The 127,478-nt window shown below is 45.9% G+C and overlaps 2 protein-coding genes across 9 annotated transcripts; one reads left to right on the forward strand and one right to left on the reverse strand.

The window, feature by feature from the left end:
- Positions 1 to 247: 247 nt before the first annotated feature.
- Positions 248 to 58,309, forward strand: B3GALNT2 (beta-1,3-N-acetylgalactosaminyltransferase 2). Of its 6 annotated transcripts, none has more exons than XM_074990135.1 (12): positions 248 to 471; positions 18,745 to 18,892; positions 19,724 to 19,824; positions 20,993 to 21,186; positions 26,506 to 26,601; positions 37,546 to 37,656; positions 38,448 to 38,526; positions 39,913 to 40,096; positions 47,950 to 48,075; positions 53,412 to 53,571; positions 54,325 to 54,381; positions 58,057 to 58,309. In XM_074990135.1, exons 1-12 carry the CDS (start codon positions 378 to 380, stop codon positions 58,294 to 58,296), a joined length of 1,590 nt encoding a protein of 529 aa, XP_074846236.1. In that variant the 5' UTR covers positions 248 to 377; the 3' UTR covers positions 58,297 to 58,309. The 6 variants fall into 6 exon arrangements, 5 of the variants coding, with proteins under 5 accessions (XP_074846236.1, XP_074846238.1, XP_074846237.1 ...); XM_074990137.1 differs by having other exon boundaries at positions 53,418 to 53,571; XM_074990136.1 differs by having other exon boundaries at positions 39,916 to 40,096.
- Positions 58,310 to 58,639: 330 nt separating this feature from the next.
- Positions 58,640 to 112,822, reverse strand: TBCE (tubulin folding cofactor E). 3 transcript variants are annotated; one of them, XM_074990142.1, is made up of 17 exons: positions 112,731 to 112,822; positions 111,252 to 111,389; positions 109,046 to 109,130; positions 89,866 to 90,054; positions 86,975 to 87,063; positions 84,101 to 84,200; positions 80,753 to 80,855; positions 79,153 to 79,229; positions 78,805 to 78,900; positions 72,839 to 72,903; positions 72,693 to 72,757; positions 65,823 to 65,975; positions 64,145 to 64,298; positions 62,513 to 62,581; positions 61,013 to 61,072; positions 58,983 to 59,074; positions 58,640 to 58,778 (listed from the first exon to the last, which is right to left on the reverse strand). In XM_074990142.1, the coding sequence occupies exons 2-17, from the start codon at positions 111,349 to 111,351 to the stop codon at positions 58,686 to 58,688; spliced, it is 1,590 nt and encodes a 529-aa protein (XP_074846243.1). In that variant the 5' UTR covers positions 111,352 to 111,389; positions 112,731 to 112,822; the 3' UTR covers positions 58,640 to 58,685. The 3 variants fall into 3 exon arrangements, with proteins under 3 accessions (XP_074846243.1, XP_074846242.1, XP_074846244.1); XM_074990141.1 differs by lacking the exon at positions 112,731 to 112,822 and adding an exon at positions 112,241 to 112,704; XM_074990143.1 differs by lacking the exons at positions 78,805 to 78,900; positions 112,731 to 112,822 and adding an exon at positions 112,241 to 112,705.
- Positions 112,823 to 127,478: the final 14,656 nt, after the last annotated feature.

Raw genomic sequence — 127,478 nt, forward strand, 5'->3', positions numbered from 1 at the left:
GCCCCCGCCGCCGGAAAGAGTCCCAGCCCCGTTGATGGTGCGGCGCTGCGCGCCGGGCGCCCCCGGAGGAAGACAAGGAGGAGCAGCCTCGCGGTGCTCCACAGCCAGCGCGCCGCGAGAGGGCAGCGGGGCCCGGCGGCAGAGCAGGGCGCGGCGCGGCGCTGGGGATTGTGGGGATTGTAGTAGGGGAAGCGCTGCTTCCCGCGCCTGACTCCACTTCCCGGCGGCCGCGAGCGGGTGGGGCGAGCCGGGCATAGCGGCCGGCCGCAGCCAGGAGCACCCGCCTGCTCGGGACTCCCCCCGGCCCGGCCTGGCCCGGCCCGGCCCGGCCCGGCCCGGGGCGAGGAGGGGAAGGGGCGGGAAGGGGCCGGCGGCCAATGCGAAATTGGCTTGTGCTGCTGTGCCCGTGCGTGGTCGGGGTCGCGCTGCACTTCTGGCTGCTGCTCAGCGGCCCCGGGAGGCACCCGGCAGGTAGGCAGCGCGCGGCGGGGCACACGTCCCCGGGGGCCGGGCGGGGAGCGCCGCGGGGTGCTGCGCGCACCTCCCCTTGGGCGGGGGAGACGATAGGGTGCTGCCGCTCCCCACCCAGCGCGGGAGGGTGCTGGTGGAGGTGGAGCAGGGGCGGGCAGCCACCCGCACTGAAGGGAGTGGTGGGCAGCAGGGACAGAGGTGCATGCGTACTTCACTTCGGGGAAGGAGGGCGTCCGCCCTGCCCGCCCGCTAAGCCTTTCCCCTTCTCCCCGCGGGAGTTGTCAGGCACTCAAAGCACAGAGGTGACTGCTATCAGCATACCCACTCGAGTGACCAGGGAGAACTTGCAAATAATTCATTGGATGACTGATAGGGGGAATTTTGAACCATAAACTTACTGCATAGTATTTGGTCATCTGTGGAGATAATTCTAAACAATTACTTTAATTAAAATGCTGAAATCCATTAGCTAGATTCAATGCAAGAAACAGTGACTAGCTTGTCTTATTACCATGAGTTTAGAGAGTTTAGCAGTGAGACCCCATCCTGTAAGTACTTCAGCATGTGTGTAACTTGACTTTGGTGAGTTTCTCTATTAGCGCAAACACATTGTATTAAAAATCACCATTGTTTCCCCTTTTGTGGCAGGGTTGGTTATTGTATAACTCTTTAAGTGACTGAGGGAAGAAGCACCTGCCGGGCATGCACTTGTTCAAGCATTTATGTGATTGAGAAATTCTAAGCAGCCTTCATGAAAATGTTTGAGGTAGAGATTTAGTGTGGAGTCAGTAAAAAGCTGCTTTTTTTGATAATCTAGTTTGGAAAAGTACATGAAACGCTAATATGGATTTATAGGAAAACAATGGAGAACTATGTAGGATAGACGAACAGTTTTGTGCCTGCATTTTTAAGCTAGAGGTAATTCATTATAATTCAGGAAAGTGACTACTAGTGGTACAAAGGAACTTTCTTCATGGAGAGTAATCTGTGTTTTTCACTGGCATTGGGCATGTCTACACTGTCAAGTTACTTCTGTAACTTTCTTGCTCCCAAATGTGAAAACTGTCTTCCCTCTCTCCTCCAAGCTACTGCTCTGTAAAGCGTCAATGTAAGAACCTCATTCCTAGAACTGTTAGCTACTCCATTCCTGGGGGTGATTTACCTGATCACTAGAAGAGATTTGCTGGTGCCATGAACACATTGCCACATTAATGCACTGCTGCAGGAGTACGTTAACCTGAACATGTAGACAAAGCCTACAAGCCCAATCTTGCTGCTATTCAAGTGTCTCACAAAATTGCTTTTGTCTTCAGTTGTGTTTGCTGTTTGGGCTTAATTGTGTAATTAGAACCTCGAAGGATTTGTTATTGCCTTTACCATAAAATGGGTTCCATTACTAAATCAAGGTGAGTATAAGTGGATTCCACTTCATGTTGATACTCCTTGTTCAGAATAGGCACTGAGGTTACTCTGGTGGTGGTAATTGTTAGAGGTTGATCACCATAAATCACTTTGCTGCAGTTTTTTAATTAGCTGGAAATGTTCTGTTTTGCAACTTTATTAAATAAAAGTAATGATTTATTACTCAGCTGATGATTACTCAGTCATGATAGCTAATTTTATTAATAAAAATACGTTCATACTATTGCTAGCTCCTGTCCAGCGAAGAAGGATTGGGCTGGAGTCTGTCCTTTCTTGGGCATTTATCTGTAGAATTCTTTACCAAATTCAACAGCCAGTTAATAAAACCTGCCGAACAGATGCAGTGCCACTAGAGTTGTATAGCTGTCAAGAAGGGCTTATTTTGATACATAGAACCTGAATGGTGGTGATGCATGAGCAGAAAAAAAGTAGCTTGATTTTCCAGATCTAAGATGGAACCTGCAGGACTGCGTAAGAAAAAAAATCTTTTTATTTAATCTTGAGTTGTGGAGAGGCAGGAAACTTGAAAACCCTATGACGGCTTTTTTATAATCGCTTTTCTCATCTGGTAACATTGGTAATCTGGCATGATTTTAATTAGCTGGGCAACCACCTGTATTGGTTTGGCCAAGTTTCCCGGGGTCCCATAAAGTTTACTTAATGTCCCCACTTCTGGGTCTCAGTGTTCTGTGCTGTTATTTAGCTGTAATTTACTCCTAAATGTATTGGAAGAGCCCAGTAAGCAGTGGAAGTGTTGGTAATGCTGCTAGAGCGGGGTCAGCAACCCCTGGCACGGGTGCCAAGAGTAGCATGCAATCTGATTTTCATTAGCATGTGATGTGGGTGCTCTGCCCTGCCCCTCCTCCCCCATGCAGCTGGGAGCTTGCTCAAAGCCATGTTGTCTGTGGGTTAACAAAATACTAGCTAATGCTACCAACTAGCACCAAAATAGTAAAGCTCCATATCTTCATTTATTTATTAATGAAGCTGTTGTAAGTAGGACCAGTATTGACTTTAAGAAGTATCACTGGCTCTTGGACCCTACGTAGAGGTCAAAAGGTCAAATTTTGGCACTCCATCATGGAAGGGTTGATGACCCCTGTGCTGGACAATATTGAGTTCCTATGGTCTGGCAAATTCTTTTATTCAGCACCAGTCAGGTCTCAAGGAAGACCAGCTGGAGAGGTTAAATCGGTATTTGTATGTGACTGTTTTTTTTTCTATGCTGTCAATGATCCATTTCAAGGTATCAGTATTGCTGTTTTGGGGGTCTCAATCGTTCAAATGCTTTTATTACTATCCTTTATGCTCACAATAGCAAATACTCTCGATGACTGAGTACTCGCACTGTGTTATGTAGTAAGTGCTAGCAGAGTCAGTCCTTTAAGAGTCAAGTGAATTCACAATATTCTTTCTTTCCAGATTTCTTCTGAACTATGCAGGGCTTTTTTAACAGTAACATATAGAATAAAGTAGTGAACCCAAGCAAAGAGAAAGATAGGAAATTTTCCCTCATTTTAAATGTGAAAATGACAGCTTTTAAGGTACGGAATAGGTTCCTGTGGAAAGTGGAAACTCCAGCAGCTTGGAGCACTCTTATGCAATAAGTGAAAGGATTATGCATTTAGTAACCCTCAAAAGCTTCTAGAAATGTGCAGTGTAGGAAACATTTCTGCATTGGCAGAGGGAGGGAAAATGAGCAAAGGAGACCTCTTTCATCTGACTTATGTATTATTCTGTGATTTTCTTTTTTGGTTCTTCAAAGTGCTTTGTGAACATTAGTAAAGTGGGGAAGAGTTCATACCGCAGGGTAGAACATAGTCTTATTTTTTACAACAGTTTTTGAAACTCGAATTATTAAGATGTTATGGCATTGTGATAAAACCAGCCTTGTTGCATTTTATAGTCGAGTAATTTTTTTTTGTTTTGTTTATTTCCTGTGCCTGCTGCTACTTATGACTTACCTCCTGGATTCCTTAGCAAGAACAAAAATTGAATTGATTTCAAAAGTGCTTTAGAGTTGCTGGGGCATAAAAATACATTAATGTTTGTTGGCGTCTAAGTGACTTTTGGCATCACAGCAGTCACATAATTAGCAGAGCATGGGTCAAAGTTGGTAAGAACAATGATGGGTCACAACATACTGAGCCCATTTCTCCCTAATGTTACTTCATTGTTTTAAGTAGATTTACACTGGGGATTATTTTGCTCTTCGAAGGGCAGGTTTCCTCTGGCAGTTGAGCTGTATATTGTAAAAACAACGGGGCTGCCCATAGCACCTTTAAAGGTTAACAGATTTATTTAGGCATAGGCTTCTGTGGTTTAAAAACCAGGTCTCTAATGCATCTGACACAATCCTTAACCACAAAAGATTATACCCAAATAAATCTGTTAGTCCTTAGGGTGTCATAGGACTCCTCAGTGTTTTTGCAGCTACAGAATAACATGACTTTCCCTCTGAAGCTGTATATTTTGTTGATGGTTGTTCACATTATTTTTGGGCTGGATAGACCACGTGTTTTGAGAGAGAGAAGAAATAGGTCTGGAAATGTAGTTACAAATTGAGGTTTTGGCAGATGTGATGAATCTGTACTTTACTACTAGATTATATTAATCTGTGTATCTTTAGTGTGCCTTAATTTATACTGGTAAGATACCAAATAGTTATAAACTCTTCAACAAATACTGTAGTTCTCTTTGTGGTATGCATATTGAAGAGGAAACTAAAAAGTTGAGAGAAACGTAAAATAGCCTCAATTCAGTGTTTACTGGACAGTGCCCAAATCAACTTGAGAAGAATGTGACTGTGAAGACGTTGCAGCAAATGTGATTTTTTTTTTCCTCCTGGAATCCTGAATTTAATGACTTCTCTCTCTGCAGAGGCGTTACCAGCCTGCAGGTAATGTCACTTACACAGGTTTGGGGCAGGACTAGAGCAAGGAGGTGTCTTCAAGTAGAGATAAAAACCCATTTTTAATTATTCACAAGAAATTATCTAAGATTTACTGTGTATTCCTTTTTAAGCTTCATAATCTTTTATACAATAATAAAATTATAAAAATGCTAAAAATAAAATAACTTCTGAAAAGTTGATTACAGCCTGCCCCCCAACTTGATTTAATCCATACAGATGGACTCCTCCGTGCTAAGCATGTGTTCAGTTGATCGCACCAAAGCAGAGGCTATGTCTAACAGAGTGAGAAGCTGCGCATTGTGAGGCTTGAGTATCTAACTTTAGGCATTGACTTGAATGGAATTATGTACTTGCTTAGTTGGGCTCATGCATCATGCTGAATTAGTACCACTGTGAGCATAGACTACTCTGTGTGACATATCAGAAGGAATGAGGGGAGAGAGAGAGTTAAGTGGAGAAAGCATTCACTTAAAAACAAGATACACAAATAACTTCTGAAGTTGAAAGCAAGACCATGTTCTAAAGGAGGAATTTCATTTCATAAAAGCGTGTTCCATTGTGGGTCTAAAGTAGTTGTTTGACAGTCATTTTTAAGTGTTTCAAGCGTCCTTTCCAGAAAAGCATTACACCGCTCACTCCAACACTTGATAATTTTTAAAATCATTTTCTTTTTTTCCCCCATATGCTTGTGAAAGGCACTTGGCTGACAGATGTAGAATCTGAAATTGTTTATCTATAGAACAAATGCAGCACAGGCAGCAGCCACACAAGCATCCTTAAAATGGCTTGTAGGTCCTTCACTTACAAGGAATGTTTAGTGGGCAGGGGTGTCAGCTCATTCTGCCTGACCCTTTGGTCCTTTACTTCTTCACCAAATGCCAAAAACGTGCTGCTGTAGAGAAGCTGGTTTGTGAGAGAGACCTGTTCACTGGGAATTGCACCAGTGGCACCTGCTCTTTTCTAAATAGGCCACTGAATAGTCTTGAGATGATAGCAAGTTGGAGTTTAGGCGGAGTTTAGGCAAAAGGTAGAGTTTAGGCACTCTAGCCAAGATAACCCATCATTACTAGTTGAGGCTAAAGTGCCAAGAGATTCCACAAACAGGGCTTGCTTTTAAAAAAACAAAAAGCCCTTCATTCCCTGCTCTATGGCCATCGCTGACAGTAGCAGTCAGAGTATCTCACATCTGTAGGCCAGGGCAAAGAGGTCTCTCTAGAAATTTGAGTGCAGTACCATCACTGATACACTACCAGCTGCTATAGCACAATACACTAAACCCTTGATAAAACAGACTAATGAGGAAGGTTGTCTGCTATTACCGAAAGTCCATTATATGTGAAGGTTTACTGCCTGCCCACCCACCCGCCCTGCCAGGCTCCCCCAGCCGCAGTCTTCCCCCCATCCCCCAAAAAATCCCTGCCACTCGCTGGAGGAGCTGCTGGACCCCGCCACACGTGACGGGCAGCGTTCTGCTTCCCTGCACGCAGCTGGAGGCACCTGGCCGCATGGCTGCAGCTGCCTCGCTGCATGTGGCTGGAGGCACCCCACCATGCAGCTGGAACCGTTTTGCTGCATGCAGCTGGAGTGGCCACCACACAGCCTGGAGGAGCCGCTGCTGGAGCCCCCACATAAGCATGGTGGCTCCGCCGGAGGAGGTGGCGGCTCTTCCAGGCTGCACCAGTCCTTTAACCTTTTTTGGTGTGTGTGTGTTGGGGGGGGGGGGGGGTGATTTTACAGACCCAGGTGGACTTCAGGAACAACAGGTGTTGGAGTAGGTCCATTGTTCCCAAAATCCCCTAAATTGGGTTCTGTAAAATTGAGGGTTGACTGTAGCTTCTCCAGTGTTTTTGTGTCAGCTCTGAATGTTCTGTTAAAGGGCTATGGTCCAGATAAAAATCTCCCTGCTCTCAGAAAAGTTTTGTTTACTGAAGCTACACATAATGCCTAAGGGCTTCTTTCCATCAGGGCTTTTTGCACTGGTACAGCTATTTAAATGTAAACTCCAGTATGTGTATGCTGCAGCAACATAAAGTGGAGCTTGCGCTGGTGTAACATAGCCCTGTTTCTGTGGTAAGTTGCACCGGAGCTTGGCGATTAAAAGAGGGTTTTCATGGCATTGCCTGTCTCACTGCAGAAATCCCTAAAGCAGATAAACTCTAGGATTACTATCAACAAAAAAAGATTTAGAGAGAGCGCAAGAGAGCATGTTTTTCTCTGCTTTTTCCAGTTTGTTCCTGTTGTGCTTTTGTCAGCACTTTATGGAAGAGTTTCTCTACATACTCAGTTTGATTCTTGGACACAGCAAAATGAGAGAGTAAATCATGTAAAAATAATTAAAATGTGGTTGCATTGCAGTAGTGCCTGAAACTACTTTTGGTGTTGAAGCTGATGGTGTCCATGGAACTTTTTGTCTTGGAGGCATACTTCTGAGAATCTGAGTGCGTCCCTGTGTTTGAAAATCTTTAATGGCCAGACAGTTATCGCTGGAATCTCTTGTCCTTTCCCCTGGTGATAATGTCAGTAAATCTGTATTTGGCTGCTGAGTTTGACCCTGTTAATAGGAGGTTTATAGTCCCCTGAATAAAGTAATGGTAAAATTAGTCTGCTTAGGTGGCTGTTGTTGAAATCTGGTTGGAGCCACTGTATACCGCCTTTCAGTATGGAACCTCTGCTGTCTGACTCAGGTTCAACAGCACAAATTTTTACAAGGGGTTCTTTGGGTGGCAGCTATGAAACAGAGTCACAGCTGTGAGTGCAACTGTCTGTTTTGTTTTACTACAGTTATTGCCGTGAGCAGGACTGGCCCAACCAGATAGGCAAACTAAGCAGATGCCTGGGGTGCCATGTCAGAATTTGTTTATTATTTATTTCATGTTGTGGAGCAGAGCTGTGTAGCTAAATACAATTGAAATGTGCCATGACATAGCTTCTAAAGAGAGGCACCTAGGTTTGCTGCTGGGGGCAAGGTTTGGCAGTTCAGTCATTCTCAGTAGCTCAGTGTTAGCTAATCAAAGTTGAATCAGGCTGTGTCTATACTAGGCAAAGTGAATTTACTACATATACGCAACTCTAGCTATGGCAATTGCATAGCTACAATCGAAGTATTGGCGCTCAGCTTTCTCTTGTTGACCTCCCTCACTCCTTGCATCTTGTGAGGAGTACTGGGGTCAACTGTGACCCCAGAGAGGTCAGTTTTGCACATCCCTACCAGAGAGACAGTAAATCAATAACACTGCCAAGAATAGAACTCCAGAGGCCTGGCTTTCAGCCCTGCACTCAAACTTGTAACCTCAAATTGTAAACAGATAATAACATAATCAATATAAGGTAAGAATAGTGTATTATGAGTCCTAATGGATAACAGAATAAGCAATAATAGAGACTACATCAGAGGCTGCTGTTACATGTATAAAGAAAACTCTAGTTTGTAAATTCATGACAACAGTCATATGTTAATGCAGTAGCTGTGTTCGCTTCTGAGCTATAAAATAAAATGATTGTGTCAGGGTGAATAAAAATCACCCATTTAAAAACATTATGAAAAATAATAGATTTAATTGAGTTTCCCTTTGCTGCTGCTTCCCATATTTCTTAAAAAATGTTGCAAAACTCCTCACTAAACATGTTACTTTACAACTCAGTATAGCATTTTGTGACATCTAGGAGGATATACTTTGCGTAATATTTTAGGTTACTTGATTTTATTAATAGTTTAGGACATACACTCATCCCTCACTCTATGAGCACAATTGGTTCCCAACTTTCTGCTCATAGGTGAAAACTAATAAGAGGGACACTAAATTCCTATTAAAATACATGTAAAAGTCTTTGGCTCCTAAGGGCTCCTAACTCGGGGAAGGAGTGGCAGCAGGTAGCACAGCTTTTGAAAGGTAAGCGAACCTGGGTTTGGGGAGGGTTAAAGGCTGGGGGTAGTTTGAGGCCATGAGTTGGAGGGAGGGTTAAAATCTGGTGGCGGATTGGGTCCGTGGGGGGGATTCAGGCTGCCATGGTTTGGGGCCTCGGGGGGTACAGGCGGCAGGGGCGTGGTGTTGGGCTGTGGGGGATACAGGGGGTGGGGTCAGGCTGCAGGGCTGGCAGGGGGTCTGGCTGCAGCAGGATGGGGCTGCAGGGCTGGCAGGCGGGGAGGTCAGACTAGCGGCTGGGAGCCATGGGGAGGGGGTTATGCTTGTATCAGTAGGGTGAGTTCACTTGTTGAGTGAACTAAGAGAGGTATCCATGTTCCTCGTTTTAACCAGTGCTTGTAATTAAAGTACTTGTTTAACGAGGGATGCGTGTAGTACATATTAGTCATGGGGCAGCACAGCATTAGAAATGGTAAGAACCAAATCAAACTCACAACCCCTTATATTTTATTAAATTAAATCTTAAATGTTATTTTTCATGTTTAATTGAAGCAGTTTCCTGAATTGCCAGTGAAGGCTGTCCTTAAACACTTTTTCTTTTTTAATTTTCAGATTTTATTAACAGACAAGTTGTCATAATACTAGGTGTGCAGTGTCCTTAAAATTTCTACCACTCACTCTTCTTCCCTACACCCACTGTCATTGTGATTCATAGACTGAGACAGAAAACACAAGTTTTCCTGCTTTTTTTTCAGTTCCCAGTCAGTTTCTTAGATTTGAGTGACTAATACCAAATGACGAAAACATTCTCTCTCTACCTGCATAGGAAGCTACTGCTGCAAAAAAATTTGCCTTAGAAACTAAGGAACTCTTTTGAAAGAAGCTTAGTTAATGATTTCCACCAATTCAGAAGAGGAATGTTGTTCAAAACATCATTCGCAAATATGTGTTGATTAAATGGCTTTGCTCCAGCCTTGAAATTTATGACTGTCATACCTGAGGAGTGACTTTGAGATGCCCATGTCATGGCAGCAACAGACTGGGACTTCTCAACTTAGAAGAAAGGAGACTGGGAGTGGGGGTGGTATGATAGATATCTATAAAATCATGACTGGTGTGGAAAAAGTGAATAAGGAAAAGTTATTTACTTGTTCCCGTAATAAAATAACTAGGGGGCACCAAATGAAATTAATGGGTAGCAGGTTTAAAACTAACAAAAAATTTTTTCTTCCTACAGTGTATAGTAGGCCTGTGGAATTCCTTGCCAGAGGAGGTTGTGAAGACCAAGACTTTAACAGGGCTCAAGAAAGAACTACATAAATTCATGGAGGTTAGGTCCATGAATGGCTATTAGCCGGGATAGGTAGGAATGGAATCCCTAAGCTCAGTTTGCCAGAGGTTGGAAATGGATGTCGGGAAAGGGTTTGCTTTTGCGATTACCTGTTCTGTTCACTCCCTCTGGCGCATCTTTAATTGATTATGTTTAGAAGATAGGATAGTGGACTAGATGGATCTTTGATCTGACCCAGTGTGGCCGTTCTTATGGTTAGAAGTTAGGTATCTACCTTTTTATATCTGGAGTTGAAAACACAAATGCAGTCCATTAGCACTTAAAAGACTAACCAAATAATTTCTTAGGTGATGAGCTGTCGTGGGACAGACCCACTTCTTCGGATCACAGCCATATCAGAACAGACTCAATATTTAAGGCACAGAGAACCAAAACTAGAATAAAAATGTTGGTTCTCTGTGCCTTAAATATTGAGTCTGCTCTGGTGTGGCTGTGATCTGAAGAAGTGGGTCTGTCCCACGAAAGCTCATCACCTAAGAAATTATTTGGTTAGTCTTTAAAGTGCTATTCGACTGCATTTTTGTTTTCATAGTATATGGACTAGCATGGCTATCTCTCTGGTACCATATCTGGGGGTTGAGAATGTTCGCAAGAAAGTGAGGTGGAGTTAATGCACAGTGGCACCCCTAAGGATGAGTGAGGGTCCCCCCCCCACCATGTCCCCCCCCGTACATAAGTGCATTGAGGTTACTCAGTCTGGTTGACCAACAAACAATTAACTTTATTTGAACAATAACTCATTGTGTCATGTTTCGGGTGGGGATGGTGAGGGATGTGCACATGGGGAGGTGTGCTAGTGGGATGTTGGTGAGGGGTGGGTGAAAAGGGGGTTGTGTGGCTCAGGCCAGGGGCAGGTCGTGGGGAGGGGGGGCCCTGGGCGAAGGCCTCCCACATGCGCACCCTGTCCCAGTGCCCCTGCTGGCACAGAACTGCACCCAGCTGGTCACAGTGCAGCACAGCGTCGGCCACCCAGTGCTCCACAAAGAGCTCATGCTTGCTATCCACGAGATTGTGGAGAGCATAGTACGTGCCCACGACTGTGGGTACACTGGGGAGGCCCACCTCCAGGCATGTGAGCAAGCACTGGAAGCGCATCTTCAGGCGCCTAAATGCCCACTCCACCGTGTTCCAGGCCTGGTTGAGCTAGGCGTTGTATCTGTGCTGGCTGTCATTGGTATGGCCTATATAGGTGTGTGTTAGCGAGGCCTGGAGTGGGTAGGCTGCATCGGCGACTATGTATGTGGGCATAGTCATGTCTCCCACCAGGAGCTCCCATGGGGGGATGTAGGTCTTGTTGGCCGGTCTGCGCCCGAGCCAGGAGTTGTGCAGGATGCAGACATCATGGACCCTGCCTGACCACCCCACACAAATGTCCATGAATCGTCCACTGGTGTCCCCAAGAGCCTGGAGGACGATTGAATGGTAGCCCTTACAGTTGATGTATTGTCCACGGCTGTGTGGTGGAGTCTGGATGGCAATATGGGTGCTGTCCAAGATGCCAAAACAGTTGGGGAACCCCAGCTGCTAGAACCCGGCCATGGTGTGTCCACACCACCCATGCAGATGAGCCAGCACAGGAGGGTGCAGTTGATGGCTTTGATGACCTTCCAGGAGCGGTGGGCATGACAGTGAGCATGTGGCAGGATGCATGGGTGCTCCCCTCCCACTCCCCAGGCTACCATCTTGGGTGCATGACCCCTGCTGACTGACTTCGGGAAGGATGACCCCAATGGTGGCCTTCCCCGCCCCGAGATGGTGGCCAACTAAGCGGTTGCTGTCTGAGGTGACCAGCTTCCACACGGCAATGGCCACCCTTTTCTCCAGGGGGAGTGCAGGCTGCATATGTGTATCCTGGTGGTGTAGTGCCAGTGTCAGCCAATGGAACAGCTCCATAAAGGTGGCCTGGGTCATCGAAAAGTTTTGGAGCCACAGCTCATCATCCCACTCCTTCATCACAAGATGGTCCCACCATTGCCCGCTGGTGGGGTACTGCCAGAGGCGATGGTGGGTGGAAAGTGCGTGGTCTGGTTGCACCATGGGGGTGAGGATTGGAGAGAGAAGTTGCAGGAAGCCAGCCACATGGCAGGCCGTCCGGTGCCTGAGTTGGATTGTTGTGAGGACGGCCGTCAGGCTGGCCACGATGTACACAGGGTCCTCATCCTGGAGGTGCTGCAGGTCCATGCTGTGCTGTGGTGTTGGGGCTGAGCAAGGGTTTGACGGTGCTGTGCTGGAGGATGCATGCTGCACCCAGCCTGAGCCCTCAGCATGTATGTGGGGTGTGTGCTTGGGAGGGGCCCCTTAAGAGGGCGGTTGGCCCATGATCCAGGAAGGCCTTGTTGGCCATTCGACCCTTCCCACACCATTTCCTGCCCCGTCCTTTCAAAAGGAGGCTCTGTGCTATGTAGCTGCTTCCTTTTGAAAGGCCGGGGGGTGTCCTTTCAACATTGCAGATTGCAATGTCGATCCGCACTTTGTGTGTAGTCAGTCACTCCATATCGAAATGACTCTCTTCGAAATTTCTTATTGGGGTTTCCCCTTCGGAAGTTCCTCGCTAGTGTGACCACAGCCGTACTGTTTACGCACATGTGCATGTAATGTACCTATAACCCACAAAAAATAGACTAGAAATAAATAAATAAATAAATAAATAATAAGATAAGCTGGCTCCCTGACGGCCCCCCACCTGTCCCCTCCAGCTTCCGCACAGTTTGACGGCTCTTTGTGAGGTCCCCACCAGCTCCCCACAGCTTGCTAGCTCTCTGCAGCTCCCTGCCTGTCCTCTTTGTTCTCCGCCACTCTCCCGGCTCCCCACAGCTTGTCACTGGTCCCCCACTACTTCAAGGCTCACTTCCAGGGCCCCTGCGCTACAGTGCCTGCCGCCCGGCCACCACAAAGCTCCACTATGCTCCTGGCTCTTGGTCCCTTGGCCCCTAAAGGACATGAGTGCGGAGGAGTGCAACTTATAATGAATCTGCTTTCCTGAATTTCTTAACGACGTATATGGGGAAACAACTTTTAGCGAAGTGACATAATGAGGACCCCCGGTAAGCCTCATTAAACTCACTGGCATGTCTGTGTTTGGGGGAAGTATAGGATGGGGTTCCCCTGGGAAAGCTAAATTAAGCTGAAGTAAAATAGGGAATAGACTTAACGGTATCACCATTATGGTCTGTGGCTGTAGTGTTCCAAAATAAGGGGTGTGTATTATAAAACAAGAAAATGGCGGTGGTAACTGGCAGCTCTAGATTTCTTTTGCTGTAGCTATCTATACTGTATAGTTGGTGGTAGATTCTGAACCAAGTTAATTAAATAAATAAGCCATAAGGATTATCTAAAATAAACTTCGTATTGCTAACATTTAAGATAGCAAACAGGTTGGGAATTTACTCTTGAATGATGCATTCCAAAGTGAATTATTTAAATTACTAACTAGTTGATCCATGTTTATTCTTCAGTTCCAACTTCATCCACATTGTTTTCTTTCAATAAGCAGTTCTCCTTATGATGTTTTACTCCTGCAAGGAGGCCCTTCATCTACTTCTTGCATTGCTTACACTCGTCCATTTTCCTTTTTCACCCAGGAATTGAATTTCTTCAAAATGTTCCCAGTTAAGGTCTCTTTTACCCCCAGAAGCCATGACAGTTTTTCTGTGGCAGAAGTGTGGGGGAATATAGGCGGCTGTGTGCACTGAATGTCTTCCCCATTTCTTCTGAGTCCATTCCACTGTTCCTTTCTGTGCTGCCTTCATCTTTTCCTTTATATTGTCTTAAGGCAATATCTGAACTAACTTTCCTGTCGTTGGCCCAGGTCTATCACAACATAAGCACAGAACAAAAACAGTCTCGTCCACCAGTAACAGAGAGGGAGCCGTGCTAGTCTATATACTATCAAAACAAAAAAGCAGTCAAGTAGCACTTTAAAGACTAACAAAATTTATTAGGTGATGAGCTTTCGTGGGACACACCCACTTCTTCAGACCATAGCCAGACCAGAACAGACTCAATATTAAGGCACAGAGAACAAAAAACAGTAATCAAGGAGGACAAATTGGAAAAAAAACGATCAAGGTGAGCAAATCAGAGTCTGTTCTGGTCTGGCTATGATCTGAAGTGGGTCTGTCCCACAAAAGCTCACCTAATTATTTTGTTAGTCTTTAAAGTGCTACTTGACTGCTTTTTGGTTTTCATAGTCTCATTCAGTTTGTGTCTGTCTTTGCACACACTACTTTAGTCTTCTAAGAAACAGAAATTGAAAGCTATGAACGTTCGAGAAGCGAGAGCTAGTAGATAGACTGGACAAACTGGAGCCATTAATTCATTCTTATGATACTGGAAGTGTATGTATAGCATGTTTGTGACGAGATTTAATTGTAATTGTTTTTAAACAAGAAATTTATTATAGGTTTAAAAAAATAAAATTACAATTTAAATTAAATCTGATTTTTAATTTTTTTAATAATTGATTTTTATGCACCCTGGATTGCATTTATAAGTACTGCACCAAGATTGACTCAGAGGTCACCGACAGCTTTCTCTGAACCTTGGGTGAAGATCGCAAGTATGCAGTGCTCTTGCTTCCTGGCGGTTCATCATAGGTTACTATCTTTTTTTCCTGTAGCTTTATCTCTTATTAGTTTAAAAACAAATGTAACTTCTCAATTAAAACTTAATAAATGCTCTTTCCCACTTACCATAGGAAATAAGAAACTTTGCCTATCAAACAGGAGAATTATTCGTGAATTTCTGCAAAATATTTTCACTTTTAAAAAAAAGTTGACTACTCCTTGGCTGCGTCTACACTACAAAAATAACTTTGAAGTTGCTTTCTTCCAAGTACAACTTCTAAGCAAGCAGCTTCAAAGTAGAGCGTCGGTACACACCCTACTTCAAAGTTAAACTTCAACGTAGGGCACTACTCCGTTCCTGGGAATGGAGTAAGGACTTTGAAGTTGGGCTCCCTACTTTGAAGTTAACTTCCAAATAAGGGAAAATGTGTGTAGAGTCTCTGCTGGCTACTCCGATGTAGTGCGTAACTTCGAAGTTAACTTCAGACTTAGTTCCTAATGTAGATGCACCCCTTCTGACTCGGATGGCAGCTTCATGCAAATTAACTGATGCAGTGCTGTTTTATTAAATCAATAAACAGCATGAAACAAAACTGAAAAGGCCTGCTACCTCTGCTGTCAAAGGGGTTAACTCTGAGGGCTTTCTTACTGCCTCTATGAAGTGCTTTCTAAGCCACTGAAAGAGTTGCAGCAGTTTTAAAACTAATTTAATCAATTCAAAATCCAGTGTAGAAACTATTATTTTGGTTTCAGTGGCCAGTTTTGGTGTATGTTATATTGGAAACTGATTTAAGGTAGATTAACATTTTCCTCTCTCTACCCAAAAGAGAGACAGTCTACACATTGTTTTACAGTGATTTAATTAAACTGGTTCTAGAATGCATCGTTAGCTAAAATATTGCAAGTAAATGAGGCCACAGCTCTGATGTGTACAGTATCAGGTGTTCAATGAGATATGAAGTACTGCCCTACACTGGATGGTATGTGTGTAAGACTGCCAAGGACATAAAAACATAATGAAATGGAGCAGAACCAGGTAAGAGAAGGTATATAAGGACAAGGGGAAGAGGAGGCATTACAAGAGGAAGTGGGAGCTCTTGGGTTAGTGCAGTCCCACTGCACATGTGATTGTTTCAGATTCCAGCCAATACAGAATTCAGGCAAATTCTAATTAAATATATGTCTCTGGGGACATTCAAAACCTCCAGATGATCAGCATTTATCTATACAAGGGAAAACCAACTCATATTCTCATAAAAGATTGTTTGACTTGAGCTGTGAATTCTCTCCTTTAACACACTACAGGCATCACTTAGGGCAGAGCATTTGTGAATACTTATGTACAACAAACAAATCCCATTCCTGAAACCTGCCAAAACTGCAGTGCATGCAGTAGATACGCTAGAGGGTAGGGATAGGGTCCAGAGTGACTTAGACAAATTGGAAGACTGGGCTGCAAGAAATCTGATGAGGTTCAAGTGCAGAGTCCTGCACTTGGGCCGGAAGAATCCCAAGCATTGTTACAGGCTGGGATCCGACTGGCTCAGTAGTAGTTTTGCAGAAAAGGACCTGGGAGTTGTAGTGGATGAGAAGCTGGACATAAGTCAACAGTGTGCCATTGTAGCCAAGAAGGCTAATGGCATATTAGGTTTCATCAAGAGGAGCGTTGCCAGTAGATCCAGAGAAGTGATTGTTCCTCTTTATTCGACTTTAATGAAGCCGCATCTGGAGTACTGTGTCCAGTTCTGGGCCCCCACTTATAGGAAGGATGTGGATACACTGGAGAGGGTCCAGCAGATGGCAACCAAAATAATTAGGGGGCTGGAGCATATGACTTATGAAGACAGGTTGAGGGAATTGGGACTGTTTAGTCTGCAGAAGAGAAGACTGAGGGGGGACTTGAGAACAGCCTTCAACTTACTGAAGGGAGGTTGCAAAGAGGCTGGAGAGAGGCTGTTCAGTGGTCATGGATGGCAGAACAATGGTCTCAAGTTGTGGTTGGGAAGGTCCAGCTTGAACATTAGGAGAAACTTTTTCAGTAGGAGGGTGGTGAAGCATTGGAATGGTCTACCCAGGGAAGTAGTGGAGTCTCCATCCCTGGAGGTGTTTAAGTCTCGCCTCGACAAAGCCGTGGCTGGGCTGATCTGATGGGTTTGGTCCTGCCTAGGGCAGGGGGCTGGACTTGATGGCTTTCTTAGGTCTCTTCCAGCTCTATTGTTCTATGATTCTATGCTTATGTGTTGTAAGTGAGAAACATACAGGTTTCTGAGAAAGAAGAGGAATGCTGGTCTGTGTAGAAAGAAAAGTCTCGATCTTATTCGACCCTTCATAGTAAATTGCTAGGTTATGTGAATTATTTTAATTAAACTGACAACCTTTTAACCTTTGGCATGTGAAGATTAGCAGTGTGCTGGAAACACCCAGGTTTAAACAGCTTGCAGAAGTAAATTTAGTTCAAAAACTAACATTGTGTCCCTTATTGCAAAATGTCTGCTACAGAGACACATTGAGCACCATGTAGGATTTTCAGAAATGTTATTTTACTTCTCTTCTGCTTTACTTGAATGTCGTGCATGTCCAGTCATTGAGGCACATTTCGTTCTCATGCTTTAACGAGTGCACTAGTGCAGAATGGACGGAAGCTTGGAATAGAACATTGTGCACTCTGGTTATAGTGGTAACTTCTAGATATTTTTAGGCACCCTAAAATTACATGTGTAACGTGACCTTGCTTTTATTGCTTACAGTAGTTGTTGCAAAACTTGGCAGTCAACAGGTTTGTTACTTTAATTATTTGGTTTAGGTCTCAGACTAAGTAATAGTGAGATGAAAGTGATCCGTCATTCCTGCTAAATATGAACTTCTCATTTTAGCTTTAGAATGACTGATGAACCAAACATGGCAGATCCATGTTAAAAGTTTGGTTGTGGGCTCCTAGCCATATTTCTCACATTTCTCTTTAGTCAAACATCTCTCTGTAAAGAAGTATGACTTTTTGTAATCTCTAGATTTTTAAAAACAAACTTAGCAAGAATTAAATGTTCTTTAGGAAGAAGCCCATGTACCTGGGGAAAATTCATGCCACAGCTGATCAAAGTAAAACATTCCCCCTCTTAGGGAGATGATACCCTCAGCTCTTTTCTCTCTCTCTCAACTTTACAAGGACAGGGACTAGGTAGGCCCTGCCAATAAACTAAATGTCAGTGGAAATGGAGCCAGCATGGACAGAGACATGCCTCTTTGCACTCAGAGGCCATGTCTAGGTGACAGGTGCTATTTTGGGATGCTGTAGTACCCTGCAATAGCTGCCTGCGTCTATGCAACAAGCCTGTTGTCTCAAAAGAGTTTTTGAGATAATGGGTGCTCTCTTCCGGCATCCCTGTAAATCTCATCGCAGCAGGAGTATGGGGTGTTTTGAAATAGCACTTTATTTTGACATGTGACACCATTTAGACAGTGCCACATGTCGAAATGGCTTATTTTGAAATCTACTTGAAATAGGCTATGCAGTTTGTATAGGGCACGTAGTAATTTCAAAGTTAGGGCACCATCTAGATGTAGCCTGAGCAAGTGTGAACACACTTGAGTTAAGTGGGTATATGTTTGGTAGAGTAGTCTAGGAGTGAAAGCCGAATGCTAGGAATGATCAGGCCCCAGGTTTTGTGCCACATCAGAGAAGGAAAAGCTATCCATGAGATTAGCTGAAGCCAGGCTTTATAGAATTTTGCAGATTGTAAGCAGCAGCTTGAATTTCACCCAATAGGTTTCTGGTAGCGAGTGCAAAATATGGAGAACAGCTGTGGTGTGGTTTCATGGAGCAGCTTGCTCAGAAGGCAGCCACACATGCAACTGGCTATCCCCTCACACCAACAAAGAGGTTTTCTTTTGTTTGCTTGGCAGGTGTCATGAACTTTGCTACTTTCATTTACCAGCAATCATTTTTTCCCTTCTCTCTCGTAACAATTTCACAGCTTTGTAAGGGTAATTGTGGCATGTTGAAAGCACCTTCTGGGCTTTTGACAATGTGACATGAGTATTTCCTGTTTTTTCAATGCTCAGGACGCTTAATACACACTCTTTTGGTGTGTGTTTAAATTACTACTTACAGCTCAGGCATGTGGGATTGTGTGTCTATAGTAAATTGTTTTAAACTCGTAGGTCCCCTGGCTTTCTTTCCGCTGTGGGAACTGAAACATTACGATGTTATCGTCGGTGTATTATCAGCTCGACACAATCATGAGCTGCGGACTGTTATAAGGAACACTTGGTTCAAGCACTTGAAACAACATCCAGCACTGAGCCCTCGGTAAACCACCCATATTTTGTGTTACTTGGTCTGTGTGAGAAACTAGGAACCAAAGGAGTAAAATGTTGTTTATTTTTTAACCTTTATTTGGGGGGAAAGTATTGTCTCATTCTGGTAAATGCATTTTATTATGGTTGATGGGCAACTTTTATTCTTAAAATTTTATAAACATAATAGGCATTCTGCGAGGGGAGGTTGACAGAGATGGATTTTTTTTTTATTGTGTTTAAAGTTTTTGTTTTTCGAATGTGAGCAAGTGTTTAAAGCATCTGTTAAATGCTCTAGTGTTCTGTCAGTAGTTGGGATGACACAAGTGGATTTATTTTAAAGTATAGTAATTGACACACATGAAACTATAGTTCTGTTTTTATGTCAGGAGGAATTTGTTAGCAAGATAGAACAACTGTTAGGATGTATTGCTGAGCATGTGCAGAAAGTAGTTCTTGTTGACTGTGTAGAGCTGCACTTAGGTACCACTCTGTTCAGAAAAGTGCTGTTTCTGATGGTGCATTGCACTATTTTTGAAGAGGTATGCAACCAAATAGCCATACTTCCCATGTTTCTTGTAAATATAAATATAAATTTATGTGCGGTTTGAATAGCTTCTTAGTTAACTGTCATGTAAAATGAACTACTAATCCTTTGTAAATAACAGCATTGTTTGCATGTATTGATACAGTATTTCACTGGAGATTGGCACAGCTAACCCACTAACATAAATATCAAGAATAGGATGCAGTTTTATGTCATAGGGGATCAGAAGGTTTGAACTATAGGGGAGGTCTTTGTATTGTGTGAATTACTGCTGTTAATAAAAACAAATTATTTTAGTGTCCTTGTGAAGTTTATAATAGGTGCACATGGCTGTGATGTGCCAGTGGAGGACAGAGAAGATCCTTATTCCTGCAGACTTCTGAACATTACCAACCCAGGTATGAATGATTAATTTTTTGTACTATTATGTCATACTAAACAGAATCCTCTGTTATATGCTGCACTGACGGTTTTGTAACTGTTGCAGTTAATGGCCCTATTCTGCAAATACGACTAGACATAGAGTTTACTGTCTATGTAGGCACTTAAAGAGCCCGCTTATGAGCACCACATGCAGACATTTATGGGGAAATTTTTATGAGGCACAAAGTGCAGATCATTGGCTTTCATTGGTATTGGACACTCTTTGTGTCTCTGAAGATCTCCCCCAAGTAATTTACCATCTCACTATCTCTGTCATGTAGGGATTGTTGTATACAGACAGGGAACTGAACCCGAGGGCCTCACATGACTTGTTTGAGACTGCATGTGTTGTGTTAGAGCTGAAAACTGAACCCAGATCATCCAGGTACAGTGTCTTAGCCACATGACCATGTGAGGCCAATTTTGCTAAAGTGTGTCCTACATCTGATAGTGTTTGGAGAATCTGTCCTTAGCAGAAGAGGCAATAATTTAAAATAGAAGTGTTAAAAATACTTGAAATGAAACACTGTTATGAATAAAATATGTGACAAAAATATTTCTGACCTTTCATTTTCCTTTTTCCTCCTTTGAATATTTACTTTGCAACTATTATATCACTATTCTAATCACTATTATATCTTATAAATATAAATATATTATATTTGCAACTATTATATCACTAATCACTATTATCCAAACTCCTGTTTAAAAAAAAAAAAACAAACAACCTTGAAACTCTTAAAATGAGTCACCTTAAATGCGATTTGTGCTAATAGTTAAGCAGGAGTCATTGCTATAAAGTGTTCCAAAAATACATTGCATTCCTGAAGGAGACTGACTAAAACAGCTGTCCTTATTAAGTAGAGTAAGATGTTATATATAAGTCTGTGTGCTTCCATTGAGCTCTATTTGCATGTTCAAACACTGACTTACCATAACTGGTAACCAGGAGGCTACTGAATAATTCTAAGTTTCTCCTTATAGCAGTTTTCAGTTGGTCATCTTTCCTCTGCAATTTGATTACCTTTGTGATTTTGCCAACTATGCTGCTAATTCATCAGACATTCCCATGTATACATAATTCTAGAATGATAAATTGTTCACATGACAGTATAATCCTTATTCCTTTTTTTTTAAATACAGTTTTGAATCAGGAAATTGAAGCATTCAGTATCCCTGAGAATACACCTTCAGTGCTTTCTGAAGACCGCATTGTCAGTGTGAATTTTCGAGTTCTTTACCCCATCGTCATTACCAGTCTTGGGGTATTCTATGATGCTGATGGTTTGGGGTTCCAGAGGAATATCACTGTAAAACTGTACCAGGCAGAACAGGAGGTACGGTATTTTTGTTATCTTACCCAAGAGGACTGACTAACACATTTTTTTCTTTCTATTATGGATTGAATTCCTGCACAGTGAGATGAATGTTAATGACCTAGCAAATTAGTGATTTACCCTAATGTACGCTAAGAAGAGAGACTCTCAGAGGGCTGTAGCCATTTTAGTCTGTATCTGCAAAGCCAACCAGGAATCTTGTGGCATCTTAAAGATTAACAGATTTATTTTGGGCTTAAGCTTTTGTGGTTAAAAACCTCTTCGTCAAATGCATGGAATGGAAAACAGAGGTTGGGAAATACATATGTAATAGCCTATGAAAAGAAGGGGAGTTGCTTATCAAATGTAGGACCAGTGTTACAAAGACCAGTTCACTGAACTCTTAAGAACTGTCAAAGGAGTATAAATCTTTCACATTTGTTGTCTGGTGAATGTGGAAAACTGATTTACAAACTTTTAATATTAAATATTATTCTGTATAAGTATAGACTACTATTTTAAATTAGTGTGTAGGTTAACACAAATGCTTCTTCATGAAATGTTCTTTGTAATTCCAAGACACAACAGTTTTTAGTTGAAATTAAAACAGAAGTCCCCTTTCAAATGTTTGAAAGTAAGGAAGTGCAGGTAAGATGTTAATTTTTGCCCGTATACTTGTGCACTCTTTAGCTAGATATCTAGAATTTGTTGTGCAGTCTTTTCATTTAACACCTGATCAGTATAATTATGTCCATATACTTTTCCAGTTCTTTTATGGACGCAAAACTTTAGGTCACCTTTAGTCATTGTCATCATCTTTATTTCCAGTTCCATATTCTGGGCTGACAACTTTTGTACCCTTCTTCCAAAACCCATGGTTGTGCCCCCGTTTGTTGCGTAAATTGCTCTGTCTAAGATCCTCTGATATCTAGTCCTTGTACCAGGTCTTTTGCCTCCTCCTTGGTTGTCGTACATCCATGGTCATTTCAAAGGCCATCTTACTGATATAACTGACATAGGAGTAGCCTAGCCTCCCTTACCTTGTCTTCAGATGGGCAACTAACATTAGGCCCTCTCAGCCTCATTTTGTCCCCTAAAATGGAGTCTCCAACCATCCCATTGTCTTCATTTCTTTAGCCTACTGATTTCTTGTGGCTGATCAAGCCTCTGTTTGGTATGTTAGGTTGGGTCAAATTACAGTTTTATACACTTTCTACCTTTTAACTTTATTGGTATCTCTATCACAGAGAACTAGGGTCTGCTCTTGCCCTCTGCGACAAGCAGTTGTAGTATTGAGCATTGCTCAAGAGGGTACTACTGTCAGCAACCATCCATTGATTCTAGGTATTTGCATTCTTTCACTCTTCTAAGATCTGTGCCTGTGATATCCTCTACAGGTTGGTCCTTATGGATTAAAACCTCAGTTCTTACCAGTGTTCTGTGTCGTGCCTGCTTCTGTGTGGCCACCCTTTGTTTGCAGGGTGTCTCAGTCTTCCACACGTATCACTAAGTCTTCTGTGAACAGCATATTCTAAGGCAACTCCCTTTGTATTTTATGGGAGTCACAGACGACAGAAGGGGCTCGGTGCTGATCCCATTTACAGGTCATGTTTACTGAAAATTCTCTGTCTAGCCCTATGTGGCTTTGACTGCAGCAGTCACTCTGTCAAGTGGCATGGAGAAAACGGACACCATGTTTCTGGCACATCTTTCCATCTCGTACTCCACCAGACTAACTGTCTGGGTATGTGAGCAAACTTTCTCCAAGTCCAACAGACTATGCCCAGTAGCTGTCTCTACTTGAACTTCTCCAGGAAGATGTAGAAATATGGCATCAGTGATGCTTCTTCCTGGCGTAAGTCCATACTGGTCCAAATTTCAACTCTTTCTGGCAAGTACTTCTCAGTAATCTTCTCCTCCTGCTCTTTCAGAACAGGTACATTAGTTTAACTGGATGATAATTAGCATACACTGTAACCTCACCTTTCTGCTTAAAAATGAGCACTACACAGCTTTTACGTCGTTCATCAGACATTTTCTTTAGAATACTTCGCACAGACTCGTTAAATATGACGTCTTCCCTTCCCAAAGACTCAGGTGCGTTCCCTGGCACTTTGGTGTCCCAATACTGTTTCTGTTCTAATTTTCCTAATGCGTAACCTCTTCCTCCTGTATGCAGTCTGTCATCCCTTCTTGTGAGTTCCTCTTTTGCATTCTCCTCATTCGTCTTCCACCCCTAACTCCCAAAGTAATCACTCTGGCCTTTGCTGATAGGTTCACCGTTTGTATGCAAAATACTATTTTCATTTCTAATCTAAGTAAACTTGTTCACATCTTCCACCGTTTTCTTCTCTTGCCTTAGCAAGTTTCCAGCTGGTCTTTTCTGCTTCATAGCCTTGTTATACAGCTCATCACAGGCCAGATCTGTAGTTGTGGCAAAGCTTCTTTTAGCCTCTGTTTTTTCCCATCCTTATACGCCATCTTATTACTGCACAGGCCATGAGCCTGCCATCTTTAAAAACAGGTGTGGGAAATATTTTTTGGGTCAGGTGCCATTGATCCATGGAAACATCAGTCAGGGGGCAGGCACACACAAGGGAGGAACCAAATTAAATTAAAAAAAATAAACTCTCAGATGTAGTTCCCCCATTAAGAAGTAGGGGAAATGACCCCCTCCCTGCAAGCTTCAGCTCCCCTGGGTGGGGGAAGGGAGACACCAAGGCTCAGAGCCTGGTTAACTCTTCTGGGCCTGGGGGTAGTAGATTTTTGTGGGGCTCCCCAGGCTCTGGGGTGGGGCCAAAAATGAGGGGGTTGGTGTGTGGGAGGTGGCTGTTAGGGAGCAGTCTGGGGGCTTAGGTGCAAGGGTCTGGGCAGATGGTAGGGGGCAGGAGTAGGCTGGAGATGGGGGTGCGTGGTCTGGGCAGGAGGGAGGGTACAACAGTGAGGTGGGTGTGCGAGATCAGAGAGGGAAGGGGGATGCAGCAGTGGGGGGTGGTGGTGGTGGTGTGGAGTCTGGGCAGGAGGGAGAAAAGGTGCAGCCACAGCATGGGGGTCTTTGGCATGAGGACCAGGGAACTGTGATGACCACCTGTCACGGCTGTTTTGGCATGGCTCTGTACATTGCAGGGAAGGGCTCCCTGCAGGCACCCTGCCCCCCATTGGCCATGATTACAGCCAATGGGAGCGACTGGGGGCAGTGCCTGTAGGGAGCGCTTCCTGGCAGCACACACAACCTCTTTGTCCACCCTGCCAGGCAGAGCCCAGGGGCCAGATGCAGCCCCAAACTTGCCTTGATCAGGCCTTGAGGTTTGGGGCTCCCCACACCCACCTCTCAGCAGGGAGCTGGTGCTAGTGTCTCAGCCATGGTTCCTTCAGTGTAGCTGAACACCAGCACTGGCTGACCCCATTGTGGGGGTGGCATGGTGAGCCTCGCAGGCTAGATGAAGGCAAGCTGTGGACCGGATCCAGCCTGCAGGGTGTAGGTTCTGCATCCCTGTGTTGCGGATTACTTTCTTATCCTTAACGGAGATTAATGCTGCTGGTGTAGTCTGATAATATAAAGACTTCCTAAACTCCATATACACGTAGATTTTGTAAACTGTGGATTTCTTATAGGTTCAGATCAAATGCATCTGGTAAGGCTATGATTTTGTCAAGGAGGTCGGATGAGTCGCAGAATCTGTGACTTCCAAAGACCACCTTGATTTTGGCTTACAGGTGTCTTGTAAGTTGTAGGGCTAGGAGCTGTGAGGGGTGTCCTGCAGCCCCTGACTGACATGAGTGCTCGAGCTCCAAGTCACCACAATGGTGGGTGGGGAGCACAGCTCCAAATTACAAGAGAAGAAAGAGACTGGTGCACCCATCTGATGCCTGAAGTTGCCCATGTTCCCCCCCCCCCTATTTTGTCATGGATAGTTCTAGTAAAAGTGAGGGACAGGTCACAGACTTCAGTGAATTTTTCTTTATAGGTTGTGTCCTGTCTGTGACTTCTACTAAAAATATCCATGACACAAATCTTAGCCTTACGTAAACCTCTCAAAGTTAACTCACCAAATTCTTTGTGGAATCAACGCAGCAAGGAAAATTTCCTGACCATGCTCTGCCCAAATGATATGGGGAAGAAGTTAGAAAACTAAGCCCAAAAGGTGAAAGCCATGGATTTTTCAAATTGTCCTGTCTATCACCAAGTCCAACCTACAGATTTTGTCCCTGAAAATTCTGCTCTAATAAAGGGCATCTGAACTGATGTTTTTTAGCTAAGTGAGAGGTAGATTAACATCAAAATCAGGTTTATAATAGCAGACTAGTCGAATGTTTCTTAAACTTCTTGAGATCACAGGCTACCAATAATATTTTTTATGCGGAACACCTGTGAAAATTTTCTTCAAAAAAAATTGTCAGTCAAAAAAACCAAAACATACAGGGGGAAGAACAAAGTGAAGTAATTCCATCAGGTACCATAGCAATGAGGAAGTAACATTGTATCTGGTTTTAATAACAGAATTTATACCATCAGTGTATTTTGCCAAACGCTCACAACACACCTGCCAGTTGTTCACAGAACACTGGTGTTCTGCAGAGCTCAGTTTAAGAAACACTGCCCTAGTCAACATTAAATAGACTTTCTAGAATGCTGTGTGATACAGCTTTTCTGTGAAAGTGTGAGAAGTGAATTAATTGTCTTACGCTATCAACGTGAATATGCAAAGGTGCTTATAGGAAAGCATCCTCCTGGCAACTCGGTAAATACGATGGTTAGCATTCACCATTCCTAAACCAGTCCAAGTAGTGAGGCTCTGTATTGGTTAGGGATTTAATAGAGTATCCAGTTACAGGACTAACTGATAAGCATCTGCGTGTTGGCTAGTGCTAGGGGTTACTTGCAGCCCCCCCACCCCTGAAGTAATTAGGGAGTGGCTGTCTCAGCCTCTGTTCCTGGTGAAGCTGGGATCAGCCAGTTTCCTCCACTGCCGCTCTATTTAAAAGGCTGAGCCGGCACACAGGCTGGCTCAACTTCTGTCCCTACTGTGGAGATTGGGCTTTTCCCTGTCTGGGAATGGGAGGGGCAGGGAAGAGTTCAGTAAGTCTTATGAGCTCTATATTTGAGGTGGGAGACAGAACTCAAAATAAGTTACTGTTTGGTTTTAAGGGCTATTTCTGCATGAAAAATAGCTAATAACATTGTGTAAAACAAAAGATGCTAGAGTTTGCTGTAAGAGGTTTGTCCATTCTGTTGTTGAAACCAGGTAAGAGAATGTAGGCTAGCATTGTTTGTACAGCCCTTGTGAGTTAGGAAGATAAATTCTTATTTTTGTTTGCCTTTCTGTATTTTGCACACAGGAAGCTCTCTTCAGTGCGCGCTTTAGCCCGCCTAGCTGTGGAGTGCAAGTTAACAGACTGTGGTATAAGCCAGTAGAACAGTTCATTTTGCCAGAGGTATGTGCAGTATTTAATTTCCTATGCTGATTTGATTTGTAGGACGGGCATTTACTTTTTTTCTATTTATATTTTTAAGGCTTTATGTATATCTATTAGTGGCAAGAGATGGTAAGCCCACACTGCACATTCTGGATGCTAGTACACTATAAGCTTTACTATCTGGTGTCCCCAGGAAATAAAAAAAAAAGTTGGTTATTTTGAGCTGGGGCCGGCTTCCAGCCCCAGCTGGGCAAGCTACCTCGTGGCATGCCATTTAACTGAATCGGCCATTTATAACCAAGCTTTTACTGTGTCTCCTTTTAAAGTAAATGCTCTAGAGATTTTCATCTAATGTTCCCTGCCCCAAGCAGACCTCTTAAAAATGATTCAAGGGTGTATAGCTAGTGCTGTATGCTTGAGAGAATAGGTCTCCAAATCCTGGTCTGTAAAGGTAACCTAGTTAGATTCTGTGGGATCGCATTTCCCATGGAGTAGATTATTTTCCCTTCCTGTAGGGGAGAGAGCAAAGGGCCTGTTTAGGGGTTACAGGCAAAACTCTTGGTTGTTCTCTTGAGTCTCTGCTTTCATTTTGAAAAAAGTCTTCAGCAATTATAGATGGGGCGGGGAAACCCACCACCTTGCAAAATATGAGATTGTTGTAAATAATACATAGTCTCTGCCTGAGTTTGCAGAGACCCAGAAACAATAGCTTTGAAGTGTAAACTTACCCATTGAAATGAATGGGGGCTCATATGGATTCCTGTAGTACGTTAGATATGGCCCTTGTTAGCTGCTATTTCACTGCTTATCAAGGTATGTAAGAAATGAGAGGAAGCATCACACAAAGTGGGGGCTCTGCTGTTGCTGCTGTATGGGGTGGATTGCTATTGTTAACACTATTGCTGGTTGTAAAGTGCATTTATTAAGCTCTGAAGGCTGGGTCCAAGGTTTGATGATCTCACGTGGGAATGGTGCCTACCGTTTGTGGTTGGGCTGTACTGAAGGGGATAGGGTGCTTTTCAGGGTTCTGGAATGAAACGTTTAAACATTGTAAAAGAAATGTGGAAAGAAAATAGATTTAATAATGCTACACTGAGGGCTTGATCCTACAGCCTTTACTCAGATCAACCTTGTGGGAATGCTGGCAGAGTGACAGCTGCTGGCTGTGAGGCGCTGCAGTTGCAGCATGAGTTCCCAGTCCCTAAATAGATCAGAGATCATTTTACAAGTTTGCCTCTTTTAATTTAAATTTGTTCTCTTAGATCAACTATGTCTTAAATTGAAATAGATTCGTGTGACTGGGAGAAATACAGTGAAGTGGTTTGTCTGGAAAAGTGAGAGGAAATGAATGACTGACTAAGTTATAGACACTCAGGGTCAATTTAGTCCTTCCATTATTCCTCTGACTTCATCCAAGTTAATAAAAGAGTCACTGTGGTGCTCAGTCCTCTGTAAGAGGAAGTAGTAGTTGACTGGTTAGTTTATTTCAGTGTTTTTCCGACTGAGGGTTCTGACCCAAAAGGGAGTTGCAAGGCCATTACAGGAGGGTCATTAGAGTGGCAGCTGCTGGCTGGGCACCAAGTCCTGAAGATAGTGCTGCCGCCAGCAGCAGTGCAGAAGTGAGTGAGTGATGGGTTTTGGGGAAAATGGGAGGTTATTGCAGCCTGAGATATTTTCTAAGGGGGCCCCAGCAAAAACAAAGGTTGAGAACTCCTGATTTAGCTCTGTAAATGGTTTACTAGAGAGAAATATTTTGGTGGTCTAGCTTGTCAAGTAAGCAAATCCCTTGCAGTATTTTCTGCGTGTAATGTAATGCTGCTTAAATTTCTTGAGGGGTAAGAAATTTAAAGTAATGTGGAGCAGATACTCTGTGTGTGTGGTAGGGGGGGTTTCCCCCAACATATTAAACTCCCAGGCACTTGTAATTTTTTTTTTCTTTTCTAGCTATATATAACTAGCAGATTTACCCAGTATTGCTTGGGTCCTTAACTCATCTACACTACGATAAAAAAACTTATAATAAATTTGATCTTTTTAACTTCATTCTTATGAATTCAAATGTAAGTGGTCTCAAACATTCCAGAAATTCCGCCCACCATTTCTCTGTGTCAAGTCACCACATCTCCATTGCCTTATCAGAGTTCAGCTGCATGAAAAATGCATTGTAGCTACCTGTCCCACGGTGCCTTAGCCTTGTTGCTTTCTGGGGGTTTTGTACAAATGAGTTGGGGTGGGGGGGAATTGCCGCAGTTTTTGTGGGTGTTTGATGTCACTACCCCAGAATGCAAAGCATTGTCCCAGAATTCAGAGCACCAACTAACCAAGCAAAAATGAATAGGAAATGGCTCCATTTTCTCTGGCACAGCACTAGTACAAGCATGGATCCTCGAATGCTTCAAGTCATTGTACAGACCATTATAGCAACTACAAAAGGAGATGATGTTTGAGGATGATGATGAAGATTTTGAAGAGGAAATTGCATAACTGCAGTCCAAGAACTCAGAAATGCTGTCTGCCCTGGAGGCATCGCTGATCATGAAGCAGCAGCTTTGGGCTTGTGAAACCAGCACACACTGCTGAGACCACATTCGTTTGGAGTCCTGGGCTGACCAGCAGTGGGTGTAGAACTTTTGCATGTGCAAATCCACTTTTGTGGAACTTTGAGATTTGCTGGCCCCTGCCCTGAAGCGCCTCAATGCTTATCAATTCAGAAGCGAGTGGCCATTGCTCTATGGAAGTTCACAACGCCCGACAATTACCAGTCAGTGGCAAATCAGTTCAGGGTGAGCAGATCTACAGAGGGAGCTGCAGTGGTGGAGGTGGCCAATGCAATCTTTTGGTGTCTTCTGAGGATGACAGCGGACCCTGGAAGACATACAGGCCATAGGGGATGGCTTTGCTGCCATGGGGTTTCCTAACTGCAGTGGGGATGGTGTACACATCCCCATTATAGCACCAGACCACCTGGCCTCTGAGTATGTAAACAGAAAGGGGTGGTGATGATGATGCAGGTGTTGGCAGATCACAAAGGTCATTTCACCAACATCAACGTGGGATGGTCAGTGAAAGTTCATGATGCACGCATCTTCTGGTCTGTACAGAAAGCTCCTGGATGAGACTATTTTCCCAGACCAGAAAATCAAGATCAGCAATGCCTATAGTATTACTGGGTGACCCTCCTTATCCTCTGTTTCCTTGCCTTATGAAGCCATGCACAGGCGCCCTGTAGTGCAGGAAGGAAAACTTCAATTTAAGACTCAGCAGGTGCAGAATGGTGATGGAATGCACCTGGCTGTTTAAAAGTAAGGTTTGGGTGCCTAGTGACCTTTGTGAAACTAATATCCCCGCTAATGTCCCCACCATGATTTGTAGTAAGCTGTATTTTGTGTAACATTTATGAATCTAGGCAGGATAATTTCATGAGCGCCTGGATCTGCAGAGGCTGATGCCATGAGTAGTGCTTGTTTGCAACTACCCACAAGCCCATTCTCCAATAACCACATGGAGGCAGCAGCAATCAGTGTTGTAATACCACTCCCTGAAATGATTTCTTCCAGAAAACACCCCCACCCCGGGGGCTGCACTTCTATACACTGTTTTGGAGTCCAGAAGATCATCTTCTGGACTCCAAATCATGTGACCCTATGCTAATGAGGTGCCGGGAATTTACATCCATGTCTCATTAGCATATTTCAGGCCGTTTATGTGGCATGTGTAGAAATGGCCATGGATACCAAAAAAATCACACTGTAGCTGTCATCAAAAGAATAAGATTGTTTGTGGGGAGGAGAAGGTAAGCAGGAGGCAAAAGAAGGGATGTCAAGGGTGGTGGAATAGCCTTTTGCAGTTGCTCTTGGGGGTGGAGTGCCAGACTGTCCTTGCTCTCCCTCTCTGCTTTCGGGGACCGCGATGACGGGGGTGGGTGACGTATTCAGGGAATTCCGGGCAGCAGGGATTGGAGCCCACAGTGCTGTGTAGGTAGTCCCTCTGCAGCTCCAGCATGGCGTGCAGGACCTCGTTTTGGTCACTCATTGCTGTTATGAGCTTTGCCACATCCCCCATCAGGTGCGCCATTTGCTCTCTCCTGAACTCAAGCACAGTCTGGTGCTACTGTGTCCTTTTGCTCTCAGTGGTTTCTTCTTGGGCCCACTCAAGGTGCTGCAGGGTAAGGTCCTGCTTGGGCCTTCTGTACTTCCCCACCTTGTCTCCCATGCTGGGGATACCCGCTGGAAAGTGAAGGTCAAAACTGAGGTACAATTCCTACAGAGCGCTTACCCGTTACATGAATGGGTCTCTATTTACAATCAGTGAAGCTTTCTTTTTGCAAGTCCGCTTAATGCTGCTTAGGGATGACAAGGGTTCAAATCATGCATTGCACAAACCATTACTTATCCACACTATTTCACTGTGGATATGTTAAGCTATTGTCTGCTTTGCAAGGGGGTGGTGTGTGCAAAGCAGGGGGAGCAGTCGCATGCTGATGGGGGAGGGTTTGATTCCAGACAGCTGGATGGCTGGGTGGGAAAGAGATCTGCATCAAGTGAAAATAAATGCAAGGAGGAAGTTTTCTAACATTATGTCGGGTGAAAAATGTTTCTTGGCAGTTCCCAGAGCAACCCTCATCATGGAAGAGGCCATGTAAAGCAGGGAATGCCAGTGGTGGACATGCCAGTGTGCAGGACCAAGGTCTGCAGAGCCCAGCAGCTTCATGGTGAGGGAGAAGGGTTTGATTCTAGCTGCATGGATGGCAGGGTGGGGAGGGACTCCTGTAAAGCAAAAAGAAATGCAGGCAGGGGAAAGGGAAATGGGTGGAGAGTCTGGAGAGCCTGCCAGCTGCGTGGAGGGGGAAGATGGAACACCTGCCAGCCACGTGGTGTAGCAGTGCACTCCAGGGAAATGTAAAAGGGCAGGGAGCACTGCAAAGAAAAACTATGGAAATTCCTGTGCTGCTTTAGGTTGCCAAAGACGACATCACCCTCCTAAAACTAGCAGGTAGTGAAAAAGAAGAGATGCTCATCACTGTAGCACATAAGAAACTGCCAGGAAGTGCAGAACCCCTAGGGGAGTGACAAGGAATCTGGCACACTGATGTCAGGAGTGGGATCTTACTGCGCAGCAGCCAAATGCAATTTAAAGGAAGAAAAGTGCATTTGGGTGTGGGCTTGGGGTTTATCCTCCTTTCTTCACCCCTGAGCTCCCTGGGTGTTCTTCCCCCGCAACACACACTTGTGGGGTTGGGAGTTAGGATTAGCCCAGTATGGAATACTTAGTGAAAGCATTGGTGCAAGCTGTGGTGGCCTAGCAAGAGGCCACCCGGGTACAACAAGAAACAAACAAGCTTATAATGGACCAGGCTGGTTCAGATCATGCCCTTCTGGGGGAGATGGTAGACTAGGTGCAGGAGTTAGCATCTTGAGCTCCCAAGGGGTAAGAGTCTTGAGGGCCGTGGTTTGCCTCCCCAAGATGACGCTGAATGAGGATGTAGAGGCCTACCCCCTTGCATTCGAGTGGCTTGCACAGTGAGAAGGCTAGTCAGAGGAACAATGGGTCAACATCCTTGCCCCTTTTCTTTGCAGGCAGGCCCAGAGAGCCTATTACGACTTCCCTGTCAAACATGCAGGTGTATACCACCAGCTTAAGGAAGAGATCCTGGCCCGACTGAGGGTACCCGCAGCAACAAGGGCCCAGAAGTTACATGCCTGAAAGTACCAAGAGTATAAACCCCCAAGAGCTCAGATGTTCGAACTGATCCACCTTGCATGGAAATGTCTGTGCCCCAATGTCCATAACAGAGAGGACATGTTGGAGGTCTTCTTTATAGACTAGTGCATGCTGAAACTGTCACCAGAACTCCCTGCACAACCCCGCCACGTATGACAGGACCCTGAGATTAGGCCCTCCTTATCCTGAGGTGAAATTACTGGTGCTATGGATTTGAGGAGCTGGGCCATATAGCAGCCCCATGTCCCAACTGGGATGAGCCCATGCAGTGTAACCTTGGGGACTGGGGTTACCCATTCATCCTTCTTAGTCTGGTGAGGGTTGTGGTTGCCCTGCACAAATCCACGTGATCAGTGCGAGTTGAAGGGGTAGAGACTTTGGCCTTAGTAGACTTTGAGAGTGTGGTTATCCTAGTCTCAGGGAAGCTAGTAGAGCCCAGCCAGAGGATACCGACCAAACATGTTGGTGTCACCTGCATCTGTGGGACAGTAAACTCTTACCCCAACACAAGTGAGAGGGTGGGAAGCCAGGGGACTAGCATCAGGTGCAAATAAGAGTAGTCCTGTGCCTCCCCTACCTGGTGCTTATTGAAAGGGACTTCCCTGGTTTCAGTAGGCTGCTTCCCCCCCATCCCCACCCCCCAAGCAGCAAGAACAAGGGGAATCTCACCACCAGCAGGAGCAGGCATCAATGGGCGTCCAGCCCTGATTTTTACAGAAATGGCCCAAGATTTGTTCTCTAGCCCTGGGAAGGGTAGGAAGTCAGAGCCAGAGGTAGGCAGCTCCCACCAGAGGCCCTAGGGGCACCCAAGAGGAAGGAGGGGACGTCCAGGGAGAGGAGGACCCCAAACAGTCCAAAGGGGAAGGCCCAGAGCTGCAAGAGAGCAGAGGACAGTGCCAAACCCCAGTCCTGTAGGGTCGACCCAGGAGCCATAGGGATCCCCTTCAGGGTTCAAATGGGCCAGTCAAGGAAGAAAAACCTTTGGACAAGACCCAGTGGAGAACCCCCCGCTATGAAAATACCAGAAAGGAGGTGGCTGCAGTCGATGGGGTACCTGTGGAAGGCAAGGCCCGGGGGCCAAGCCCCTACTCTATACTCAAGGACTTATGCTGCATTGTACACATGCAGGGAGAGGAGGTGCACCCTGACACCACGAAAACACCAATGGGCCATTTTGGACCTGGTGCTTAGCCATCTGTTTGGAGCACACCTGGGGGTGGAAAAGACCCAGGCTCTGATTCTGCTGGCCAGGGGTTCATGAAGATGTCTGCTGGTACTGTGCTTCATGGTCGGAGTGCCAACAACATAGCCTGCGTCCCCATCTGGGGGCTCCCCTAGTGCCGTTACCAATTATTGAAGTTCCATTTGAATGGGTTGCTAAGGACCTGGTGGGTCTGTTGGAAAAGACAACCTGGGGACACCAGTATATACTACAGCACCCGGTACCCCGAAGCAGTCCTGCTTCAAAATACAGCCTCCAGAAGCATAGCCAAGGTGTTGGTGGAATCATTTGCCCGGGTGGGCCTCCCAAAAGAAATCCTGACGGACCAATGCACACCACTTATGTCCTGATTAATGAAAGACCTATGTACCCTGCTCCACATACAGACTCTGCAGACCTTGGTCTGTCTTCCCCAGATGGATGGCCTCATAGGGAGGTTCAGTTGCACCCTTAAATAATGATTAGGAACGTCATGAGCCAGGATGGAAAAGACTGGGACATGTTACTGACCTATCTTATGTTTGCCATCTGGGAGGTTCCCCAGTCATCTACTAGGTTTTCCCCCTGTAAGTTGCTATATGGGCACCACCCTCGAGGCATCTTGGATGTAGCCAAAGAAGGCTGGGAGGAAGAGGAGAATGGGGGAAGTAGTATTGTGGAGTACGTGATGCAGATGAGGGACCAGGTAGCCCAGGTCTCCGCTCTCATGAGGAGGCACCTGGAGGAGGTCCAAGCAGCCCAGAAAATCTGTTATAATCGCCAGGCCAAGATCCAGCAATTCCAGTGCACGGATTGCATTATGGTCCTCATGCCCGCCACTGCTGCTGGCCCATGGGCAGGGCCCCATGAGGTCACTGAGCCTGTTGGAGAAGTAAACCATAAGATCCATCAACCTGGGCGTCAAAAACAAGAACAGATAAACTACATCAATCCCCTGAAGCCCTGGCAGGAGACGCTTGCATAGCTGCCCAGAAAGAGTCCAACCTCCCACCTTTCCCTGGGAGAGCTGCCTGGTTGGGGAAATCGGAGCAGCACAAGACCTTTGGAGGGGACCTGTTCCACCCCCACTTAGGACTGGCCTGGGATGAGAGTGGCTTGGTGAATGGAGACCCTTGCCTCTGGGAAGACCCAAGACAGCAAAGTGGACTCTTGTGAGTCTGAGGCGCATAAGAAACCACCAGGAAGTGCAGAACTTCTAGGGGACTGACAAAGAATCTGTTGCAATATTCGCTCATCCCTCGTTAAACGAGTACTTTATCTACAAGTACTCGCTTAAACGAGGGACACATTTACTGACCTTTTGCTCACTGGATGAGCGAACTCCCCATGCTAAGAGACTTGCCCCCAACCCACGACTCCAATCTGCCACAGCCTGGTCCCCCCGCTGACCTCCGCATGCCCCCGACTGCTGCAACTTAACCCCCACCCTCCCACCAGCCTCCGCACGACCCAACTGCCACAACTTAACCCCCCCGCCGGCCTCCGCACGCCCCCACCGCCACAACTTAAACCCCCCTGCTGGCCTCCGCACGCCCCTATCGCCACAACTTAACCCCCCCGCCGGCCTCCGCACGCCCCCACCGCCACAACTTAAACCCCCCTGCTGGCCTCCGCACGCCCCTATCGCCACAACTTAAACCCCCCTGCCGGCCTCCGCACGCCCCTATCGCCACAACTTAACCCCCCCGCCGGCCTCTGCACACCCCCATCGCCACAACTTAAACCCCCCGCCAGCCTCTGCACGCCCCCATCGCCACAACTTAACCCCCCCGCCAGCCTCCGCACACCCCCACCACCACAACTTAAACCCCCTGCCGGCCTCCACACACCCCCACCGCCACAACTTAACCCCCCCCGCCAGCCTCCGCACGCCCCCACCGCCACAACTTAAACCCCCCTGCCGGCCTCCGCACGCCCCCATCACCACAACTTAACCCCCACCCTCCCTCCAGCCTCCGCACGCCCCCATCGCCACAACTTAAACTCCCCTGCCGGCCTCCGCACGCCCCCATTGCCACAACTTAAACTCCTCTGCCGGCCTCCGCACGCCCCCATCGCCACAACTTAACCCCCCCGCCGGCCTCTGCATGCCCCCATCGCCACAACTTAACCCCGCTGCCGGCCTCTGCACGCCCCCTTCGCCACAACTTAACCACCCTGCCGGCCTCTGCACGCCCCCATCGCCACAACTTAACCCCCCCGCCAGCCTCTGCATGCCCCCCCCGCCAGCCTCTGCACACCCCCACCACCACAACTTAAACCCCCTGCCGGCCTCTGCAGGCCCCCCCCGCCACAACTTAACCCCCCCGCCAGCCTCTGCATGCCCCCACCACCACAACTTAAACCCCCCACCGGCCTCTGCATGTCCTAATTGCCGCAACTTAACCCCCCCGCCGGCCTCCGCACGCCCCCCCGCCACAACTTAACCCCCCCGCCACAACTTAACCCCCCCTGCCAGCCTCTGCATGCCCCCCCCCGCCAGCCTCTGCATGCCCCCACCACCACAACTTAAACCCCCTGCCGGCCTCCGCACGCCCCCACCGCCACAACTTAACCCCCACCCTCCCACCAGCCTCCGCACGCCCCCATCGCCACAACTTAAACTCCCCTGCCGGCCTCCGCACGCCCCCATCGCCACAACTTAACCCCCCCGCCAGCCTCTGCATGCCCCCCCCGCCAGCCTCCGCACATCCCCATCGCCACAACTTAAACCCCCTGCCGGCCTCTGCACGCCCCCACCGCCACAACTTAACCCCCCCGCCAGCCTCTGCATGCCCCCCCCGCCAGCCTCCGCACATCCCCATCGCCACAACTTAAACCCCCTGCCGGCCTCTGCACGCCCCCACCGCCACAACTTAACCCCCCCGCCAGCCTCTGCATGCCCCCACCGCCACAACTTAAACCCCCCACCGGCCTCTGCATGTCCTAATTGCCGCAACTTAACCCCCCCCGCCGGCCTCCGCACGCCCCCACCGCCACAACTTAACCCCCCCGCCACAACTTAACCTCCCCACCAGCCTCTGCATGCCCCCCCCGCCAGCCTCTGCATGCCCCCACCACCACAACTTAAACCCCCCACCGGCCTCTGCGTGTCCTAATTGCCGCAACTTAACCCCCCCGCCGGCCTCCGCACGCCCCCACCGCCACAACTTAACCCCCCCGCCCACCTCCGCACGCCCCCACTGCCACAACTTAAATCCCCCGCACGCCCCCACCACCAGCCTCCTCATGCCCCCCACCGCCACAAGTTAACCACCCCGCCGGCCTCTGCATGTCCTAACTGCCGCAACGTAACCCCCCACCTCCGGCCTCCGCATGCCCCAGCCGCTGCAACTTATTCTCTCCCCACCTCCCCCACCGGCCTCCGCACGCCCTAACTGCTACAAGTTAACTCCCCTGCCCCCGCCGGCCTCCACATGCCAACCACTGCAACTTAAACCCCACCACCACCCCCGTGCACCCAAACTGCTGAAACGTAAATCCCCCGCCTCCCTGCACATCTGAACTGCTGCAGCCTAACCCTGCTCACCCCTCAACCTAAAATGGTCGTATTTAACCCCCCGCCCCACCCAATCCACCACCATCTTTTAACTCTCCCTCCCACTCATGTCCCCAAACTGCCCCAGCCTTTAACCCCCCACAACCCCAGGTTCACTTACCTTTGAAAAGCAGCACCATCTGCTGCCATTCCGAGCACTTGGAACCAATCAGAGACTGTTACACATATCTTAATAGGAAGTTCTGGTCTGGCTATGGTCTGAAGAAGTGAGTCTGTCCCACGAAAGCTCACCTAATAAACCATTTTGCTAGTCTTTAAAGTGCTACTTGACTGCTTTTTGTTTTGATAGTGTATAGACTAGCACGGCTTCCTCTGTATTACCATATCTTAATAGGAATTTAGTGTCCCTCTTACGAGTTTTCACCTACGAGCAAAAAGTTAGGAACCAGTTGTGCTCATATAGCGAGGGATGAGTGTATCTATCCTGTTAACAGCAAATTGTGGTGTGCTTTCTTAACAGAGTTTTGAAGGCATTATTGTGTGGGAAAGTCAGGACCTTCAAGGCCTTGTTTCTAGGAATCTTCACAAGGTGATGGTTAACGATGGAGGAGGAGTTCTCAGAGTGTCCATGGTGTGTCATTTCTTCATACTACTCATGTTCCAATCATAAACAATTTTTTGGTAAATGTTTAAGATCTTTTTCTGTCTGTCCCATTTCTCTGTGGTCCCTAGGTTTCTCTATAAATGTCCAGTCAGATGATTTCAATCTAGTTCCCCCTATTGCTTTGTCAGCTTACTTCCACCTTCGGATACAGCCTTCTGGTGAACCAAGAAAATGTTGCTACTGACTGAATTAGTCCTGTTTTCCATACTGCATGCAGGGAAAAAAGTTTACCCTTCCCCTTTGTGGGCTTCAAAGATAGTGGGTCTCATTCACTGCAGCTGACTCAGACACTGCTCTTGAGCCCGTTTTTTTGCCAGTGGTGAATTCTGCCCAGTGACTGCAACTCTAAGATAATTAATTCTCTTTCCTTGTCACCATATTATGCTGGTTCACAAACCATGCTGAGCCATTCTATTTTAGCCATTTAAAGTTGAAGACTTGCGTCTTAATTTCTGTATTCTGCTCCATCTTCAAATCACACTGGAGAACTACATTTGAAAATAAATGCTACAGTTTCCAAGGCTGTCTCTGTTTTAATGGCAATAGAGCACCTGAATCCCTTTAGCATCTTTGAAAATCTCATCCTAAAATTATAATGAAAGCCTTAGTCTTTTATATGTGCAGATACTCAAAAATGTAGCATGCATTATTTTATTCTTCAGCTGTTGCATCAGAATTTGTGTGGAGGGAGGGAGGGAGCTTCAATTTTGCTGCTGACCCATTTCTCTTTTTGCATGTTCTCAATCAATCTCTAACAGACAGGGGAAGGTTCATGGCCACATGAATTCACAGAAGGTGTGGAAGGAATAGCAGGAGGCTTTATTTACACTATTCAAGGTAAAACTGCAAATCTGTAGTAGAGGACCTTTCCATGCTTAGACAATAGAAGATTTAAATGGCAACAAGGTTATTTTCAGGAGTATTGCAGTATTGCCATCCTTACGTCTGTGCTGCCTTCACAGCTGGGTGGCCGGAGAGCAGTGGCTGTTAGCTAGGTGCCCAGCTCTGAAGGCAGCATCCCAGCAGCTGCAGTGTAGGTGTCCACAATTGTGACAAAACCATATCCATGTCACCATTGTTTCCGTGCTGCTGCCTTCATAACTGTGCAGCTGGAAAGTGACAGCTGCCGTCTCAGGGGCCAGCTCTTCAGGCGACACCACAGAAGTAAGGGCAGCAATACCACATCGTGCCATCCTTCTTTCTGCGCTGTTGCTGGAGATGGGTCTGCCTTAAGAGCTGGGTTCCTGGCCAGCAGCTGCCACTCTCCAGCTGCCTAGCTCCAAAGACAGTGCTCCTGCCAGCAGCTGTGCAAGGGTAGCATTATTGCAACCCCTTTTCCCACTGCTCCCTCCCCCGCCCCCAAACAATAACCTTGCAAATCTCCCTGGATCAATTCTTTTTCTCGTCGGCACCCTTAAAACTGCAAGACCATGGCATTGCAAATTTAAATGGCTGGAATAATGACATGGATTTTAAAATCCTCTGTGAAATTGGCCATAATGGACCATGAAAATATATACACACACACACCACTGTATAGGTATATATATTCATGGTCTATTTATATGTATATGTATGACCTGCCACGCCCCCCCCCGCAACTTATTCTCTGCAATGTTTACATTTTATTATTGTAAAACTAGTGCTGCCTTTTTTTTAATTAATCTCAAAATTTCCAAGTCATAGATTTTGGCTGGACACTTACTGACAAAATAAGTATGTAAATGTGCTGCTTGTTGTGCAAGAGAAACATATACACCTGTATATAATGTACTCATGGGTGGGTGGCAGGTATCTGAGGCAGGGGAAGGAAATGCCTTCCTAAACTGCCTCATCTGGTGCCACCCATGCTCTATCAGAAGTCCCCAGGCTCCTTCCCCCAGCCTACTCTTCTGGAGGCAGACACCAGGGCAGGCAGGCTGGGGGCTGTGCCACACCCTCCTCCCAGCACTAGGGCTGGTGGCTTGGCTGCAGGAGTCTGCTGCCACACTGCTTGCTGGCTCCCTGGAGCTCCAGGGCCACGCTATCCTGGGCTGTGACCAGCAGCCCCCTTGGGGAGGGGGAGGGGGCTGGGCAGAGGCCAGTGCCCACAGCAGGGCCTCGGTGCTGGGGGTGCTTTCCTCCCTAAACCCTGGGGTCACCCATCTCCCATGTATCTACCACCCGGGGGTATTAAAAATATGTAATTCTGGCCATGTGTAATTTCTCCTCCTTCCCCTTCAGAAGGTGATGCTCTTTTACAAAGCCTTCAGACTCGCCCTGAACGCTTTGCAAACCACTTAAAAAGCCTTGAGGAAGAGGATGCATTATTGAAAGAAGAAAGCAGCGCCTATGATGACATCGTTTTTGTAGATGTTGTAGACACCTATAGAAACGTTCCAGCCAAATTGCTGAACTTTTACCGATGGTAAGCTGGAACAAAAGTTTTGTAGTTGGGATTTCCCCGGGGTTTTATTTCTGGCACCAGACAGTCCTGGATGTGCTTTATTCTGAAAACCTACACAATGTAACTGAAAGTATTCACTGCTCATTGGTGTGGTGATGGTGTTTTCATGCTAAAAGGGACAAAACCATCTCCCTCGGGCAATGAAAAGGGAGGGTGTGGGTTTTAGGACTGATCTTCTCTGGCCTGCCCCAATACCTGTAAAACAGGTTCTTCTTCGAGTGTCCCCGTGGGTGCTCCACAATAGGTGTCGGGCTCGCCCGGCGCCACAGATTGGATCTTCCAAGCAGTTTCTGCTGGACTGCGCATGCGCCGGCGTGCACCGCTCCCTTGCGCGCTCCTGGCCACGTGTGCGATCCGGTCCCCGCCAGTTCCTCTTAACCGCCGTCAGCTGCAGATGGAATCCGAACTAGGCTAAGGCCAAGTTAGCGTATTCAATGGTTTTAACTGTTTTTTCTTTAAAGTTTTCAAGTTCTTAGGCTACTGCAAGTTAGCCAGTTGTTATTTTTCAAAAAAAAACAAAAAACAACAAGCGGGACGGCATTCAGTCCAGTCCCAGTAACAAGCGGAACACCGGAGGCCAGGAGCCTAGGGCCATCAGCCCTCCTGCCGTGGCAGGCCATCGAAGAAGGGGAAAAACAGCACAGAGAAGGTGCTAAGTACCCGTTAACAACTGAAAGACTCACCAACAATGTCCTCTTCAGGATTTCAGAAATGTGAGTCCTGCCGAGAGGCAATGCCAGCGTCTGATGGGCACAGTCTATGCATAAGGTGCCTGGGGGAGTCCCATGTCACGCAGAAATGCTCCTTCTGTGCAAAACTAACAGCCAGAGCAAGGAAGGACAGGGAGATGCGGCTTAAAATGCTGCTCTTTGACAAGGCCCTCCAGCCAGATGTGCCGGAGCGGCCGCAGCAGGAGGGACCCTCCGGGGCCCATAAAAGGAAAGCCGCCTCCCTCACCCCATCAGCGCAAAAACGGAGGAAAGCCTCCCCAGCCCGATCCCTGCCGGCAGCAACAGCGAGCGGGACGGGAGGAGCGCGCAGCCCCCAGCCGCAGCAACAGCTGATTGGCGGCAGCACAGAGAGCCACGTGGAAGCGGCTCAGCCTCCGATAATCAAACAGCCGCCCCGCACCGCAGGCAGGGCGGCGGCTAATCAAGCGCCGGTACCGGCGGCACCGCAAGCAGCGGCACCGACCCCTGGGGAACCAGCGGTGCAGAGCACGCAGGCACGCAGCCTGCAGGCACCGGAGGACACCGCCCGTGCGGCACCGCCCATGAGCGTGCTGAGCATGGCGCAGACGGGGCAGAGATCCCCTACACGCCAGGGGGCGGAGTTACCTCCTCAAGGGAGGGGGAAGGCTGCACACAAAACGAGGCACCGCAGCCCCTCTCCAGACAGGGCTGCGGAGTTGCTTTCTTTCAGCCCTCCGCTTATGCTGCAGACTCCAACCAGAAGGCAGGGGTCCCCCCTAGCCTACCCGGAGCCCCCGTCTCCATTTTTACAACCAGCCTCGCCCTGGCTGGGACCACCTTCACCCTTCCTGGGGTTTGAGCTGCTGGAATACTATCCAAAATCGCTCTCTCCAGTGTCCCAGATCTCTCGACAATCTCGCTCCCCCAGACGCAGAGGTTATGCACCAAGGGAGTGTTCTAGGTCACCTTCCCAAGAACAGTGCCTATACTGCCATGGTCGCCCCTATCACACGGGGCATAGACACCACCGGCAATCTACCAGGGAAAGATCCCCACAGACGATCTCGTATCCCCGAGGGCAATTGTGAACGGGGACAGAGACTCAAGTATCTCAGGGGGGACTGGTTATGGAACCCCGAGATTTTCCCTCGCAAGCCTCTAGCGAGAGGGTGTACCATCACCAACAGGAACCGGAAGGGTCCAGAGAGGCGTACCCCAGTGGTTCCTCGCTCTCCTCCCCGGACGAGGCTACGGCCCCGAGGGACGTCCATCCTCCGGACGATCTCAAACAGTTTCAAGAGCTGTTTAAGAGGGTGGCCTTCACGCAAGGCATCCAGACAGCAGAGGTGCAAGAGAAACACCATAAGCTCCTCAAAAATCTGAGACCTCCGGCCTCCTCCAAAATAGCAATACCGCTTGATGAAGCAATCTTGGAGTCCGCCACTACGATATGGCAGACCCCTGCGACTATTCCGCCTGTCCACAAGAGAGCGGATAAGAAATACTTCGTGCCGGCGAAGGGCATGGAGTTCCTTTTCAGCCACCCACAACCAAATTCCTTGGTGGTGGAGTTGTCGCAACAAAGATCAAAGACATCTCAATTCAGGACAGGGGGAACAGACAAAGATGCCAAGAAGCTAGAGCTGTTCGGCAGAAAGGTCTACTCCTCCTCCACTCTACTGTTGCGAATGGCAAATTACGCAGCGCATTTAGTGAACCATAATTTCGACAACTACACTAGGTTAACCTCCCTCATGGACTCGCTTCCAGAGGACAAGAAACCGGTGCTCAAGGCCATCGTGCAAGAAGGCTACGCAGCCTCGAGGACGGGAGTTCAGATCGCCCTGGATGTTGCGGACACAGCAGCACATTCCACAGCTACGGCAGTGGTGATGCGAAGGGAGTCCTGGCTCCAGACTTCGGGTATACCGAGGGATCTGCAGGCAAAGATAGTCGATCTTCCTTTCGACTTGCAGAAGCTGTTTGCTGAATCAACTGACTCGGTCCTTCATTCCAGTAAAGATTCAAGAGCCACACTTAGGACCCTGGGGATTTACACCCCTCCATACAGAAAGAAAAAGTACTACCCTCAACAAAGATGGTACCAGTACCAGCAACAGCGTCCCCAGTTCCACAGGGGTTACGAGCAAGGGCGACATCAATAGCACCAGCAGTACAGAACTCCCAGGCGACGTTCACAACAGAGCCGTGCGTCCTCGGGGCAAGGCCAAAGGCCACAAGTTTGACACACAGATCCAGGGCTGCGCCATCACTACCATCGCACAAGGTCATCTAAAGCGGCTATTCCACCATCGCCTCCGATCATTCTACGACCAGTGGCAAAGGATCACCACAGACAAATGGGTGCTGGAGATCATAGCCACGGGGTACGCCATCCCCTTCCAGTCGCTCCCACCGCCACGACCTCCACGCAGGCCCCACCTCCAGGAGGCCTCCCATGTAGTGAGGCTCAAGCAGGAGGTAGACCATCTCATGCTCATAGGGGCAGTGGAAAGAGTGCCGGAGCAACTGCAAGGAAAAGGGTTCTACTCGAGGTACTTCCTCACGGAGAAAAAGACAGGAGGCTGGAGGCCCATCTTAGATCTTCGAGGCCTCAACCGGTACCTGCGCAAGCAACGCTTTCGGATGATCACAATCGCCTCCATCCTTACGGCACTGGACGATGGAGATTGGTTCGCAGCCCTCGATTTACAAGACGCGTATTTTCACATAACTATCCATCCGGCTCACCGGCGATTCCTCCGGTTCATGGTAGGCAAAGAACATTTTCAATACAAGGTCCTACCGTTTGGCCTCTCCTCGGCCCCCAGAGTCTTCACCAAGACCTTGGCAGTGGTGTCAGCCTACCTGCACAGACAGGGGGTATTTATATTCCCGTATCTGGACGACTGCCTACTCAAAGGGGCCTCGAAGGAGGAGGTACTACGCATGATACGCGTCACAGCAGGCACGTTCTCTTCGCTCGGCCTGGTTATCAATCTGGCAAAATCAAAGATAGACCCCACACAGGACATAGAGTTCATAGGGGCACGCATAAATTCTATTACAGCGAGAGTATATCTACCAGAGACTCGCTTTCGGGCCATCGGCTCCCTCGTGCAGGTCATCACCTTCAGCCCTACGGTGCCGGTCCTGACGTGCTTACAGCTGCTGGGGCACATGGCAGCGGCGATGTTCGTAGTACAGAACGCCAGGTTACACACGCGCAGCATGCAGCACTGGCTGGCGAGCGTATACAAACCGGCAGCACACACCGTTCACAGGGTGGTGTCGCCCACAACAGAGGTGCGCAAATCCCTGCAATGGTGGGTAAACCCCAAGAACTTGCTAACAGGGGTACCCTTCCACCAACCACAACTATCGGTTTTTCTTACTACAGATGCCTCCCTCATAGGGTGGGGAGCACACATGGGCGAAGAGGTGACTCAAGGGCTGTGGTCCTCCACGGAGCAGTCACTGCACATAAATATACTGGAGCTCAGAGCAGTGTTCAACGCCTGCAGACACTTTCGAGACCATATACAAGGCAAAGTCGTCGGGATCAGTACAGACAATACCTCCACCATGTTTTATATAAACCAGCAAGGAGGAGCTCGGTCCCGTGCCTTATGTGCGGAAGCAGTCCGGTTATGGAACTGGTGCATCGCCAGCAATATAATCTTGAAAGCCTCGTACTTACCAGGCGCTCACAATGTGAAGGCAGACCAGCTGAGCAGGCGTTTTGCACTCACGCACGAGTGGCAGATCCGTCCCGATCTGCTACGACCGATTTTCCACGCATGGGGTTTTCCCCAGATAGACCTGTTTGCCACTCAACACAACAAGAAGTGCCCACGATTCTGCTCCAGGGCAGGACTGGGATGGGGGTCCCTGGGGGACGCGTTCGCGATCTCGTGGATGGGCCCCCTGCTTTACGCTTTTCCTCCCACAGTGCTGATCCACAAAGTCTTGCAGAAAGCCAGGAGGGAAGGAGCCCGAATGATCCTGATAGTCCCAACGTGGGATCGACAGCAATGGTTCCCCCTACTCCTGCGCATGTCGGACCGTCCACCGATGCCTCTTTCGGTGGCGCCGGATCTGCTCACGCAAGCCCAGGGGTCCATAGTGCATCCGCACTCCCAAGGCCTGCGACTACAAGCGTGGTTAATCCATGGCTCAGCTCCCTAGAGAGCACATGCACAGAGGAAGTGCAGCAAGTCCTAGAAAGTAGCAGGAGGACTTCCACCAGGAAGACCTACAAGCAGAAATGGACTCGCTTCACGGCTTGGTGTTCTACCAAACAGCTGGCCCCCCTTTCGGTGCCTATACCTGTAATATTAGAGTATTTACTGGACCTCAAGAGAGGAGGACTCTCACTATCCTCGTTAAAGGTCCACCTTGCCGCCATTTCGGCGTTCAGACACGAGGAGGAAGGGCACACGGTGTTCGCCCATCCCATGGTTACCAGGTTCCTCAAAGGGTTGGTAAACCTATACCCTCCTCGGAAACCGCTTCCACCTTCATGGAACTTGGACCTGGTGCTTAATGCGCTAACAGGACCACCGTTCGAGCCCTTGGCCACGGTTTCCCTCCGCCTCCTTACAATAAAGACGACCTTTCTTCTCACAATTACGTCAGCTCGCAGGGTGAGCGAGCTTGCGGCAGTTATGGCAACGCCACCCTGCACTGTTTTTTCCAAGGAGGCGGTAACCATACGGCTGCATCCAGCCTTTGTTCCCAAGGTTTCTTCTGAGTTTCACATTAACGAACCTATTGTTTTACCCTCGTTTTATCCAAAGCCTCATAACTCTAACAAAGAGGCGCGCCTACACCTCCTGGACGTGAGGAGGGTGCTAGCCTTCTATGTAGACAGGACCAAGTCCTTCCGGAAAACGGATAGACTCCTAGTCTCTCTCGCTCCCAAATCGAAAGGAGAAGGTCTCTCTTCGCAGAGAATCTCGAAGCACATCATATCCTGCATAAAAATATGCTACGAACTCAAAAAGACTCCTTTATTGGCCACTCCCAGGGCTCATTCCACTAGGGCGGTGGCAGCATCAACAGCCTTTTTCAAGGGTGTTGCGCTAAAAGACATTTGCAGAGCGGCGACCTGGTCATCCTATGACACCTTTGCCAAACATTACGCCCTTCACAGGGTATTCCAAGAGGATACCCATCTCTCGACAGCGGTCCTCTCGGGGACAAGCTGCACATAATTTGATTACCCACCTCCTATCTTGGGTTACTGCTGGGTAGTCACCTAATGTGGAGCACCCACGGGGACACTCGAAGAAGAAAGAAAGGTTACTTACCGTAGTAACGGTGGTTCTTTGAGATGTGTCCCCGTGGGTGCTCCACTACCCGCCCATCCTCCCCGCTTCGGATCTCTGTTAGTGTTTTGCAGGAGCATCCGAGGCGGTTGGTCAAGGAACTGGCGGGGACCACATCGCGCACGTGGCCAGGAGCGCGCAAGGGAGCGGCGCGCGCCGGCGCATGCACGGTCCGGCAGAAACTGCTTGGAAGATCCGATCTGCGGCGTTGGGCGAGCCCGACACCTATTGTGGAGCACCCATGGGGACACATCTCGAAGAACCACCGTTACTACGGTGAGTAACCTGTCTTTCTTGCTCCACCAGCCCAGCTGTGCAAGAGAGGATTAAATCATGTCCGCAGCCTTGCCTGGGATGTTTGCTAGCAGCATGAAATCACAGACCAGTCTGAAGAGCAGCCGCTTACCAGTTGCTGTCAGCCTGGTCCCAAGTCCCACAGAAGTCAACAAAAAGTCTGGCATTGACCGACCTGGGCTTTAGGTTGGCATCAACGCTGTCAGGCCCTGAGCCCCCTGTTTGCATTGCTGCCAGTTGCTGCTGTTGCCCCAGTCAGGGGAATGGGGGAGAGCAGCAGTGGCCTGACCTCTCCGTTCCAGACCCCCACGCCCTCCTGCACCCACTTCTGCTGACTCCCCACTGCCCCCTCCCTCCCAGATGCCTCACCCCCACCCTGAGCCCTCCCAGACCATGTACCCCAAGCCCTCCACCCCTCCTGCCCAGACCATGCACCCCTCTCCAGCACCTGCTTCTGCCCCCCGACCTCTCATCCTCACTTTGACCCCTCCCTCCAGACCCCACATCCCACCCAGCCTAAATCTACACCCCAGCCTGCTCCTGAACCTCCTCCCTCTCACACCCACAACCCTTTCCTACTCCCCACCCTCAGCCTGCTCCTGCACCCCACTGTGGCCCAGATCACCCAGCCCCAGCCCACTCCTGCACCCTCCCTCCCACTCAGACCCCATAGTGAGGGCCCACTATAGTCGGGGACCACGAGTGAGGTGGTGGTGGGTGTTCTCGGTTGGCTGGTTTTTTGCTTCTCACGTGTGTGGCCACCAACTGATTTGTCTGCAGGTCAGTGGTCCCCACCCCAACTTACAGAAAACAACTCACTCCTTGGGAGAGGCGAGTACACAGAAATGTCCTTCACAATGTAGCCTGTTTTTGGAGAAATCAAGGAATAATCTCCCTCTGCTTCTTTGAGTTTCTCATTATGGTCAGCTTCTCTCTGTATAAAATTAACATATATACCTCACAGCAATGTTGAGGGTTAGCTACTGAATATTTGGGAAGTGCTCCACAGAGGGTAAGCGCCACATTATTCCTACAATTGTTCCTTGTAAACTTTCCCAGCTGCACGGCTTTGGGACCAGCTGTTCTCACACAGAATGCTAGCTGGACTGTTAGCTCTTTATACAGCTCCTGGTATTAACAGCTCTCGTGCAGTCCTCAGCCAGCGTTCATGTCCTTCTGAGGTCAGTACTGTTTCAGACAAATTCATTGTACATTAAACCCATCAGCTGTACTGGATAGCAGAAATCCTACCTCAGGTTCCATTTATACTTTGAACACTCCCATGGCAAAAATACAATAGCTGTGTGCGTTTTCTTTAGAGCTAGTGCTCAGCCCTCACCATTAGTCTGTCGGAAAAACACTTAAATGGAAGAGGGCAAATGTCTTACCTCTCCAATGAGGACTGCCGCTTTTTATGTTGCAGACAGCTTATGTCGCAGAGTTGTAATGCATTTTAAAATTACTTCCTAATAAATCACCATTTTTGTTTTGACAACAGGACAGTGGAATCAGCTAACTTTGATTTGTTGCTGAAGACTGATGATGACTGTTACATAAATTTGGAAGCTGTGTTCAACAAGATAATGCATGAAAAACTGGACAGGCCAAATATCTGGTGGGGCAAGTGAGTCTCAAGCTGATCTCGTTACTGGTGTTTCATGGATCGTTTAATTTGGCTGTTGAATGTTTTACTGCTGTGAGATTGCTGAACTTGAATTTCCTTATGGAGTCCCCTTTGTGCCCAATTCCAGTCACTAGCAAAGCTCCATAACTTTAGTCAGAGGAGTTGGCAGACACCACTGACAACCGTGCTAGAATGTACTCTTATAATAGCTAGACTCTCCCACCCCACCCCCCCAATTACTGGGCTATAACATGCATTGGGTGTCATTTATCTGTTATATATCAGAAGCAGTAGGCAATAAATTTCTGTGCAGAAATAAGGTGAAGTTAAAACTTCAAGCATGTACCAGCATACTTTTTTGAGGCCAGTAAAGCTTTTTTCCAGTAGATTTTTTTTCTGAAGCTGGGCTGTGTACGGGGGGACAAAATTGGCTTTATAGTCTGGTGCCCCGTATATTCTGCAGCTTATAAATGACAAAAGTCACAGTATTTATGGATTTTACTGCTGATCATGTTACCAGAAACATCCAGCTCCCATGCATATCTAGACCACCTACCACATCCTTTTAGTTGCCAAGAAATCCAAATTGTCCCCATCCACAAGCTAAAATGGCAGCTTCCCCACCTCCGCGGACAACTTTACAAGGCAGTTCTGCCTTGTCATCTAAAATAATCTGTGGCACATTGAAAATTGAGTTTAAAACACATACAAATTTTAACAGGGAGTGTAATTAACCCTGGGAGTGGTTTACCAACAGGTAGGGAGAATCCTGCATTACTTGAAACCTTAGACCAGGACTGGATATCTTCCTCAGATGTGTCGTAGCTCAATCAGGAGTTGCAGGTGTGGTACAGGTAGGTAAATTTCTATGGCCCATATTGCACATGAAGTCAGACTTCATGTCAGAAGTCAGCTCATGAATGGGCTCCTCTGGCTTTAATCTATGAAATGTAATATGTGATTGTATCACACGTTTTCTCTTGTTTTAATTTAAATGCTTTAAAAACACAAGTAAAAAAATTCCTAAGCTACTGCAGAATGTCCCGAGCCACAGCGTTAGTGTGCCATGGGAACCAGGGGTCTAGGCTCAGAATTTATATTCATGTTGCAGGGGTTTTGCTTATAATGGAAACTCTGCCAGCCTTTTATGAACTGCAGCCACAAGACCACATTCAGCTGTGGCATGACTTCCTTGGCTTCAGTGGGAGCATCTGGTAAATTTGGTCAAATGAGTTTTAAGGGTGGCTGCCCTGTAAAACCACTTGTGGTGTTCTTTTACAAGTTTAACTCTTTGGAGTCAAGGGTGTACAAAGCGGTGAACGTTCAGAATTTGGCCCTTTGTCATGATTAAGTTTAAAAGAAAAACAGGAGGCTTCAGAGGTATTTGATGATGCTAATTAGCAGGCCTACCTAGGAATGTTTGTCTAACCAACAAATAGAAAGCGTCTGTATCAGCTCCATAGCATAGGTCCTTTCCTTTCCTTCCTGTCCTGCTAACTGACAGGCTGAAAACCTCACACAGACTCTTTGTACAATACCACATTGTATGAACTCATTGAGATTCTCGGGACTGTCTACTCCCAGCTCAGCTTCTCCCAGTTACCCCTGTATTGAGGTCAGGAATTTGTGTATGACCAAAACCTCTTCCAAAAAGCATCCAGTCAGAATCTGAGGATTTCAAGAGATGGAGCCACCACTTCCCCTGAACTCTTGCTTCTTTTAGCCATGCTTTTCCTATGATGGTACCTAAAAACTGCAAAGACCAAAACTGTAGTCAGGCACACTACCTAATAGAATGAAAAATATTAATGAAATTAGTTTAACAGAGCCCTTGGAAAGCGAAGGCGGTGTTTGAGGTCTGGTTACTTACAAGATGCCATTCAGGAAGCAGTCTTGAAACAGGCACAATAATAAACATTAAAACCCACTACTACTCTCTGATTATACAGGTACAGTAAACTCTTTATCCGGCAGCCCAGGACCGGGAGGTTGCCAGATAATCCAATATTCTGGATAATACAGAGGTATACCTAGCAGCGCATAACACTAAAGAAAAAACAAACAAATGTATGCCAAAGTACTTTATTTTAACAGTATTATTGTACACTGTAAACTTATCCTGTATATTTGCATTTACTTTCACTATACTGTACTTATGGAAAATGTAACTAAAATTTTCTTATGGTTAAAATGCTGGTTATTTGAGAGTTCTGGATGACAGAATGCCGGGTATGAAAGAGTTTGCTGTATCTCCTCTCCACAAGTCCACGATCCAAACCATCTGGCGTTTAACAGCACAAGCTGTTAAAGCCTTACGTTACAATAATGTGACTTTGATGGGATGTGGAAATGTTAAACACAATGCAGAGATTTTGTAAACTTTCTCACCAGTGAAGCTGATGTCTTGGGGATGTCATCACATTGCAGAGGCCCCGCTGGACTGGAAGGGTGGGGCTGACTAAAGGTTACTGCCACATTGCAATTGAAAGTATGATTTTAGTATGGGCTGCTATGTCCATTCTAACATTAATAAAAATAGCAGTGAAGATATGGTGGCGTGGGATCAGCAAGCATGCTAGAGTCTTGCTTGTGGTGTTAGCCTGTGCTGCTGTATTTTTAGGGCTATTCTTAGCCACACTAGTTAGGTTAAAGCTCTGTCAGCCTGTGCCACAGTCACCCCTCTGACTGCAGCATAGCCATACCCTTGATATGGCTGGTACTTGATGCTGCTTGACAGAGCCAAAATGTCCTGTGAATTTTGAGTAGCGCAGAGGTTTCATTTCCTTATATAAGATTGTATATAACATTTTATCAATAACTGTAAATACTTGTATTAATCCCTGTAGAGACCAATACCCTGCATTTAGTATGTGGCATTCAGATTTTCTTATGGTAGCATCCATTGTGTCTGATGGATACACAGCAACCAATCATAAACAAACTGCAGTCCTGAATGCGTGATGTTTGCTTTTACCTGTACTTGCCATGGCTTAATGCCATCTAAATACACTTAAGGCTTTTTTTTGTAAAGTGTATGAAGAATCACTGCTTGATGGTAAAGAGGAAAGGTGAGTACTTTGGGGTGAATGTCAGTGCTTGTTAAACAGTGGTTGCTCACAGGGACTGGAGCCAGTGATTGTGTGGGTGATGTTGTGATAGGTTCATGCTCACCTCTGCCAAGCCATGTTAGTCTTCATTTTCTGCTGTACGGTACTGGGCATCTGCCATACTTTGCAGCTGATGTGCCAGTGGGTAATGGCTCTGCAGGCCATAAAAACTCACTTAGCTTTAGGACCCATTTCTAATTAGCAAAAGCATGACCCACTGACACAGTTATGGCAGCCGGCTGTGATTATATCTAGGCCCTGGTCCTAAAAATACTTAGTTCTTAGATAGCACTTTTCTTTAAACATTTGAAGGTGAGTAAATACCATTATTGCAGTGAGTAGGACACTGAGCTATTTTAGGGCTGAGCAGGGAAGAAAAGACCTTGGGGCTATGTTAAGTCCTTCAAGGGGTTGTATTTTGAAGGACAGGCCTGAGAGGAAATGGTGCCAGGGTGCAAGTTTGTAGGCCAAAAAAGATCACAGGTGGCTGAGTCTGTCTAGGGCTTGCTGCCAGAGCCTTAAATTGTGATTCTGTTGAGGTTTGCCTTCCAGTTGGGCCCAAGGGATGATGTAGTTAATAGGCCTCCACTGCAAGGTGGTGAGTTGTATGGGCCCATGGTGCCCAGGTGCTACCAATGTGAGGGCCCTGGAAGCCTGGCTCCACCAATGTCAGGGCTGGGTCACCCCTGCACCTCAACCCTCCCACACCCCAACTCCCTCATCCCCACCATGCAGCCAGAGTCGTCCTGCCCCCTCCCCTGGCACAACCTCACAAGGCAGGTGCAGGTGAGCAGGACTTGGACCTGCTTTGGGCACCACCAGAAAGCATACAAACTTGCTGCTTCTGATGGCAGGGTATGCTGGGAAGGGAGATCAGGAGCCTCACAATCAGAGTATGAAGGGTGGTTGGAGCCTCTTCCAGTATGTCATCATGCAGCATGGAGCAAGCCTCCCAGCCTGGTTAGATGGGCTTGTGCTAGCTGTGCCCAAGCTGGCATACCGAACATAGGTGTGTGAGTGTTGTGGCTCGGATGGTGAGCCTGTGCCACTGGAGTGCACCATCCACACAACAGCCAGACTGCTGTTTAGCTACTAGCTTGAGCTCTGTCTAGGGTATGCCGGCAGCAATTCAATGCCTGCGCTGGCTTGGGGGCTGTAGCACTGCAGTGTAGATCTTTGAGCTTGGGCTTGTGCCTGTGTCCTGGGACCACACAGTGGGAAGAGAGGGGCCTGACTGGGACTGGGAAAAGACCCTGGGGAAGGAGGTTATTTTAGTATTTTTACACTCATGACCACTGTTTGTACAATTTGTTTGGGTTTTACCATCCGTCTCCTGGGGAGAGGGTGGCCTGTCTGGAGAAGGAAACCGTGGTGATTAAAATCTGTCACTTATTTTGCTGAAAGCACTAAATGGGGGTGGCCTGCAGTGGATGCCTGGTAAGCAAGATTTTATGGAAGGGGGAAACTGAGGCACAGAGTGCTTATGTGACTTGTCAAAGGTCAAACAGCAGATTTGGGTTTCTAATCTCAACTGCTCCACTGGTCTGGTGCTCTGACAGTTCGAATTGAACACGGTGGCTCTCAAAAAGAAGGGTGACTTCTGTAATACTCAGATCCCAAATTATTGTTTTGATTTTTGCAAAATTACCTGTGTTTGAAGAATACCAAATATCCCTTTAGCTGCTTGACTCTGTCCCTGTGATTGCTTTTTTTAAGAGGACATTTGTTTGGTGTCAGTGGACCAAGGACCAGTATGTTTAACTGCTGTACTTGCTTGCTTTCTGGAGGTACCAGTTGTATTTGTCATCAGTAAAATAACAAAAAAAACGTATGGGGTAGGGATTCTGACAGAGCACCGTGGTAGTGGTGGTTTTAAACACATCTCTTGTCTGTCAATTTGTGCTTCATTTGCTGCAGTGCAGCTGCATACAAGAACTAAGGGGGGCTAGTTTTGCTTTTAGTGTGTTTACAAATACTGCTAAAGGAAATAAACAGGGCGTAATTGCCTGTTTGACATTTTAAATTAAATATTTAGGTGGTAGGCTTAATATGGTTAAGCTTCATAGTAAAATGGACTGTGAATCATATTTCAGTAAAAAGTTTTTACACTTTTTCTTTCAATTTATGACTTTGTTTGCTTAAGTTTCATTGACTAGATTGCCTGGACTATTGGAACATTTTATAAATATCTTCTTCAAAAGCTGTTTCCGTGATTATTTTGGTCTTAAGTTTCAGACTAAATTGGGCAGTTGATCGGACAGGGAAGTGGCAAGAACTGGAGTATCCCAGCCCAGCATATCCAGCCTTTGCCTGTGGGTCTGGTTATGTTATCTCCAAAGACATTGTTCAGTGGTTGGCAAGCAACTCTGAAAGACTCAAGACATACCAGGTACTTGAGGTTTTGTGTGTTTTTTACTATGCAGGTTAGGGTCTCTCACTCTCCCTACTCTCACGCAACACCCTGGATTCTGGTATTAAGTTTTTAGCTCTGACTAAGATGTAGATTTGAGAGAAATATGGGATTAGGAGTTTGAGTTCTAATCCGTCTTAAACTGGCTCCCTCTGTGGGCTTGGAAGTCACTGCAGCCATATTTGCCTTAAGGCTTGTTTCCACTACAAAATGCTGCAATTATTGGTCCAATGGTTGTTGACTTAGTGAGTCTAGTAAAGACCACCAAGTCAACTACCAATCACTCTTGCTGACTCCAGAACTCCAGCAGAACAGATAAGGAAGGGAAGTCATCATGAGATTGTGGGGTATTTTTTTCCCTGTTCACCCCTTGTGTTGTAGATCCTGCCGTAAGTAGAGCTAACCTATGTCATTTTGAGTTATGCTACTAACATAACTCAAATTATGTAGCTTAGATTGACCTGTCCTTAGTTTACTAACCTATAAAATCCACTATTTTAATACTCAGCTTCCTCAGGGATGTTGGGAGGAGTTGAAAATATTTTTAACAGAAGCTGAGAAGCAGCTACATTTAAGAAATAATGTGAAGGAAGTTAGCGATTTGCTGTTCAGTTAATGGTAACTGCATATATAGGGTGGAGAAGAAACTTTGGTTCAAAATTTCAATTACTTGGTGTATGTCTGTGTAATTATTTCCCGAGTCTTATGTTTGTTTCTAAAATGCATTTACAGGGTGAAGATGTGAGTATGGGCATTTGGATGGCAGCTATAGGGCCTAAGCGATACCAGGTGAGCAAGTCTGCAGAAATTTTGTTTTTCCTGGTAACACACCATGGATCTTAATCCAGTTTTTCTCATCTTGGATAGCATTCCTGCAGTAACCATTTTAACTGACGCATACACAATAGTCTCAAGTGGGGAATTTTTAAATCCATCCATATGAGCAATTCTATATACAAACATTTTGCTCACATCTTTTCCTATCTAATTGAAAAATAATTTCGTTTCTTGGTACACATAGAATATAAAATTTTAAATTCGCAAATTATTACTAGGTAATTTCCTTTTAATTAAATAACAAAGCAGAAATTTGAAAGTTAATTTGCAATGTAGGCTAACCTGCATAACTAACTTCTGGTGAAGAGGTTGTTTGTACTACATAGCTTGAGGCACTTGTCTTTTCCACACATAGCTTGAAGCACTTGTCTTTTCTCCTTCCAGCGGTTCTCTGATTAACATTAGTTTATTGGGCAAGAGTTTCTACTCCGTGTCTGGTTTAAAAAATAATCAGGCCTAGATCAAACTATTTGAATAGACTTCAAAGGAAAATGTAAATCACAGAATCACAGGGCTAGAAGGGACCTCAGGAGGTCATCTAGTCCAGCCCGTTTCAAGCAGGATCAACCCCTGCTAAGTCATCCGAGCCAGGACCTTGTCCAGCCAGGATTTAGAAACCTCAAGGGATGGAGAATCCACCACCTCTCTAGGCAACGCATTCCAATGTTGCACCACCCTCCTGGTGAAGTACTTTTTCCTAATATCTAACCTACACCTTTCCCTCTTCAACTTCAGACCATTACTCCTTGTTCTACCAGCTGACACCACTGAGAACAGTTTCTCACTTTCCTCTTCAGAGCTCCCCTTCAGTAAGTTGAAGGCTGCTGTTAAATCACCCCTCAGTCTTCTCTTCTGTAAACTAAACAAAACCAAATCCCTCAGCCTGTCCTTATAGGTCTTGTGCTCCAGCCCCTTAATCATTTATCATAAATCCCTCTATACATGTTCAGACCATTATGGAGTTACATGATCTGCAGTATTTCGAAGCACATGTCAGTCAGGAGCTAGCTTATGTCCTGATGCACCTGCAAGCTTACATCCTTCATTAAAACAAATTGAGACAATTTGTTGTTCTTGTCCTTATACACTTGTAATCCATTTTGACTCCTGCTAAAGGCATGGGTGGATACTTCTGGCAGCAAGTTCCATAGGTTATAAGTTTTCAGTCAGTTGTCTTTCAGTTTCATTGCATGTCACCTGTTCTTGTACTGAGATGCTAACAAGGAGCATCTATACTACCTTCTCGCTACATCCAGTACATCCTCCCTTTTAAACTTGTTTCCTGCAGTCACTTTATCATCTCATTCTCTGTTGATTTAGTGGATCTTGAATGGCTGGGCCAGACTGTTAATTGATGTGTTGTTTTTTTTTTAAAAGGGCCCAGAGATCAGGGAAGACCTTATCATTCATAAACCTTGCCCCTGCTTCACATTACACCAGAGAGATCACCTTTTCCCTTGAGAATACCAACCAGTGCAGGGATTGGGTTGATAGGAGAATCAAATTTGTGCTTTCTATAGCTATTTTACATACACTGGTTTAATACAGTGTTTTGTACTTTTTAACTAAGTACCCCGAGCTCGCCTGTAGGTTGTTCTTTTTGTTCTCAGTAGTTTTAACTAATTTAGTTGAGAAACCAACCAGCATGTTTTGTTTTAAACAACCCCCCAATTCATCTATAGACACTAGCCCCTTTAACCAATCATGTTTTTCATCTTTAGTTGCCTCTCATGCAATAGTTTGTCTGTAGCAGTGGCCAGGCTTGGAAAGGGGGTGGTTAAGGGTAATTGTTGCACTCTCCAACTAGAAAGACCTAAAATTTTACTCAAACTGTTGAGATCAGAAGCTGTCAGTGGGATTTTGGATTTGTCTGGATAAGGAAACTCATTGACATAACTGCTGCTGTTGATACTAGAAGTTTCTCTGTCTCCAGCAACCTTAGTTCTAAATGATCAAGAACTTTAGTTAGGCACTTAAGTTAAATAGAAGCTGGCTGCCCTGTTAAATAACTGCTTTTGTACCAACTCCAGAGCAACTGCAAATCTGTTTTCCTTCTCCTGAAGAGTGTTTGTTTTAAAATGCCACTTTACACATTATCTAGGCATGTAGGCTGTGAACTGAATGACCATTTGATTAATGCCTAGATCTGTGGTGTTCAATATGCTCACTGTTCACCATATGCAGAGAATACAGGGTGCCCCCTGGCTGCTCCACCACATAGTGGGACAAGTGCCTGGCAGCAGGAGCGGAGGTGACTCCTCTGGCCCTGACACGCTTCAGTCCTGGGGCAGCTCCAGTGAATAACTGGGGGAGGTTGTGGTGATCCATTACATGTGTTTTGGACACCTCTCACCTAGATTAAAACACTGACTATGCCTACAGTAGAAGCATCTGTCAACAGGCAAACCTCAACAGAACCTCTATCAACAGATTGCATCTACACACAACTTGCTCTGTTGACAGAACTGCCAGGCTGCACTGCCGTCTGGTGCCAGAAGTGTCACCGCTTCTGTTGACATTGCTCTGTCAACGCATTGTTATCCCTCAAAAATTTGAGGCTAATACTGTCAAGGCAAAGGCAGAGTTCTGTTGGCAGAATGCCCCTTCTGTTGACAAAATTCTCTAATGTAGACCCAGCCTCAGGCTTGTGACAAGACACAGTAAGACCCTTGCAGAGTTTTATTTAGGTATGCACTGCCTCTGGCATATTGTGTCCCATGCCCCAGAAGTACTGATTTGACAGCAACTGCATTTAGTGAAAAGTGTTCCTTTTCAAAAAAGAAAAAAAATCCAATGAAATCATTGTCTTTAACAGGACAGCCTGTGGTTGTGTGAGAAGACATGTGAAACAGGAATGCTGTCTTCCCCTCAATATTCCCCACAGGAACTAACAGAGCTCTGGAAAGTGAAGGAATGGTGTGGAGATCCTTGTAGATGCGAGGAAAGATGATAAAGCCTTTGAACTACAACAGTCAGGCCTATGGACATGTCATCTGTAATGTAATGTTTGCCTTTTGACAAAAACAGACTGATGCTGTCTAGAGTAGCATTTTCATACAGTAGGTGTTAGACAAAACCAAATGTTTGAGAGTCTGTCATAAAAAAGGAAAGCACTTGTAATTAATGCACATGAATTCCAACTAGCTTGTTTGAAATCGAGCTCTACTTGTGGTGTTTACATTGACTTGACATCTCTTGAGATGGAAGAGGGCCGTAGCACGGAGAATCAGCAGGTGCAAGGTTCCATGCCTGTAATTCATAACCCTAAGCTGCAAACTGTGGGAAGAGTGGGATGTAAATAGGGTACTAGCGCATACAGGGTTAAGAATTTATTTATCTGTTACACTTCTTCAGTGATTTGGATGAGATTATGGTGCAAAAATAAACTTTGCTTATACCAAATCAATCTACAACAAATACTATAATCCAATTCGGAGGGATTTGCATCTTTTAGCTAACTCTGATTATCTAGAAAAAGTTTTAAAAAAAGTAAGACATTTGAGCAACATGACAATTATATGGAATATCTGTTTAAACTGCATAGCTCTACAATATGCTAACACATTATTTTAAATAAATCCTCCAGTTCGGCAGCTTAGTCTTAACTGTGATGTTTTTTTCCTATAGATGTGTATAAATAGGATACAGCGACAAGGAGATCAGAATACAACCCCGTCCTACTTTCTGGAAAAGACACTAAAATTTTCCACACACCATTCTAGGTACCTCTACAGGTACAGATGTGTTGCATTAGTTCTGTTCTTTTTCTCAAAGGAGTCCACAAGTATTCCTCAAGCTTTGCTTTCAGGGACAGAGAAAAATCATTTAAGTGCTGTTGTCCTTAGGGCAGCTATATCTCATAGCTAATACAAATAAATGAATGTCATAGATTACATGGTCTTAGTAAAAGAAGTGTGTATGTAGCGGGGCTGTTTGAGTCTTCTGTAGAAACGCATTCTCACCAAAAAAGTAGCACAAAACATGAAGAAAACCACATGCTATTTCATTTAATCTGGGGATTTAAAAACACGTACCTCTACCAAATGTAACTGAATAGGTACTGTTTATTGAAAATATACATTTGTGAGTTAGAAACATTTCAAGTAGCCGTCTTCTAAGGAAATCCATGTTGTTTCACATTTAAATATAATTTAACAAATGTTGCCATTTGTCCCTGGATATAGATGCTTTCTTAGCATAGCCATGGGCTGAACAGCACCGTGCAACGTCAGAAGAGGAGCCCAATTTTTAAAAAGCTACCATCGTACCAATATAGAATCTCCATTTTCTACAGAGTAAAACTGCAAGGGCTTCAGGTCATTTTCTAATTCAATCTCTTTGCCTTCCATCTAGCCGGGGGGGCGGGGGCAGGAAAAAAAAAAGAGAGTCAGATTCCTTTGAAATATACACATTTTAGGCAAGGCTTTGCTACTAGGCCACTAACCCCCAACACATCTTTTAAATCCAAGGCTCAAAAAATAGCCTTAGAGTGAACTCTATTTCATATAATAATGTGTGTACAGCATAACTAATTACTTTAGTTTTAAACTTACTTTAAAACTTTCGTAAGATAATTTCAGTTCTGAACCAGGGATTTTAAGTAAACGATACAGCAATCCTTTGACCTTCTGAATAGTCATAGAATCTGTCAAGAAAAAAATCACTATGAAAATGGTAGTAGCCCTGTTAAGCTGTAGCTTTACAAATAAAAAGCAGTCCTGTAGCACCTTAGAGAATAACAAATGTGTTAGTTCATAAGCTTGTGTGGGTAAAATCCACTTCATCAGATGGAAAAGGAAAAACCAGAGTTTATAGAGGGTAGGGTTGGGGGAAAATCAACTATTTAATGCAGGAACCTGATTACATAATTGCAGCCTAGCAGCGTTTAAGTTTTACCAGATCAAATATAGTTTTATTTCTGATTAATTCCAACTTCTTCAGAAAACTAGACAAATAACTTGTTAATGTGCTGCTACTTACAAACATTTTTATACAATATACCAAATTAAGAGTTGTATAGCTTTGATTTTTTTTCCCTTCATGTTTAAGTAACCTGAGATACAATCTAGTTTTCACACATGCCACTCATACTTCGGTTTGTGACGTTTCTTTGGCAACTGTTGCTTTCCCAGCACAGAAAAATGAATGTCATTTTGGAACAATTAATGTGTTTTAGGATTTAATCACATTAATTAGTTCCCAACAAACAGCTAGTAGTGTTACAGATTGGTTCATAATGTAAAGTGGCAACAAGGTGTTATTTTTGTAAAGGATTTTCAAGCTTAGTTTGTACGAGAGACCTTATTGTGTGTGTTTGGTACACAGACACTGGATATCTTTTTTAAAAAAATTCTTTGTAGCTTTATCTGAAGGCACAGCAATAGGTCAGTTATTTCTGTAATATTGCACAATGTACTTACTTTTTCTATCAACCATTTTTGTAAATTCTGTATCTGATTTTATGCAACCTGTAATAAATTATTTTTTAATGAAAACTGAATAATTTTCCTTATAGATCAAATTCAGACACGTCTCAGTCAATAGATATTTAGTATGTATGTGTGTAGTTATTAAAGCACTAAGGAATGAACTGTTAGGTCAGTAAAATTGAGAGCCCCGAGTGGATGTGAAGTCATTTAGGCAAGAGAATACTCCAGTCCAGACATAACTAAGTGTTCTGAGAAAAATGTTCATTAATGTCTGGCCTGCTTCTGCAGAATCTCATGTCATTATAACAGGGAAGACAGGAATTTAATCTAAACGGGCAAGGAAAAAAAAGAGCTGATGTCCAAGTCAGACTTAGGGTTTCTTGTTAGCTATGAACTTTCCAAAGGATGCAGCTGAAATCTTGCTGAGGAGTGATTTTTTGGTAAGTATTTAAATGACAGAACACCATCCTCCACTAAAAAGAAACTAATTTGGGCTACAGTGATATCTCAAAGAAAATCTTATGCTATTGTGTAGTAAGGGCATTTATATATCATTTCCTACAACAAAACTCTTCCTTCAACACCTGAGGTTTGACTCTAGTGGTTACAAACAAATCTGAGGACAACCCAGTATTAGTTGTACTTCCATAAGTACTAGTTTTTTCAAAATATACAAGATTTCTCAAATGTAGAGAGGTGGGTTGTCAACGCTTCCGTCAGTTGTTTCAAGCATGATTCAATCAATGTAAATTCATTAAATCTTCTGGTATGCAGCTGTTAACTAGGAATTGGACTCTGAATATAAAACTTAGTTTCCACATTGACTTTGAACCAGTAATGTTGAGGTGAAAAGTTCCATATCAACTCCACCCAAAACTAGCATCAGCTAGCAATTGTAAACCTATAGCCAACACAAGGGCTTGAACAATAAGTATATTTTCCAAACAACATAGCTGGTTCACTACTGCTTCAGAATGGGTGGGGCACCACAGCTGTAAAACAGAACAAACAAGTTGGTTTTTCTGTGGCACGTCATGGGCTGTGCAGGTGCATACTGAAGCTGCTGCCTCTGGATTTCATCAGGAAAGGGAGCATTTAAAAAGACCCTAAAGCAACTGTGATTGCATTGAAACAACTAACATTTCTCTTCTTACCTGGTAATTTCTTCTCAATGGGTTTCTGCTCAGGTTTGTCAGGACATTTAATTGTCAAAGCTTTAAAGGAGAGAGAGAGAGAGAGAGAGAGAGTCACAATGAGCCATGTAACTGAAGTTTGATTGCAAGTCCATTAGAGATTGAACCTCTCTAGTCCAGCACCCTTAGGCCTGCAATAGTGCCAAACCAGAGAATATGCTGAACCAGAAGAAGGCAATGTTTAGTCACATTACCAACACTACCTGCACTTATGGGGCTCTTAGACAGTTAGGAGTAAATTAGAGCTGAACAACAGCACAGAAAGAGCCAGGACTGGTGGTTGACAACAAACTTTATGGGACACCAGGAAACTTGGCCACACACAATATGTAGACTTGAGCTATCATGCTGGACCAGAGTTTCAAGCTGTAGCTGTACTTCAGAGCTACTAGTGCCAGGAGTTAATCTGTTTAAGTGTTCATACAATTTGCATAAATCCTTTGGGCATTTGGCATACAGGAAACAGCAACCAAACAGTAAATGTGCCAACTAGCACATATAAAAAGAAATGTGCTGAAGTCTTCCCCCCCAAGAGAAACATGCTGCTTTACTCATTTGGGAATGCACAGCCCTTAAAGCTCAAACCCAATAAAAAGGATGTTGATTATTAGGCAGCATCTTTAAAAAGTATCTCTCTGAATGCCTTTCTATCAACCACATTTAAGAACCTTTAGTATTTTTACAGGCAGGGATCCACTGCTCTGGACAGAAATCCTGAATCATGTTCTGATCAAGTCAGCAAAATGAAGGCTTTTGTTTCCCATTAGACTGGCTAAATCAATCAAATTGAACTCCTGGCTGCAATCTGAGTCTGCCAGTCCTCCAGGGTTTAAAGGGGGCAGAGGGGCAGGAAAGTCCAAGGATAATTATGCTCATCTGTAAGGTGGGGCTGTTTCTCTGAAGATATCAACTGGATTTTTAACTCACTAGCCAAAGGCAGGCTGTAACTATACTACCTTTCACAGATCTTGGATCATAGTGTTTCTGGCATGCATATAGGGGGCTAAGGGGATATAAAGGCTCAAAGTAGCACAGTCTACCCTACTAACCCTTAAAGCATATCATGGCTATACCACCATAATACTTCCTATCCACCCTTCCTGCTGCATCCTGAAAAAGTGTGCAGGCCTCATACTGTCAAATTCACCAACATCTCAACATCCACGTAAGTCAGAGTTCTACAGTCTGGTATGTGGCTATATGAGACCAGAGTTAAGGCTACCTTGGAACTTCTTGAGGGGAGACTGAGACATACACAGATAGAGCATTAACTTTTTTTCTGGGAAGTGTATTCAATTTCATGATGATGTAGAAGGCAATTTTTGTACCCTTTACTATTCCGTTTTGGTGTATACATGGGCTTCAAAAATGTACAAGTATCTCTTCCTTACTATGCCAGAGCAACTGCTTGTAAGATCTGTATTTTACAAATGCAAAATGTATCCATTTCTGGCTTCTTACTTAGCAGCTGATTTTTTAGAAAGAAAGGCTGTTGTCGTTTCAATTCACCTTCATCTGGAGCACCATATTCTGTACATGAAAAACACAATCAACAAACTAGATTAGTGGTGAAAAAAACCTGTGTAGAGATTTCAGCTAAAATTCTTTTTCCAGGTTGTCATCACATAAGAAAACTTCCCAGTAACAGTCTGTGGAAGAACATCATACCAAGGCTGTGCAATGAACATGAAACTCTGCTTCTCACTGTTAGGCTTCCATAGGAAATAAGCAGGCCTGCTTTCCACATAGGATGCCTGAAGTATTCATGTGTGTGCCAGAACCCACAACTCTTCCAATTCACAGCCATTCCTTAGTTACAGTGAGAGCACCTCAGTCCATGTGCAACTACAGCCAGCATGCTCCCACGCTTTATGTTTATGACAGCATACCACTGAACCGAGTTACGGACTAATTAAAGAAAACCAAACAGGAAGGTAGTTGAGCAGCACAAATGTAAGGGTTACAATTTAGCAGCAACACAGTTCCACCAATAGAGCATTGTAATTCAGGCATCGAAGTTCAGTCTAAAAGGGACTGGACTCCACAAACATTTTTGTGAGCTAAAAAGCTGACAGAGAAGGCAGCCTCTCCTATGTTCATGTACTTGCTGTAGTGGAATACCAGAGATAGTGTAAGACCACTACCACTATACACATTGAAGGGAAATGGAACAAGGAGCTACTTACCTAATGGGAAATGGAGGACTAGAATGTAGTTTGCTATGCAAGAAATCAGAAGACAACATACACAGGGAGCTATTTGATTATATAGAATTTTTTTCTCTTAAAAAAGAAATTGAACTGCACTTACCTACAGATTATTGGAGGGGCTGCTAGGGCACAGATCAAACCTCCAACCTAGTGGAGTGCCCCTTGGATTGAAGTTTCTGAAAACAATTTCTAGCAGTCATTGAGGAGGATGGGGTACAACGCCATGCTCCAAGTGTCCCTAGCCTGTTTGCCAGAAGCTGGAAGCAGGTGACAGAGGACCCCTAACTTGGAAAGTACTAATTCCATTCTCTTCCCCCTGAATCACCTCGTATTAGCCACTCTCAGCAGACTTTGTGCTAGACAGACCTTTGGTCTGATGCACTATGGCCATTCTTGTGGTCCATTTGAAGGGGGTCCTTCAACAAGGATGGACTGTAAATAGCTCCTTAAATTGGACAGGTTGTCTGTCTGCTTAGACAGTAGAGAACTGTTTTATGGTGGAAATCAAGGCCCAGGGCAGGGCCTTGAGTACGACAACTCAAGGGTAATAGGGAAAGGAGCAGAGTACTGGTGTCAGAGGGAAGGCTTGGAATGAATTCAAAGTAGTTAGATTGGATAACAAATACAAAACTGCAGGACAGTAAATGGTTCTGTATGCTGACCTTTTCCAAGCTAGCAAGAGCATGAGGGCAAAAAGGTTCTTATATTGCTTGACTTTTTTTTCCTCCTTTGTCTTTGTACCATAGTAAGTTTAAAAAATAAAGGAGGCCCCCAGAACAGGAGAAACAATTAGAAGATCTCTGCTACTCCTGTACACCAACAACATCAGAACATACATAACACCAAAGCAGAGGAATCTTCATTTCACCTCTGCTATACTTACTAAGGCAGAGTAACTGGTACCTAGGATGAGCAGCAAGAAATTCTTCATTTGGTCTGTTTTTGTCTGGATTTTGATTTCCACCAGCCGCTAGCCATTCATTGCCAAACAGTTTGCGATAGTCAAGTTCTGCTCCCTTTCTTTCATCAGGAAAGATCTATACTGACAAAAACGAAACACTTGCTGTGTAACTAAAATTACACTTCCAAAAGCCCCAAGTTCAGGATCCTCAAGAGTCAAGACTCCTAGATATTAGTTACTTGTGCAGTCAGCACCTTATAAAACTACACAGTCTGGAAAAATCTCAACTCCCACAACTGAGTCAAACTCAGCCAATGACATCCATACTCGTTTCATGTCTGAACACAGTATCACAAGGCATAAAGTCTCAGAGCAGAATGATTTTTAAATTACATGTGGTTTTGAAAGTTCTTTTAATATTTTCAACATCTCCTAGCATCAGTTAATACAATGGTACTGTATTTTTGACTGGGACAACACTGAGGGTGTCACGTATACATACATTATAATTTCTGACCAGAAAAGGGGGAAGCTACTTTAAATGGTTTTGTTAAAACTGTAACTCAAAAGCTCTGTTTGGGGAGAAAACATAGGATTTTTGAAAAAAATTTACCCTAGGTGTCCTGCTCAAGATTAGGATATGTCTACACTAAAACTTAGTTGATTTTAAGGCACTTAGCTTGATTTTACAATGTGACAGTCTTCATTGTAAACATCATTAGGTCAATGTTAAGAAGTGCTAAGGTCAACTTTCTCGTCCTACCCCTCCAATGTGATGTAGCGCCAAGTTCGAATTTCAAAAGTGTGGAAACAGCATTACTTTATATAGATTTTATTGGCCTCCAGAGGTATCCCACAATGTTCCACAGGTGTCCATTCTAGCCACTTTCACCTCTGCTGCTCTCCAGGTATGCAGAAGTAGGTAACAAGAAACCCAGGAATTTGAATTCATTTTCTGACCAGTGTGGATAGCATACCTGAGGAACCATCCATCGCATCTCATCATCTGAATCATCCTCATCTACCTCCTTCGTCTCATCCTGGCTTTGTCTAATTAAATACTGCATGACACTTTGGGAAATGGTCACATATCTAAGCTGTTCAGGATCCATGCTAGTACCATGCAGCAGCATGAGCCAAGGGCAGGCTTTGGGCAAATGGCCTGAAAACTGGTGCAAAATTCTTTGGTCCGTTCATTTTCCAATGGCAGAGATGGTGGAGGCACTGCATACTGGATGATGACATCAAACACTGACAAGCACGTGCAGCGCAACTTTTCCCATAACAGACAGGCACAAACACCCAGAAGGCAATGGGGCTGCAGATACTGTGCAATAGGTACCCACAATGCATTGATAAGTCGAACCTCGCTAAGGCAATGGAGACACACTGTTGATTTTCTGGGCACTTCTATTTGGACTTTATAAAATCTAACAGTAAAAAGTCGACTTCAATAAATTTGACTTTATTTTGTCGTGTAGACATAGCCATACAATAAGTTAATAACACGCCAAGAACAGAATCCAAGGTTTCCTGACTGTCCATTTTCAAAGTGAAGATATACACTTGAATTCATTGAGACAGGGAAGAAACTCCAGGCATCCCACCCTCTTCCCAAATGTTTTTACAGGTGACACTTTCCAGAATCCTTTCCACATACCTCAGATTTGTTCAGAAACTTTAATTGACCTATTTTGGCAATGATAAGCTGCCTCACTGTCTCCAGGTTCTTCTCTGTCCCCATCAAAGGGTTATTCTGACACTGCAGTGACTGCAAACATTGTAGTTTATCAAGCTCATTGATGGATGACCACTGGAATGAAAAGGAGAAAACTGCAAAAGTGGACTTTTTAAGAAAAATGTCTGAACAGAGTAGCACACAATCGTGAACAGCTTCTATCCACGTCATATGACCTTTTCAAACAATGTCCTTTGTGGTCATTTTCATGGTCATAGGATTTTAAAGAGAGTAAATTTCATGATTTCATCTATTTAAATCTGAAATCTGAGTGTTGTAATTGCAGACATCCTGACCCAAAAAGGATTTGTGGGGGAGGGCTGCAGTTGCCACCCTTGTATGCTGCTGGTGGTGACTGCACTACTTTTAGAGCTGGGCAGATGGAATGTGGCAGCTGCTGGCCAGGACCCCAGTTTTGAAGACAGACCCACCCCCACCAGCAGCGTTAAGGGATGGCATGACATGGCCACCCTAGTTCTGCCCTGCTGAGCTGGGCCCTCAGTCAACAGCCACCACTCTCCGGACACCCAGCTCTGAAGGCAGAGCAGATATAAGCATGGCAATATTGCAACTCCTTTTTGGCTTAGGATCCCCAGTTTGAGAAATACTGGTCTTCCCCATGAAATCTTGTAGCATTAGAAAGGCAATGGAGAAGACAATGAAGAACGGCCACACTGGGTCAGACAGGGGCCATGCCGTATACTTCAGAGAATGAACAGAGCAGATAATCATCACATGATTCATCCCCATCAGGCATTCCCAGCTTCTGGAAAAAGAGCCTGAGGACACTTCAAAGCATGATTCTGCCTCCCTGCCTATCCTGGCTAACAGCCATCGATGGGCCTATGCTCCATGAACTTACCTGTTTTGTTTTTAAACCCTGTTAGAGTCTTGCCCTTCACAACTTTCTCTGACAAAGAGTTCGATACATTGTGTGTTGTGTGAAGAAATACTTTTTGTTTTAAACCTGCTGCCTCTTAATTTCACTTGGTGACTACGTGTGTGTGTTATAAGCATAAACATTGTTGTATTCACTTTCTTCTCACCAGTCATGACTTTATAGCTATCATAACTCTTTTCCAAACTCAAAAGTCCCAGTCTTATTAATCTCTCCTCATAGGGAATTGGTTCCATACCCCTAATAACTTTTGCTGTCCTTTTCTGTACTTTTTTTTCAGTTTCAATAAATCCTTTTTGAGATGGGACAATCAGATTGGTATGGAGTATTTAAGACGTGAATGTACCACGGATTTATACAGAAGTGTTATATTGTCTGTCTCATCTGCCCCTTTCCTAATGAGTCACAACATTCTGTTTAAAAAAAAAAAATGAAGCAGCAGTCCTGTAGCACTTTGAAGACTAACAAAACAATTTATCAGGTGATGAGCTTTTGTGAGACACACCCTCTTCTTCAGATCTGGAAAAATCTGAAGTGGGTCTGTCCCACAAAAGCTCTTTGTTTTGTGAAGATACAGACTAACATGGCTACCTCTGTGTGTACATTCTGTTTGCTCTTCTGACTGCCACTGCACACTGAGTGGACGTTTTCAGAAAACTACAATGACTCCAAGATCTTTGAATGGTAACAGCTAATTTAGGCCCCATCATTTTATACGTATAGTTGGGATTAATATTGTCCAATGTGCATTGCTTTGCATTTATCTATATTGAATTTAATCCGCCATTTTGTTGCTCAGTCATGGCAACCCATGAGGCTTCTGCTCTCTGAGTACAAGTTTCTTAACAGCAGAAATGTATCACTTTAATGACTAACAAAATGATCTATCTTCATCAGATCAATCTCATTTCCAATACAGACTGACATTTATAAGTACAGAGGACAAAAAAAAAATTGCACTAAAAACTGACAAATCAAGTATATAGGTCTGCAGGAGGGGGAGTAGGGGAGGCAGGATGTTAAGTGTCCTGCCTGAGATAATTACAAGCATTAAAGGAAGGGAAGCAGTCCTTATAATGTGTGAGGTAATTGGTGTGTCTGTTCATACCACGTGTTAATGTGCGGAATTTGAATATGAATTCCAATTCACAAATTCCTCCCTGTAATCTGTTTTCAAATTCTCTCTGTTCTAGGACACAAATTCTCAGGTCTTTAACAGAATGGCCCACTCCACTGAAGTGTTCACTGACTGGCATATGTGTATTGAGATTCCTGACATCTGCTCTGTCCCCATTTATTCTGTGGCAAAGGTTTTGTGCAGTCTGTCCAATGTACATAGCGCCAAGGCATTGTTGGAGCACAAGGGCATATGTAATGTTGCTCAAAGTGCACGAGAATGTGTCTCTGATCTTGTAACCAACATGGTTTGGTCCAGTGAGGGTATCCCCAGGATAAATATGTAGACAAATTTGGCTGCAGGGTTTTTTGCAAGGAAAAGTTTCAGGATTATTATTACTGTGGTGTAGCCTGTGATTGCTGGTGAGAATCTTTTTAGGTAAGATTCCTGTCCTACAGGAAAGGACAGGCCTGTCACCAGGAGCCTTCTGGAGTGTAGCATCATGATCTAGAATACGTTGCAGGTTTTTAATGATGCAGTGCAGGGGTTTGAGTTGGGGGGCTATAAGTGATGACAACTGGTGTTCTGCTATTGATCTTCTAGGGCCTATGTTGAAGTAGCTGGTTTCTCGGTATTCATCTGGCCCTGTCAATCTGTTTTTTTACTTCTCCCAGTGGGTAATTCAGTTTTATACGTGCTAGATATAGGTCCTGAAGTTTTCGGTCTCTGTCAGTACAATCAGAGCAGATGCAATTGTATCTAAGGGCTTGACTATAAATGATGGATCATGTGGCGTGTGCTGGATGGAAGCTGGAGGCATGTAGGCAAGTGTAGCAGTCAGTGGGTTTCTGGTAAAGAGTGGTGTCGATGTGGCTATCAATAATTTATACTGTGGTACCCAGGAAATGTATTTCTGGTGTGGAATAGTCAAGGCTAAGATTGATGGTAGGGTGCAGGTTGTTAAAATCTCTGTGGAATTCTTCCAGAGTCTCTTTATCATGGGTCCAAATGATAAAGATGTCATCGATATAATGTAAGTAAAGGAGGGGTAGCAGGGGACAAAAGCTAAGGAATCATCGTTCTAAGTCGGACATAAAAATGTTAGCATACTGTGGGGCCATGCGAGTGCCCATAACAGTGCCACTAATCTGGAGGTATAAATTGTCCCCAGATTGGAAATATTTGTGGGTGAGAACAAAAAGTTACATAGGTCAGCCACCAGATTTGCTGTGGTAACATCAGGGATGGTATTCCTGATAGCATGTAGTCCATCTTCATGTGGAATATTGATGTAGAGAGCCTCTACATCCACGGTGGCAAGGATGGAATTGTCAGGAAAGTTTCCAATGTTTTCTAATTTCCTCAGAAGTCACTGGTATCTCAGAGACAGCTAGGAGAGCTGGTGGCGTAGGGTTTGAGGAAGGAGTCTACATAGCTGGACAGTCTGGTAGTAAGGGTGCCAATACGTGAAATGATAGGGTGTCCTGGGTTTCCAGCTTTGTGGATTTTAGGCAGTAAAAAAAATAATCCAGGTCGGGGCTCAGATGGTGTGTTAAGAGTGAATTTGGTCTCAAGTAAAGGCAGGGAGTTCTTTACGTAGATGGTGTAGTTTCTTTTGGAATTCTAAAGGGGGATGCGAGGAAAGAGGTCTGTAAAATGTGGTGTTGGAGAGTTGTCTAGCTGCCACCTGTTCATAGCCTGACTTATTCAGGATGACTATAGCACCCCCTTTGTTAGCCGGCTTGATTATAATGTCCCAATTATTTTGGAGACTCTGTACAACATAGTGTTCAGCACAGTTGAGATTGTATTTAATTTGGTGTTTGCTTGTTTCAGTCTGTGCACGGTTGCAGAAGCATTGCATATAGAAATCTAGACTGTCACTATGACAGTCAGAGGAGCCTCAGTAGAATTCTTCTTCTTTTGGTGTTGGTAGGGGGGAATCTAGCGAGTCAGAATGATGCTCATTGGTGTGTTGGAAGTGTTCTCTTAGAGATGATGGAAGAAGGCATCAAGATCATCACAATTGTATTAGGTTTATGGAAGCAATTTTGTGGTGATCTCAAGTCCTTCTTTTGTCATCTCTGTCTAAAAGAACACACATTACAGCAAGAAATTTGTGAACTGGAATTCATATTCAAATTCAACACATTAACACGTAGTATGAACAGACACACCAATTACCTCATGCATTACAAGGACTTCTTCCCTTTCTTTGATGCTCGTAATGATCTCCGGCAAGACACTTAACATCCCTGCTCCCCTACCCCACTTCTTCAGACTTATGTACTTGATTTGTCAGTTTTTACTGCATTTTTTTTATCCTCTGTACTTGTGTCAGTATACACTGGAAATTAGATTGATCTAAGTGGGTATGTCCCACAAAAGCTGGGCAGGGAATAAATCATTTTGTTAGTCTTTAAAGTGCTACATTTCTCCTGCTTTGTTTTGTTGGAGTACAGACTAACAGGCTCTCTCTCTCTGTCACCAAGTTTCTTACTTATCAGCAGTTAGGTAACTTGGGAGGAAAAAAGACTATTGCACAGGACAAGCAACACAGAAACCAAAGAGGGCTAACTTTCTAGTGACCCTCTAACTGCCAGAGCAAGAAAATCGCAGCGTAGATCAAGAGGCTGGAGAACATCTGACTAAGGCCTTTGCTCTTGGCCTGACATATGTCATTACTGGAGGAAGAGTAAAAGAGTACGTATTGGTAGCCACATGACACGAGTGCTTAGGATGGGGAAAAAACAAAACAAAACCATATCACCAAAACAGTACTATTATTAATGCTAAAACTAGAATCCTACCCACACTGAACTGTGCAAGTCCTTGCCTGCTTTAATTTCTTGTTCCAGCTTCAACTTCAAATTGTTCAATGACTGAGCAATAATGTGTGGCACTACTAATGGAGAGAATCATGATTCAGACTCATATTTCAAACAAATGGACAATACCCTGTTCTGCAGAAATGGTAAATTCAATCTCACCCTCCTCCCATCTGACAAGTCAGACTGAAGAAAGACACATACTAGGCTAGATGATTCATAGATTCCAAGGACAAAAGGGACCACTGCAATCTCCTCATCCAACCATCTGTATAACACATAACTTCCTTAAAACAATTTCTACAGCAGATCTTTTAGGGAAAAAAAACGTCATCTTGATTTTAAAACCATCAGTGACTGAGAATCCAACTTAACCCTTGGTAAATTGTGCCAATGGCTAATTACACTCAGAGCTTGTCTACGCTTGCTGCTGCTGGGTTGTCACGCCAGAGGCTGATCCTCTGTGGTTCAATTTCGCGGCTCTACTATGCAGTTTGGGAAGGGTAAGGGAAGTCGATGGGAGAGTTTCTCCCATTGGCCCCCTGATGTGAAGACAACTGAGAAATTTGATGCAAGATACATTGACTCCAACTATGCTATTCTTGTAACTGGAGTTGCATATCTTAGGTCCACTTTCTCCCTTCTCCTAGAGTAGACATGGCCTTAGTAAAAAAAACACACTTATTCCCAGTCCAAATTTAGCTAGCTTCAACTTCTGTCCATTGGATCATATTATACATTTCTTTGAGAGTCCATTACACCAACTATTTGTTTCCTGTATCAATTCTTATAGACAAATACCATCCCTGAATCATCCCTTTTTAAACTAATTAAGATGAACTCTGAGTCTATTATAGGCATAGTTTCATATTTTAAATCACTCACAACCGTTCTCTGAGCCCTCTCCAACTGGTCAATATCCTTCTTGAATTGTGGGCACCAGAAATGTACACAGTATAGCAGCAGTAGTTGCATCATTGCCAAATACAGGTAAAACAACCCCTCTGCTCATACTCAAGAGTCCTCTGTGCATCCAAGTATTGCATTAGCTCTTTTGTCAGCAGTCCCATATTTGGAACTCATATTCAACAACATATCTACCATGACCCCTAATCTTTTTCCAAGTCACTATTTCCCAGGACAGAGTCCCCCAGCTTGTAAGCATAGCCTACATCCTTTGTTCCTAGATAACTACGCTTACAATTAACTGTATGAAAATGAATTTTGTTTGCTTGTACCTAGTTAACCAAACAAGCCAGACCGCTCTGTATCAGTGACCTGTACTCTTAGTAATTTATCATTTCACCAATTTTGGGTCATCTGCTAATATCAGGGATGACACTTCTATTTTTTTTTCCAGACCACAGAAAGGACATTGTCTAGCTAAAATTCCATTCTTCCCTTTACCAGTTATAACTGTTACTAATATAACCAACCTAGATTATTAATGCTGAAAAACCATTTTGAAATCTGACCATTTTTCATCTTTTTTCACTTTTTACAATTCACTCGAAGCACAAAACAGTGAAACTACAAGTTTGTCAATTTCACTTTCAGCCACTCAAGCACTGGAACACTGGTCAGCAGCCTTGCTGAGGCACAGTGCTAAAATGTTACCTTTTGACATTTATGTGCTAGGGATTGCTGACCCCTGCACTAGAAGAATGAAAAGGTGTTTGGATTCCATTCACTGCATGGGAATGGCTAAGGGCCAGAAATGGAGTTCTCTGCAATGTATTTAAAAATATTCAAAGAAAGCATTTCTGGTAAAGTTGAGTTTTGAAAAACTTTTTACAAATCTAACTAAAGCTAGATTTTACTCAAGATGACATAAGATTTTCCCACTATGTAATACATGATCACAGAAAACTCAAAAGCAATTTTACAAATTCTCCTTAAACAATATTAAAGAAATGTGAAGAAAAAATAAAAATCACCAAACTCCTTACTTGTGAAATTTTATTGTCATCTACTGTAAGACGTTGCAATAAAGGAAACATTTTAGTCTTGCATCCTAGGAAAAAGAAAATAAATTTAAAATCTACCAGTGAAAATGTAAAATATAGACTTGTAATACATTGCTTACTTTACTTACCAAATCCAACGTCCGGAAAGCATATAGAAGAAATTCCAGTGTTTGAAAGTATGAGTTGTTCTAATCTGAAATTCAAGGGTAAAGTATCGCCATTAAAAAGATTTCTGGTAAAAATACTGAAGTTTTTATGCAATTCCCCTGTTAATTCTGACACCAAGCTTTGTGATTTAAAGAACGTTACAAACCGCCATTTAAATGGCAGTTAAGGGAATGAGAGCAGTGGCACTGCAAGCTTTCAAAATGGCAACTTTCTCTGCTGGTGCTGATCTTCAGAATAGCTTGATTTTGTGTTTAAAATAACGTATTGCTCCCTTAAGCCTTATTTTTGGTAGAGAAGTTTAGGTCATTTTGCAACTTAACAATTCATTCAACAATTCCCATATAGTTAAGTGGACACATAACTAGATGAAGTTGAGAAGTGAGAAAACAGTATATTTTCCTAAATCATATACCCAAGCACGCATTTAATGCCAACTCAGCACTCTAACTACTAAGATTCTGCTATGCAGGAATCTTTGGAGCAAGATGTCATCATTGTAAAAGATCACAGGAGTTTTTCAGCAAGGTGGACATGTTCTTAAAGCATGCACGACAGCAGGGGTGAGCCAACTTCTTATGTTGGGCCCCCACTTTTCACCCCTGCAACTAGCAGCGAACACCCCTCCCCCTCTCAGTCTAATGTAACCCAAATCGATGGAAATTCTGGTTATGTTTACATGAGGAAAAAAAAATACCTTTCAGAAAGTAAGTATGTAGAATGTAAAAAGTGTGTTAGTTGGCATATAATAAATGCGAATACACGTACATAAAAACAGGAGCATATGTCAACATTTTTAATGAGATGGATGAACCTGAGACCCAGCAGCCAATTATGCTGCACCCCCTTACGTAATTTCACGCCCCCCAGTGAGGAGGCCCACCTCCCACTTTGCACACCCCTGTACAACAAGACAAATACTGATAATTTTGATTCCTAATAGGAACCATCAAAATGGTTGGTTGGGTTTTTGTTGTATGTTTTAAAACATATCGAGAGACACTTCAGATCAGACTATCACTGCTTCAGGAAAGATTCTACATGGTAGTTTTCCATACAGCCAATTTCCTATTCTTGATTTGTTTGAAATTTCCATTAAAATCCATTCTTCATGTAAATTAAGAACATTGGAACTAACACCCTTGGATTTTTAACCAAAAGTTTTTGAAAACCCCACTAACAATTTTGAGTATTGGTTACTTTCCATGGATTAGCAGGATTTCTCCAATACTGACAAAGATTTAAGTAACGGAATTCATGTCAATATTAAAACAGACAGGCCACGTCTACACCAGCAAGTGCTTCTGAAGAATTTTCGAAAGAAGGGAATCTTTAGGAAGATCGCGTGGAGCATCTACACACGAAACATGTTCTTTCAAAATTGCTCTTCCATTCCCATTTCAGGAAGAGTGCCCCCTTTCGAAAGAGAACGTGCGTAGACACTCAACAGGCCACTCTTTCGAAATAGCCGTCCTTCATGGTGCCGGCCAGCTCGCATGCAGAGATGCCCCTGCCAGCACAAGCAGAGCTCTATGGTCAGCACGTCAGCCATGTTTAAAGACGCAGAGACTCAGAAACCCTTTGGCAGGAAGTGGGAGTGTGCTGGCTGCAGGATCCCCAAAAGCCTCCAGTAGCATGCTTGCCCAGCAACCCCAGAGCCCAGCGATGCACCCTGCCGGCCCCAGAGCCAGTGCCCAGAATCCCTGAACCCTCAGGGACCCCCACCGACCCACCAGAGGGATCCCAAGAGGTCAGTTAGGGGCCAAAGAGGAGGGCCCTCTCCTGGCATGAGGGAGAGATAAAAAAGACCTCCTGAGACTGTGGGGGACAAGGAAGTACTCCTCCACACCAGCAGCCAGTGCTGGAATGCTGCTGCTGTTGTCCAGCTGTCAGCAGGACTGACCAGCCAGGGCCACACCCCTGCCCTGGCACAACTGATCAAGTAAGGTTGAAGGTAAAGGAGCTGAAGCAAGCATACAGTCAGGCATGGGACACAGTCAGCTGCTTAGGGCAGCACCCACCAGCTGCCTGCACTACAAAAAACTAGATTGGCTGCTGGGGCTGAAGGACACAGCTGAGCCTGAGGCTCTCCTTGACACGGCAACGTCAGCTAGTGCCTGACAACCAGCTGGGAGCCACAGCCAGGACCCAAGACCAGAAGCTGGAGACACTCTCAGATGAGGTGGTGTGTCTGGTCATAGCTGACCCATCCACCTCCTCAAGCCAGGCCCCCTCCATCTAGACCACCCCTTAAGTCCTTGAGGGACCCTGTTGTAGGTAACCAGTGCTTCAGACGCCCCGGGCTAGAGATGGGGCTGCCTACCCCAGCACAGCTGGCAGCAGACTAGCCACCAGCCCCATTCCAACACATTATGGCTGGCTGTGGCCACAGGCCACTGAACAGGCTGTGCACGGCACTCAACACCTGCTCTCATGGACAGCGCCACAATCTGCAAGCCTGGAGGGACTGGCAGTTGGGGGAAGAGACATGGACCGCACCCAGCGCAGGCCCCAAGGGCCAGGTCACAGGACTGATGAGTTGCCCCTCTGTCCCCTTCTGTCTCCACAGCTCCACCATCCAAGGACCAGACAAGCCCTGTACAGGTCTGGGTGAGCCCCACAGCATGTGCTGATGAGGCCAGGGCACCCCTACCCCCGCCGCTCTGGTGGACCCACACCCAGAGGCCACAACACTGACACCAAAGGGTGAAGGAGATGGCAGCTGTGCACACCACAGCTAACTGGGAGCAGACCACCGTGCTACAGGGGTGGCTAGAAATGGAGGAGGCAGACATGGGGTGGCGGCAGGAGGCCTGGGGCAAGGTCGCCATGGCCCTCTGGGCCCTTACCCGGGCTGTCACTGAGTGCCTGCCCCACCACCTGCCCTGATGCCGCCCCACCCCCCGCAATCTCCCCACCACCCTTGCCCTCATTGTCCTGATCCTGCCTGATCTCCCCCCTGCTGTCCTGCTGGAACTGGCCCAGCCACCCATGGCTTGGGCAGGCCACACCAACATGGCTCTCCGCCCCCACACCTTCCCCCCACTGAGCCCATGGCCGTAGCACCCCCACCATGGCCCTACCTCCCTGTGGGCCCGTTCCTGTGCCAGCCCCGTTGGGCACCCTGGACCCGAGGTAGCATAGGGTCCCATGCCCAGCCTGGGTCACAGCCCCCTACCCCTGTGGAAAGTGAGAGCCCCCCTCCCCTGTCACCCCCATCCCCTGCAGGGCCCCCCTCCCCTGTTCCTGAAGGTCCCCCTTGTGCAGAAGCCCCCTCCCCCACTGCCCCACGGTGGGTGTGTGACCTGAGCATGGCTTACCTCCATGAGGACAGCCCCGATGATGGCACTGCCCACCCTGAACTGGTGGCCAACTGAGCGGCAGCTGTCCCAGGTGGACAGCTTTCATATGGCAATCGCAACCCTTTTCTCCAGGGGGAACACAGGCCACAGGGGTGCAGCCAGTGCCTGCAGGACTGTGGCGGCAGGGGTTGGCCACTGGAGGGGGTAGAGGATGGTGAGGACAAACATGCCCCGGTCATCGGGGGCATCCCCATTGTGCAGCTGAAGGGGATCCATGGGGGTCTGAGAAATCCTGGCTTCACTCTGGGCATAGGGTCTGTGATTTGGTGTCTTTCAGAGCAGCCTTTGGCATGTGCAGGGTGGGGGTGTTTGGGAGGAGCCTTTTAAGGGAGCATCTGGCTGCAGGGCCCAGAAGGTCTTGTCCACCATGAGACCCCGTTTCCAGTGTTTTCTGGCTCGTTCTTCCAAAAGAATGGATTGGAAGATCAGTCCGCTTTTGTGTGTGCGCATGTGCACACACGCACTCTTTCAAAACCCGATCTTTCCAAAGATGCCTTCTGGAATATCGCCTTTCGAAAGCACGTGTAGTGTAGGTGCAACCAGACATTCATAGCCCACTGAAGGTACAGATGACCATCTGAGGCAAGCAGAGTGTACGATCTGGAAAGCCTTCTCTGCAACAGGCTCTTATTCAGGAGAGAAGGAGAACCCGAAGACAAGCCATCTGCGTTTGTAGCGCTGCCCTTAAGATGGTGGAAAGGAGGGTATGGGATTAGAGAACCCATGTACTGACGTTCTGTCCCTCTGCACTCCTTTACTCCTGGGTCATGTCCTCTCTCCTAACCCTACACTTCGGAGACATACAATCTGCAAGTAGAGCATCAACAGGGAAGTAGTAAGGGCCTTTGGGCCGGTCTACACTGGAAAGTTAGGTCAGCCTAGCTATGTCACTCATGGAGACACAGTTAACCCTAAGCCCCAAGGTAGACACCACTAGAACTCCTCCATGGACCTCTTGAGGAGGTGAATTTACCCACAGCAATGGAAGATCTCCTTCCATCATTGTAGTAAGTGTCTACACAGCAGTACAATCGGAATGCAGCAGCAATGCAGCTGTGTAGCACTGTTAGTTTAAGAAATGGCTACATAAAGCTAATCTACACAGGGAGACTTAGAAGACTATATATAGTGGTATAATTATACAGAAACAGCTATGTTGGTAAAATTCCCCCTTTGGCTGGAGATTCAGTTTTGGGATTTAGGATATGACACTTATCAGGGGTATGATGACTGCTCAGGTGTGCATAACCAGATCAAAGCTAGCCTGAGCAATTCTGATAACAGCCGTGACACTTAGCAGCAGCAGTGAACAAGAACAGCAGTGGAAGCACTTCGGTTACACCTCTGACTGCAGAGCACACATACTTTCAAGAGTGCCTTTTTTGGCTTAACTTCCGTGCCTTTGGACACTGTTAACCTAAACAAAAAAGGGCACTTTAAATCTCAAGAGAAAATCCATACAGGAAATAACAGCGTCAAATATTCATACTTGCATAGGTATGCTGGTAAATTTCCCAGTGTGGACAAACTCTTAAAACTGGTTAGCTCTATTCTGTCCATAGGACGGTTTGGGGTGGCCTCCCCAAGCCCCTTGCTTTGGGGGTCTCCACGGCAGCTTGCCTCAACTGTCCTATGGGGGCCCAACCTTAGCTGCCACCCTGCAACAAGCCACTCCCTACCCAAGCAATCTCTCATCTCATGTTGCTTAGCCAAGGGGGCTTCAAGAAAGGGAACCGGGGTGGGGTGCAGCCATACTCCTAATGTTAGCTGAGGAGAGGAGTGGGAGATGAGCAGAAATACTTTCTTCTGTGCTGTTTTAGGGATTAATGGTAAGGCTACCTCCAACCTACTTTTACTTGCTTTCTTTTTTTTTTTTAAATAAGACAGAATGAGAGAAGATAAACAATCTTCCTGTGTGAGCCTTCCACCCCCACGGCTAATAGACAAGAGCTGCCAGCCAGTTAAACATCCTCGGCTCTGTGACCACTTACACATTCCATAAAAAATTATTATAAAAATCTTCTTTGGTCAACTGCATGCCAATCAAAATATTAGTCCATTCAGTGTGCTGTCCAACATAACTCTCCAAAATTAGACTGACATAAAGGGAAGGTGTGGTCATATGCAGTCATTTAATACATTTAACAACTGTCATCATGTATCCACTTCCAAACAACTCCCCTTCTAAATCAGGAGCAATCTCTAAAGCTCCTTTTTGTAGGAAGCCCATACAGGTTCTAAGGGTCAGTTGTCCTGAAAAGGCTTTTCTCCAGGATATGGTCCTATAATTCCAATATTTAAACTTCAAACTGTTGTGTAAAAAAAATTCATTAATTCCATAAATATCAGTAACAAAAACATGCTTTAATTGAAAAAAACCCTTTCTCAGATTATGTTAAACAGTTCGGATACTCTTCACAAAAGAGCAAACGAACCCTCCACTTTCAAAATTCTGTAGCCTTTACTTGCAAGGCAATATTACCATGCTTCAAACCACACAGCATATGTGAATGAATCAATTTACAAAGCATGACAAAGAATTTACAGTAAAGTTCTTTACAAATTACCTGGGGAGATATGCTATTAGCTCCAGCTGATTTCCATCAATTAATTGGTTGTTTGAAAGGTCTAACAATTTCAAGGTCTGCAGAACTTTAATGGGTCTGTAGCATTAAAAAATGCAATTATATTTTTAAATGTTTTAAAATATTTACAGTCATAATCAACATGCTCACACGTATCCCAAATCACACAATATGTTAGTATCTGCTCCAAGATTACCATGGTAATAGCAATTTAAAAAAAAATCAAACTACATTCAAGAAGTGGTTTAATCAGACATGCCATATAACTTTATGCACACAGTATTTTAATCCCCAAAGGATGACTTTAGCATTTAATACTAAACCTCATACCTTTCTAAAATTGTAATATCATTAGAAGCAAGATACAATTCTTCAAGTGCTGGCCACCCTGGAGCACACAGAAGAACCTAGTAGGAAAGCTTAATTTAGTGTAGTACTATAACTGTACAGTTTATTTTATTTTTCTTTATCTATACACATATATTCACTCCTCTCTCTCTCTCTCTCACACACACACACCAGAATCTGTGCATCACAAGTTTTACTTTGAACATGTTCAAAGTAAGCGATAACTATCGCAAATAAGCACTCTGGAATGCTGTTTATTTCACTAAGCCTTCCTATTTAATGGTAACTATACGTCTGTCTTATCCTGTATCTCATTTGCTTGAACAGACAAAAGTCAATAGAATTTCACACAGCCATAAGATTCACTCAATGCACTGGAATCCATATTTCAAAAAGTAAAGGGTGCAGGAGAACTCACAACAGTCACCCCGTTTGCCCCCCACCTTTCTGGGCCCCCATTTTCCACTCCAATTTTTATTTTTGGTTTACAGATTCAAGAACTACAGAAAACTTTAAGGTTAGCCAAACAATGCTTTTGATAGGATACAGGACTCTGAAAAGTCTCTCACTTTTTTGTGGAACCACATCAAATTGGCTTAGCCTAGAAACCTCAAGAAACAGGCAGATGACAATTTAAGTACATCATTTTTACACCAGGCTTATGCAAGGAAAAAAGCGCACTGCTGACACTCTCATCGGCAACAGGCCATCTTCCACGTGTACACAACATGTGTGATGGTCACTAACAAGAATAGCAAGTTCCATGCACAGTAATGTGCAAATAATGGAGACTTTCATTTTCCTATGTTGTGTCTGAGTTCATAGAAATAGTCTCTATTACATTACAGAATGTCTGTCAGCTCCTTTATAAATACAAACATATTAAAAACTCCTCCTACACAAAGTGAGGCCACAACCACATTTCATTAGGATTCTTAATACAGGTACAGCAAAAGCCATGTTATCTGGCATCAGGACTGAGCTAACCTGCATCTGCTCCACTAGGGGCCTGGGGCCAGCTGCCTGTCGCCCCACCAGGGCTCAGCACCAGAAGAGCAGGGCAAGTGGCCCTTCTCTACTATCCAGAAAATTTGATTATCTAGCAACCCCTGTTCCCTGGTGTTACCGAATAATCAAGCTTCTACTGTATAATCAAGGTGGCTCAGTCACAAAAATAGCTCTAAGAAGAGTCAGTGTTCAAAGAGCATCTTTTAATTTTGTTTTAGGGCTCATTTACGTTAGAAAAATTGCAGCAGTGAAACAGTCAATTTACACCAGCACACACCCCTAATATAGACTAATTTAAATCAGGTTAAACTTCAGTTAAGCTAAACCTATTTAATTCAGTAATTTACCAACTTAAGTGAGGTTTAGCCTGGTTTAAGTGGCTCTACATTAGGGCTTCATGCCTGTGAAACAACCAGTCTGAGACAGATTTAGTTATACTGGTGCATCTTTCTCTAATACAGATCAGACTTTAGACGACTGTATGACCTAGCGTAAAAGACCCTATTTTGTTTTTATTGACCCATGAACCCAACTACACAAATCATTTGCTTAATAAATCTAAGAGCCTCATTACCTCTGGCCATGTTACTCCAGTTCGATTAAGCGCCAGGACCCCCAATTTACAAAGTGTACAGGTTACAGATGCAGAAACAGGTGGAAATTTCATCTTGTTTTCACTGCGTCCAAAGAATAAATAGGTTATTTCTACAGTTTAGAACAAATCTAACTCAATAATCCAACTGAATTTAGAATTACATGTTTCAAAACAAAAAGGAATGCATGGGATTATTCCATTAGCGAGAAACACTGTCAAGGATTTTGCATATTTAAATATTTTCTAATTATTTTGAAAAATGCCATGGTAGTTTAAATGCAAACTCTCTCTTTGCCAATTTTTGTGTATTTGTTGCCAATCTGAGTTCCTCATATAAAAGTTTCTGTTTGTTTACTGAAGCATTAAGGTGAGAAAAGAATTATTTATTTTGTTGCTCCTATTTCTGGAAACAAGTCAAATTTTGGGCTTATCACCTTTGACATTGTATCTTTACCAACCGATTAAAATGAGGGTTTCAGCAGGAAATTCTTAAAGAGATACATTTCAAGACAAAATGCCATCAAGCCTGTCAGATCTGACCCACTTAACGTACCAGTAAAGGATCCACATTTTCAACAGAACAACAAACTAATGATTTTTTTCTTCTTAGCAGCCAGACTTGTACATAGTTGGAAAAATGTGACAACATTAAAAGTATCCTACCTTCCCATCCCCACCCATCTCATTTCTCACAAATAAGCCTAAATCAGAGTCAGCAACCCCCCAGTATGCACGCCAAGAGTGTCATGTGAGCAGATTTTCTTTGGCATGCAGGCAGGAGCTCAGCCCCACCATTCCCGCACCCCCATGCAGCTCCCTGCAGCAGTTCCCTGCTGGGGGCCAGCAGCAGTTCTGCTCCCAGCCAGTGGGGTTGCCCACCAGACCAGCTGAGCCCCCCAACCCCTAGCAACCCCTGTGGCTGGGGCTCCCTGGTTCAGCAATATCCATAGTCCTACTGGACCATAGATGTTGCCGGACCAGAGAACCTGAGGTAAGAGAGGTTTAACCTGTATTAAAATCCCAGACATTTTTAGATATTTTAAGAACCCAGCCAGCCAGAGATTTGAAGACCAAAACAGTAAAGCTCTACATCCTAATTCATTTGTTAATGAAGCTGTTGTAAGCAGTTGTAAATAACTTTGCTAGGGTCTAAATTCAAAATAGCGGGTGCATTATTTTGAAATTGGTATCCCTCAGTGCAGGAGCAATAACACCTATTCCTTTTCTTGCTAGTGCCTACTTCGAAATAGCGCTATTTCAAAATAAGCTATACATTAGCACTATGTATCCAGAAATACTCTTTCAAAATACATTTTGTGTGTCGTCGTGTTATTTCAAAATAGCTGTTTTGAAATATTTTATTTCAAAATAAGGCTGCAGCATAGCCACTGCCTTAGCAACTTTAAAAAAGTACCACTAGCACTTGGACTGTACATAGAAGTACAAAATTTCGGCACTCCAGCTCAGAAAAGTTGCTGACCCCCGGCCTAAATGCACATACCAAAGTCAGATCTCATCTCCCACTTAGCCGCCTCAACTCTTCCCCTTTGGGGGGATATGCGGTGGGGGTGTTAATGTGAGCAGTGGGAATGTGCCAACACATCAACATTTTCCTAGTTATCTTCCTGGAAATTTGTCATTGTGATCCACTAGCTTTCCTTCAAAGTGGACTAAGGTGGGTACTCCTAAAAGCATTTGGGATACTTCAGTTTTTTGCTAGAGGGACATTCTAAATAAAATGTTAGGCTCTAGATAAAACTCAGACTCTTGAACAGCAGCCTACTAAAACAATCTGGAAAAAAAATGGCACCAAGAGAGAGTCCTAAAACAGCTAAAAATAATCCAAGAGAAGGAAAATCAATTTATATTAAAGCCTTCCTATATTAAAAGAGAAAATCCTTTAAGTTATCAACTTTACAACACAAAGAACAATAGATCTGAAAAAACAATGAAAACAGCATTAACAAAATTAGCAAGTAGCTGCTAAAAGAGCTCCTTTTGTCTGTACATCCATAAGGCATGCAATTGTCACCTTATTTAAGGGCAGTAAGGTGGTTTAATGGTCTTCATTTTGAAATTCCATGAAGCCCTTCTTACCATTTTAAGTTAAAGGCAACTTGATCTGTTTTAGTTTCTGGGAGAACACCCTTTAACCAATATTTTTCTGATTTTTTTTTAAAACAGCTTTTCCATAAACATTGACGCGTTTTTCAGCTCCTTCTTGACATTTATAAGGAACTTAGTAGTCTATTTCCTCCTTGCCAAGTATATAATAGAAAATGATTAAACTAACCATCCCTAAGGCACGCAGGAAGTAAACTACCAAAGAAGAGACGCAATCACAACGATCTTGGGAGTTTCTTTAGGTTTACCATATTAAAAAGAAAAAAAAAAAAGAGGACTCCCCTGAGAGGGAGTATATCTGTATCTACCAACTCACATTGTATTGTAGTATTATCCAGACCTGGGGAAAGCCTAGGCTTCTTCCCCACAGCAACTGCATTCACTTCCCCCAAATCTAGTGGGACATAAGAATAGGGTGCCTTGTGAGGTACACACTTACCCTAACTGCATAATCAGAAATACTAAATTTAGTATTCTAACCATTTAGGGGAGCACCCCCACTAACAAATATTGCTAAGTTACCAGGCCCATCCAATTACCTAAATCTGGGGCACTACATACTTTCCCTTATACTCTGGGCAACTCAGTAAAACACCCACTTCAACTCCCCCACGACTTCTCTCTCACCTTCCACCAGGATTTACACACATTACTCACTAGCCACGTATGGGGCACTACTTATATTCTGGACAACGTTGGCTTACACAGCATGCATGGGTCACCTTCATGGGGTACCCATCCTCACCCCGCCCCAATCACCTGCCTCCCAGATACTTTATCAACTCCACTACTGTTAAAACCTGTACTCTAAAGCTTGTTTGCAAACATTCTCTTAATACACTTGTCTATCTAGTACATTAATACAACATGAGTGGGTAGCTACTAATACAGATACACTCCCTCTCCGGGGTGCCCTCTTTTTGGAAAATTTAAATATGGTAACCCAAACACATTTCTGAGACAGAATCGTGATTTTCAAGTTTACAGTGTTGTTTAAAGCTTTGAGGCATGTAGACATGAAAAAGCCGGTATACCCAAACACTTTTGGAGAATTTGATTTCACACGGTCATAAATGTCCTTTGGAATCTATTGACGTGATATACTACTGGAAGGTATCACATGCAAGAAAAGACTAAATACTTGACAAAAAATGAAAAGAAAGTGGAACAATTAAGAAACTATATATATTTTCCTATACGTACCTGAGATCAAGACTTTCCAGATTCTGAACCTGACAAGCAATATCTGTTACTTTCTCCCAGGATGGCAACAGATTTTTTGATAGGTTTACACTCCTGATATCTGAGAATTCACTTTAAGAAAAATGTCAGAATTCTGAGCATCTTTTCAGAGACTGGAATGATAAATTTTACAACTGTTGTGCTCGTAAACCAAAATAAAGCAAAGTTAAGTCTGTCTGGGCTAAGAGATACCATGCCTCTGTTATTTCTCATTTGTATCTTGGAATCTGATACAGAAATAGTTCATTAAGACTTATAAAACAACTAAATTCTACAGGTCCAGAAGAGTGTTTATGTCTAGAATAAAGAATATGCAATTTTTATTTGTTAATTTACAACACAGTTTATAGCTATGCATTTTGGAAACAACAGCAATATGTAACAAATGGAATGTAATATTGTTTACAGATATTCGCAGCCATTGGTGCCCATGAATAAAGTACTTCTCCAGTAACAGTGTGTTTTTTTGCCATACCTGTAATAATTTTTTTTTACTGCTACAATCAGTGCAGCTTCTGATAAAAGATGGCAGTTACCTGAATAGGCATCAGTAGGGTTTTCTTTAATCTACCAGTCAAAAAGTAAAAAAGGTTTTTAAAAACAAAAACAAAAAAAACTGGCAGGGCCAGATGAGTATCCAGAAACCAGCTACTCCAAGAGAGACCCAAGAAGGTCAATAACACCACCACTTGTCATCGCCTACAGCCCCCAGCTCAAACCCCTGCAACACATCATTAAAAACCTACAACCTTATTCTAGATCATTATGCTACACTCTGGAAGGCATTAGGTGAGAGACCTGTCCTCTCCTATAGACAACCTCCTAACCTAAGAAAGATTCTCACTAGTAATCACAGGTACACCATAGTAATACTAATCCTGGAACTTTTCCTTGCAACAAAACCCCTCTCTCAATCTTGTCCACATATTTATTCTGAGGATACCATCACTGGCCCTAACCATAGTAACAGAGAGGTCACCATGTTAGTATATATTCTAACAAAACAAAAACAGCAAAAATATAGCACTTTAAAGACTAATAACAATTAACAAAATTAACTAAATTTTTGTTAGTCTTTAAAGTGCTACATTTCTACTTTTTTGTTTTGTTGGACCTAACCATATTACTTACAAGATCAAGGGCTCATTCTCATGTGCTGCGACCAATATTATATATGTCATTATGTTCCAACAATGCCCTGCCACTATGTACATTGGACAGACCAGGCAAACTCTTCACCAAAGAATGAATGAACACAACGCAGACATCGGGAATCTCAATACATATAAGCCAGTCAGTAAACACTTCAACGGAGTGGGCCATTCTGTTAAAGACCTGAGAATTTGTGTCTTAGAACAAAGACTTTAAAAACAGATTACATATCCACATATCTATTCTCTCAAAACAAAAAGCAGTCAAGTAGCACTTTAAAGACTAGCAAAATAGTTTATTAGGTGAGTTTTCGTGGGACAGACCCACTTCTTCAGACCAAGTGGGTCTGTCCCACAAAAGCTCACCTAATAAACTATTTTGCTAGTCTTTAAAGTGCTACTTGGCTGCTTTTTGTTTTGATAGTGTATAGACTAGCACAGCTTCCTCTCTGTTACTATATCTATTCTGGGGATACCATCACTGGACCTAACCAGGTTAGTCACAGAATCACAGGCACATTCTCATGTTCTTCAACTAACATCATATATGCCATCATGTGCCAACAATGCCCAGATGCTTTGTATATTGGATAGACTTCAAACTCTCTTAGACAAAGAGTTAATGGGCACAAAACAGACATAAAAACACTCCTGATCCACAAACCGGTCAGCTGACATTTTAATGGAGTGGGCCATTCTGTTAATGACTTGAGAGTTTGTGTGTTACTGAAGAGGAATTTTCACACTACTTTGGAAAGAGAGGCTGCTGAACTCTCTTTTATATTCAAATTCGACAAATTAACACATGGTTTGAACCAGGATGAGAATTTTCTGGGTCATTATAGGGGCTCTTTTGCAAACTTGGCTTAATTGAATTCTTGACTCCCCGCCCTGCCCCTCTACACTTGGATTTGCTCGCCTTGATAATTTTTTTTTTCTGATTTGTCAACCTTGATTACTATTTTTGGTTCTCTGTGCCTTAAATATTAAATCTGTTCTGGTATGGCTATGGTCTGAAGAAGTGGGTCTGTCCCATGAAAGCTCACCTAATCAATTATTTTGTTAGCACTTTAAAGTGCTATTTTACTGCTTTTTTGTTTTGAGATTACATAGAGAAATTTGTGAATTGGAGTTCATATTCATATTCGACACATTAACACTTGGTATGAACAAAGACAACAATTACCTCATGCATTACAAGGACTGCTTCCCTTCCTTTGATGCTCGTAATTATCTCAGGCAACACGCTTAACATCCCCCACCCCACACCCACCTCCTTCAGTCCTATGTACTTGATTTGTCAGTTTTTATTGCAATTTTTTTTGGACCTCTGTACTTATAGACCTTAGTCTGTACTGGTAATGAAATTGATCTGATGAAGTGGGTCTGTCCCATGAAAGCTCATCACCGAATAAATCATTTTGTTAGTCTTTAAAGTGCTAGATTTCTGCTCTTTTGTTTTGTTAAGAGTACAAGCTAGCTCAGCTACCTCTTTGTTACTATTCAAAAACTAGTTAGAGGACAGATGACTAAAGCCCCTAAATTTAATACAAATGAACTAACTGCCTCTGAAAATATTAAGTTTAATTCTTTCATGTCTGCAGATCACATCTGGAATGCCTGAAGTATGTATTTGATTTACGTAAGTAGCAGCACATATTTCAACATCCCTAGAAAAGGATACTAGGACACATTGTGCTGATTTCCTCCTTCTGACCAGCATGGCTCACTGCACATTCTCTCAATGAGATGTCTACCAGTTTGTTCAGCTGACTACATGAAAAAAAATTTACACAGAGAAAAACAATTCAGATTATATCGTATATAAATGCACTTAGATATTAAATCTAAACACTATGCCTTTCACATCATTTTTCCAATTACTACTATTCAAAGACTTACAAGACAGTGGTATCATCTTCATCTAAATCACAGAAAAGCTCTCATGTAATAGCCTACAGCAACATTACAGAACAGTTTGTAAAAGCAGCAAAGAAAATGACCCAATCCAGTTTAAACTGCATAGAGTAATTTAAGCAGGCAAAATATAGTAACCTAATTTGGAATTTAGGGAGGACATCCAGGATCTTAAAAATTGTGCTATGGGAATTTGAATAATTATAAATGATCACTACTTTTGGTTTTAAGTCTATTCTGGGGGTGGAGGGGATAGTGTTTTCAACCATTCAGTAGCTTTTACTGGTGTCTGGGAAGGACAGTACCAGTATCAGTTTAGAAGGGAAGACCGCCCAATCGCTGCACAAGCTCCACAAAGACACTCATGTATGTGCAGCCTTTGCTGTACTCCACTGTGATTATCAACAAGTAGCTAACTTCATCCCCCTCTTCCTCCCAAGAGATGAGAGCCAAGAGCTACTTAGAATAGACAAAGACAAATCACTAACTACTAGTAACGTGTGCTTTCTACCTTTGATTTTTTTTATTCAGAAAATAGTCACCTCTGAGCTGAGCTGATACAGACATTAACAAATCCCACAAAACTCATAAAACATATCGTACATTTATCTTAAAGGGAATCATAATGGTGTATGATGAATGCTGATCTCACGATAAACGACATTCCCTTACCCTAGCCCCCAAATGGCTGTCCTCACCTTTTGTTACATGAAATCAGACTGTGAGCACCTGGAACTGAAGTCACGTCTGATTAGTCTATATAACATAATGCATATTGTGGTGCTATAGTAATCAGTTTCTTGGCTATCTCCCAATGAAGCACAGTCTGTCTTAACTGTTGACACCTGACAAGGTCACAGCTTGAGATGATATGCTAATATGAACTCGAAACCTCGCAAATTAAGGTGCATATTTTCTGTCTGATGCAAAACATAATTCATTACACATGCACATGAGAGAACTTACAAAAAAAATCCGGACAGTTGCACCTTCGCAAATCAAAAAGCTTTGAGTGATGATGGCTCTGTTTATATACAAACAGGTGCAATATGAAATACAGTAAACCCTCAATTTAACAGACTAATGGGGGAACAGGGTGTCTGTTAATGCCGAAAAGCCCTTAAGTCTGAACAGTTATGCTGTATGATGATGCATTGATGTTCCCAACCCATCACTCACTCCTGTCCTCTGTCCCTTTCCCTCTCCTGCCTGCCCCCTTCTTCCCTTTACATGTCCATCTCCTTCTCCCAGTAATTGGGAGAGTAGCTGCACCTCCCATGGCTCTCAGCATGCTCAGTGCTGTGACTCCTCCAGCCCCTGGTTCTGAGACACCCATGCGAAGGCAAAGCATGGTGGCCACCCCCAGCCTGCCAGCGTGCAGCAGCCTCCGATGCCACAGCTGCTGCTCAGCACCACTGCAGGCAGTGGCGGCTGGGCGCTGACACGCTCTGAATACGTGGGGCTGGGGTAGGAGAGCTTCTGTGCCTCGCTGCAGCCCCATCACCATGCATAGTTCCTCCAGCCCTAGTGACTGCAGCCACTCCTGCAGTTCCTCCAGCCCCAGAGGCCCCAGTCACTCCGGTGAGTTGCCAGTATTAATTTTGGGGGGGATGTTATTTCTGAAGTCTGTTAAATCAAGGTTTGTTAAAATTGAGAATTTACTGTATATTCTTTATTTTTGTCAGCCTGCACAATACAAGCATATAATAAAGGTGTGAGGGCCATCAAGTTCTTCCCTTTCGAATGCATAGTTTTAAAAAGTAATATTGTCAAAACAGCCATTAAAAGAACGTCCTGGCCTGCGCTACTAGCATCTTGCATTAACTAAACACGAAATCTGATTTACTGCTCATTGTGGGTTAGAGTAGCGGGCGGGGACTTGACATCTACTTCAGCTAGAACAGTGAAACTAATGAGTTTCAGTTTCTGTCTTCAGCTATTTCACTTGCTGGATTTTATATTTGCTAGCACAAGGTTGTTGAATGTAAATTCACAATGCTAGACAAATATTTAAATCCCCATCTCTATCTGCAAAAGAGTTCTAGGGGGCAGAAGACAAAAAGGCTACAAATGTTTAATGAAAAGATTACTCTGAGTTTTTAAAAAACATATGGCCAAAAGCTATGCTACTGGATCAAGTCATCTAGTCTCAAGTGTCTGTAAACAGCGAATACAGACAGAATCATGGTTATAATTCCCAGAAAACAACTCTGGATGAAACTTTCAATTATAAAAATTACACAAAGAAAATACTAATCCTACATATTTTTCAAATGTGGCCTATGCACAGAATTCAGTGAGTTTTAACTTTTTTGGAAAGATTGGTGAGTCTGTTATACTGTTAACTGAGTCTATCAAAAAGACAAAAAATGTCTGACACAGGATGCTATATATCTTACAGAACACATTTCTGATTAACTGAAATTCCTAAACTAGTTAACAGGTTCACCCATACATTCTCAGGAAAAAAAATCTACACTCAAAGTTTCCTTTTTTGAGGAGGCTACACGAATATTCATATGTATGTTGAATTCCTGAATGACAGAACAAAACTCAACGCATCCTTAACTATGGAGTTATCAATGTTGACCTGGATATTCAATAGCAATCAATATCTCCATAATATAACTCAGATTTATATATATAAATTATACTTGCCATTGTTGTTCTATAATAGAGTCAAAACCAACAAGTTCCACAGTCTTCTTTCCAATGACTAATGCATTCTCTTTTTCACACTCAACATCTTCCTCATCATTCAATCCATAGCGGTTCTTTACAGCAGTAAGAAAATCCACTCCAAAATTTGCTTTGTTTGGTCGGATAAAGGATCCTCCAGTCGGATGTCTGGAAGGGTGAGCAGAAGTGGGTAGAGGGGATGTGTCCAAAACAAAAACAAAACAGAGGAAGAAATACAAAACAGTCAGTTTCCTGGTAACCACTTCCTGTTCTCAGGGTACTTTTTAAATTATTTGTACTTTGGTTAACATTAGAAAAAATATGGAATTACCATTCTACTAGTAGTGTGGAATTATGCAGTTCTAAAGTATCAGACAGCATATGCACCCCTTTCTGCAATCAACAGAACTCAGTATAAAATCACCAACTCTGCCCAGTAGATGTTTTTAGCAGCACTGGTACCAATACAATGAGATTACAATAACATGAGAACAATTCTTTCTGGCCCTCGCTGGTATGAAGAAAACTTTAAAAATATGAACCAACATTTTAACAATGCAGTGTTGTCTTCCTGTCTCTACAACATGCCTGAATAAGCGGTTTGAATTGCCTTCGTTACACTGGTGTCCTAACTTTGAAAGCTACGTTTTGGTAAGTGCTCAATGGTTGTACCTTTCTATGGAGGGGATGCAGGGTCTAGGACTGAAGTTGGGTGCAGAAGGGGGCTCAGGGTAAAGGACTGAGGTGAAAGATAGGGTGTGGGATCTGAGAGGGACCTTGAGTGAAGTTGGAGGTTGTGATCTAGAAGAAGAAATTAAGGCTCAGGAGAGGATTCTGGTCTGGGGGAAGGATGTGGGGAAGGGTGCAAGGTCTGGAAGGGAGCTGAGGTGCCAGAAGCAGGCTCTGGCTGGAAGGTGCTTACCCTAAGTAGTTCCTAGCCAGCAGCACTCTAAGGCAGGCTTCCCTGCCTGCCAGCAGCCCCAGACTGCCTGGCTTTCTGTGCTTTGCGGGTAACACCTGGGCTGCCGCTGCCCCAGGAAAAACTCTCACCTCCAATTGGCCAAATTCCAGCCAATAGTTGCTGAGAAACTGTGCAGCACTGTCCCCCACCCAGGAAACTCTCTCAGCTCCCACTGGCTGGTTTCCAGCCAATAGGAGCAGGCAGAGGTTATTGGGGCAAGGATAGCATGCAAAGCTCTGCCCTACGCCCCCCCAACACCCATTGCAGGCTGAATTAAACGGCTTGGTGGCCCAGATCTTTCCTGCTCCTGCTTTATATCAAAACCTCCAGCTTCCCTCTGACAATTTCTGTTTTACATTTTTAGAACAAAAGTCTTCAGTAAACTGAAATCTGAAAAAGTGGGACAATGACAAATTACACAGACTATCAGAATAGAGACAGATTACTGCACTATATTATTCATTTCCCTGTTTATCTGAAATTGCTGCAAAAATTTCTTGTCTGCTGAGCCAGAATACCAGCCACACAAATAAGATTCACCTTGTCACAGAGTACACGGGCCTTTGACTATTAAGTCTCAGAGAATATTTGTATTAACATCACTGACACAAATCTCTCATTTAATAGTACTCCATGAGACGTGGCACAAAACTAAGACAAGTGACATTCGAAATGGATGACTCAATGCTCAAACTGCTTTAGAATTAAAAACTGTACATAGTAACTAAAAATGTGAGTATTTACATCTAGCTTATCTGTATTTAGCATTGCAAAGTAGCCAGTTCAAATCAATGCAACTGATTCATTCTATGATTTCGATGCATGAATATGGATTAATTTTACGTTTTCAAAAAAGTAACATTCACGTAGAACCAATTTATGTAAAGATTTGAAGGACTGTGTTTACCAAAGGGAGAACTCCTTTTCTGAAACAATAAATGCCCACAACAAAAGAGCACCTAGATACCTTTGTCACATTTTCACTACAAATTTGATTATCTCAACCTTGGTGCTAGGAGAAGCTGGAGAATTTGATAAGGTTGGATGGATGCAACTGGCCAATAGGTGAAATATTGTGCAGTGCACCATACCCAGAGGTAGCTCAAGTTTTGTATGATGAGAGAAGAGTTAGTGAAGTGCAGGACAGGAAAGGAAGAGACAAGAAGAGAGCACCCCCTCCAACCCAGCTGTCTCTCCCACTTGGCAGCCCTGTGAGACTACAACAGTAGTGTCCAAAAGAAATTTAATAATCACCACAGCCCCAGTCAGCTGCTGCCCCACCGTTAGCAAGGCACCCTACTCCTCTCCCCACACAAACTGACCGTGACTCACCAGAGCTGCACCACTCAAGCTGCCCCACCACCCTGAGCCATACCAGCCGGCCTGAGCAAGCCACAGGAGCAGCTGCCTCCACCACTATGTGCTTGTCCCACCAAGTGGTGGGGCACGTGTGCGGAGGGCCAAAGGGTGTTCCACAAGTGCGGCTCTAATGAGGCACTCTGCCACACCACACTGTCCAGTTCACCATATCTGGCAAATGGACAGCGTATTGGACTCCGTGGACCTAGAGCAACCCACCTGCCTGCAACGGGGGAGGGGCTTCTCTAGCCCATACCAGTTAACTGGAACTGGTAAGCCTCATGCATTTAGAATGAGGTTTACCAGTTAAACTTGTTAACTTTTAATATACCTAATTAAGGGGCATGACACGTGGATTGTTACAGAATGTATGTGTAGAGCACTGGATGGGTGAATACAGCTATAATGGACAAATAGGAAGATACATAAAAATTGACATAAAAATGCAAGTCATTAATTTCATTTGTCATGTAGGCATTACCAGACCTGTCATGATTAACCTCTCCACTAGCTGCTCCAAATGCCAAAAACAACATGCCTATCCTGTTACGGAGGGGCATGTAATGCGTCTTGTGGCTTCCCTTTGCTTGCTGCTCTTTCTCTATAGGGAAGCAAAGAAATCTTCGGGAGATAAGAATTCTGCATGTGCACAGTGCTGCAGAATTCCTCCAGGAGTACAATATCACATCTTTGATTGTTTGGTTATTTAGACCTATAGGATATAAACACACACATGCAGGAAATCTTGCTGGATTTTTTATCAACACAAATGTATGGGCCTCCCTTATTAAACTGCTTTAAGCATTTTCTGAAGCCCACAAACAAGCAAATTGTCCTTATTACAATTACAATGCCACTTAGCTTGCCTTTAAGTGTCACACACAGGTTACCTGGCTGTCTATTGTAACCTGCATTGGTTTGCTAAGGTCACAGTGACTAAATATGGAGGCAGACCTGATGCAAAGCAAGTGAGCAGCAGCAGTTGGCAGAGTAGAGTGGCATGTCAGCTAGGACGACGCAGCAGAGGGCAGAGCAGCATGTCAGCTAGGAGGAAGCAGCAGAGGGCAACTTGCTAAAGAGTATCACGGTAAATAGAAGGGAAAGAAGATGAGCTGGCAGACAGGTGGGAAACACAGCAGGAATTAAATGAGCAGTTAGGATGTCAGCTGGGAGGCAGACTGAAAACTTGCATTTGTTAGTGGGGAGTTAGCGGGGAGGGAGGAACCAACAAAGACTATGTTATCAACATAATAGCATATCAAGGTGAAAGGCTTAATCAGCCACTCAGGACACAGCAAAAAAGCCTCTATAAAATTCAAGACACAGTTTCTAACTACACCAGGTGCTTGGGCGATCATGTTGTGTGTACTGACATGATCTTGAGAAATTATGATGCTATCAAGTGCAGGGAAATAGTTTGGGCACAATGCATTCAAATTTGCAGTTGGAAATTACACACCTGTCCTTATGATAAATTTAGTACTGGCAGCACGTGTGTGCCCATTTTATTCATATGTATTCTAAATACTTTTTCAAAGTCTTATTGTCTTATTCCGTGGAGGTATCAAGATAACAACAGTGTATCTTGTTTATTTTAAAACTTTCTAAACAGGCTTTGTAAAGCACACCATCCTGAATTTAAAGATTATGGTAGTTATAAGAGATGCTTTCACATAATATATATAATCTCCTATTTAACTAGCTAATTTCACTGTCTTTAAATTAATCTTTCAGCAACAAAAATATATATAAAGCCTAATGATTTTAACATCACTGTCTAAAACTGTTTTTCATATCATATTAAATTCTCACTCAAAAACCCTATCATTTCAAAACATACAATCAATTTAAATGCTCAAACGACCAATCCATCCAAAAAACCCCATACTATTGCATAACATAGCACATAAGTCAAACATTTTATCACATCACCTTTACAATCATGATCTTACCCATCATATCTCTCAGATGCAAATGACAATTCAAATTACAAATGGCTCTGGGACTAGCATGGGACCTGGCTTATGATTCAAACCGGTATTCACTTTTTTTTTTGGGTCCATCTACCACATCCCTCTTCTATATCATAGCATCGGTCATCCTTCTCCTTCAAATCCTGCTTCCTCCCAAATGGGTTCATTTCCTCTCTCTCACTATACTCACCAATCTACAGTTCCCATGAGTTTCATCTGCAACTCTTCCCCTATCTTTCTGTCGGCATAAATCTAAGTCTCACATCCATCTCCTCATCACCTCTAAATCTTCGCCCTGTATCCTAGCCCTCCAATCAGCTGCCTAATCCCACTTTGGAAATATTCAGATCATCTTCTCCATTCCTCCCAGAGCTGGAACATCATGAATCAGCTGTTCACAACATTCCAGTTGTGGAAGAGGGAAGAGCAGATAAATATGGGCTTTGGTACCTGAAAGGCCTGGGGGAGGGGGGATACAAGGTCGGGGAATGGCCTGCTGCAGCCCTCTCTCATGGCCTACACAGTATGGACTCCTTGGAGAAGTACTAGAGGGAAACTGGGACAGTGTGAAAAAAGAACTCCAGAGTGTGCTTTTGTCATGCTCCAAAATATCTGTTAGTCTATAAGGTGCCACAAGACATCTTGTTGTTCTCGAAGCTAAAGACTAACACACTGATACTTTTGTCAGGGCTACTCAGTGATGGGGGCACTTCAGCCTCCCAATGAGGAGGCCCCAGAGATGAGGGGGAATGGAGAAAGGGGGCTCCACAATCTCCTGGCAGAGGAGAGGGGGTTGCCAAGACCTGGGGCTGCTGTTTGAAAAGCTGGACCTACGACCTACCCCAACTTTCCCAGGCAGCTCTTAAAACAGAAAGTTCATGCTTAAAGCCATAAGGGAGGCAACAGAGCATGTTTAAAGAGTCCACCTAACTCTTTCTCCACCAGTCCCAAGTAGCTCTTTATCTTGCTGTCTAAAGAGCTCAGCTAACCTGTTCTCCAATGTGGAGGAAAAAAACAAAACAGCATCTCTTTGCTGTTCAAAGAGCCTGCCCCACCCATTCTCCAGCCCTCCAGGGCAGCCCTTTAAAGTTACACAAAAGAGCAAATGATCAACATAAGGAACAAATTGCACTTAAAAAAGCCTGGTATGGCTATGGTCTGAAGAAGTGGGTCTGTCCCACGAAAGCTCACCTAATAAACTATTTTGCTAGTCTTTAAAGTGCTACTTGACTGCTTCTTGTTTTAAAAAAGCCTGGAATCTGGGAAGCTGAAACAAGGGACTGTCCCAGTAAAAGCACACCTGTACTACCCCCACTCAGAGGCCTCTGCAAAATGTTGACTCCTAGGTTGCTCCTGCTGACATATGCTGACAATGTGGCTGGGAGGCCAGAAATGGTTGGAAGCAGGAGCGCTGTCAATGCAGGTCTGGTGAGCCAGGGGAGGCCATGGGGGAGGCAGCAGAGGCCCCAGCAGAAATGATGCCCTCAGAGGCCACCGGGGCAGGGAGGCAGGCAGTGCAGCACAGGACAACTGTGCACAGAGGCTACGGGGAGGAAGTGGATGGCCCCCTCTGGGGGAGGGGGAGCTGATTCCCCTGCCCCCCCCTTTTGAAATTTCACACCTCACCAAGGGGCATGCCCCCCAGTTTGCACACCTCTGATATAGACAACTCACTATAGTCATCAGAGACTCAGAACATGATCCTGCACTTACACTACCAGAGACAGCTTACAGCTACGAAGAGTCTGAACAACAATTATTTATGCAAGCTTTTGCAGGGGTTAGCACTAGGAAACGTTTCACAATAAGAGATCTTAATATTTTGGAGAAGTCATATCAGTTAAAAGAAAAGACAAGGGTGTTTTGCCCGAGTTAACAAACTGGTTTGGAGGGTCCTTTCTACTCAGCTCTTATTTTCACTGCCTTTGTTCATGATCTGTAACCCTAAGAACTCTTCAATGCCAACTCTCAAGGGGTAGACAAAAAGTTTTGTGCCAAACAAATCTTGTATACCCTCCTGTCTGCCTTGGTTCACAGGTAGCTCAAGCACTGTATGCCAAAGTAACAGAAGTGTAGTTTGCATACAGTCGAAGTCAGCACACCACAAAAACTTCAGGGAGGGAGGTGGGGAGCTGAAGTCCAACAGTTTCAGTGTGGTGTCGCAGGGCTCAGGTTACAGCCCCACTCCCACCTGTGGTTGGATCCTTGGGTTTTGGTGCCCACCCACGATAACAGGGCTTGGATAGCTTCAGGTTTTGGTTCCAGCTCCTGGGATAGAGTAGTAATTTGTTAACAGAAGAGGATCATGGTGCAATGTAGTTTGAGAATCCCTTAAAGCTGTCCTTAGGATTTATGCACAGGGTGACTATACGTCCCATTTTTACCAGCCCCTGGTTCAGCTTCCTGGAGAAGGTCCCTTTTTTTCTTAAGCAGACAAATTGTTCCATATGTTGATCTGTTGCTCGAAGGGCTGAAGAACAGGTATGGAGGACTCTTCAAACAGCAGGATAAAGAGCTGCATTGGATTGCTGGAGAACAAACTGAGCTGGCTTTTTAAACAGCACAAAGGTGCTGTTCAAAGAACTACCCAAGAGGGCTGTAGAAGGTGGTAGGGCAAACTCTGAATTGTAGGTCCCTGCTGTTTGAAGAGATATTAACTCCTGCCTCCACTCTGTCAGTGATACTAGCTGCAGTTCTCTCTGGTCTTGTGTTTAGGGTGTCAATTTCTTTGATTACGTGTTTGCAAGCTGCTTATTCTATTGTTCTATTGGACTCCAGTGCTACTAACCCTCCTTCGTTTGAGGGTAGGAGGTTCTATCCCAGTGGTTCCCACCCTGGGGTAGGGTGTGTGTCGGGGGGAAGCAAATACAAATGACCATAGGAAACAGAACTGGCTTCAATGGGGGTCCACAAATAGTTGGTGGGGGAGAGGTTTGGGAGTCCACATTAGTGAAAAGGTTGGGAACCACTGTTCTATCCTCATCTAAGCAGATACTACAGGAAAGAGAAAGTAAGGTACTGCTGTTTTCCTCCTCCCCTCTAGGTCAGTAACAGAATTGACATGGCTAGATCTTAAGCATAGTAAGATCCTGAGTTCTTACATTGTTTCTAATTACATGAACAATTCTTTTTAGATGAATGGTGTCCCAGAAACTTTAGCATACGGCAAATAGTTTTTCTTGACATCTGCAATTCACAGAAGTGCTAAAGAGGATACGATCTATGCTGCTTTATTGTATCTATTCTTGCTCCTTTTTAAGCACCAGCCTCATTTAACTTTATAGCTTATCGTATAAACAAAGTGACCATCCATCCCATTTTGACTGGGACAGTTCCTTATTCAAGCTGTCTCACAGGCATCCTGACGTTAAGAAAATGGGCAAATTGTCCCTATTTTGTGGGCCTCCTGTTTCCCTGGCACCCAGTGCCTTGGGGAAGCAGCTCCCGCTGCCAGGAAGCCCCTCCATAGGGAAGATGCCTTGTTCCCTGGCATCCCAGGCCTCGGGGAGGCAGCTTCTTCTGTGGGGAAGCTCCACCACAAGGCAGCAGCCCCCACAGCCAGGGACCCCTGCTATGGGGCAGCTGTCACATTCCTGGCTCCCTCCAGGAGGCTGCAAAGCCACCATTCTTATCACTCCCCTGCCAGGAGGACGTGAATCCCCTATCCTCCACTCCCACCACTGGGATGCTGTAGAGCCCCCATCCCCAGTGCCTCACTGTGGGGCAGCAGCCCCCATTGCTGAGGAGCACTGACATGGGACAGTAGCCTCTTCTATTCGCAGCAGCTGGTGCCCCATATTTACCACAGGGCAACATGACCACCCTATTTATGAAGCCCTATGCAGTACTATTAAATTGGTGCCCCTATACACAATGGCAGCTGGGAGAATGATGAGTTTCAGAAATGTGATTTTAAAGTTCAGCAACTAAATATTTTAAACTAAGATCCTGTAGACTAACAGTAAATTTAGAAATTGGCAGGGGTTGGCAAATGCCTGTTAAATGGCTTCATTACCACTTGAATAGCTTCTTCACAGGTTCTGCTTATAAGTCTGGCAGACTTTTCCACTTTTAAGTTAACTAGATCCTCCTTGGAGGAAGCAGAGCCACAGAACAGAGATAGGAAAATGCAGATGGGTGGACATTACAACATAGCCATGCCCCAAATCTTCTGGTGCCTTACACAGCTGTGTCTTCTGAATATAGGTAGGACAGCTCTGCCTGGTTTAGACTAGTGGTTAGTCTTTAAAAGTTAAGCTGACTCTGTGGAACGCATATATTGGTTTTGTTTTATAGGAAATCTGTTTCCATTACCCTTGCTCACTCTCTCTTAAATCTTAACTCTTAACGATGAACTTACCATAGTTTTCACTGTAACAGTATTTCAGAGATGTCAAGTTATTTAGAAACTGATCCTAAATGAAAACAAGCAAGCTGATGTACACTCTGTTCCTTTGGGCACAGCATAATTGGCATTACTATGAGTTTAGTAGAGTAAACCCTTGAGACAGACACAACCAAGTTGTGCATGTCTCGGGTTAACATGGCTGCCTGACTCTTGCTGACCCTGACAAGAGCGGTTTCCTTGGGACATGGGGAAGTGCTAAATCAAAATGTCATGGCACCATCGTTAACCCCCGTACTCCTGGCAGTTGCAAAGAGCAAGGGAAGGAGATGGGAGAATTTCTCTCATTAACCTCTAGCTGTGTGGATGGTGGCAAAAATCAATTTTAGATCAGTCAACTCCACCTATGCAACTGTCACCACTCTATTTGTGTATCTAAAATCAATTTTACCTCCCAGTAGAGGCCTGTTGTAAATGCATTAGAGAGATGCCTTCAAGAGGCTTAAGCAAGGTCACCTCTACCAGCACTTAAAATACACAGCTGTGTAAGGTACTGCAGACTTTGGGAGACCAAATTGCCCAAATTTCATAATGCCCCAGGCTGCTGCATACGGGTTGGAGCAGCGTAGCGCACTCATACTCTGGCTGGCCCCACCATAGGCTGCACACAGCAGAGCAGTCCCTAGGGGCATGTGGGCCTGAGACAATCCCCTAACCCCTTGCTCTGCTGCCACTCCACCCCCTCACGCTAACCACCCCACTCTACCTCTTCTTGATCCTGCTTTCCCCCACACAAAACCTTCCCCCATGAGTGATGCAGCCTGGGGGGTTAGCTGGGGGTGGTGATGGTGGTACCGGCATCAGGGAAAGGGTCTGCACCCACGCTCACCAGCAGTGGCAGGACGTAGAGTGACCCAGTCCAGCCTGCTCTACTTCCTGCCACTGCAGATGAGAGAGTGAGGGCAGGGTGCACCAAACTCCCGCTGCCTTCCTGCCCCCCACCAATCCTACACCCACAGTCCCTGAGCGTGGACCCCACACACATGCACGCACACGGGGCTGCATAGGGCACCAAAAATGCTAGGGATGGCCCTGGGCTTAGGGTACACATATAGTTAATCTGCAAGGCAATGTAAAAGCTAGCATGACACCAGAGGAGCGTGCTGGAGCGGCTGAAGGGTTGGTGGTGTTAGGGAGCCGACACCAAGCTACAAAGAAAACCTCCTCTCACTGGAGGAAGGGGGAGTAAATCAAGGACACTTAGGACACCCCAGATACATCTACACCTGACCCACTTCCTGAAAAACTTATCTTTGCAGAAAGTTAGAGAGGTAGTTAAAGTATAGCGCTAATTATATATTCAAACAGACATTCCATAGTTCTCTGCCGTAACTGCTGGTACCTTGTGTTTTGTCATTTAGAAGGTGTATCAATTTATTAAAGCTTTTCTTAATGACAGGAAGAAATAGGGAAGAACTGTTTTCTGATACAACAGTAGGGAATTTAATATTGTCAATTCAGATTGACATTTCAGTTATTAAGATAACCATACCTACATCTGTGTAATTGGAGCACAAACTAAAAATAGTACACAGAATGCTTCAAAGCTTATTAAGATCAAGATCAATAGTCCATTCCATATTCTCCAGAAACATCTTCCCAAGTTAAAGACACAATGAGTCTAAGCAAGAAAAGTGAAAGCCCCAACTCAAATTTAAATACTTTGCATTAATGAATACAGAATATAGGCCAATTATAAGAGAAACACAAATTAAAACAAAAAGCTGTCAAGTAGCACTTTAAAGACAAGCAAAGTGGTTTATTAGGTGAGCTTTCGTGGGACAGACCCACTTTAAAGTGCTACTTGACTGCTTTTTGTTTTGATAGCATATAGACTAGTACGGCCTCCTCTTTGTTACAAATTAAAACAGTTCTCAAAAAATGTATTAAAACAGATTTAAATGTATAAATAAATTCAGTTCAATAAAAACTACACAGTTTTGGCCTTCTACCATATTCTTTCAAAGATTCCTTCTTCTAGAATCAATATTTAAAAAACCCAGCAGCATCATCTTTGGGTATTTTTACATAATCTTTTTTCCCCCCCTTTTATTTTTTTGAATTATGTATGTCTTTGGCTACGTCTACACGTGAAGCCTACATCGAAATAGGCTATTTCGATGAATAACGTCTACACGTCCTCCAGGGCTGGCAATGTCGATGTTCAACTTCGACGTTGCGCAGCACAACATCGAAATAGGCGCTGCGAGGGAACGTCTACACGCCAAAGTAGCACACATCGAAATAGGGATGCCAGGCACAGCTGCAGACAGCGTCACAGGGCGGACTAGCGCTTCCGGGGCAACAGCTAGCCGCTCCCTTAAAGGGCCCCTCCCAGACACACAGCCTGCACAGCATGTGGTCTGAGGAGCCATAGGCACACAGACCCCGGGCGACGCAGGCACGGACCCCCAGCAGCAGCAGCCGCCAGAGGTCCACCCAGCCCTGCCGGCAGGAGCAGGGTTTGCCCTGATCCATGCCATGCAGGAGGCAGCTGAGCACCTCCTTGCTACACCGGAGGAGGAGCTGCCCCCAAGGCAGCAGGGCTCAACCCCCAACCCTGCAGCACCCCGCCCCCACCCCCGACTCACATGCCGGCGTCTGTGGAGCTACCCCACCAGCACCGACTGGTGGGAGCGGCTGGTGCTTGAGGAGTGGGACGACGACCGCTGGCTCAGGAACTTCAGGATGAGCCGGCAGACATTTATGGAGCTATGCCAGTGGCTCGCCTCCGCACTCAGGCACCAGGACACCGCCATGCGGCGTGCCCTCCCTGTGGAGAAACGGGTCGGCATTGCTGTCTGGAAGCTGGCCACTCCAGACAGCTACCGATCCGTGGGACAGCAGTTTGGTGTCGGCAAGGCCACTGTTGGGGCTGTCCTCATGGAGGTAAGAGAACCCACGGGTGGAGGGCAGGGCAGGGGAGGGCAGAGGAGGGGAGGGCCACGCACACCCTGCTCACCCCTCATTGGTGCTGTCCCATGTGCTTTCCTTGCAGGTTGTGTGTGCCATCAATGCCATGCTCCTGCACAGGCTCGTGAGGCTGGGGGACCCAGATGCCACCATCGTGGCCTTTGCCACCCTGGGCTTCCCCAATTGCTTCGGGGCTCTGGATGGGACTCACATCCCCATCCGCGCCCCGCATCACAGTAGAGGATGCTACATCAATCGCAAGGGCTACCATTATGTGGTCCTCAAGGCCTTGGTGGACAGCTGGGGCCGTTTCCAGGACATTTATGTGGGCTGGCCTGGCAGCACCCACGACGCCCGGGTTTTCCGGAACTCGGGCCTGTGCCGCTGGCTGGAGGCGGGGACCTACATCCCCCAGCGGGAGATCCCTCTGGGGGACACCACCATGTCCCTCTGCATCATCACAGATGCGGCATACCCCCTCCGGCCCTGGCTCATGCACCTGTACACGGGCCATCTCTCCGCTAGCCAGGAGCGCTTCAACCAGTGCCTGAACCACGCGCGCCAGGTGGTGGAGCGCTCATTTGGCTGCCTGAAAGGACGCTGGAGATGTCTCCTGACCCGCCTGGATGCGGGCCCCAACAACATCCCCCTGATTGTGGGTGCCTGCTGCGCCCTGCACAATCTGGTGGAGAGCAAGGGGGAGGCCTTTTTTCAGGGCTGGGCTGTGGAGGCCGGCAGGGCCGACGTGCAGCCACCCGCTGTCCCCAGTCGGCAGGTGGACCCCGAAGGGACCTGGGTCCGGGAGGCCCTGCGGGCCCACTTCGATGATGAGGCCGCGGGGTGAACTCTGCCAGGCCCCCCACTGCCCACCCCTTCCTCCACCACACTCCCTGCCCCAATGCCCACACTATGGAGCACCCAACCACAACCCCCTCCCACTTTTCCTGGACAAATGACAACACGCACTTGTGGCTGAACTTAAACTGCTTTTTCTTTTAGAACTTTTTTTTTTTTTTAAACTATAAATAAAACAAGAACAAACTATATACAACGTGTGGAACCAAAGTAATATGTACAAATAAAATAATAGTAATAAAAAAGTTTGTTCACTAACAAAAAGAAAACCAGGGATGATAAAGGGGAGAACTATTTACATGGGGGGGACGGGGCAAACGGGGGGCACAAATTAAAAAGTCCCAACTATATACAAGGGGGGGGGCCACGTCCCAGGCCCCTCGCCCCTAAAGTCCGGCACTGGGCGTGGGCGGCCAGGAGCCCCGCCGCAGCCCTGTCCGGGGCTGGCTGGGGGCGGGGCGGACCGGAAGATATGCCCGGCGAGTCTCAGCTGGCTCCAGGGTTCCCTCGGCGCTCCGGCCCTCGGTGGTGGGGCGATGGCGGACGGGACGGCGACGTGCGGAGCAGCTGGTGGAGCAGGCAGGGTGGGCGCTGCGGCGGCCGGCGCGGCACGGGGGGCCAGGTAGTCCACCAGGCGGTTGAAAGTCTCCATGTAGGCCCCCCATGCCTCTTGGCGCCAGGCCAGCGCCCGCTCCTGCAGGTGCAGGTGGCGTTGCTCCACCCGCAGGTGCTGCTCCGCGACCTCCAGCTGCCGACGGTGGATGGCCAGCAGCTGGGGGTCCGTCGCCGTCGGCTGGTGGTGGCGCGGGGTCCGCCGTCTAGCCTGCCGTGGGGCCGGTCGGTCCTCAGCTGAGGGGCTTGCCTGGAGCGATGGCCCCGGAGGGGTCTCCAGGACCACTGATGCCTTGCCGGCGCTCTCTTCCGGTCCTTCCGATGGTGCAGGTGCGGGACACAGGAGAGGAGGGAGGGAAGAAGAACGGAGACAGGCGTTAGTGTGGGCCCCGAGCCGTGGCCTTTGTCCCCCCAGCCCTGTGCTGCAGGTTCCCCGTCCCCGGGAGATGCTGCTGTGATGGATGGGGTTCAGGGGTCCCCCTGCACTGCACCCCGTCCCCTGGTGGGAGCGACTCTCACTTCACTCCGCAGGGTCTGACAGGAGAGGTTTCTTAGGCCACAGATGCCCAGTTTCTCCCAGGAGTGACAGCACCAGCTGTCAGAAGAGACAGTCCTTCCAACCCGTCCTGGGGAGAAGACCCCAAGGGGTGCCCCTCTGGGATGCAGACTTCCCCCTCCTCAGGCTGGCTGCCTTCCAGCTCTCCCTTCCCCTAGCCTCTACCTGTGGCCCCCGCCCTCCCTCCCCAATTCAAAGCCAGCTCGGCTCCTCCCTCCTCTTTCTTCAGGGCAGAGGTGTCACATGCCAGCTGTAGCCCCAGGGTCATCCTTTGCCCCTGGGAGCTATTCGGCTCTTGTTGCTCATATCTAGCCTGAGTCTCCCTTTTGCACTCCCCCCACTCCATCACATGCTGCTGCTGCTGCTGCGGGGTGTCCCACTCCCTCCTCCCGGGGGCCCCTCGAGGTTCTGCTTCCCCCTGCCCCAGGGATGGGGCATGGCACTGTCGTGCGGGGTGGTGGGGAGGGGCAGGGGCTGATGCACTGCTGTGAGGGACATGGCCCTGCTGTCCTTGGGGCCATGGCCATGTGAGCATATGGGGGGCCCTGGACACATATCTATTACCCCCAACCCCTCAAGCCCAGGGGTGTACACCAGAGGGGGGTACATACCTGTCGGTCCACTCCCACGGTCCGGAGATCCCCGGAGGGCGGAGGCCCGGCTGCTGCTCCGGGATGGCAGGAGGAGGATCTGCAGCCCGGATTCTGCGGAGGAGGAGCCCCCCTCCTCCTCCTGCCGCGATGGCCCGGGGGTAGGCTCCGGGGGGCGGGGGGGGGGCCAGGGGGCGGGGCTTACCTCTGGGGCGGACTCCGGCTGTAGGGCCTGCTGGGGCTTGTCGGCCAAAGTATCAAGGGTGGCTGGAGGGGAGGTGGTGTGCCAGGGGCCCAGGATGACCCTGAGCTCCCTCTAAAAGGGGCAAGTGACGGGGGCGGCCCCAGATCGGCTGGCCGCATCCTGGGCCCGGGAGTAACCCTGCCGCAGCTCCTTCACCTTACTCCTGACATGATCAGGAGTGTGGGCAGGGTGACCCCAGGCAGCCAGGCCGTTGGCCAGCCGAGCGAACGCATCCGCGTTCCGCCTCTTGCTCCCCATTACCTGGAGCACCTCCTCCTCACTCCAGAGCCCCAGCAGGTCCCACAGCTCGGCCTCCATCCAGGAGGGGCCCCGCTGCCGCTTGCCAGCCTGGCTGCCCGCCTGGCTGGGCTGGCTGCCCTGGCTCCCCTTGCGGGGGGTCCCCTGGCGGCGCTGGGGGGGGGCTGCCAGGAGGCCATTGAGGGTCCTGAGGCTGCTGAGGGACGTGCAGGCTGGCCGTGTGTCTGGGCTGCTGCCTGCACGTTCCCTCAGGTTCCTGCACAGGAAGGGAGGGGGAGGGGACCTTTAAGGGGCCGCTCCACGTGGCCACCATTGAGCTGAGGGGCTGCAGAGAGCGTCTCTCAACCCCTCAGCTGATGGCCGCCATGGAGGACCCCGCAATTTCGACGTTGGGGGACGCGCAACGACTACACGGTCCCTACTTCGACGTTGAACGTCGAAGTAGGGCGCTATTCCTATCCCCTCATGGGGTTAGCGACTTCGATGTCTCGCCGCCTAACGTCGAAGTTAACTTCGAAATAGCGCCCGACGCATGTAGCCGTGACGGGCGCTATTTCGAAGTTAGTGCCGCTACTTCGAAGTAGCGTGCACGTGTAGACTCAGCTTTTGTTAGTTCCCTGTTCAGGCTGGACTACTTGCTAGGTGCCTGTCCTCTCATACACAGACACATACATGCCACATAATTGTATCATATCTCACTCCTGAGGCAGAGTGTAATTAATTATACCTTGGAAACAGAGGGGCTCTTTTCCCTTTTTCTTCAATTGAATTCAAAGCATTTGAGCCACTCCCATTATTAATTACATTACCTGAAAACGGTGACAGCCCTGAGAAGTCTCAATTCGAATTCTACAGCTAACTGGATTTCGGTAAACGTGTAATTCTTTTTCTTCCTTAAGCTCAATTTTATTATGAATCACTATTACTAGGTACAGCAACGAAGGGTCCTATGGCACCTTATAGACTAACAGAAAAGTTTTGAGCATGAGCTTTTGTGAGCACAGACTCACTTCATCAGATTATTAGGTGTAGGGCAAAAGAGCATCCATCACTCAAAGCTATATGCTTTCCCCTTTTTTAAAGGAGAACCTTAATTTTACCACCTCATTTTCTTATAATAAAACCTTTTGGGCTTCCATGCCAGCCAAGTCCCGAATTTTAGAACATACAGGCTGACATTTGTGCTTTTCTTTAGCAAACAGGATTCATCCAGCCTTTCTATTTCTGCCTCTTCGCTAAGGATGAGCACCAGCTCGTTTGAAATCCTTCTGGGGAACATTAGCTTGTTTTACATTTGAGCCATTAAACAAAATAACGGATTAACTCCTCGATGGTGTGAAACTGGAGCCCAAAGTGGTTGTCCCTCATTAAGAATTCAGAGGACTAGATTTCCTGTAGCTGACACAGCAAGTTCTTTAAAGAGCCTTGTAATGCCCCTGAATTTTTGATTCAGCTCTAGGAATCACCCTTCACCTTAGAGATTTCCTACTTGAGTCCAGCAGGTCTCCTGGGACATGTGACATGGAAGTAAATTAGATCCATTTCCCACTCCCTCAAGAAAACTGAAAATATGCTTCACCTCATGTACTGCTGTTTCTATATGACACCCTAGAACAGTGTCTCTCACGCTTTGCTATATCATAACCCTGTTCTAGTAGAAGACAGTGGTCAGACTCACTTCCTACCTTGTCATAAAGATGGGTGATCGTATCCCCCATGCCAGGACTAAATGCAGCTTACAAGTTGAGAACACATATCTGGAAGGTACTTGGAGAATGGCAACATATTGTGCTCGTGGAGGGAGAACAAAACATCACAAGTATCATGCTTCTCCTATTACAAGAGTATGCGTATGGCAACTATGGACAGTTTTCACTTATTTTTATAAAGGAAACCCTTACCAGGGAGGAGTTCTCTCACTGGTTGCACATTGAGACAGACATTGCATTTTTTTCCCTATTGATTTGAACGGGATGTGTCACACACAAGTCAGATGCTCAACTGCAGATGCCAGGAAGTTGCCATTTCCAAAATCAACTACTATGGGCAGATTGCCATCCCCATAACAAATCTGAACAGCCATCTGCTTACTTTGTACATTAAATATCACAATAAAGATTTAACTGCAAAACCACAGGAGATATTTAAGTTCTTGTTCAAGACAACATTTCCTATTTTTGTCACTTGGCTGCAGCAGTCATTTCCAATTGTAAAATAGAAAAGACTAGAATAAAAAAAATTCTCAAACAAAATAAAATCAACAGAAAAAATGGTCCTACTTCAAATATTCACAGCAATACATTTGACTATTCAGTTTGATTAAAAATCTTCTGTTACCCTTATTCAACAGTAACAAATTTTGGTTAAAAATTAATAAATAAGAGATTAACTGCTCCGTCGCAATTATTGAGGACCTTAAGAAGGAAAAGGGTGAAAGGATCAGGAAATCTCTTCTCTAAAGATCTCCAAATATTTCAGTCCACTGGGGATGGATAGATCTGGCTTCCCATAAGAGAAGGGTAAATTTTTGGTTCATAGCCCACTGTTTCCAATTTTAGCCACTTACATAACAATAAAGAGAGATCTTCTATATATAACTCTTATTACAAAAGTACATTACGAAGTCACAAAGTCAGCAGAAGTTTCCTTTAAAAATTTCAAACAATTTCTGTTTATGTACATGTTTAATCTTAATTTCAGAGACCCAAATCAGGACACAATATTTAAAGTCTGCATAAAAATATTAACATAATGCATTAAGTACAAGTTGCATACTTGAGTACAATTTGTATCCAGTAACTCAAAATACTCAATGTACAATTTGAGCAACTTAACATTGCTGCAAACCTTTGCAATTCGTGACTTGGAAATGTTATTTATAACCTTAATGTCAATGTGTTACTAATTTAATCCAAACTAGACACCATGTACAAGGATAACAATTTGTACTCCAGAGTTTTCTTGGGACCATAGAGTAAAACCTCCACAAGTTCTTCTCATTTTTCTAACCACACAAAATTACAAGATACTAAAAAGAATTTTAATACAGTAGACCCTCTGAATTATGCAAAGGTTGGGTGCCTGTGCAACCTTGCGTAACTCAAATTTTGCACAAACTGGAAGAGCTGGGAACCAGGCAGCAGCTCCCAGCTCCCCACCACTCCTGGGTACTGGGAAATTGCTCTTGTCAGGGGCAGCAACAGCTGGGCAGTTTTCCTGCTTCTCTGAGTGGCAGGGAGCTGGCACCTCGCAGCCTGGAACCAGGCTCCAGCTCCCCACCACTTAAAGTCACGCTAAGCTGAGATACACACAAGTTGAATGTGTGCATCTTGGTATCCTACTGTACAATGAGGTAATTTTAACAATGTCAGGCAAAAATAGTAACCTCAAATAAGTATTAAATAAAAGTATACTCTTATTACACAGCACGGAAGTGAAAAGAGATTATGCTTACTCTCACCCGGATTTGTTACAATGAAAGGGGGGGAAAAAAACGTGGCCCATTAATGCAATATGGTCCTTTACTGCATCAAACATCCTCCCCCTCAAACCAAGAAAAATAGTATTAAGGGTAATAAGGTAAATACTTTTAAATGCAGGGAGGGGGACAAAGTGCATTTGTGCACAATTTTATATCTGAATTCTAGCCATATTCAAGGCAGTAAACAAAGACTAAATAACACCACACAATTGTGTAAGGAGAGAGTCCGATGACAGTAATTTTTCTGCTACATTATAGAGCAGAGGTTGGAAACCTCTGAGACACATTGCCAAAATTAGACCTTTTAACCTCTAAGTATGGTCAGAGTGCCGGTGATATTTTTAAAAGTCACTAACAGTCTTACTTAGAACAGCTTCATTAACAAATAAATTTAGATGCACAGCTTTACCATTTAGGTGGTGGTTGGTAGCAAGAGCTAGTCTTCTGTTAATTCACAAGAGGCATGGCTTTGAGCACACTTCCAACTACATAGAGGATGGGCAGGGCTGAGCTCCTGCTTCTTGTGCCAATTAAAATCAGCTTGCATGCCACTTTGGCACCAGCGCCAGGGGTTGCTGACCCATTACAGAGCCTTAAGCACCTTTTCACAATACAAAACAGCCAAAGACCACCTGCAATAGCATCAAGAAGTCAGACTGCACAGATGCAAAAGAATCTCCAGGTCAGTATCAGCTGCTGTGGGTTAGCACCTGCAACTGGATCTACATGCGTGGAAGATGCCTATGAATGGAGCTAGCAGAAGGATGTAGGCTTTTAGGATTTAATGTAAATTCAATGGCCCTTGTAACAGGTCCTATATACTAATGGACAAAACTCTTGAGTATTTTGTTAATATTATCATTTCTTCCTTCCTGGGTATGGTCAGTGCTTCTCTCCCTTTTCCCCCTTTGTGGCCTTGTGAAATATATAATTTTCTTAAGAAGATACTTACCTGCATTTAAAATACTGTATTCCTTCATGGCTGCCATTATGCTTTCCTCTTTGAGGATTGTCCCATTCTACTCCAAGCCAAAGTCCTTAAAATAATAACCACAACAACATTAATTCAAAAATATTAAGGTTTAGAGATTCAAACATTTTATGTACACTATGTGACATTGGAATACATCAGTTTCTCTGTAGAAAAAGATCATAACCAATTCTAGAATAAAGTCTGCTTACAAGTCCATCTGTAACTCTGGGCTTCAAAAACTGATTTGACCTAAAAGTTGCCACCCTTGTTTGAAGGCAATGAAAATGTTTCTGCAAATTTTTTCCTCTACTTCTCAAAATGTATGGTTATTAATGCTTTCACCAAAAGCTACATTCTGGATAACATTATTAAATGTGCAACTGTTAAGGAACGACTAAGAAAGTATCAAGCTTCTGGAGCGAGAGAGATAACGGAGCATGGAAAGGGATCCAAGGCTATGCAGAGTCCTACAGAAAGGCCAGGAGAGGGACTGTTGTCTCTCCTTCCCCAAGGCTACAAAGAGGATTCTGTACCAGCACAGAGACTCCTCGAACTTTACAACGGTTACTAAAGTTATGCATCCATTTTCTCTCTCTCCTGGGCTAATGAGAGAAAATCACTGATATAGGAGGAGATTTAGCCCAGGATGTTGTTAATCAGAAAGATCCCTCAAAATTTAAATAATGTCAAAAAGTATTTTGTTTAGGAAATCACATACCCCAGCTTTGTATAAAGCTCTAACACACAGAGAGGGTTCTGGAAATACCACCTACTTTTGCTGTTTGTGTAAGAGATAACAAATTCAAGAAAATTAATTTTAATCTAGCAACAGATTCACAGATATTCACCCTAGTCCAAGTCCCGTTCTCTTCCTTCAGCATTCCGTAGCTACCTAGCCAGTGACTACTTTCTAAGAGAGAAATGTTTTTTTCCAGAGTACAATTTCTAGAACTGGTACAGCCTAGATAGCATCACCCCATGTTAAAGGATGGTGAGGAAGAAAATGATCTTACAATTGTGAGACTTTATTTAGGATAAGAAGAGTAGTACACACATAGTGATCACTATCCTAAGAAGATGACTTTGCTATAAGGGCAAAGCTTCTAGTTACTGAACTCAATTTCTCCCATTGCTAAGCAACTGTTAAGACTATCACATCAGTTACTTTAAACATATAGATATACACATACACACACACCCCCCTTGCGATACGAGCACAATTGGTTCTCAACTTTCTGCTTGTAGGTGAAAACTCGTAAAAGGGACACTAAATTCCCATTAAAATACAACGTAAAGTCTCTAATTCCCAGTGCTCAGGGAAGGAGTGGCAGCAGGTGGCGCTGCTTTTGAAAAGTAAGTGAACCTGTGGGGGTGCCGGGGGTGTTAAAGGTGGGGGGCAGTTTGGGGCCATGAGTGGGAGGGAGGGTTAAAACTTGGTGGTGGGTTGGGTCCGTGGGAGAAGTTGGGGGTTCAGGCTGCTGCAGGCTGGGTCCATGGGGCGGGTGAGGGGATTAAGGCTGATGCAGGTTGGTGTGCAGGCCTGCAGGGGGAGTCAGGCTGCGGTGGGTTAGGTCTGCAGGGCTGGCAGGAGGGTGGGTCAGGGTGCCGCAGGTTGGGGCCACTGGGCACCAGGCTGCCGCATTTTAGGTCTGCAGAGCTGGCAGGGGGTCAGGTTGCCAAGGGTTGGGGCCACGGGGCCAGCGCCTGGCTGCTGCAGCTTGGTGCTGCAGGGCGGGGGTCTGGATGCCATGGAGCAGGGGTTTAAGCCTGTGGCGGGTTGGGTCTGCAGGGCCGGCGGGGGGGGGCGTTAAGCCTGCGGCAGGTTGGGTCTGTGGGGGAGTCAGACTACGGCAGAGCCACAGGGAGGGGGTTAGGCTCATATTAGCGGGCTGAGTTCACTTGTTGAATGAACTAAGGTAAATAAATGTGTTACTTGTTAAACAAGTGCTTTACTTACGAGTACTGGCTTAAGCAAGGGATGAGTGTATTATACCTCAGGTATTAGCAAACCTTTGAAAATTCTAATACTACTGGGACTGTACTGAAGCTAGCTGTATTTTGCAAAACAACCAGCGCCAATCTGCACCGATTAATAAACAAACACAGATAACAAATGGCAGTAGGTTCTGCAGTTAGCACTCTCATACAAAATGTAACTACTACTTTTACAAAACATTAACGTTACCTGTTGTGGGAGGAACGCTTCCAGCATACCGCACAGTTGCGTATTCTGTATCACATAAGATTCTTCGACCAAGCACGTCAGAAGGCAGACTATTAGTCATTGTGAGGAAGCTGGCATCCAAGATCCTTATTTGAAGATCTGGAGAAAGGGAAACAACACTGTTGACCCAAACCAAAAATTTTAATTTAAAACCACCAGTGTGTATTTGTCATCATCCCCAATCTCTTCTTAAGAGACAAGAAAAAGTTCTTGTGTCACGGCAATATCTTTCAGTGTGGCAAACACCGATTCTCCCCACCAACACACTCCATTTTTTTTAATTGTTATTGGAATAACTATGCAAGTGACATTTACTACTAAGCAAGTTCTTTACTTATTATAGGCTGCAAAAATAAAATGGTTCCCCAACTAATTCTACTTTTCTAAAGACCATCATGTGGATTTTACTCCCGATTTTCATGTCTCCAGCAATTCAGAAAACTTCATACAGTTATTCAGACTGACCCTCTAATCCAGTGGTTTTCAACCTGGAGGCCCACAGATTGTGTGTAAGGGGTCCACAAAAGAGTAGTTGTTACAACTAGGGATGGTAAAGTGTAACCTGTTTAGCAGTAAGCCTCATCCTAAAACAGATGAGGCTTACTAGTTATGGTAAACCAGTACAGGCTGGAGCAGGTCCAGTCTGCTGCAGGAAGGAGGTTGTTCCAGCACTGCAGGGCTGTGCCAGGGACCAGCCAGGTGCTGGCCCTAGAGAAGTGGGGCACCTGCAGAGATGGGAGGGGAGGCTGCTGCAGCCTATGAATTAAAAGAAGAGCTAAATCCAGGCAACTTTTCTTTTCTTTTTTGCTTAGGGCAGATAAGGTGTGTCACCCTATCCCACCCCATACTGGGATGGGGACAGTAAACTGACCAGCATATCGTGACAAACAACGACACATAGTGGTGCGAGTTACGTGGATCCCATCCACACCCCACACTGTACCCAATACCTGTCAGCCCCGAGGGTGTCACGGGGCCGCACCCGGGGACGCGGAAGCAGCTCCAGCGATGGCCACGCGAGGTGCCGATGGGGATTGAGGCGCGACCAGGATCGCACCAGAAGCACGTTTTCCAGTTCTCCCTGGAGCCCGAACCACGCGCAGCGCCGTGCACCCCGCGCAGGCAGCCAGGCCCCCGGGGGTCGAGTCTGCGCGAGGCCGCGCTCCTTGGGAGCCAACAAGCAGCTGGTACTGGGCCGCCGTGGGGTGGGGGAGGGGAGGGGAGGGGGCGGTGGCGCGTTATCACCTCGCCCGGCGGCCGCCCGCTAAAAGGTGCAGGGGCGGCGGCTCGGGGCCTAGGGCTCCCCAGGCCGGGCGCTGCTCCCTGGAGCCGGCGACAGCCGCTCCGTCTCCCCTGCCCGGCAACACGCCGCCGCAAACCCCGCGCGCCCCCGCCCGAACCCCGCCGCTCGCACCCCGCTAGCAGCCAAATGACCGGTACCTGCTCTCCCACCAGAGGGCTCGCGAGCCTCCCATCCACACCCGGCGGCCCTGCCCCAAACGGAGCGTCACAGCCCCTCAGCGCCTTCCCATTGGTTCGAAGCTCGCAACTTCCTCCCCCTCTTCCGCCAGAACCGCCCATCGGTGCCTCAGCGGCTCCCGGGTTACGTAGTTCTATAGCCATTGCAAGGCTAGCCCGTTGTGGCAAGTGCTATGAGTAACGTCCCGCACTGTGCTGCAGTATCTGCAGAGCCCGAGCTGTTGTTGGAGCGATGACCACTCCGAGGACGTACACGAATGTGTAAAGCTGGCGAGGAGGATGCTGGCTGCACTCCATGCTTTGTACACTGTGGAGCACCAGTTTTGGTGCTATGAAACCAGCTCAGACTGGTGGGACTCCATTATTCTGCAGATCTAGAATAATCAGTTAGTGACTACAAAACTTCTGCTTGCATAAGGCCACTTTTATGGAACTTTCTGAATTGCTTTCCCCTGCCCTGAAGCAATGCAATACTAAACAGACCTGCGCTGACAGTTCAGAAGCATGTGGCAATAGCTCTATAGAAGCTTGCAACCCCAGATAGCTATTGGTCAGTGGACAATCAATTAGCACTGGGCAAAGCTACAGCGGGGGCCTTTGTCATCCAGGTACCTAAGGCAATCATTATTTTTCTGCTACAAAAGACAGTGACTCAGGGAAATGTGCAGGACATAGTGGATGGTTTTGCCATGTTGAGGTTCCCTAACTGCAGTGGGGCAATACATGGAATGCAAATCCCTCTCTTCGCACTGGACCACCTTGTCACAGAGTACCTGAAAAGCAAGGGGTTGACAATTCAGGTGTTGGTGCATCACATGACAATGCAGGTGTTGGTGCATCACATGGTGCATCATAAACGTGGGATGGTCAGAAAAGGTGCATGACGTGCGCATACTTAGGAACTTTTGTCTGTTAGAAAGCTGCAGAATGGAACTTTCTTTCCAGACCAGAAAGTCACCATTGGAGATGTGGAGATGCGAATAGGAATTCTGGGTGACCCAGCTGACCCCTTTTTCCCTTGGCTCATGAAGCCATACACAGAAAGCCTGGACAGTAATAAGCACCAGTTCAGCTACAGGTGAGCAAGTGCAGAATGATACCAGAATGTGCATTTGGCTGTTCAAAAGCCAGGTTCAGGAGCCTCCTGACACTGTGAGGTGGCAGCCAAGGCAACATTCCCCTCAAGGTGGCAGCTTGCCATGAGCTTCATAATTTATGTGAAAGTAAAGGGGAAACTTTGTTGCCAAGCTAGAGGACAGGGGCAGATCACCTAGTCAGTAATTTTGAGAAGCCAGACACCAGGACAGTAAGGAGAGCACATCAAGGGCCACTGTTAATCGGGGTGGTTTGGAAAACAGCTTTATGAATGAGACAGTGACATGACAGTCATTTCTGTTGCTCTTAAAGAGGTACCCCCTGAATGTGTACTTACCTGTAACAACCCTGGCCCCAGTGCAACACAAGCAATAAAGATGCTGTTTTTTGAGCTTCTTTATTTTCATGTTGCACTGCTTTTTCCTCCATGCCCCGTGAAATCTTGGAATATATGTCTGCCTTTCTTTTGCTGCTTTTCCCAGCACAGACTCATCTCCTGTTCCCCCAGAAATGAGGTCCTGGATCTCCTTATACTCCATGCTGTAGCTCATCTATGACCCTGGGAATCTGTGGCCAGATGTGCTGCTTAGGTGTGTCACCTGCCCCAGCAACCATACTGGACCACATGGAAAATTAAATTCAAGTTTCCCAAGACTGCTGCCTGCACACCTGAGCTGTGTCTACGCATGCACAAAACATCAAAATATCCAGCCCTCTTTCAAAAGAACGGGAGGAGCATCTACACGTGTAACACGTTCTTTTGACAGAAAATCGAAGGAATGCATAGCAGACGTCAAAATCTGAACTCAATCCTGTATCAAGAAGAGTGCCCCCTTTGAAAAAACTGTTTCAAAAGAGTATATGTGTAGATGCTCCATGGCCCGCTCTTTTGAAAGAAGAGTCCGTCCGCCATGGCGCTGGCCAGTTGGAGCACGGGGACTCTCCAACCTGCATCACCAGGGCTCTATGATCCCTGCATTTGGCCACCCTTAAAGCAACATGGATGCAGGAACCCTGTCGCAGGAAGCTGAGAGCATGCTAGGTACAGCCCCAGCACGCGCTCCCCCAGAACACCCTCTGCACAGCCCCGGAGCAGTGGCAGAGACCAATGGCCAGTAGCCAGCCCCAGGACCCCCCTTAGAGCCATCACCGAGCTCCCAGGGGCCCAGGGGCAAGAAAAAAAAAGGGCCCCCTCCTGCACGGAGCAGGAGCTGAGAGACCTGCTCGGGTTATGGAAGGAAGAGGAGGTGCTCCATGAAATAGGGGTGAACTGGCGAAACACCACCGCATTCACTGCCTGGCCTGAGGGTTCCTCCTGACAGGCCACCCAGAGTATACTGCAGAACAAGTCCCCAGTAAAGTTAAAGAATTGCACCAGGGCTATGTCTGGGGCTGGGACCAGGCTGACTGCTCTGGGGCTACTCCAGCAATGAGCCCCAATTACAGGGAGCTATGGGGCATCCTGGGGCCCCGGGACAGGTTCCAACCCCCCAGCAGTCCTGGTTACATTGGCGGATGACCCGCCCGTGGAGGCAGAGGAGCAGCCCGGACCGGGGACACAGGAGGCCAAGAGCACAACAGAGTGATCAAGTGAAGAGAGGGACTTCACCGTCTATATCCCCTGCTACTCATCCAGCCAGGTGACCAGGGCATCCCTGGACATCACTGAGGGATCCTTGGGTACGTACACAGCGGGGCACACAGCCCTGTCCACAGGTTGCGGGTGATGCACCAGCCAGCCAGCTGCACATAGGACCAGTGGTCCCAGGCCACACGCTTTCTGGGCTGATGTGGTACACGGCACCTCATGATGGCCTGCCAGCGATGGCCAGCACCTGCTCCCGGTAGACAGCACCGTGAGCCACACACGGGACGGTGGGTAGTCAGGGCTGGACAGCACCCCAGGGACCACTCCACATGGGCCGAGGACCCCCGACTTGCCCAAGATGCCCCCTGGCCACTGCACTGTTGGATGGGATGCTGGCCCCGGGAGGGGGGTGGGTAGCTTGAGGGTGAGGGATGCTGGCCCCAGGAGGGGGTCAGGTACCTCAACTGGGAGGGATGCCGCCCCATAGTCATGCCCCCACAGGCCATAATACAGTACCAACACACTATCCTCCTGTCCATAGAGCTGCACCATCTGAGGACCAGGAGAGCCCCCAATGGATGTGGAAGGCACCCCAGCCCCACCCCACATGGCACGCTGTTGGGACCACAGCCAGAGGGCCCCTGGGCATTTGGAGGAGGATCCAACCAGCCACCACCAGGCCAAGGTATCCAAGTGGCACCTTCAGCTCGCAAAGTCTGAGCTGGAGCAGTGACAGGCAGCTTGGGACAGACTACTGACCACTCTGGAGGGCACTGGCAGCACCATCTGGGAGCATGCGGCCAGAGTGGCATGGTAACACCCCCCACACTGGGATCTCCCACTGTGTCACAAATGTGCTGGCCACCAATGCGCTGGCAGAGCTGGGAGCTCTGGAAGACATGGACGTCATGTGTATGGCCGGCCTGGCCCACGCAGATGTCAGTGAGCCGGGCCCTGGAGTCCACCGGTGCCTGGAGGACCACTGAATGGTAGCCCTCCATCCTGAGGCACAAATGACATATTGGCCGGTGCTGTATGCTGGAGTGCAGATGGGGATGTGTGTGCCATCCAAGGTGCCGAAGCAGTTCAGGATGCCCAGTTCTGTGAAGCCCATGATGTTGGCATCTGGATGCCCCAGGCGGATGACCCTCTGCAGCAACATCACGTTGACGGCTTGGATACCCTACATGGGGGGAGAGGGAGATGTGCTCCTGTGAGGGCATGCTGGCCCATCTGCGACCCCTGCCCACCCCCCACAGCTGAGAGTTTCCCTTGCCCCAGCCCCCTCAACACTCCGGTGAGGCATGTGACCCAGGACCAACTTACCTCCATACATATGGCCCTGATAGTGGGCTTACCCACCCCGAACTGGTGTCCCATGGAGCAGTAGGAGTCCAGGGTCTCCAGCTTCCAAATGGCAATTGCAACCTGTTTCTCCAGGGTGAGAGCAGGCCACGTGCAGCTGTCCTGGGGCCAGAGTGTGGGGGCGAGCAAGTGGCAACTCTCTTGGAAGGTCTGCCTGCTCATCCTGAAGTTCCTGAGCCATCAGTCCTCATCCCACTCCCCCTGCACCAGGCGTTCCCACAAGTCAGTGCTACTGGGGTGGCTCCAGAGGCACTGGAGCATCTGGCGGGGGACCGGTGGTGTTCTGGGCAGGAGGGCCCCACAGCCCAAGGCAGCCTGCTCAGCCACCTGAATACCTTGGGGGCGACTGTGGTGACAGTGCAGAGCACTGCCAGGAGGGTCTCCAGGATGAGGGTGTCCTCATGCAGGAGCTGCTGCTGGGACTCCATCCTGGGTCACAAATGGGCTCTGCTGGGACAGTTGGGCAGCTCCCCACTTGTGCGGGATGGAGGGAGGGAGGGGCCCTTTAAGGGAGTGGCTGGCTGCGGCCCTGGAAGGGCTTGTCGGTCATGGGACCCCATCTGCGGTGTTTCCTGCCCACTTCTTTCAAAAGAGGGCCTGGAGCTGTGTGCACTCTCCCTTTTGAAAAAATGCAGCGGCCCTTTGAAAGGAGGGATTGACCTGTTGATCTGCTTTTAACATGCGGTCTCTCCCTTCCGAAAGCCATGCTTTCGAATGCCACCTTTCGATTTTTGCCCTTTCAAAGGGGTACTTAAGTGTAGACCCAGCTCTGGAGAGTAGCAGAGCTGAAAATGGTGACCAGAGTGGTCACATGAGGTCTTTGTGGGACATTTCGAGGAAGTCAAGAATGTTGAATTTCATCTGTGCTACCCTAAGGTCAACCATGTAAGGTCAAATTTGGCATTACTCCTTGTGACAAGCAGGAGTTCAAAAGTCGATGGAATGGACACTGGAGTATGGACTGATTCTTTAGAGGTTCAACCGAAGCCATCTAACTTCGACCTAATCTCCCAGTGTAGACCAAGTCTTAGTCTGTCCAGCAAAAACAATGAGGAATCTTGTGGCACCTTAAAGACTAACAGATTTTTTAGGGCATAAGCTTTTGTAGGCTGCAGTCTGTGCCACAGGACTCCTTGGTTTTTTCTAACTGACTAGTTCTAAACCTGTGAAGAACATAATCAGTTAATTCATAACCAGATACATTTAAAACTAACTAGGCAAAAAGTAACACATGTTTTCATGCACTTTTTTGGTAAATTACTGTAGATTTAACTCTTAATTAATTAGTTAAAACAGTTTAAGACTGTTAATTAAGACTTAATTAATTAATTAAAACAGTTTAAAGTACAGGTTTCTGCATATTTTAGTTGAATTTGAATGTTTAACCAAATAGAGCTTCAAACAAATTGCAAATAAAAAGTCATTGAGTAAATAAGCACATTCATCATTTTCTATCATAACTAAAAAGCAAACATTATATAATTGCTAAACTGTGGATACATATGGCATGTGTTCTCTTGGTTAGAAAAGGCACAAAGGCTGTATTTACTGGCAAATCAACAGGTGTTAATGGTTACCAGTCAATGAAAATTAAACTTTATTTAGAAAAACAATAAAAATATAAATGTGAAACAAGATTAAAATAAATTATTGAAGTATTACTGATATCAGTGATTGAATCAAACCATCTTGGTGTTGGCACTTTTGTTCAGTAACACCCCTCCTCCCCACACCTGAGTGTCTCCCAAGGATACATCATCTCTGGTACGGGCTCACAGCTGAGATACTCACCTGTCAATAAGGACTCCTATGTACAAGGCTCAGACACAGACTCACTATGTGACCTTGAGTAAGTTACAGGTAATATATTTCAGAAGTGAACCTGGATTGTAAGTGCCCCAATGCAGATACCTTGGATCTAATTTTCAGAGAACCCATTAGTCCCACTAATGTCAACTGTCATTTAAAATTCAAGGCAACTTTCTCTCATCAATTCTGCTGAAAAGAACACAATGAACGGAACAGACTACATTTTATATTGTGTCTAGTCAAACATTGCACTTATGATTTTATAGAGCGAAAAATATCTTATTTGGAAATTTCTTACAGTCAGTGCTTTTTTGTGATGGTATTCACTGGTACAGTATCCCGTTGCCTTTTTACAGAGCGTCCCAGGAGCTGGAGCCCCTGAGCCCTGCAGCAGCACAGGGCTGGAAGCCAGAAACCCCACCGCGCCCCTGGCAGCCCCAGCTGCGGAAACTTGGCGGGTGGTGGGAGTGGCAAGGAGCCATATCAGCTCCTTTTTTTTAATACAAAAAACCCCCAAACCACTGCTTACTGTAAAGTCCCAGTTATCCTATTAGCACACATTTTATTGGATAATTAGGAATTTGAATTATGAAGAGGGGAGGAACACCAATGCAGGGAGCCCTCTGCAGCTCTGCTGTCATGGAGTCACTCACTTATTTCTATGACAGGAGGGCTGCAGAAGGCTCCCTGCATTGCTGCTGTTCTAGCCCTTTCAATTATGTACAGGCCTTGGGGGTGGGAAGACCTAGGCTTTGATGGGACAGAGCGGAAACTCCTGGCTCTATCCTACCAGGATCACATCTTCCCTGAACCTTGTACATGCAGTGATTTGGTGTCATCAGCTCTGCAGCAGCATAAGGAACCCTCTCCACCTGTACTGCCACAGCCCTATTCAAGCATTCAAAAGACACTAGGACTGCAGAGGGCTCCCTGGTTCGCAGCAGGAGCCATTCAGCAGTGGGATGACTTCCCATAAATCCCATAAATGCTGCAATGTCATCTAGAAGACTGTGTGCAGTACTACACTTCAGATCCAAAAGCTATTGCAGGATTAGAGTGGATTCAGAGAATGGCCAAGGGGCATAAGAAACTCTCATGTGAGAGACTGAAAAAAATTGAAACAAAAAAGCAGTCCAGTAGCACTTTAAAGACTAACAAAATAATTTATTAGGTGGTGAGCTTTTGTGGGACAGACCTACTTCTTCAGACCATAGCCAGACTAGAACAGACCACCACCTAATACACTATTTTGTTAGTCTTTAAAGTGCTACTGGACTGCATTTTTGTTTTGATAGTGTATAGACTGGCACAGCTTCCTCTCTGTTACTGTGGAAAAAATGGGATTACATTACAAAAGGAAACACCATAAGAGTGGACATGATAAAAGCACGTAGAATAATGAATGGTAAAGAGTAGTACAGACTGGGAACTTTTGTCTCCCTGTTTTATAACACAAGAACTAAGGGGACACTCAAGTGATTCGAAAAGTAGAAAAGAGTCAAAACTAATGAAAGGAAATAAAGACATCTAATTAGACTGTGGCACTCATTGCCATACGAAATCAGTGAGGCCAAGGACTTAGAAGATTCAAACAGGGCTGAGACATTTATATGGATTATAAGAATATCCAGAGTAACACATTTCTTGTGCCACAAGCACGCAAGCCAGTCTTTAAATATTAGCAATATGATTTGCAGTGTCAGTAATCAAGGCCTAAAACACAGCTAGTGTCTGGGCCACCTAACAAATGCACCTGGTTTGTGGTATGATGTCTGACTGGCTGCACTGCTTGGTTGGCTAGAAGAGTCACAAGTCTAGACCAGCTCCAAAAGCCAATTACAACAGCTAATGCTCATTTGAGTAAGAGTGAGATTAAATGAGAGATTAGGAAAATATAAAGCAGGGAGTAAGGGGCAGTGAGGAAGACTACTACATTTAACCTGAGACTCAGCAAGGATCTCAATTATCTTGTGCATTTCAAGAACAATTTCCCCACCTTTGATACTTGCAGAAATGGCAAACATCCCCCTTAAATTATTCTTTCCAGGGCTACGTCTACACTAGCCCCCTCCTTTTGGAAGGGGCATGGTAATGAGCAAGTTGGGAAGATGCTAATGAGGTGCTGCCATGAATATGCAGCATCTCATTAGCATAATGGCAGCTGCGTGCGATTCAAAAGCTCTGCTTTTGAATCGTGCACCACCCATGTAGACGGGGGCCTTTCGAAAGGATCCCCCCGGACTTCAAAAACCCCTTCTTCCCAAAACCAAAAAGGAAGAAAGGGTTTTGAAGTCTGGGGGCTCCTTTCAAAAGGCCCCTGTCCACACGGGTGGTGCATGATTTGAAAGCGGAGCTTTTGAGTTGTGTGTGGCCATCTTTATGCTAATGAGGCGCTGCCTATTCATGGCAGAACCTCATTAGCATCTTCCCAACTCACTCATTACCATGCCTCTTCCAAAAGCAGAGGTCTAGTGTAGACATAGCCCAGATGTCCTCTCATTGATAAGTGAGTCCCCCATCAGCCCCAGATTTCTTTTATTTCTCTTTCTTTCTCCACACTCCCTGCTTTATATTTTGCTCATTTCTCATTTCTGCTCCAGAAATCTGACAAAGCAGGTCTTACCCACAAAAGCTCATAACCTATTAAATAAAATTGTTAATCTTTAAGGTGCTACAAGACTGCTTGTTTTAACATAGAATGTGTCTATCCTCCTGTCTGGAAGGAATTTATCTGGGGATAACTATTATTCAGGAAAATGCTTGTCAAAAGGGGTTTTTTTCCTGGAGGTATGTGGTGGTAGCGTGTACCATCACCTCTGCACAAATGTTTCCCCGGTTGGAACTGCTGGTGGGGCTCTGTGCCTCAGCTGCAGGGCTGCGGAGTCGCCCCTGCCCTTCAGTCAGGGTACATGCAGCTAGGGTGGCTGGCAGGGCTCAGCCCCAGTCCAGCTTCCAGCCAAGGGGCCGTGGAGTCTGTCCATCCCCCCGCCCGCTGCACCCTGGCTGGGAGTGAGTACCGATGCCTTTAATTTTAGAAAAAAAGCACTGTCAAAAGGAAACTGGACTATAAAATGAGATGTATTCTTTCTCCATCTCTCACATAAGAAAACAAAGGAACCATCCTTTGGACATGGGAAAGAGCCTCTGACCTGAAAATTTTCTCAGCAGTGTTGCTGGAAGTATTGGTAAAGATTTGTCTTGAACCAAATCTAGCTTTTTGTCACTAGAAAGCATTTTTTTAAATCTTGCAACCATTTCTGACTTTAACACCTTATCTTGTATTCACTTAAAATCTTTTCATACTTAAATAAACATTTTTAAAAGAAATTAAAACTAATCCAGTGCTGTGTTTAAAATGAACTGTTTGGGTAACTAGAGTAAAAGTACCAATGGGCCCTTAATATCTAAACTGTCCAAGAGAATATTGGCTAACGCAAAATACATAGTTTGGGGAAAATTTGGGACTGGGAATGTGTTGTGGTCACCCTACAGGTAGTAACCAAGGCTTCTAGAAGCTAGAGTATGGTGAATGTACTGCTGCTGTGGTCCAGAGTTGCTGAACCAGGGCAGTAGCTATATACAGGAATTTGACCTGCATGTTGTTTGTGAGCAGCCCAGGTCAAAGGCTTCAACAACAAAGCATTGTGAGGCACCTGAGGTTGCATAGTAGGTGATGACCCACCCCTCACTGGTCTGGACTGCAGCCTGGAATGTGACAAAAATGATGTGTTCTGCCTATGTTTGTCCATGCAGAGGGTGACAACGTGAAGTCAGTCAAAACCAAAGAAAAAAGCTCTAAGTTCTGTCTTCAGCGTTTTCTACTCTTCTCTTTTGTGTGTGTTTTGTCTTCTAGGAAATATAATTGGATTTTAACACACAGCCCCAGCCCAGCTCATCTTAGGTTTTTTCTTTCCCCCAATACCGATAGTTATTGTGTTTAACTCTGTCTAAAAGACTGTCACTTGCAGGACAGGACAGCGCTCAGCCGGCAAAGCCAGCAGGGGGAGGTGGGTCCCCAGCAACCCCACAGCTGGGAAGCAGCTGGGCTTCCAGCCCAGCCCAGCCCAGCCCAGCCCAGCCCCCAGCAGCAGTGCTCATTTCCCCTCTCCTCGCTGCTTGTGGGACCTGGGAAACTGACCAGCCATGAGCTGTTCAGTTTCCTGGTCCCACAGATAGCAGGAAGCTAAGAACTAAGCAGCAGCTTGGTTCTCACCTCCCCACCACTGGCAGGACCCAGGAAACTGACCAGTCACATGCAAGTCGAGGGGAGATGGCAACCAGGGCTGCCCCTGCCACTGTAGGAGCCAGTAGACTGACCAGTCCACTTCCTTTCCTGGTGGAATGGTCAGTTTCCAGGCTCCTGCAAGCCCAGGGGAGCCAGGAACCAGGCACCAGCCATATCCACTCAAGTTGCACAAAAAATTGAGGTACGCAATGGATTGCAGGAACGCAATCCCTGCATAACTCAAGGGCTTACTGTATTTTCATTTAAATAAAACAGGCACAGAATGTTTCCTGATAAGAGGAACAGGCTCAGGGTGTGGGGCTGGGTGGGTAGGAGGGAGAAAGAGAGGATACAGAAACAGGCTCAAGGTGGGCGTCTGGATAGGTGAAGGATGCAGGAGCTGGGGGGCACTCACCTCCGCTGCCACCTCCTTCTCTAGCTGGGGGAACATCAGGGTGGAGAAAAACAAAGTCAAGGGGCCCGGTTCTGGATTGGGAGGAAAGGATGTTACAAACATGCTCTCATGGTCCCATCAGGCCTTTAGAAGGTTTATTTAATATATCTGGGTCTCTTACCTCTTCCCCAGTTGCTGAATTTCATAATCCACTGCTCCCACCTGGCATATCACCTGAAGGGCCCTTGCCATGTAGCCATTAACTTTGTCTTTGAGCTGTGTAGTAGCAGCCAAACTCTGTCACTGAGTTGCCATTCAGGCGACTGCTCTCTTGATAGAATAGCCCCTGGAACACCATCTGACAGGGTAACGTGGCTGGCAAGCCTTTCCAGGAGCTCTGGCGAGCTGCATCCTTAAAGGGCCTCCCCCCAGCACGTTCCCTGCCCATGTTGAGGCTTGCCTGCCTCGTCAAAGGACAGCACAGCTGCTACCGCAGGGCTCACACACCTGCTGAAAGAGACTTTGTGCTCTCTAGCTAGCCACGGTACCAGAGCAGCCCCTGGCTTGTGCTGGCCTCACTCAGATGTGCTGCAGCTTATGCTGCTGAACCTCCTCACAACCGTCCTCCTCGTGCTCCACAGGGAGGATGACCCAGACAACACCATTGAGGAACACACCCTAAGTGCTGCTTGGTCCCACCTGCCCTCGCGCCCCCCGCGTGACCAGGAGGCACAGCACCAGTGTCAGCTGGTAGGACGGGCTCATCATGGGGCAGTGGAGTGACCAGCAGTGGCTCCAGAACTTCTGCATGTGGAAGGCACCTTCCTGGAGCTCTGCTCCTGGCTCGCCTCCACCCTCCAGAGACAGGACAACTGGCTGCAGCTCACCATCCCTGTGGAGAAGCAGCTGAAGCGATGACATCTGGAAGCTTGCTACCCCTGACAGCTACTGCTCTGTCGGGAACCAGTTTAGTGTAGGGTAGCCCACCACTGGGGCTGTCCCTATGTAGATAAGGCACTCTCAGGCTGCAGGTCCTGCACAGAGGGAGGGGACCCTTGGGAAGTGGGGTTGGGGGTGGGAGAGAGGAAGCCACATCCCCAGGGGACCTCCCTTACACAGCCCTGCTGCTAGCAGGTGGCCTCACATGGAGGACTCCTGGAAAGCTTGCGGGTGGGGGAGGGAGAGGGAAGCCCCTCAGGACTCCTTCCCTGAGGTGTGTATTTGGTCTCCTTCCCATGCGGGTTGACAGCCATAAACCCCATCCTGCTGTGGAGGGTGGATGCAGCTGTGGCCAGATTTACCATCCTGGGGTTCCCAACTGCTTCAGTGCGATTGACAGGACCCACATCCCCATCCACGCTCCGAATCACAGTGCGGCCAGGTTCATCAACCAGAAGTGTTATTTCTCCATTGTGCTACAGGCCCTGGTTGACCATCTGGGACCAGTTCCTCGACGCGTAGGTTGGGTGGACGGACTGGGCACACAACACACGGGTGTTCCATGTCTCCAGCCTGTACTGGAGGTTGGAGGCAGACATCTTCATCCCATGTTTGGAGCTGAAGACCAAGGACGTGCACATGCCACTGTGCTATTTGGGGGATGCTGCCTACCCCCTCATGCACTGGCTTGTAAGCCATGCACCGGGCAAATGGACCCGAGCCAGGAACTGTTTACTACAGGTCTCCACAGCACTTAAATTCTACTTCAGCCCTCAAAATAGGCATTGCACATCCCCTTTGCACAGCTGTGAACTAGACCCTGGCTATCATCTATTTCAGTGTTAAATTGGTGGTGGGTGATCCAGGCACAGCCTGGCAGTTCCCAGGGTCCCCACATGCACATGTGGCATGTAGCGCTCTCAGTGAGACCAGGTGCTGTTGCCCATGGACATGCCCTCACTCTGCGGTGTGCCTGGGGTCAGGCTGGCACTTGTGTGGCTGGCCCACACCCAACAGTGGCATGGGCTGGCGCTCTTCCTTCCCAGGGCTCATTCAGCTTCCCATGAGGCTGGCAGCAGGCTGGTGCCCATGAACAGGCCTGGGGATGCCCTGGAGGTGGTCTGGCTGGAGGGGCCCTAGTTCAGGCTCATGACTGTGGTGCTGCCACTGGCCTTGGACCCCATGTCCACCTCTGGCTCAGGCTGCAGGGGTGAGTGTCCTCCTGGAGTGTCCTCCTCCTCAGGCTCTGGCTGCAGGGGGTATGTGGGCAGGGTGGGCCTCCTCTTCAGTGTCCTCTGGGGTGGTCACAGAGGAGGTGCACAGGGGCTGCCTGCAGGGTCTGGGTGAGACACATTGTCTTGAAAATGGTTCCATGTACCAGGCCCACAGGGTGATCTCCCACCTAAGCTTGTCTGGTGAGGCTTGCCACATACCCCACCTGCACCCACCCCCAATGCCCTGGGGTGTGCAACATGGGGGTACTTACTGGAGGGTCCTTTGAACAGGGCCAGGGATGCCCTGGTGGTGGTCTGGCTGGAGGGGCCCTAGTCTAGGGTGACGACATGGTGCTGCCACTAACCTTAGACCCCATGTCCGCCTCTGGCTCTGGCAGGGGTTGTGTCCTGGAGTGCCCCTCCTCCTCAGGCTCTGGCTGCAGGGGGCACGTGGGCAGGGTGCACCTCCTCTTCAGTGTCCTCAGGGGTGGTCAGAGAAGAGGTGTCACCACCTTCCAGAAGTTGGTGGCGCTCCCTGTAGTAGGGGCAGGTGGTGGGTCCTGCCCCTGACCTCTGGTGACTGTCCTGGGCACAAATGTACCCCGCCTCAGCTCCTTGACTTTGGCCCGCACCTGCTCCATTGGGTGGGTGAGCTGGCCTCATGCTGTCAAGGGCATTGGCGAGTTGGGCACAGGCGGGTGCATTGCACCTCTTTGCAGAGGGGTCCATGAGGGTCTCCTCACTGACCCAGAGACTGATTAAGGCTGATACCTTGGGCCCCATTCAGGAAGGGGCCCAGCATTTTGTGCCCTGGGGGAGCTCCTGGGACTCCTCTGGCTGCTCCCTAGAGGATCCTGCAGGTCACATGCTGGCTGGCTAACTGCCATGTAACTGCGATCAGCGGGAAGAAGTGGCTTTGAGGTGTGGTGCAGACAGCAGACAAATGGGCTGCTTGCCTGCTCTCAGCTTCCTGTCACAGGGTGTCCGGGGCTCCCTGAAGCTTTAAGAATGGCTCAAGGCAGGGAGCACAGAGCTGTGATTGCTGTGGACAGGGCGTCCCCCTGGGGCAGCTAGCTGGTGCGAGGGATGCCTTTCCTGCTGACAGAAAGCCCCCCAGAGTGTCTGCACTTGCTTTTGGTCAGCAGACTCTGTCCAGAGAGGTGTTCTGCCTCATGGAGGAACCGCAGAATGCTGTCAACAGAAGCGCCGCATTCTGTTGATTTCCGGTTGACAGAACACATTTGCATGTGGATACTCTGGGAGCTCTGTTGACAAAACTCTCTGACGTAGAGGTAGCCCCATGATTTGTGGGAGAACATGTCTGGCCCTCTGGGCACATGATGGGTGTGTGGGAACTACAGGAAGTTAGTGGAAGATTTAATATTCAAAATGTTTGCCGAGCTTAACAATTTTTAATTACAAACGTTTAGTTACTAAACGAAGTAACATCATCAGGGCCTAGTGAGAGATTCTCTAAAACCAGTCTTTATATAGTCCTTTTACATAGTCCTAATCAATGATGAGTACTTACTTGGTCACTCATACATTCCAATTTAAACAGATTGCCAATGATCACCTTCTCATTAGTTCTTCTTCTTCTATAATCGCTCAGGTTCAAACTTCTGGTCCAAGTCAATATGCCGGTTAATTGCATCGTTTCCAGAAAACTACATAAAGACTGGTTTCAGAGGATCCCTCACTAGGCACTGATGATGTTACTTTGTTTAGTAACGAAATATTTGTAACGAAAAACTGTTAATCTCAGCCAACATCTTGAATATTAAATGGAATTTGCCCAGCTACCTGTTTTCACTTTTATTTTATTGGAAGATTATCAGCATTTCAATGATTTAGTCTGTGCCCTCACAACATCATCAGCCCACATGAAAGTGTAACAGACACTCTAACATGGCAGTTCTCACACTGGGGTATGGGAACCTGAAGTGTGTTTTAACCCCATTTTAACAAGGTGACCAGAGCCAGCGTTAAACTTGCTAGGACCAAGGGCTGAAGCTCAAGCCCAAGATCCATCTCCACTTGGAGTGGCAGGACCCAGGCTCCACTCCTCCTTCCTGGGGTC

Source organism: Carettochelys insculpta, chromosome 3 (assembly GCF_033958435.1).
Source record: "Carettochelys insculpta isolate YL-2023 chromosome 3, ASM3395843v1, whole genome shotgun sequence".
NCBI lineage: Eukaryota > Metazoa > Chordata > Testudines > Carettochelyidae > Carettochelys > Carettochelys insculpta.

Coding starts and splice junctions, on each gene's coding strand:
- TBCE (XM_074990142.1), bottom strand. CDS start 111,351: ATGACTAATAGTCTGCCTTCTGACGTGCTTGGTCGAAGAATCTTATGT. Junction 90,055..109,045: donor ATACAGTATTTTAAATGCAG/GTAAGTATCTTC, acceptor TCACCCTTCCAG/ACATCCGACTGGAGGATCCT. Junction 79,230..80,752: donor CTGGAGTAACATGGCCAGAG/GTAATGAGGCTC, acceptor CTTTCCTACTAG/GTTCTTCTGTGTGCTCCAGG.
- B3GALNT2 (XM_074990135.1), top strand. CDS start 378: ATGCGAAATTGGCTTGTGCTGCTGTGCCCGTGCGTGGTCGGGGTCGCG. Junction 18,893..19,723: donor CATCCAGCACTGAGCCCTCG/GTAAACCACCCA, acceptor AAATTATTTTAG/TGTCCTTGTGAAGTTTATAA. Junction 26,602..37,545: donor AACAGTTCATTTTGCCAGAG/GTATGTGCAGTA, acceptor CTTTCTTAACAG/AGTTTTGAAGGCATTATTGT.